Source organism: Oryza sativa, chromosome 2, assembly GCF_034140825.1.
Source record: "Oryza sativa Japonica Group chromosome 2, ASM3414082v1".
Classification (NCBI taxonomy): domain Eukaryota; kingdom Viridiplantae; phylum Streptophyta; class Magnoliopsida; order Poales; family Poaceae; genus Oryza; species Oryza sativa.
Genome location: NC_089036.1, coordinates 2,071,221 through 2,205,681, shown reverse-complemented (window position 1 = coordinate 2,205,681; position 134,461 = coordinate 2,071,221). Strand labels below are relative to the sequence as shown.

General features: G+C 40.8%; 16 protein-coding genes, 3 long non-coding RNA genes and 1 pseudogene across 46 annotated transcripts; 12 read left to right on the top strand and 8 right to left on the bottom strand.

Moving 5' to 3' along the window:
- Nucleotides 1-4,205: 4,205 nt before the first annotated feature.
- Nucleotides 4,206-5,908, bottom strand: LOC4328263 (uncharacterized). Of its 3 annotated transcripts, none has more exons than XM_015768792.3 (4): nt 5,754-5,908; nt 5,379-5,612; nt 5,143-5,296; nt 4,206-5,054 (listed from the first exon to the last, which is right to left on the bottom strand). In XM_015768792.3, the coding sequence occupies exons 1-4, from the start codon at nt 5,805-5,807 to the stop codon at nt 4,462-4,464; spliced, it is 1,035 nt and encodes a 344-aa protein (XP_015624278.1). In that variant the 5' UTR covers nt 5,808-5,908; the 3' UTR covers nt 4,206-4,461. The 3 variants fall into 3 exon arrangements, with proteins under 3 accessions (XP_015624278.1, XP_015624281.1, XP_015624280.1); XM_015768795.3 differs by having other exon boundaries at nt 5,379-5,685; nt 5,766-5,881; XM_015768794.3 differs by having other exon boundaries at nt 5,379-5,685; nt 5,754-5,864.
- An 18,054-nt stretch (nt 5,909-23,962) lies between these two features.
- On the top strand, nt 23,963-27,303 carry LOC136355169 (uncharacterized). The gene is made up of 2 exons (XM_066307437.1): nt 23,963-24,085; nt 24,391-27,303. The coding sequence occupies exon 2, from the start codon at nt 24,396-24,398 to the stop codon at nt 26,046-26,048; it is 1,653 nt and encodes a 550-aa protein (XP_066163534.1). The 5' UTR covers nt 23,963-24,085; nt 24,391-24,395; the 3' UTR covers nt 26,049-27,303.
- A 218-nt stretch (nt 27,304-27,521) lies between these two features.
- LOC112936123 (serine/threonine-protein phosphatase 7 long form homolog) lies at nt 27,522-30,401 on the top strand. Of its 2 annotated transcripts, XM_066307436.1 has the most exons (9): nt 27,522-27,558; nt 27,631-28,000; nt 28,085-28,495; nt 28,585-28,883; nt 28,960-29,218; nt 29,311-29,560; nt 29,651-29,716; nt 29,807-29,938; nt 30,002-30,401. In XM_066307436.1, exons 2-9 carry the CDS (start codon nt 27,791-27,793, stop codon nt 30,289-30,291), a joined length of 1,917 nt encoding a protein of 638 aa, XP_066163533.1. In that variant the 5' UTR covers nt 27,522-27,558; nt 27,631-27,790; the 3' UTR covers nt 30,292-30,401. The 2 variants fall into 2 exon arrangements, with proteins under 2 accessions (XP_066163533.1, XP_066163532.1); XM_066307435.1 differs by lacking the exon at nt 27,522-27,558 and having other exon boundaries at nt 27,643-28,000; nt 29,999-30,401.
- Nucleotides 30,402-31,435: 1,034 nt separating this feature from the next.
- On the top strand, nt 31,436-36,295 carry LOC4328261 (achilleol B synthase-like; annotated as a pseudogene).
- Nucleotides 36,296-36,940: 645 nt separating this feature from the next.
- On the bottom strand, nt 36,941-37,971 carry LOC4328260 (molybdopterin synthase catalytic subunit-like). Its single transcript, NM_001409315.1, has one exon. The coding sequence runs from the start codon at nt 37,751-37,753 to the stop codon at nt 37,172-37,174; it is 582 nt and encodes a 193-aa protein (NP_001396244.1). The 5' UTR covers nt 37,754-37,971; the 3' UTR covers nt 36,941-37,171.
- Nucleotides 37,972-41,873: 3,902 nt separating this feature from the next.
- LOC4328259 (achilleol B synthase-like) lies at nt 41,874-49,579 on the top strand. The gene is made up of 16 exons (XM_066307434.1): nt 41,874-42,086; nt 42,436-42,633; nt 44,076-44,160; nt 44,486-44,652; nt 44,904-45,092; nt 45,357-45,470; nt 45,859-45,981; nt 46,075-46,197; nt 46,400-46,498; nt 46,655-46,711; nt 46,970-47,016; nt 47,110-47,253; nt 47,584-47,761; nt 48,341-48,421; nt 48,507-48,590; nt 49,172-49,579. Exons 1-16 carry the CDS (start codon nt 41,889-41,891, stop codon nt 49,274-49,276), a joined length of 1,992 nt encoding a protein of 663 aa, XP_066163531.1. The 5' UTR covers nt 41,874-41,888; the 3' UTR covers nt 49,277-49,579.
- Nucleotides 49,580-53,815: 4,236 nt separating this feature from the next.
- Nucleotides 53,816-56,427, top strand: LOC9269261 (dolichol-phosphate mannose synthase subunit 2). Of its 2 annotated transcripts, none has more exons than XM_015767354.3 (4): nt 53,816-54,355; nt 55,609-55,643; nt 55,831-55,973; nt 56,064-56,427. In XM_015767354.3, the coding sequence occupies exons 3-4, from the start codon at nt 55,884-55,886 to the stop codon at nt 56,220-56,222; spliced, it is 249 nt and encodes an 82-aa protein (XP_015622840.1). In that variant the 5' UTR covers nt 53,816-54,355; nt 55,609-55,643; nt 55,831-55,883; the 3' UTR covers nt 56,223-56,427. The 2 variants fall into 2 exon arrangements, with proteins under 2 accessions (XP_015622840.1, XP_025879194.1); XM_026023409.2 differs by having other exon boundaries at nt 55,609-55,699.
- A 4,536-nt stretch (nt 56,428-60,963) lies between these two features.
- Nucleotides 60,964-69,659, top strand: LOC4328256 (cycloartenol synthase-like). Of its 3 annotated transcripts, none has more exons than NM_001406431.1 (18): nt 60,964-61,307; nt 62,461-62,646; nt 62,813-62,902; nt 62,979-63,173; nt 63,273-63,357; nt 63,490-63,656; nt 64,264-64,452; nt 65,092-65,205; nt 65,428-65,550; nt 65,641-65,763; nt 65,977-66,075; nt 66,859-66,915; nt 67,238-67,284; nt 67,391-67,534; nt 67,657-67,834; nt 68,521-68,601; nt 68,700-68,783; nt 69,288-69,659. In NM_001406431.1, exons 1-18 carry the CDS (start codon nt 61,107-61,109, stop codon nt 69,402-69,404), a joined length of 2,280 nt encoding a protein of 759 aa, NP_001393360.1. In that variant the 5' UTR covers nt 60,964-61,106; the 3' UTR covers nt 69,405-69,659. The 3 variants fall into 3 exon arrangements, with proteins under 3 accessions (NP_001393360.1, XP_066163079.1, NP_001393361.1); XM_066306982.1 differs by having other exon boundaries at nt 60,998-61,496; nt 69,288-69,605; NM_001406432.1 differs by lacking the exon at nt 60,964-61,307 and adding an exon at nt 62,206-62,260 and having other exon boundaries at nt 69,288-69,641.
- On the bottom strand, nt 69,551-73,167 carry LOC4328255 (aspartate--tRNA ligase 2, cytoplasmic). Of its 2 annotated transcripts, none has more exons than NR_176073.1 (10): nt 72,955-73,167; nt 72,377-72,855; nt 72,183-72,296; nt 71,965-72,078; nt 71,503-71,793; nt 71,296-71,406; nt 70,694-70,922; nt 70,430-70,509; nt 70,037-70,152; nt 69,551-69,923 (listed from the first exon to the last, which is right to left on the bottom strand). NR_176073.1 is itself a non-coding variant. In NM_001406430.1 (10 exons), the coding sequence occupies exons 2-10, from the start codon at nt 72,779-72,781 to the stop codon at nt 69,682-69,684; spliced, it is 1,527 nt and encodes a 508-aa protein (NP_001393359.1). In that variant the 5' UTR covers nt 72,782-72,855; nt 72,955-73,167; the 3' UTR covers nt 69,557-69,681. The 2 variants fall into 2 exon arrangements, 1 of the variants encoding a protein (NP_001393359.1); NM_001406430.1 differs by having other exon boundaries at nt 69,557-69,923; nt 70,694-70,747.
- Nucleotides 73,168-77,558: 4,391 nt separating this feature from the next.
- Nucleotides 77,559-87,165, top strand: LOC4328254 (cycloartenol synthase-like). 5 transcript variants are annotated; one of them, XM_066306980.1, is made up of 18 exons: nt 77,561-77,866; nt 79,640-79,825; nt 80,296-80,385; nt 80,822-81,016; nt 81,134-81,218; nt 82,207-82,373; nt 82,561-82,749; nt 82,855-82,968; nt 84,047-84,169; nt 84,246-84,368; nt 84,627-84,725; nt 85,163-85,219; nt 85,330-85,376; nt 85,474-85,617; nt 85,754-85,926; nt 86,181-86,261; nt 86,485-86,568; nt 86,823-87,095. In XM_066306980.1, the coding sequence occupies exons 1-16, from the start codon at nt 77,591-77,593 to the stop codon at nt 86,195-86,197; spliced, it is 2,085 nt and encodes a 694-aa protein (XP_066163077.1). In that variant the 5' UTR covers nt 77,561-77,590; the 3' UTR covers nt 86,198-86,261; nt 86,485-86,568; nt 86,823-87,095. The 5 variants fall into 5 exon arrangements, 3 of the variants coding, with proteins under 3 accessions (XP_066163078.1, XP_066163077.1, NP_001393372.1); NM_001406443.1 differs by having other exon boundaries at nt 77,574-77,866; nt 85,754-85,931; nt 86,823-87,165; NR_176083.1 differs by lacking the exon at nt 77,561-77,866 and adding an exon at nt 79,114-79,255 and having other exon boundaries at nt 86,823-87,143.
- A 359-nt stretch (nt 87,166-87,524) lies between these two features.
- On the bottom strand, nt 87,525-92,443 carry LOC9270639 (squamosa promoter-binding-like protein 3). Of its 13 annotated transcripts, XM_066307429.1 has the most exons (8): nt 92,348-92,392; nt 92,219-92,273; nt 92,064-92,107; nt 91,445-91,975; nt 90,406-91,122; nt 90,133-90,272; nt 89,428-89,697; nt 87,525-88,126 (listed from the first exon to the last, which is right to left on the bottom strand). In XM_066307429.1, exons 5-8 carry the CDS (start codon nt 91,086-91,088, stop codon nt 87,810-87,812), a joined length of 1,410 nt encoding a protein of 469 aa, XP_066163526.1. In that variant the 5' UTR covers nt 91,089-91,122; nt 91,445-91,975; nt 92,064-92,107; nt 92,219-92,273; nt 92,348-92,392; the 3' UTR covers nt 87,525-87,809. The 13 variants fall into 13 exon arrangements, with proteins under 13 accessions (XP_066163526.1, XP_066163528.1, XP_025878951.1 ...); XM_066307431.1 differs by having other exon boundaries at nt 90,166-90,272; nt 91,445-92,107; nt 92,348-92,443; XM_026023166.2 differs by having other exon boundaries at nt 89,428-89,700; nt 91,445-92,107; nt 92,219-92,263; nt 92,348-92,413.
- A 3,845-nt stretch (nt 92,444-96,288) lies between these two features.
- LOC136355331 (uncharacterized) lies at nt 96,289-97,702 on the top strand. Its single transcript, XR_010739499.1, has 2 exons — nt 96,289-96,973; nt 97,041-97,702. It is a non-coding gene; the product is annotated as an uncharacterized lncRNA (long non-coding RNA).
- On the bottom strand, nt 97,246-101,055 carry LOC4328252 (glucan endo-1,3-beta-glucosidase 6). The gene is made up of 2 exons (XM_015771779.3): nt 100,407-101,055; nt 97,246-98,675 (listed from the first exon to the last, which is right to left on the bottom strand). The coding sequence occupies exons 1-2, from the start codon at nt 100,760-100,762 to the stop codon at nt 97,562-97,564; spliced, it is 1,470 nt and encodes a 489-aa protein (XP_015627265.1). The 5' UTR covers nt 100,763-101,055; the 3' UTR covers nt 97,246-97,561.
- Nucleotides 101,056-101,431: 376 nt separating this feature from the next.
- Nucleotides 101,432-103,907, top strand: LOC136355332 (uncharacterized). Its single transcript, XR_010739500.1, has 2 exons — nt 101,432-102,110; nt 103,144-103,907. It is a non-coding gene; the product is annotated as an uncharacterized lncRNA (long non-coding RNA).
- A 1,109-nt stretch (nt 103,908-105,016) lies between these two features.
- On the top strand, nt 105,017-111,001 carry LOC4328251 (protein arginine N-methyltransferase 5-like). The gene is made up of 22 exons (NM_001409314.1): nt 105,017-105,328; nt 105,422-105,628; nt 106,139-106,228; nt 106,333-106,410; nt 106,518-106,606; nt 106,729-106,804; nt 106,911-106,997; nt 107,153-107,228; nt 107,499-107,593; nt 107,690-107,725; nt 107,814-107,882; nt 108,680-108,748; nt 108,891-108,944; nt 109,090-109,164; nt 109,367-109,459; nt 109,543-109,646; nt 109,755-109,803; nt 109,875-109,961; nt 110,085-110,190; nt 110,300-110,387; nt 110,479-110,572; nt 110,656-111,001. Exons 1-22 carry the CDS (start codon nt 105,185-105,187, stop codon nt 110,737-110,739), a joined length of 1,950 nt encoding a protein of 649 aa, NP_001396243.1. The 5' UTR covers nt 105,017-105,184; the 3' UTR covers nt 110,740-111,001.
- Nucleotides 111,002-112,792: 1,791 nt separating this feature from the next.
- Nucleotides 112,793-115,510, top strand: LOC4328250 (uncharacterized). Its single transcript, NM_001409313.1, has 6 exons — nt 112,793-113,200; nt 114,243-114,296; nt 114,555-114,635; nt 114,772-114,841; nt 114,935-115,023; nt 115,119-115,510. The coding sequence occupies exons 1-6, from the start codon at nt 113,021-113,023 to the stop codon at nt 115,251-115,253; spliced, it is 609 nt and encodes a 202-aa protein (NP_001396242.1). The 5' UTR covers nt 112,793-113,020; the 3' UTR covers nt 115,254-115,510.
- Nucleotides 115,511-118,734: 3,224 nt separating this feature from the next.
- LOC4328249 (protein PHOSPHATE STARVATION RESPONSE 3-like) lies at nt 118,735-122,440 on the top strand. 2 transcript variants are annotated; one of them, NM_001409312.1, is made up of 8 exons: nt 118,735-119,053; nt 119,858-120,582; nt 120,753-120,969; nt 121,058-121,134; nt 121,227-121,266; nt 121,373-121,436; nt 121,545-121,614; nt 121,899-122,440. In NM_001409312.1, the coding sequence occupies exons 2-8, from the start codon at nt 119,932-119,934 to the stop codon at nt 122,181-122,183; spliced, it is 1,404 nt and encodes a 467-aa protein (NP_001396241.1). In that variant the 5' UTR covers nt 118,735-119,053; nt 119,858-119,931; the 3' UTR covers nt 122,184-122,440. The 2 variants fall into 2 exon arrangements, with proteins under 2 accessions (NP_001396241.1, XP_066163076.1); XM_066306979.1 differs by having other exon boundaries at nt 118,850-119,053; nt 119,853-120,582.
- LOC9271552 (putative vacuolar cation/proton exchanger 4) lies at nt 122,358-125,995 on the bottom strand. Of its 4 annotated transcripts, none has more exons than XM_015771906.3 (13): nt 125,784-125,995; nt 125,234-125,275; nt 124,865-125,086; nt 124,632-124,699; nt 124,523-124,551; nt 124,223-124,419; nt 123,940-124,149; nt 123,676-123,810; nt 123,389-123,505; nt 123,238-123,291; nt 123,028-123,144; nt 122,834-122,930; nt 122,358-122,720 (listed from the first exon to the last, which is right to left on the bottom strand). In XM_015771906.3, exons 2-13 carry the CDS (start codon nt 125,273-125,275, stop codon nt 122,695-122,697), a joined length of 1,314 nt encoding a protein of 437 aa, XP_015627392.1. In that variant the 5' UTR covers nt 125,784-125,995; the 3' UTR covers nt 122,358-122,694. The 4 variants fall into 4 exon arrangements, with proteins under 4 accessions (XP_015627392.1, XP_066163931.1, XP_066163929.1 ...); XM_066307834.1 differs by having other exon boundaries at nt 124,865-125,091; nt 125,784-125,993; XM_066307832.1 differs by having other exon boundaries at nt 123,676-123,798; nt 125,234-125,995.
- A 5,014-nt stretch (nt 125,996-131,009) lies between these two features.
- LOC136355168 (uncharacterized) lies at nt 131,010-132,046 on the bottom strand. The gene is made up of 2 exons (XR_010739328.1): nt 131,720-132,046; nt 131,010-131,265 (listed from the first exon to the last, which is right to left on the bottom strand). It is a non-coding gene; the product is annotated as an uncharacterized lncRNA (long non-coding RNA).
- A 233-nt stretch (nt 132,047-132,279) lies between these two features.
- Nucleotides 132,280-133,801, bottom strand: LOC4328246 (uncharacterized). Its single transcript, XM_015767248.3, has one exon. The coding sequence runs from the start codon at nt 133,576-133,578 to the stop codon at nt 132,451-132,453; it is 1,128 nt and encodes a 375-aa protein (XP_015622734.1). The 5' UTR covers nt 133,579-133,801; the 3' UTR covers nt 132,280-132,450.
- Nucleotides 133,802-134,461: the final 660 nt, after the last annotated feature.

Below are 134,461 nucleotides of genomic sequence, written 5' to 3'. Positions count from 1 at the left end.
CTTGTCGTTTACATGTCACTCAAATGCTTATGAAAAAGTTTGAAAAAAATTGAGAAGATGTATTAGCATGTGATATATCACTCCACAAACATGTAAATTCAAATTCAAATTCTACATGTCGCAACGAAAAAACAAATTTGACTGTGAATATACGTTAACTAGGTGTAGTTTAATTTGTTTTTTTCGTTGTGATATGTAGAAATTGAATTTGAACTTGCATGTTTGTGGAGTTATATATCACATGTTAATATATCTTTTTTTTTAATTTTTTTCACAACTATTTGAGTGACTGTTCATAGCAAAATTTGACATATTCCATTGAGTAAGGGGAAAGCACAGAGTGGTATTGACGGCATGATTTTGGGATCTAAAGTTAGAAGATTGCATCGACTAAAGCTATATCGGCTAGAATATATCAGCGGCAGAGCTATAGAAGATGCCGATAGAAGTTGGACAGTAGCCAGAAGTCAACTCTTTGTCGGACTCGATATCTCAAGATTTGGCGATATTATAAGGGAAGTCGAGTTCGAGGAAGATATCGTGGGAAGTGTTTTATATTGTAAAAAAAAAAGAGTTTTATTTTGAGCTTCGAACCTCAACCGCTCATGCAAAATCATACAATATTGTATTTCTTTCACACAAAAAACCATCTCGTTCTCCTCATTTATGCCATCTGATTGGCTTTGCATGTTGCCCATCAGATGAGTGACACATGACGAAATGTAACCCGTGCATAGGAAGTGTTATAAAAAAAACGAGCTGAGATTTCAGAAAGAATCGCTGATATTTGTTTTTCTGTTTTTAAGTCCTTTTTAGAAAGACTTGTAATAATTTTTTTATTTATTAAGTGTTGGGTATATATAAGATGTGGGATGATAAGGTATGGGCGGTGTGTTCATCATCACCTAACATTGGTTCATACAAAGAAAAATAATGTATATTGGTTAGGATTTGTAAAATATTTGATATCTCAAAATGTACCTCTAATCTAAGCTTTGAGGCTTATGATCGAAGAGTTTTAACGAAATTAGGATTGTTGTTAGAGTTTCAAGAGTAATATTATAGGAAGTTTAAAATATATGATTCTAATACAAGATTATTTAGGGCTTAATTTAAAAAACTATATATTTTTAGCATACATCGAATATCTTTTAAGTATTTGATTCTAATAAAAGATTATTTGGGGTTTAATTTTAAAAACCATATATTTTTTAAGCATACATCGAATATCTTTTAATTACCTCAAATTATTTGAATTTTCATACATCTAATCCTTAATATAAAATACTTTTAACTCTAACATAATATGTCCTCAAAACAACTGATATTATCATTGTATTTTCTTTCATTCTTTAACATATTGTGAGTGAAAATTTAAAACATATTAATTACGTGGATTATAATTATGAAAATTAGACTAGATTTTAAAAAAACTACAAAAAAAATCTAAATTATGAAGGAAAAACCTAATTAACATGCAAATTTTGTTAAAATAAACATGTATTCTATTTCATCCCTTACACTGTGCGTGTGCTTAAAAAATTTATATACATTTTTTTAGATATTACTACGTATTATCAAATATAACTAAAATAATATGTGATTACTTTATTTGAGATTTATTAATACAGACACATATTATTAAATATGTTCCGTCTCACGCACGTAAATTGGTGTGCCACTAGCTTTTTATATTTATTTTGTCAATAAGATGTTTTTATTATGAAAGCATAAGTGAATGATAGATATTAAGTTGATAGAAATCGTCTTCTCTCTTTGGCTGCTCGGACAACTATCACTTGAATTGTCCTGCACTTTCAAAACAAATATATGCTAGTGACATGAGTGACATATACATTATCCTAACTGTACAAGAATTCAGCAAACACGAAGCATTGGATTGGTTTGATTCGTTATTTTCTTTCTTTTTTTTCGTTTTTGTTATGTAGGAAGCCACGTGAAGTGCACGGTATATTTCACAGCATTTACCCGCTAACATGGAGTACCCGACCAGTATCCGACTTCCCAATTTTTTGATGGCTCATAACTATTTTCTCTAATTTTATTTTCAATGGCTCGTGACTATTTATCTGTGATGATATATAGACACGTACTTCGTCCCGAAAGAAGCCAACCTACTTCTAGTATAGCGGATCTGAATATATTCATAAACATATAAACAAATAGGGCCGTTTTGATTTGCTACCAAAACTGAGACATACCAATATTTTGGTTATTGGAATAGTAAACTGGCTAGTTTGGATTGTGATCTAATCAATGGTAGTGCCTAAATTTAAATTGGTAGCAACGGCTAAATTCAAATTGATATTGTCATCGGCCGGAAGTGCCTAGAAGTAACCCCACACAACTACCATTGTAATTATTTACGCTATATAATTACCATGATGAGCAAAATGAACCTAATTATGCATATTTCTTATCATCTTATTTGTGCTTATTCTGCAACAAATAGTAACAAAGCTATTACTACCAAAAAAATTGGTAGCGCTTCATTGGTACCAATCCAAATGGAAATTGACCCACAAAAATTTGACACCTTATTGGCATTAATCCAAACTTTCATATGTACTATGTTACCCTACCAAAACCTTGGTAGTGCCAAAACTTGCCTATGGCACTACCAAAATTTTGGTAGGATACTAAAAGCCTATTTGGATTGTTATCCTATCAATTTTTCTGGTAGTGCTAAAATATATGTAAGTTTTGGCACTACCTAATCTTTGGTAAAGTAAGATTGTATTTGATCATATTTGGTTTGCTACCAACAAAATATAGTCAAAATGTGAAATTACAGTGAAGAATGTTCTAGATGATGCCAAATCTAAATTATGTATTAGTAATGAACAAATCAAACACAATTACCATTCAAATTACCAATATATTGATAGAGCATATTTTTTAGCAATCTAATAGACCCTAAACCAAATGAGCCTATAGCCAACCTACTTCTAGTACAACGAATCAAAATATATTCATGAACATATATTCAGGATGTGTCATATCCAGTACTATGTTGATATTTTTAATGGATGGAGGGAGTATATGGTTAGAGGTTACGGGCTTATTTAGTTTGGAATCAATTTTTGTACTATCAAAGTTAGTTTTGGCACTATCAAATTAGGTAGTATTGAATTTGAACTATTATGGGTAAATTTGGTAACAAATCAAACATGCACTTGCTACTATTAAAGTTAGTAAAAATTTTAGTAGGGTAATAAATTGGTATCAAACCAAACAAGCCCTACATCATCATACAGAACATAGAGAAACAATGAGTCATGAAACTTGAAGAGGGTTGATTTGGTTTGTGACATAAATTGGCCTTACCAATTTTTATCAATGCTAAATTCTGACAAGTTTATAGCTAATTTTAGTAAGACAATTGTATTTGAATTGAAGCCAAAATAGTCTAAGTTAACTTTTAAAATGGCATATTTCTTAAGCATGCCAAAATTTGGCTTCAAACCAAAGACACTAAACACTATTGAAACTACCAAATTTTGACAAATTTTGACATGGCTAATTTTAGTAAGACAAAGTTGTATTTGAATTGAAACTAAAATAGTCTACGTTAACTATTGAAATGGCCTATTTTTTAGGCATGCCAAAATTGACTTCAAACCAAAACCAAATAGGCACTAAACACTATTTAAATTACTACTCCCTTCATATTAATGTGTTAAAAATATTTGACCATTCGTTTTATTCAAATTTTTCTTGTAAATATGAAAATATTTATGTCATGCTTAAAGAACATTTGATGGTGAATCAAGTCACAATAAAATAAATAATAATTACATAAATAATAATTACATAATTTTTTTAAAGAACATATGATGAATCAAGTCACAATAAAATAAATAATAATTATATAATTCTTTTAATAAAACGAATGATCAAATGTTGAAAAAAAAGTCAATAACGTCATATATTATAAATAATAATTACATAATTCTTTTAATAATACGAATGATCAAACGTTGAAAAAAAAGTCAATAACGCCATATATTATGAAGGACGTCATATATCATGAAGGTAGTAATATACAAATAGACACTCTAAACACTACATATATTATGAAGATAATATACAAATAGACACTAAACACTAAGACCAATTTACGCCTCAAAGCAAACAACAAAGCAAACCAGCCCGAAACCAGACAGATACAGATACTCAGAAGATACTCAGAAGCTGCTACTGATCTTGTTCTTGACATAAATATAGTTACAGCCTTTTTTTTGGATTTTCGGATTGTTCTCCAAAATCACCATCCAAACTCACCGGCCAAAAGATTAGTACAGCACTAAAACTAGAACTCTAAACATCTCCTAAACTCGTCTACTAATTGCACCAAAAGCCCACTGAACACTGAAACTAGTTCTACATTCTATGCACACTGACACTATCTGTCGAGCTGATCACTTGTGCATATTGTCTCTAGTCCCAACTCCCGGACAGCAGCGGCTTCACGTCGGCGACCTCGCCGAACATCTTCACCAGGTCCGAGCACTTGGCGGCGGCGGCGCCATCACCTTCGAGGTCGGCCTCGGCGTCGGTCTCGGTCTCCAGCTCGAGCCCCAGCTCCTCCTCGACGTCGTCGGACGCGGCGATCAGCAGGAACTCGCACCCTTCGTAGTTGAGCAGGTCCGGCGGGTCGGCCGGCGCGTAACGGTGGTTGCTCCCGAACCGCCCCTGCAGGTGCGCCGGGAACGCCGCCCTGCGCTTGCTCTGCAGCCCGCGGAACCCGCCGTCGCCCCCGCCGCCGGAGGGTGGCGGCTGCTCGGGGTTCTTGATCTGGATGAGGTAGGACGCCTCCGGCTCCACGTTCATGGCCTCCTGCGGCTCGCCGGCCTCGTCGGCTTCGGCGTCGTGCTCGCGGCGACGCGCCGGCAAGGGGAGCTCGAGCTTGTAGACGAGGTGGGTGTGAACGCGGCGCCCGGAGTCGTGCTTCAGGATGCGGTACACGCCCTCCCCCAGCGCCCTCGCCGCCGCCCTCCGCCGCGTCCCGCGCGTCGCCGTGCTGTACTCCTCTGCAAAATCGATCGCAACAAATTCATACATAAGAAGTTCACATTTCGATTTGGAACAACGAAATTAAAATTTGAATGCGTTTTGTACCTTCCTTGAGCGCGTCTTTGATGTGTTCGACGTCGGTGGTGACGAGCTCGACGTAACCCCAGTACGGGCGGCCGCGCTTCGCCGCCGGGTCCGGCAGGCTCTTCTTCCCCATCACGATCAGCCGGAGCAGCGCCTGCTCCTCGACGTTCACCTCCTGCAATGCAACAACACCGGCATCCATCAAATTTAACCTGAAAATCTCTGAAAAATCTGCAACTCTCTGTCACCGAGACGACCTCCTTGCCGTGTCCGCCTTCGCCGCCGCCATCGCCGTCGCTGTTCTGCGGCTGCTGATTCTTGTGGCCCTCCTTGCCGGAGTCCGGCGCCTGCTTGTCCTCGACGGCGCGGTCGCCGCCGTCGCCGGTGGCCTCGGGGCGGAGGACGATGTACATCCGCTGCACGTCGTCGGGGCCGCGCGCCTCGTCCTTGCCGACCTTGGGACGATAGAAGAAGAAGATCTCGCCCTTCTCCTGCATCCCATCCCACCACATCGATCGCCATTAATCCACTCCGCAAGCTAAGCTAACACTGATCTGAACTAAACTGTAAAAAAGAAATACAAAATGCGATCAAATGGGGAGAAATTAATTAAATTAAGCAGCAAACCTAACCTGGATCTCCACCTTGGGATCCGGCCTCGTCTTCACCTCCTTGCCGTGCCCCATGATCGCTCGCTTCTGTCGGATCGATCTCGATTTGCTCTGAAAAAAATACCCAAGATGCAAGTATAGTTTACTCCATAGCTGAGAGCTTGAGAATTGAGATAAGTAGACGGTGCAAGCACAGGAGCTTGCTGACGCGTGTGCAGAGACGTGTAGTATCCTGGAAGCGTCTCGGCGGCCGCCGCGTGGCCGACGGACGGCGAGACACGTCGGCCGTCGGGCATGGGCCGTGGCCCAGAGTGAACGGCCGATATTGGGCTTTGGTTCTCATGGGCCTACCCGCTGCACGCCCAAGCGAGAATTCGGGCCGTATTATATCTGTGGATAAGTCTATTTTGTGTCTCTCAACTTGTATCCCTTGATTTAATCGCCTCTCCCTTAACCGCAATACCGGTGTAACATCTCCTCCGTCTTAAAAAACCGGAGCAAATTAAGTCCCTCGTCTGTTTTAATAGCGGTTTGGTCCGTGGTGCTCATGGACCCAAAAATTTAAAAGGAATAACAGGCCTACATGTTAGGCTGAATAGGACAATGAACAACCAAACATTAAACTAGAAATGAAAACCACTACATCGATCTCTCTCTAAATCAGGACTTTATGATTGCTAGTTGCCATAGACATCGATCGATCCCAACATCAAGGCCACTAACTAGTACTAGCACTTGGTTTCTACACATAGCCAGCTTGATCAGCTAAACACATCATTATTGCAGAAATGCAGAGCCAATTCGTATTACTGGGCCAGTTTCGATTGCTACAAACCAAACACCTCTATTAAAATACTACTTATGCTATAAATTTAGCTTTGCCCATAAACTTGCTAAATGTTATTTTATCAGAATATTATTATGTGTGGTCTAGTTTAAAGATTTAATTGCAACTAATTCAATGGTACAATCAAATTTTAATCAGATAAGCAATTTAAGAGAAAATATAGTTTATAGTTTATTAAAGAGGTGGCTATATGTGTACCTAGAAGAGAGGAGAGAGAAGCTATTGGCTTAACACTAGAGGCTAAGGGGACAACGGAAGGGTGTGAGGGTGCCCGATATATTTTTACCCGAATCGGGCGTCCGGCCCAGAGCAATCGCGACAGACATGTGTCATATAAAATCAGATCTCCTACCGTAGATGCCAACCACGGGTGTGTTTAATTCACGCCAAAATTAAAAGTTTGGTTGAAATTGGAACGATGTGACGGAAAAATTGGATGTTTGTGTGTGTATGAAAGTTTGGATGTGATGGAAAAGTTGGAAGTTTGAAAAAAAAATTTGCAACTAAACACGGCCCACGTGACTTTCTTTAGACAGTTCAGAGTTCCGGATCGTCAGGTTCAACAAGATTTGCAGCATTGAAATTGAAATTCAGGGGATTTAACATTTTAACACTTTTTAATAGATCAGTTTAATCCCTCTCACAATCGCATCTCTCACAAAACGGCAAATCTATTGACACTACCCATCCAGAGTGGCAAAACATTAATTATTCCAAAATTCAGTGGTAGAAGCAACAAGTTCAGGTTCTAATATCTTGATTCTCTTTAGATAGATAAAGAAAATGGTCATATTGATGTATGAAGAAATATTCTTTGGTTCGGGTTCAGTTGCTAGTAAAAAAATACAAAAGGTTAAGCAGAAAATAAAATGAAGAAAATCAACGGGTTAAAAAAAATTTAGGAGAAGGTTAAAAAAAATGAAGAAACATTAAGGGTGTGTTTGGATAATGGGATAAGAGTAGTGGGATTGAGATAGGGAAATGGATGAAGGCTAGGATGAAATGAGGGAGGGATAATGGATGGCTAGGATTTGAAGAAACTCTTTGGTGGGTGGAAAATTATTTTCCTAATCATTAGCTAAACATGACCTAAGGAGTAATAGCGACTAGCGACCACCATGGGTTTACGTCAGTGTAGAGTGATTCGATCAACTTCAAATCCATAGTAACATCCTGCTCTTTAAGGTCGGTTTTAGTGTAGCTTGAGGGGACATTTGCGTCCAAACAAAAAGACGGATCGATGAAAATATGTCAATGCCGCCGGGAGTTCTCTTTTTCAGTAGCTAACCGTTTCCGTATTTGTTTTTTTTTCTTTTTTTCCTCTTGGCCCCTGGCAACGGCCTTCTGAATGTTTGTTGTGTAACTAAACTCTGCTATCTTCTTCTAATATATTAACGTGCGATTTTTTTGAGCGTTCGCGAAAAAAAAAATATGTCAATGCCGCCAGACGACGACGACCACAAATGGCACGAATCAGATTTGACAAGAATACCTGTAACATGATTACGAATAGATGATTATTAAATGCATTTATCTAAAATGGTAATTTTTTAAGGGTTAATTGGATCCATGCCACTGTAAATATGCCAATTCGAAAAAATACTACTACTATTCGCGATATCGGCTACGTGCCACTGAAATTTAGGGAAATTGGAATCATGTCACTTCCGTCCAGTTTTATGTCAACCGCCGTTATCTGTCTCCTTCTTCTTTTCTTCGCTTCTCCGCCATAGACACCGGTGAGCACTCCACCTCAGACTCGCTGGTCCTTGCCACTGCCTACTGCAGCTAGTCAGGGGTCCCCTCTCTATCTCTCGCTACTTCTCCGCCAACAGCCGCCGCGACCTGTCCATTCCTCATCGTCCCCGCCGGCGGACGTGGCACCCTCGCTGCCGTCGTCAAGGGAATCAGCGGCCAGGAAGCTTCTCCGGCATGGACGACGGTGAGCCCAGGAGGACGACCGCTGAGGGGAATCGGCGACCGGGGAGCCGAGGGCGAAGCCCGGCAGGACGAGCGGCACGGGGGAAGGAGATCGGTGACGGCAGCGGCGAGGGTTGGGGACGGCGACATGGCGGTGGACGGGGTGGCAATCGGCACATGGGCAGTGGCCGGGGCCCTCGCCGGGGGAGTAGATGATGACAACGCAGGCGCAGCCCGGCCCGCCGACTCCGAGACGAGGCGCTCGACAACGACGACAAAGTGCAGCCCGGCTTCGAGATGAAGCGCTTGACGACGACGACGACGCAGGCGCAGCCCGGCCCGACCCCCATCTCTGAGACGACGACGGCGACGACACCTCCTACTGCATCTATGGTGGTGGAGAGAGAGGAAAAGGAAAGAGAAGAGAGGGGAGGGAGGTGGGGCCCACGTGCAGTTGGGGGCTAACAGGGATTTTTGACGGAAAATGTGATGGAGTGGCACGGTTCCAATTTCTCCAATTTTCAGTGGCATATGTAGCCGATATTCTGAATATTAGTGGCATTTTTTAATTGGCATATTTGCAGTGGCATGGATCCAATTAACCCTTTTTTAATGGCACCATCAAATTTAACCTTAACATTGTGGGCTACCGGGGGAGCATACCAAATTACCAACTACAATCTAATTTAATGATTTTTGAAATGACCCAGTTAATGATCACTTGATGGCATATTTCTTCTGTTATAGAAAAACCCAACTGCTTATGTCTAACTCACGGTTTCCCTTATCGCCGGTAACCACGTGGTTACTGCGGTTATCGTCCTAACCGTGGGGGGGGGGGGGTATACCATAGGGGTTACCGGTGATAGGGTTTGATGAAATTTGTCCAAATTCAAAATTCTGAAAAAAATTGAAAAAAATTCATGGAAGTAGTTCTTGGTTTGTAGTGGCAGATGGTGAAGAATTTTTTTTGAAAAAGAATAAGATAAATTCAAATTTGAGGGCAAAACCAAAAGTCAATTAGAAAATGAAAAGAAATGGAATGGGCCTTGTTTGGCACTGTTACAGATAGCGCATTAAGGCTCATAAGAGAAGAAAATATCTCCTGGGTTGTTGGGGGCTCTCCTCACGCTCTTCCTCCGCAGAAAAACTAATTCGCGCAGACGCGTCAGTTGGTTATCTCGCGCACGTTGCCCACACATGCCCACATGCGACTTTTAGGTTTTTTTTTCGATTTTTTCCATATACGCATGATTTCCTCTTTTCCGGATATTTTTTTTGTGATTTTTTTCATGAACTTCTTTTAATCTAAGCGCATGATTCAACTCAAATTTGGAGTCAAAAGTTTTCAAAATTGTAGTTAGAAGTTTTAAATTTTTAGTTTGAATATTTTTAAATGTAAGATAAATGTTTTTAATTTTGAGATGAAAGTTTTCAAATTCGAGTTGAAAGTTTCAAATTCTGAGTAGAATGTTTTCAAATCCGAATTGAAAGTTTTTAAATCTAAGTTGAAAGATTTTAAATCTCGACTTAAAATTTTTCAAATTTGATTTGAAAGTTTTCAACTCTCGATTTAAAGTTTTCAAATCTCGATTTGAAAGTTTTCAAATCTCGAGTTGAAAAGTTTTAAAATATGAGTTGAAAGTTTTCAAATCTGGACTGAAAGTTTTTAAATCTGGGTTGAAAGTTTCAAAGTTGAGTTGAATGTTTTTCAAATTTGAGATGAAAAGTTGAAAGTTTTCAAAATTTGACTTAAAAATTCAAATTTCGAGTGAAAATTTTCAAATCTAGATTTAAAATTTTGAAAATTTGACTTCAGATATAGATTTCTTTTCAATTTGTTAGTTTAAAAAAATCCTAACTACTACCGTCATTATCTCAAACTGTAATTATCTAAAACTAATTGAATAGTTAACTACCTTTTAGTCCCGGAAAACGGGGACATCTAACTCCATGCCACTTTTAAGATGTGGCAATTAATTATTCGCCACTCGCTGTCTATGACATGTGGGCCCTCATGTGTCTATGATATGTGGGTCCAGTGGCAAATAATTAATTGCACCACTCGTAAGTGGCAAATAGTTAATTATTCCCGGAAAACGTGCATCGGGGGCGCACACGCGCCAACTAGGCGCCCCCCTTTCTCTGTTGGCAGACTTGGCACAGGGTGAGGGAGGCAGCAGCGGCGCCTAATCCGCCGCATACGAGCCGGCGAGCATGAAAATCGCGCGGTTTCTGAGGTAACCGCAACTAGGGAGGAGGTTATCGCCTAGGAGAAGTGCCTCGAGGTAACCCTCATCCTCCTCGCGGTTACCGCTGGCAGTGGATCTGTGTTTTATGCAAGGAAGTGGTGATAATCGTCCCAAATTGCACGGTAACCGTGGTTCCTATAGCAGTTATCGCGTGGAAACCGTGGTTTACATAGTTGAATGTTGTGTCTTTAGTTCAATGTTGAATGTTTCTAGGGTTCGGGTATAGTAAGTGCAAATGTGGAATGTTGAATGAAATTATGTAGTGCAAATGTTGAATGTTGTGGAAGATTTAGTTTGGTAAGTTGTTGAGTACTTCTGTTTGAAAAGACTGTTGGAAATATTGGTAATTAAGCAGTAGTGAATTCAGTGCATCCGGTGTCCTTTTTTATATCATTCGTTTCGAACTACAACTTTCTATATTCTTGATGCTTGCTTATCCTATGAACAATCATATTTGTAGTCGTGGATAATATATTGTGGACTGTATTATTTCAGCTTTATGTGGACTTCATAATGCTTTGAAATATGAGGTCGTTGAATTGTTGTTGTTGAATTATTGTGCTATAAAATGTTTCAGCTGTTTGGTAGCCAGCTTCTGAAAATCTGGAAAAGCTCTGAAACCCAGCTTCTCCAGCTTCTGGCTTCTTAGTTCATTTTTCAGAATCTGTAACTACAGATTCTTAGAAGCTGTGGACTGTTTGGGACAGTTTCTAGCAGAAGCAGCTTTTGGGAAAAGCTGCAGCTGGGACAAGCTCCCCCAAACAGGACCGTTGAGTTGCTTCAATATCCACAATAAAGAAAGATCATGCCGATTTTTTGTATTTTACACCCAAAAGTTATACTTGGAAGTATCCTATATATTCTTCCAATTATCCCCAATTTCTACACACATCCGGCGATAACTGCACGAATATCACGATTATCCTTCCAAACCGTGCGGTAACTGCGAAACCACTGATTTTTTTGAATTCAAATTTTTGGAGATGAATTTTGCGCGGTGGCGCTGTGTCGCAGCGTAGGATTATCCTGGCCATCAATCTTGTGCATGCGCGTCTGCGTCGCGCCAATGAATCGGTCGCACGCACCTGCCCCGTGGTATGTGTATATTTCCATAAATCTTTCAAAAACACGTGCATAATTGCAAAAAGTTCAAAAATAACGTATATTTTCAAATCTTTTTACGCTCCAATTTGCCGCCTTGTAGTTCACCACAATGACGTTATTGTCCTGTGCATGCATCAGCAGCAGCGAGACAGCATGCTAGTGATGATAGAGGTACTCCCTCTACTTCTATATTAATTGACGTTTTGAACAAGGTTAAAGTTAAACTTTTATAACTTTGACCATCAATAACTTTAAAAATATTTAAAAATATTTAGTTTAAAGAAACTAGAAAAACATAAAATTAGAAACTAGAGCGTGTTATTGTCCAAAGCGTCAATTAAAATGAAACCGGAGGAAGTATATGGATAACCAAACAACCTCGCCTGTCGACAGATCCATAGATGTAAAACATAATTAGTTTCTGTTAGAGTATAATCTCATCGGTGTCGAATAACGGGTTCCTATTGTCATCTCTAGTTGTTGGTACAAAAAGGATTTTTCTTAGTAGCCAAATGCTTGTCATTTGATATAGATAAAATGGCCACGCTTATTAAATAGTATATGTTATTCAAATATTAAACTATTGTATAATGTTAAAAAATATTGGGACTAATTTATAAAACATGTAAAAGCAAATGTGGTGGACTTATTTGCAGAATCACAATCATCACTATTGCAAGACCAATAAATATGTGGGGGTTTACAGTTAATTAAGTGCATAAATAACAACAGCTACCAGCTGATTCCGTTACTGAAAATTCAGTACATGCTGACCGCTTTCAATTGATTTGCTTTATTCACATTCTTTTTGAACGAATATTGAGCGTTCCTATACTAATAGATTTGGGCCATTTGGCACTCATTTTGGAAGGGCCCACACTTGATGGTAATGCATTATGATTAGTTATTTTTATTGTTATTAGATGATAAAACATAAATAGTATTTTATATGTGACTATTTTTTTTAATTTTTTCATAATAAGACAGATAGTCAAACGTTGTACTACATGAAAAATCCAAAACTGCGTTATTTTTGGGATGGGGGGAGTATCATCATCATCAACTACTCTCTCCGGGCTGATAATATTTGTCGTTTTGGATAAGAGTAAGGTCAAACTTTAAAATCTTTGATTATGAATAATTTCTAAAATATTTATGTTTGAAATATGGAGACTATATGGATAGATTAGTTTTAAAAAGTACTTCAATAAAATCATATATTTCTTAACACTTCTATTCATATTATAATAAAAAATGAGTAAATTACACTAGAGGTGCTTAAACTTGTAACGAGGTTTCACTTAAGTCCACGAACTTGCAAAACGAGCATCGAGATCTCTAAACTTGGTTTAATGTATCATCCCGGTCCAAAACCTCATTTGACCGTGGTCTTGCTTACGTGGCATGCCACGTGGACGATGACATGGATTTTTTTTATTTTTTCTCCCTTCTTCTTTTTTTCTCCCTTTTGACACTGACAGGTGGGGCCCACTTCTCTCCTCACTACTCTCCTCTTCTCTCTGACCTCACTTTCCCCTCCTCTCTATCCTCTCTCTCTTCGGCCGGTTAAGCGGGACGGGCGGCCGGCGACCGAAGTAGGCGACAAGCGGGTCGGAGCGGGGCGGCCGGCCGACTGGCGGAGCAGGTCGGTGGAAAAAAACAGTGCCAGGCGAGGCTGGTGAGGGGGCGGGGAGGCCGGCGGCGGCAACGACTTCATCTCCGCCACCGAGCTCGCGCGCTCTATGGCCGACGCCTCCCTCGCACACGTGGCCACGGTCGGCGACCTCTCCTCCCGGGTGTGGTCAGCGACGCCTCCCCCACACGCGTGCTGCTCCTCTCCTCTCCGGCCGCTGCCCGTGCATGCGCGTCCTCCCGTCGGCCTCACCCGCACGCCTCTCCTTTCTCGCCGACCGCCGTCCGTGCACGCGCGCTGCTCCTCTCCTCTCCAACCGCAGCCCGTGCACGCGTGCCGCTCCTCTCCTCCCGCCGGCCGGCACCCGCGCGCCGCTCCTTTCTTGCCGGCCGCCCCGCCCGTCGCCGCTTCGGTTGCTGGCTGCCCATACGTCCTGCTCAACCGCACGGAGAGAGAGAGAGGATAGAGAGAAGAGGGAAAGTGAGGTCAGAGAAGCCCACTGACAGGTGGGCCAGTGGTAGAAGGGAGAAAAAATAAAAAAAAATCCCTGTCATCGCCCACGTGGCATGCCACGTAGGCAAGACCACAGTCAAATGGGGCTTTGGACCGGGATGATACATTAAACCAAGTTTAGGGATCTCAATACTCGTTTTGCAAGTTCATGGATCTAAATGAAACCTCGCTACAAGTTTAAGGACCGCTAGTGTAATTTACTCATAAAAAATAGTGGTCAAAGTTATCTTTTAAAGACCGTATCGTTATTTAAAACGACAAGTATTATTAAATCTAGAGGGAGTAATAAACATTGTTTTGTGTGTAAGTTTAATTGGTGAGACGAGGATGAAATGGTAGTTGCGCAGTACTCTTAAAAACACATCATCATCATTGTTTTGTGTCTAAGTTTAATTGGTGAGACGAGGACGAAATGGCAGTTGCGCAGTACTCTTAAAAACACATTATCATCATCATTGTTTTGTGTCTAAGTTTAATTGGTGAACATATCATCATCATCATCATCATCATCATCATCATCATCATTTTATGTCTAAGTTTAATAGGTGACGTTGATAAAATTAGGTAATGCAATTAATGCATCCCACATTAAGGACTATTAATTCCTCCTTCATTATATATATCTCCGTTTTATTTTATTTTATTTGTTTCATTATCTTTATGAAGCATGCAACCGACATGGACGGTTTACGGGTGCACATGTATCTATCCGTTTAATTATATGGATGCTGATGCATATTAGAAACTATTAAGTGTGGCGGATCTCTTTTTATAGTTGCTAATGGCAAAGGCAGGCGAATCTTGCCATCTGCTAGCCGTGATGCCCTATTACCCTCCTCGTCTAGAAGAACCAAAAAAAAAACACTAAATATTATCTGACAAAGGGTCACACATGTTAGATTATATGAGATATAACACACTACAGTATATAAAATTATAGGTTGTCTATACATCATTTGATAGAAAATCCTTCTATAAATCCTGCAAAGTTTAGACCACCCAATTGCATTAAGATTTGCGCCAGAGCAACAAATTAAAACCCACAAAACCTCCTCCTCATCCCCTTTCTCACGACAGAAACCCACAAAACCTCCTCCTCATCCCCTTTCTCACGATACAGTCGCTGCTTAGCTCTCACGCGTCCCCCCCCCCCTCCTCTCCTCCCTTCTGGAGCCATCGGTAGCGAGATGCCCCTACCCCGCCATCTTCCTTGTCTCTGGTGGCTCCTCGCTGTTGGATCAGCCACCACCTCCTAACCACAAGCTAGCTATTCCACTGCTACCAACCGGCACCGACGCCTCCACCTTCCACAACCATCCCTCTAAGCCCGGCAACCTCCCCCTTCTTCTCCCTTCCCCTTCCACCCCTCCCATCCCCACTCTAACCCGGGACCCTCATTTATTGGCTCTTCGCTAGAGTTTGGGTTGTCACCGGCATTGAAGAAGAAAAGGAGGATGTCAGAGTTGGAGAAAAAACATCTAGAGCATGAATCGAAAAGCACATCTAGTGAATCAAAATCTGTAAGATTTGGGAATAGATTTTCTATCGACAGAAGGGTAGCCATTCTGATAAAATTACTAATATGGTGTAGAAAAGCTCCACGAGTAAACACGGTTATAAGAGTTGTGGCTTAAAAGATTAATGTCCTCGCTGTATATGTAAGTGGGTTGTTCCATATTTATACCGAAAGTCTCAAAATTCATGGAATTCTTGACGTTTGATTTATTCTAGCTAGCCGAGGCTAGTGTAAAATAATCTTCAGGTTTCGGGTCTGCAAATCATACAGTGTAAAGGCTGCGTTGGATTCTCCCAGAAGAGTTGGATTAAATTTTGGATACTCGTGGCACGCTTTTCAAACTGCTAAACGATGTGTTTCGTGCGAAAACTTTCTATATGAAAGTTGCCCTAAAATATCAGATTAATCTATTTTTCAAACTTGTAATAATTAAAACTTAATTAACACACGTTACTACCATCTCATTTTGCGTGAAATACTTAATCTTCATTTTTATCTTCAGGAGATTCAAACACCACCCCAAGCTAGCATGTTAGGCGTGCATGCTTCGCTTAATTCTCAGATTATTCTCATATGTTTTCACTGCCGCTAGGCGCTACAGAGAGCATGTCAGTCCCATCACTTGTTCAATTCAACCTTTTTCCTTTCCATATCTGAACCCCTTCTCATAGTTGAGAAAAAAAAAGAAAAAATTAAGGGCCCATTTAAAATCATAGGAATAAAAAAACAGAGAAATAGGAAAAACACAGGATTCTGACAGGAATACAATTGTAAAACAGAGAACTGTAAAACACAGGAAAAATACCAGAATGGCCATTATTTTGGACTACAGGAAAAACGCAGGAATCAGATGAGAAAGATAGACTCAGAGGAAATGTTCCAAGAGGTTATACCTCTTGCTAACTTTCCTCCAATATATGCATAGGATTACCCATTTCATAGGAATTTTAAAGGATTGGATAGAATTCAATCCTTTGTTTCAAAGCTTTCATAGGATTTTTTTTCTATAGGATTGAAATCCTCCAAAATTTCTACATTTTCCTACAAATCAAAGGGGCCCTAAGTGGAGGAATTGATTGCATTGTATAATTCCAAAGTAAAAAGACAAATTATGTTTTAGGTTAATTTCATTCTTTTACTTAGAAATTTATAAGTTTTTATGATCGATTTTCCTTACAATCACATAAAACACACACGCCCGCAGATATACATACGCCAGTACGTATACATAGCCCTTATCGCCAGTATATTTTATGTGCCAGTACTAATAATTGTAAGACCACAATTAAAGAAAAAAGTATGAAATATCCCCTGAACTATCATGGTCGACCGAATTATTCCCTAAATTTAAATACCGGACATTTTACACCCTAAACTATATATACCGGACAAACAATCCCTGAACCCTGTTCGGGGCGGTTTTGATTTCAGCTATCACATGTGGCATCAACGTGGCAGCCTAATCAGAAAAAAAAAATCCCTTGGGCCCACCTGTCATCCAGCTTCTCCCAGCCCATTGCGCTCTCTCTCTCGTGCGCGTACTCGGACGGCCAGCGGCGGAGCTCGCTCGCGCGGCTGGGGACGGAGGCGAGCTGGTTCCCCTAAATCCAGCCGCCGCCGCCCTCTTCTTCCCTTTGGCCGCCCGCGGAGGAGGCAGCCGGAGCTCATGGTGGGCGGCGGCGCGGGGATGGGAGGATGGCAACGTCGCGGGGACGGGAGGTGTGCGGGGTCGGCGACTGCGAGCTTCTTCGCGGCGCCTTGGGAGGAACGAGGCGAAGGCCCAGCCGCTGCAGGTGAGGAACGAGGCCGGAGTCGAAGGCGGCAGAGAGGAAGATCGGCAGCGTGTGGTGGCGAGCGCGGAAGGACCTGTCCGCGAGCGTGGCACGCACCAGCGCAGCGGGGGAAGGGAGGCGGAGGAGGTCATCGCCGAGCACCTCGACGCCGCCCATCGCCTGCCCTCGCGCGCCGACCGCAAGCGCCGCACGGCCGCCACCTCGACGCCGCCCGTCGCCGGCCCTCGCGCGCCGACCCCCGCGCCGCTCGACCTGGGACCGCGCGGCCGCCACCTCGCGCCGCCCGTCGCCGGCCCTCGCGCGCCGACCCCCGCGCCGCTCGACCTGCGCCCGCGCGGCCGCCACCTCGACGCCGCCCGTCGCCGGCCCTCGCGCGCCGACCGTCCGCGCCGTCCCACGCCGCCGCCCGCCGTGCGCGCCGCCGCTGCCGCTCGACCCGCGTGCTTGGGGGAGGATGAGTGAGAGAGACGGAGAGTGAGATGAGAAGATATGACAGGTGGACCCCACTACTTTTTTATAAATAGAAAGCTGACTGTACTGTTACACGTACACCACGTAGACCAAAATCACCGTGGATTAGGTCGAGGGGGGTAATTCGTCCGGTTTACATAGTTATGAGTGAAGAATGTCCGGTTTTGTGGTTCAGGGGGGTAATTCAGTCGATCGTGATAGTTCGGGAGGTAATTCGTACTTTTTCCCAAATTAAATAGCTAGGGTAAGGGCATGAAGAATTTTACATGAATAATTCCGCTGCAATGATTCTCTTTGCGTCTATATATATCTAGATATATATTGCACACTGTAATTTGTTTTATAAGTTTCATGGCTACTTTGTTCCATACACCCTTTTATTTGTTCTTGCCGTGTATTTGACTCCTTTGTTTTGCACCTCTTTTCATTTTCTACATGTGTATGTTCTGATACTGTAATTTAAAAATCTAGTAAAAGCTTATCGCTCTGGATTTTCATTTTCTTTTTGAGGAAAACTGATTTTTATCTTTATACTTGAATAGTTAGATTTCACAACACAATCAGAGCGTGATGCATGTGAGAGTGAGACGATTGAGATTTTATTTAGGAGTGAAGTATATGGGCGGTCCCTAAACTTATGCGGGTGTGTCATCTAAGTCCCTAAACTCCTAAAATGCATTTTTAGATATTTGAACTTATCATGGGTGTTATATAGGTCCAAACGAGTTCTAACCCACTCCATGTCCTGACGTGGTATTGTCACGGTGGTGCCTACGTGTAAGTGGAATCCATATAATTAAAAACCATAATTTTCTCATATAAGGTAGATAGAAAAAAATCTAAAGTAGAGAGGAGAAAATATGTTTTTTTAATTTTATTTTTCTATGTGATTGGCACGTGGGTCCAACTAATACGTAGGCACTATCGTGGCATGCCACATCAACGCATAGAGTGGGTTGTAGCTCGTTTGGACCTATATGACATCCAAGACAAGTTTAGAGATCCGAAAATGCATTTTGAGAGTTTGGGGATCTAAATGACACACATGCACAAGTTTAAAATAGCTATAATATGTTGCGTGGACAAAACAATAGAAGATAAACTTCCCTATCAGATTTGACAGAAAATTTACTTATAATTTCAGTCGACAGGCAGATTGGACCGCAGATAATTCGCATGATTAATTTGATAGAAAAAAATCTACTCGTTCTGTCCTGCCTCTTTTTCTTAAAATAAATATGAACAGTAAGCAAACTTTTGTCAAATCGGGTTTTACAATTTTATGACATGGACTCCTACGCCATCCTAAAATAAGTTAATCTAATATAAGATGTGACATTTTCTAGCACTACGACGTCTGTACAGATTCGTACGTAGTGCTAGAAAATATCAAATCTCGTACAAATTAACTTATTTCATCACAGCATTACAGTGGGACACACTGCGAATGGTAGTTATCCCACGTGGCATCATTTGGCGCCAAGGTCCTCCCCTTTAAAAGCCAGCCATATGTGAGTAGCTAGGTATTGCTATGCCTTGCCTAGGAGCAAATTAATCCAAAACCTGTGCTCTAGCTAGCTGGAGCTAGTTAGGTGGCCATTCTTCTCCATCTCCGGCGAGTTGATTGGCTGACTGACTGGCGGCGGCCATGTGGAGGTTGAAGGTTGCGGAGAGCGGTGGCACGCCGTTGCTGCGGTCGACGAATGGCTTCCTTGGGCGAGCGGTGTGGGAGTTCGACCCCGACCACGGCACGCCGGAGGACCGCGCCGACGTCGAGAGGGTGCGCCGTGAGTTCACCGACCACCGCCTTCACCACCGGGAGTCAGCTGACCTCCTCATGCGCATGCAAGTATATATTAATTACATACGCTCATTCATCCCTTAGTTTTTTAAATATATAATGTCGCTATTCGTTTATTAATAAAAGTATTCAGTTGTTATATACTTCTATTTTGGTTATGGTTATATCATCACTGCAGTACATTAAGAACGACTTATATATAGAGAGAGAAAGCATTATGAACGGTCAAATATATGTTTAAAAATCAATAATCTCATATATTAAAGAACAAAGGAAGTAATAAACACGAATGGCTCTGTATCTTTCGAAAATCAATAACCACCTCATATATTAAAGAAAAAAGGGAGTAATAAACACGAATGGTTCTATATCTCTTATTTGTATATATTATATAATAATTACTTATTAGTTAAACTGCAATTTACTCCAATACTTTTTGAGAAACGCAATTTACCCCAATATGAAACTGTACGGTGTGTTCGCTTTCATTTGATTTTGTTGCAGGGTTTCGTTCATTTCATACGGTGTTATTTTCATTTCCTTTTGTGTTGCAATTTGCATAGCAAAACAAGCATCAACGTCGTCGTTATCGTATTCCACCCGTCAATAATAAGCTTGGAGAGAAGGAGGAGGTGACTGAAGAAATCGCCATGGCTTCGTTGAGACGAGCTCTCGACGAGTTCTCTTCTCTGCAAGCAGACGACGGACACTGGCCTGGAGACTTCAGTGGTGTTATGTTCATCATGCCTGGCTTGGTAGTATATTTAAATTGTATCTGTCTCTGGCTAAATAATTTATGCTTAGCTATTTCGTGGTTTAATTTCTGGTGATCTAGCTAATTTCTGTACAAATAAATGCAGATATTTGCCTTATATGTCACTGGATCACTGGACACTATCATATCACCAGAGCATCGGCGGGAGATATGTCGCTATATCTATAACCATCAGGCATATTTTTTTCCGTATATATGGACGACTGACCATAAAATAATTATAATATGCTCATGTATTCATGGTTTAATAATTTTAATTATAGAAGAACGTGTGTTACTCCAGTACTTGCAGTACGAATGTTTATAAAAACAAAAATGGGTGGTTTGCATAAATTAAAGCACGAGTTCAGACTTATTTGCTCAGACAAAATATAAGCATATTTTTCTAAGTAACAATTAAATGTCATTAGTATAAAAAACACTGAGTAAATTTCCCAAAACTACATATAACTTAACCAAACTGTGTCAAAACTATAGATTTAAGATAACGTATCACAAAACACAAATTTACCATCAAAATTATCATTAAAATATTGCAAAAGTACATATCTAATAATGTTTTTGTCACAAGACTATAGGTTTTATTTAAATTACTCGAACTATATATTATTATATTAGAGTAATAAGTTATGATGAATTTGGTGCTAAACCTATAATTTTGTGATAACTTTATTATTAAATCTATAATATTATGATACTCGCTCTTAAATCTGCAATTCCGCGATAAATTTAATATTAATTCTATAGTTTTATGATACACCATTTTAAATATATAATTTTATAATAGCTTGGTTAGAGAATATGTAATTTTGTGAAATTCACTTTAAAAACATTTGATTTTCCATATTTTGTGACTGCAAATTCTGCACATGCATGTGTTATATAGAACGAGGATGGTGGATGGGGCAGTTTGATGTTGAGCTCGAGCACCATGTTTGGCACATGTTCAAACTATATCACCCTTAGGCTTCTCGGTGAAGAGACAAGCAATGAGCAATTAGCCAAAGGGCGCATATGGATCATATTGCATGGCGGCACTACCTTTGTTCCACAATGGGGAAAGATATGGCTCTCGGTCTGTCTACTATATTATCGCATGAATCCACACAATAATGAATTTTGCTAAACAATTGCTTTCGTTGATTTTTGTAGGGTTCAGTTTACTTTCGAAACATCTTGATTTATATAAACATGACTAATATAATGGTTAACTAAATGATAGGTATATTTAGCACTTTCTAATCGTACCAACCGATTCATATTTTAATTAAAGTACTTTCACACGATTGGTTTTATAGTACAAGGTTTTCACTTTCGCGCCAAAAATTTCGGCCATTTTGGTAGAAACGAAATTTCTGGATTTTTGGGATTTTCGGCGTTTTTTAGACCATTTTTTGAAATTTTAACACAATTTAACTGAATTTGACTAAATTCACAAAAAAGTTAGAAAAATCGAAAATTTCAACCGAGATAATCATTTGCCTGGGTAAGAATTGGAGGCAGGGTTCAATCTATCGGGAAGGGGAAAAATTTCAGGGGTCACCGAAATTTCGAAAATCTTTCAGAAATTTCGAACGGAATTTTCAAACAAAATTTGAATTTAAACAATAAAAATAAAGAAATTTTACCAAGATCAGAGTATAGATGAGCATCGAGTCTATTCAATCCAAAGCAGAGGAACAGGAGATTGAAACACAGTAACACGTAAGGATGCGAGGCTTGTGCGGCTTGTGTCGTCGTCCGGTCATCGTCGTGCTGCCGAAGAGCGATGGAGCCGCCAGCGGCAACTCTAGCCAAACGGAGGATGCGAGGCCCGCGGCTTGTATCGTCGTCGTGGTGCCGAAGAGCCACGGAGACGCCGCCGGCCACTCCAACCAACCCGCCGCCTCCGGTTCCGGCCACCGCCGCGGCCGCTGTTCGCTAGCTTGGGAGGATGGCGACCTGCTGCCTGCTGGGCGAGCTGTCGGAGGATAGCGAAGCAGCAGCAGCCTTTGGTATATAAGTGAGGAGGGGATAGGAAATTGAGGATTTTTACCATGAACATTGTTTTGCCGAAATTTTTGACCGGAGCTCATGTTTATCAGGACCCACCAATAGACCCGAAATTTCGTAAATTTCGTTCCGAAATTTTGAACCCTGATTAGAGGGAAGGTAGAAAAAAAAAGCCCAAAAGGCAAAAAGAAAGGAGAAAAAACGAAATAAGAAAAGAAAAACGGCGGAAAAAAACCTAAGCCCGAAAAAAAAAGGGACGGAGGAAAAGAAAAAAGATGGAAAAAAGAAAATAACAGCGAAAAAAGAAAAAAGGACAAAAAGAGAACCGGAAACCTTAATTATTATATATATAGGTATAAAAAAGAAAAAACAGCGAAAAAAGAAAAAAACGGACGGAAAGAGAACAGGAAACCTTACTTATTTTTCTTATTAGGTATAGATAAGCCATATGACTTTTTTCTAGTCAAACTTCTTTAAGTTTGACCAATTTTATATAAAAATTTAGTAGTATTTTCAACACAAAACAAACATATTATCAGAATATATTCAATGTTATATTTAATGAAACTAATTTGATATTTTAGATGTTGTTAAATTTTTCTATAAATTTGGGCCAACTTGACAAAGTTTAATTATGAAAAAAATCAAACGACTTATAATATAACGCGTTGATTGATTTCGGACAAATTAATTTGATTCACTACAGATACTTGGAGTGTACGAGTGGGCAGGAAACAACCCCATCTTCCCTGAGCTATGGCTGACCCCACAATTTCTTCCTTTTCATCCAGGTATATATATACTAGTAATAATCATACTGTATACTCCTACATCAAATAGTAGCTAGTTGCACACAAATCAAAAACAGTTTAATGGCAATGCCTGGAGTTTATATCAGACTTAAGGTTCATGAAAATTCTTTAATTTTGAACTGAATTTACTTTTGTGCAGGCAAATTCTGGTGCTTAACTCGCATGGTATACCTGCCGATGGCCTACCTATACGGCAAGAAGTTCGTGGGCCCCACCGCGCCGACCATCCTGGCGCTGCGAGAGGAGATTTACTCGGCCCACTACCTCACAATCGATTGGGCCCAGGCCCGCAGCGCCTGCGCCAAGGTAATTTTTGGGCCGGGCCGAATTTGTTGGGCTTCTTGTTGGGGGAGGAGTGCCCCGCGAGGAGAATTTTTTTTATTTATAATTTTTTTTATTAAAAGTTTTACAAAAATAATTTTCCATTTTGAAAATTGACGAATGTAGTCGCCTACCGCCCTCTGGGAGGGCGATTTTTAAAAATCGCCCTCTCAGAGGGCGGCGAAAATGACGTGGCAGACGGCCGTTCGCTCTCGGGCGACGGCCGTCAACGAAATTTGCAGGCGGCCCCCTTGCCGCCCTCCGCTAGGGCGATTTTATACTGTGCGGGGGGCCGCCTGCAAATGGGCGGCGAGGGGGGGCATGGAATTTTGCAGGCGGCCCCCTTGCCGCCCTCCGCTAGGGCGATTTTGTACTGTGGAGGGGGCCGCCTGCAAATGGGCGGCGAGGGGGCATGGAATTTTGCAGGCGGCCCCCTTGCCGCCCTAGGGGAGGGCGATTTTTGCCTCCCCCCTATAAAGCCCAGTCCCTCCTCTGTGAAATTTCATTATATTCACTAAAAATCCAAAAAAAACGAAAGAGAGAGAGGGGAGGGCAGCAGAAGGGGAGCGGCGAAGCCCTGCTGGTTCGCTCAATTCATCACAGGTATGCTCCCATACATCTTTTGCATTTGTACTAATATGTTATGTTTGAGTATATATGTTGCGTTTTAGTTTTAGTTCCATATATTTTAGCACATCTGTAGCACACAGCACATATGTGTAGATCCAGAGCATAGAATATAATAGTATGAATTGAGACATAGACAGTAGTGTTAATTGTAAGATGTAGTTTAGTTTGATCTGAAGAATGTAACGTAATTTTAGAAATTTAGAGAACAATATTGTAGAGAATGTAACTTAGGGCGTAGTACAGAAATGCGAGGTTAACACAGTTATTGTTTTCATCAGGCACAATGTCAAGTAAGGTCACATTTCAGATAGTTCACGGTGAAGGAAATATTAGATTTGGTCCAGATGGTGTTGATCTGTCAGATTTTGTAATGACATCTAAGGGCATCGATAGGCCTGCGGAGAGAACATTTCAGTCAATTTATAGTTGGTTGTTGAGAGGATTTAGAATAGACCAAGAAGTCTACACAATGTCAGTGTCAGTTGTAGTGAGTCGTGCAACAGAAGGTTATTTTTGGGAACTAATGCCGATGGACAGCACTGATGCTTGGAGACGGTATGTGGAAATGGCTTTTGAACGGTCATGGCCCCTCGTTATATTTGTGTCGGTACAAGAGAAAGATATAAATGTTTCAATGCAAACCGAAGATGTAGAGGGTCCTATCAATGCAAGGGATGTTGTTGGACCATCGATGCAAAATGAGGAAAATCAACGAAGGGAGGAACAGGCTATGGGCATGGCGGATGAGGGGGAGAGAGTCGGTATAATTGTTGATGAAATGGAGAGGGAAGATTCGGATAATGAGGAAGTGGACGACGACGCATCATCCGATGAGGAAGGTGATGTAATGGCCACTGATTGGGCAAATGAGGACTTCTCTGGACTTGTTATATCAGAGGGTGATCATGTACCCTGGGAGTATAAGGAGAACGAGGTAATTGAGGGTGCAAGGTATGCTCATAAGGATGAGATGAAGGAGACGGTGAAGCATTGGGCAGTTTCCTTGCAGAGAGAGTTTAGGGTGGTCAAGTCAACAAATTATGTGTATGAAGTGAGGTGCATGAAGGAAGATTGTCCGTGGCGTGTCCATGCATATAAGGGTAAATGGAATGATTATTGGAAAGTTAGCATTGTGACCGAGCACAAGTGCTACTTACAAGGGGTGGAGAAGTATCACCGAAATATCACTTCAGCTTTTGTGGCAAGTGAGATGTACAGCAGTGTTGTTGGTAACATTGTCTTTGAACCAAAATCAATTATTAGGCACATCGAGAACAAATTCAAGTACACCATAAGCTATGCAAAGGCCTGGAGAGCCAAACAAAAGATCATTGAGATGAGGTATGGCACATTTGAAGCTTCTTATGATAATTTGCCTCGTTTGTTAGCCACCATTGCCCAGAGGAATAATGATACGTACTATGACCTACATACATTTACATCGGTTGATGATCGAACAAAGAGTATGCTGCAAAGAGCCTTTTTCTCATTGGGTGCTTGCATCAATGCTTTTGTGCATTGTCGACCTGTTCTATGCATAGATGGAACTTTTATGACAGGTAAATACCGAGGTCAGATATTGACAGCAATTGGGTGTGATGGGAACAACCAGGTTCTACCTATGGCTTTTGCATTTGTAGAGAGTGAGAACACTGAAAGCTGGTACTGGTTCCTAGAGAGAGTGCACATTGCAGTGGTGCGTATGAGGCCCAATGTTTGCCTTATACATGATCGTCATGCGGGTATGTTGCGGGCTATTGACTACTTGCAGAACGGTTGGGATGAGAAGGGACTTCCAGCTAAGTGGCCTGATGTTCGGAGTCGGTGGTGCATGCGTCACATGGGTGCAAATTTCTACAAGCAATTCAAGAACAAGCATCTTATGGAGCTCTTTAAGAGGCTCTGTGCACAGAACCAAGAGAAGAAATTTAATTAGTTGTGGGACAAGTTGGATGAGTTGACAACGAAGCAAACAGATGAGCAATCTCGCAGACCACTAGTTGAATGTGACGAGCCTCCCATACCTCTTGGTGCATTACATGATGACCCACCAACAATGAGAAGGAGGTCAGGGTCGTCCATCAGAAATTTCACTCAGTGGATTGAGAATGAGCCTAAGGAGAAGTGGTCTCTATTGTTCGACACCGATGGATCTCGGTATGGCATAATGACAACCAATTTGGTAGAGGTGTACAACTGGGTAATGCGAGGAGTTCGGGTACTTCCATTGGTTGCTATTGTTGAATTCATCCTTCACGGCACGCAAGCGTACTTTAGGGATCGATACAAGAAAATTGGTCCGTCCATGGCCGATAACAACATAGTGTTTGGCAACATAGTGACAAAGTACATGGAAGATAAAATCAAAAAGGCACGGAGACATCGAGTTGTTGCTCAAGGCACACAAGTGCATCGGTATGAAATAATGTGTGTTGATAGGAGCAGGCGTGGTATCTATCGCAAGCAAGCCGTGCAGGAATGTGTCTTGAAGGCGGATGGTGGATGTACCTGCAGTTGTATGAAGCCGAAGCTTCATCACCTTCCTTGCTCACACGTTCTTGCTGCTGCCGGTGATTGTGGCATATCTCCCAATGTGTACGTCTCAAATTATTTCAGGAAAGAAGCAATCTTTCATACATGGAGTGAGGAGATATATGGGTTCGGGATCTCAGGATCTTACACAACGCTGAGTGCCCAAGTTTTTTATATTCCAGATCCATCTAAGTTAAGGGTGAAAAAGGGTCGACGCCAAACTAGACGCATCAGAAATGATATGGATGAGTCAGAAGCAGGTGGGAGGACTTTACGCTGCAGCAAGTGTGATCTGCGCGGCCATACTTACAAGAAATGCCCGAAGAATGCAGAAGTTCCAAGCGGCGCAGATGCTAGTCCATCTGGACAGGCAAGTGATGGTAGGCGACCACCTGGTGAAGGAACAACAAGCAGGCGCGCAAGGCCAAGGTGTCGTCGCGCAGCAGGCGATTCCATGGTGTAACAAAGCTTTCGATTTAGGAAATAAAATGCTGTTGTGATGTAATGAGTGTTCGGACTAAATACTTCTATCGTGTAATTTCAATTCAATGTTGTTGTAATGAGTACCTCCGACTATTGTTATACTAGTAGTATTGCGAACTATTCGGTGTTGTATCATAATGTTATCGTGATGAGTGTTCGGACTAAACACTTTTGTTTGTTTGTACTCTTGTTTAATATGTGTTAGTAATTCGCTTATGAACATTTATTACTTATGTTGAACTAATTATTTATATGTTTCTGATCAACCTATTTGATGAAGGTATGGCGTACGACACACCGGCGCTGTTGAACCGTGGGATTGACAGGAACCACCGCTCGTTCCTGTCAGCAGTCGAGGGTGCACAGCTCGGCACCTTCCGTCCACGCACGTCGCGCGAGTGGTTGCGTGTCGACCCCCGTCACGTTCCTTGGTACGCGTATGTTCACATTTCAACTCAACTTTGCTTTGTGTTGTACTTATGTTTGAAGTTTGCTCTATACAGGTTGCGTGCGGCAGGCCTTCTACCACTTTGTAGGCTTGTTGAGGCGGCGGCGGACGACCGTGACCCAGCGAAGCGGTGGGATGCAGACCGGTCACTCCTTGCCGCTCTTGTAGACCGCTAGAGACCTGAGACGCACACGTTCCACCTTCCCTGTGGGGAGATGGCTCCGACACTGCAGGACGTGTCGTACCTGCTCGGGCTACCGCTGGCGGGAGCACCAGTTGGTCCCGTGGACGGTGTTTTTGGGTGGAAGGAGGATATCACTGCGCGCTTCGAGCAGGTGATGCGCCTTCCACACCTAGGACCGACCAACACCCTTCCTCCGTACTCTACAGTCGGGCCTAGCAAGGCTTGGTTGCTCCAGTTCACTGTAAGTAAATAAGTTGTTATTATCATACGTGCTTATTTGCGACCGGATGAGTGTTTTGTACTAACATTTCATTCTTAATTGTAGGCGGACCTTCTGCACCCTGACGCTGATGATTACTCGGTCCGACGCTCCCTTGAGGCGTACCTGTTGTGGTTGTTCGGGTGGGTGATGTTCACTAGCACCCACGGGCACGCTGTGGACTTCCGGCTGGTCCACTACGCACGGTCCATCGCGGATGCTCAGCCACAGGACGTGCCGCAGTGGAGCTGGGGTTCTGCCGTGCTAGCAGCCACGTACCGTGCCCTCTGTGAGGCGTGCACGAAGACTGACGCGGGAGCGATCATCGCTGGCTGCCCTATGTTGCTTCAGCTTTGGGCAGCCGAGAGGTTTGCCATAGGTCGACCAGTGGTGGACAGCGCACCCTACGGGGTTGGTCGCAGCGCGCAGTGGCCAGAGGACGGTCCCACGATGGGGACTTACTGGTGTCGACGTGGGGTTAGTGCAACTTCGCTGCGTTATAAGTTTATCAGTCGTCTTTTTTTTTCTTCACATAACATGTCTAATTCCGATCATGTTTATTGCAGCGTCGTTACGCTCACGTCCAGGTGAGACGTGGTTACCCGGACTTCGTGTTCGAGTTTGACCGTCTCCAGCCGAGCGACGTCATCTGGGAGCCGTACACAGAAGAGGCCGTCGCTGCGAGAGCACCGCTAGGACTTTCGTCCTTGTGCACACGCGACCAGGCTTACTGGCTCACCATCCTGCCGATGGTGTTCGACATTTTCGTTGAGCCTCACTGCCCGCAGCGTGTGATGAGACAGTTCGGACTTAGGCAGGTGTTTCCGGGCAACGTGCAGCCGACCGTCCTCCCTGCCGACCACTCGTGAGTTCGGATTGTTCATTTCTAAATTTTTATGATAATTACTTCATCGAGCCATATAATTTACCTCTCTTCACAGGTTGACTCGACGGGGACAGCTAGCAGGCGCACTTTGGGCTCCACGTGTACAGCAGTACGTTGACGACTGGGTGTTAGCTACAGAGGAGGTGATCAACGAGCTCTTCCCACACACGGAGGAGAACTACCGTGACTACCTTCGTTGGTACCTTCCTCGCACTCGTGCGCGTGTGACCTTCACTCCAGACGCCCCAGAGCCGCACGTTGCCGCTGTCACGGACGCGTATCCCACGCACCGTGACCGAGACTACTTCGTGGCGGTACGTCCAATTTGTATTACTTCTTACAATTATTTCATTTATCTTGCATAATATAGGACAACTACTGAATTTTTTATTTCCATCTTGCATAGGCTGATGACGCACGGGATATCAGTGCCGATATCACCGCAGTCCAAGTGAGGTTGAACAGAGGTTTGCACTTGACTGACGTTGAGCAGAGGGTGACCTTCGACCGGATGCAGGAGAAGATGCGTGTGGTCATGCGCATCTTCTCCTGTCGCAGCGCCGTGGACGTCGTACCTCCAGCTGGTCCGGTACAACCACGGCCTCGCGCGCCTACCGTCGGAGCAGGACCTCGACCTACGGCACCTGTTTCGCACGGTACTGCTCAGCCCAGAGGTTTCTTAAGTTTTGTTTCTGTTTTTCTACGAAAACATCACCCCGTCGTAACTTGATGTTCCATCCTCGCAGGACCTCGTTTGCCTTCAAGCGCCCCTAGCTTCGGAGCAGTGCGACCTACAGCACCGGTTTCGCACGGTACAGTTCAGCCCAGATATTAGTTCATTTTTGTTTCAGCTTTTGCACGAATATGTCACCATGTTTTAACTGCACGTTTCCTCATCGCAGGACCTCGTCTGCCTTCGAGCGCGTTCGCAGGCACGACCGGCGCTTCCGCGAGCTCCGCAGGGGCGTTCGCCACCTCTTCGGGCGCGTTCGCCAGCTCTTCCTCTCACGGAGCGTCGATCCCTCGCCCACACGGTACTTTACTTTTTATTACTACTGTTAAATACTTGTACGAAACTGATGGTCCTTGTCCAGCAGGATTTGCAGCCGGGATCTTCGGTACTAGGGCCTCTTCGTCTCACGCCGGTAGGACTGGTCCTACTAGCCAGTTCTACGACGACGACTTGCACGGTGCACACCACCACGACGTACTAGGCTCCTCTCAGCTTGGAGGAGCTCCAGAGGCGCACACTCAGGAGCAGCCAGAGGTCACACCTGTACAGGCAGGACGGGTTGGCCGTGCCGTACCCCCGGACCGACTCACGTACTCCCAGGGGCACATTAGGGCGCAGGGTAGGAGGGACAGGGGTAAGAGGCCTCGTCAGTAGTGTTCTACCTCTTCAGTCCTTATGTGACCGTTTCTTTTGTCTTACAAACTTGTAAAGCAGTACTACTTTTGCTATTACTACTGCAGTACTACTTGTGTTTGTCTCGTCTATATAGTTCTTTTCATTCATATGGTGCTAGAACAACTTATGCTCACGACAACACACTTTCGGCGCTTCACGGTAGTGTCAGATCCAGTAGCGCGCACAGTCCACAACAGCACACATGAAAAGCGGCAGCTCGAGTTATCACTATCAACTTTCGGCGCTGCCTGTTGACATAAAGTGAATCACGCCCACGCGTGATCGTCTTGTCACATCTAATGAATAATGTATCTCTTTGAGTTCACATATATTGCAGTGAAAACGACGCTATATAATTGACAATCTGAAGGCAACCTCTTCATATCTTCTTTCCCACTAGCACACCACACACAAAAATGGAAGCCTATTCATTGGTAATACGTAATCTAGATTTGAGATTATGTAGAACATTCTTCACTACAATTTTACATTTTGGCAGCAAACCAAATATGATCAAATGCAATTTTACCTTACCAAATATTTGGTAGTGCCAAAACTTGCTTATATTTTGGCACTAACAAAATATTTGTACGGTAACAATCCAAATATGCCCTAAAAAATAATAAAATTGTATTTTACCAGTCTTGGAGATTTTAATCTTGTATAGTTTTCACTATAAAAAGATTTGATAACTATTGATATTTATACAAAAATATAGAGCACAGTATAAAATCGCCCTCCCCCAGGGCGGCAAAGGGGCCGCCTGCAAAATTCCATGCCCCCTCGCCGCCCATTTGCAGGCGGCCCCCCCCACAGTACAAAATCGCCCTAGCGGAGGGCGGCAAGGGGGCCGCCTGCAAAATTCCATGCCCCCCCTCGCCGCCCATTTGCAGGCGGCCCCCCGCACAGTATAAAATCGCCCTAGCGGAGGACGGCAAGGGGGCCGCCTGCAAATTTCGTTGACGGCCGTCGCCCGAGAGCGAACGGCCGTCTGCCACGTCATTTTCGCCCTAAAATCGCCCTCCCAGAGGGCGGTAGGCAACTACTTCCGTCAATTTTCAAAATGGAAAATTATTTTTGTAAAACTTTTAATAAAAAAAATTATAAATAAAAAAAATTCCCCGCGAGGAGGTGGTAGAGTGGGGAGGCCGCGACGGCGGCGGCGGCGACGGTGGCGACGGCGCGGTGCGGGTGGCTCTACGCGCCTCCTTCCGGCGGCGCCGTTCCTCCACCATCGTCCCTGTATCTCTCCTCTAATTGTTCGTAATGATCTCTGGGTGTTGGTGATGGCAGGAGGATCTGGTCTGCCCGCGGACGCGGCTGCAGAATGCGGTGTGGAGTTGGCTGTATAAGTGGGTGGAGCCGGTGATGAGCAGCTGGGCGATGAGCAAGCTGAGGGGGAGAGCTTTGGATAGGCTCATGGCACATCCACTACGAAGACGAGAACACGCAGTACCTCTGCATTTGCTCTGTCAACAAGGTAGCTTCAATTTATTCTTCTCCTCCTCTTTATGGTCATATCGTTTATTAGATATGTATGGTGCATTGGTGCTGACTGTTAGTTTGATTCTGGAGGGACTAGGGTATGTCAGATTTGAGCTAGACATATCAGGATTCAGATTGTTTGGATATATCAACTGATATCTGTCTTCTTATTGATTCTTTTTAACAACATTCAGGCTCTAAACATGGTCTGCTGCTGGGCGGAAGATCCCAATTCAGACGCATTCAAGCAGCATCTTGCGAGAGTACCTGATTTCTTGTGGCTTTCAGAAGATGGCATGAAGGCACAGGTTATTAACTTTTGTGTCTTTCATGCATAAATTGAATATGTAACATGGTTAATGCGTCTACTGTCGGTACTACCATAACTTTGACAAATGTTTTACATCTAGGAAAATTTTCCTATTACTATCTAGTGTTTTCATTAAATTTGGAGGAACCAGGACAGACCTATGAATTATTGTACTTCCAGTGATGTTCAATTGCATAATTAGGGGGTACATCAGTAGAAATATCAATTGGTATGGTAGGAATAAAGCTAAATCTTTAAACATGACACGCCTTTCGTTCTACAAAATTATCTATTTATTCAAGGAAAAAAATTGTGATAGATTGTTATCTCAATGATAGGTATATGATGGTTGCCAGAGCTGGGAGACAGCATTTATAATTCAAGCGTTTTGTGCTACTGATCTTGTAAATGAGTATGCTTCTACTGTTCAGAGAGCCCATGAGTTCTTGAAAAATTCACAGGTACAGAATCTCTAGTTTAATAATCTAAATCATAAATTAACTACTTTATAAGATAATCCAGCATATATTGCATATTCTTTCTTGAAGGTTGTTAGGAATCATCCTGGTGACCAAAGTTACTGGCATCGCCATAGATCAAAGGGTTCTTGGACTCTTTCATCTGCAGACAATGGATGGGCTGTGTCTGACACTACAGCAGAAGCACTGAAGGTCATTATGTTTCTTTGTTCTTTCCTTTTTGTTACTAATGTAGACAAATGAAGTATAAAACTAGTGTCATATTAATCTAGTCCTAATAGGTGATAGCACATCGAATAAGCTCATGCATAATTTCTACGCTGTCTTCCGTAGAAATCTGACATAATTTCATTTCCAGGCTGTATTGTTGCTGACAAAGATATCTATTAACGTGGTTGGGGATCCCATTGAAAGAGAAAGGCTGCATGATGCTGTCGATTGCCTCCTATCTTTTGTGGTATGCATTTTTTTTAAATACAGCTATCAAACCTGATCTTGTAATTTCCTTTCAGAGTAGCCCACATACGTGATATTGTGGAAACTATATCTCGTATACTGTTATCAGTTGTGCTAACCAGGAGAGGTTAAAGGAGTCTGTCGCACCAGACTTACAGGGACAATGGGCTTAAATATGTTACATAACCTTTGTCTGGAACTCAGTATGGGTGCAGCTGTGAAATCCAAATCCAAGCTCAGAACTTGCACAACTTGTTGCCAACTTTATGTGGCCAAAATGTTAAAAATCGAACTAAAAATGGTGATTGTGCTCTCATAGTCTCATTAGTCCTTCGGTTTAAAAAAAAAGTCTCATTAGTCCGGGGAGATTCCTTCAGAAAGTTTTAGTTGTCATGGTTTAAAGATGTGAAAACCATCTGCTCAACGTATTAATTTTTCCTTGCAGAACAAAGATGGTACCGTTTCTACATATGAATGTAAAAGAACTTCTACTTGGATAGAGGTGAGTTTCTGCACACTATCGCCCCGATATGCTTTATAAACATACATCAGAAAAGAACTCAATGATTGTGCCTACGTCATAACTCATAGCACAATCAAACTTTTTTATGATGTTAAAATAACATCAGCAACATGCATGCACTTCAAATTATAAAACATTACTATTTGATTTAGCACGTCATGTATTTTCAGTACATTTACATTGAAGAAATCACCTGTTTTATTTCAAGTTCTTATTGCCATTGCGGACCCTGACATGTCCTCTCCTTTTATAACCTAGATTCTCAATCCTTGTGAGAGTTTTTCAAACATGGTGGTCGATTATCCGTAAGTGATGCAAGTAACATTGTGCTTAGAAAATCCGTGAAGCACCCATTTCACTTTGTAGATATAGTAACTCCTTGCAACTCACGTTGTACTTAATTTGGCAGATATCCAGAATGCACGTCCTCAGTGCTTCAAGCTTTGGTGCTATTCAAAGAACTGTGCCCTGGTTACCGTACTGAAGAGATAGAGAAGTGTGTTAGAAACGCAACAATGTTTATTGAGAATACACAAGGCGAAGATGGTTCATGGTTTGTAGAAAGAGCATTTACTGACCAGTGGATAATTTTTCTCTCTTCTAGTCTAACAATAACTTGGTTGTTTGGCAGGTTAGGCACTTGGGGTGTATGCTTCACCTATGGGGCCTTCTTTTCAGTAAAAGGGTTAATTGCTGCTGGAAGAACATATGAGAATAGTTCTTCCATCAGGAAAGCATGTGATTTTATAATGTCAAAGCAGCTCAATACTGGTGGATGGGGAGAAAGTCATGTCTCTAATGAAACTAAGGTAAGTTTTTTCTCTCTCTTTCTCAACATCATTCATTTTTTTTATGGTTGAATAAGCCTGTGTAGTTCATTTGGTTGGAAGTTTTATGATAATTGGCATGTAGGATACACAATGGTGATTAATTAGCATAGTTTTTTAAAGCACGACTTTAAATTCAACTAGAACTGGCATTTACTGCGTTAAGGATATTAGGGGTGTTTTGTTAATTTCTCATCACCTTGTACACAATATTTTGCCTTGGGACTAGATCAATTGAGCATTGTTTATCCCCAAATCTTCTCTAGAAGTGACATACTGAAGGTATAGTAGAACCAACCTCACAGCCCTAGTAATGGTGTGTACCCTGCTCAGTTTAGGCCTTGAGCATGGGCGGGCTTGTTCATACCCCTCAAAGGAAGCCATTCAAGCAAATATTTGTTCTTGAATTAGCATAGGGTTTGAATCACAGCCCATTCATTTGATTTGTTGTGTATGTTGAAGTTATTACTTTTCATTTGCAACAAGCTCTACTTCCATTCAGAAGAAATCTTTTGAGGGAAGTTGGACTAGTGCAAATTTCTACAAATTTTAACGTATTTTGAGGTTTTGTTTAATACACCATTAAATTAAAAGGTAATTCTTGGAAATGTCAACCTTTTGCAGATTTCCCCACTGCTTTTTTTTTATAATATCAAACAGGTTTATGTAAACATCAAAGGTGATCATGCTCATGCAGTGAATACTGCTTGGGCAATGCTGACTTTAATTTATGCTGGACAGGTATTTTTTTTATTGTCAATTTAATTCTCATAGGAATAACTTGTTTATCAAATGATCTCTGTAACTATTTAATTTGGATGTAAGATGGAGCGAGATCCAGCCCCGCTGCATTGTGCTGCAAAAGAATTAATCAATATGCAGTTAGAAACAGGAGAGTTTCCCCAACAAGTAAGTCCCATTTAAGTTCCATTGGGGATATGTCTTATATCGATTCATGGAAAACTTGAGTTCGTTATTCAACTGTAATTTTATGGAATGAGACGAACAACACAAGAAAAAAAAAGTTCATGTTATACAGTGCATCGTATGTCAGGAGTGGGGTTTAATTCCCCCAGCTTCTCTGATGTGATCTATGGTCATCAATTAATACATAATATGACTAGACTAAACTTTACATTATACTGCTCAATACAGTTCTGTTTACATGCTCAGAAAAGAACCAAACCATGATCTAGCAATTCAATTAGCATACTGAAAATGATATAGGCTATAACCTTCCTCGCACAAATCAAGTGGTTTTTAGGAAAGAACCATGGTCTTTACATTAGATAAAAATCAGGACATCGACGATATATTTTTTACTGTAGTAACAAACTGATATACCATACAGTACCTTCTGTACAAGGATTTTAACACATACAATTCCATCTTTAACTGTCATTGTGGAAACTTGAAAAGAAACTAATTAGATGGCCTAGTTTAACTCCTGGGGATGTTCTAAGGTGATTCAGCATTACTTGTGTGAACATTTTAAGATCTATCTCATGTGTTGCTTGTGCTCCTGTACTGATGTTAGGAACACGTTGGATGCTTCAATTGCTCCCTCTTCTTCAATTACCCCAACTACCGCAACTTATTTCCCATCTGGGCTCTTGGAGAGTATTGTAATCGTCTTCGCTCAGAGAGGCGTGCATGAGAACATGGCAGGAAACTCTTATACATGCTGCAGATATATTGATCGCCCTGTACAAATATTACTCGGCTATACCTAAAAAAACAAGCAAAATCTTCTAGCTCCGTTGCATATCTCGGATGTAATTGCTTGCGATCCAATTTGATGTTGTATATATATATTGTCAAGACTGGTTATCGTAAATTCATAACCCATTGGCTTTTGAGGCTTAAAAAAAATTCAATATATATGATGGGTTCTTATTTACTATTCCCTCCGTTTTATATCGAGTCTTTGCTCTGATATCGGGGTTGTCGAAAATGAGCTTTTGTGCTCGCTTCATGTGGTTAGGTGGTTGGTATCTTTGACAAATTCAATGAGAAAGATGAGTTAGATGTGATTCTATTGCTTCGAAAATGTGTTTATTGACATGTTTATCAACAAATACGCTAATTCCTACTGTACAACACTGAAACTGGAAAAAAAGCACGTTAATAATGCTAATTGGAGAGAAATGTCAGAATTAGGAGGAAGTATTTGCAACAATAGTCGTATATGAGGAATCTCAAACTCAAGGTGATATCTGGTGTGTTTTTTGCAATTTTCTCGTGTTAAAAAGAGGGTTATTCATGCAGCAATGATGGCTTGCACAAAGTATCAACTGAATCTTGGGCAATCACGTGGCCTTGTCTCAGCAAAGAATGTGAAATACCACAAAGTTATGTCACTACTATTAAACTGTCATTAGTAGCAAAATTTACATGAGTCATATGTGAATATCGCAAAATTTGTCAAATCTATCAAACGAAGCAATTAATAGCCACTACTATTTGTGATCATCTTTGTGACTCCCGTGCGAATGCGACAGCTACTCTGCTTCTTCGTTAGGAAAAACAAAAATAAAGGCAGATAAACTACGCAACCATTGATTTGTTGTGCTCAGTTGGCAAAGTTGATGGTACAATTATGACGTTTGGTGGAATTTGCTTCTGAAATTTAAATTTAGACATTGCGTGTTTCATTATTTTCTCACGGAATTTAATTTCCGGTTACACAATCACATGATACAAGTAGTTCCTTCTCTTCTCTTTAAAATAAAAAAATAAAAAAAACCACGTCCGTCCGATTGCGATCCGGCGGTTGGCATCAGCTCTCGTTGACTCTCACCTTGCGGCCGCAGCAACCGCCGCCCTTCGCCGGCCGCGTCGCCGGCGCCGGCGACGACGCGGTGGTGCCGTCGGTGGTGGTGCGGTCGAGGAACTCGCGGTTCTCCTTCCAGACCTCGCCGTCGTCGTACACCTCCTTCTTCCAGATGGGCACGGACGCTTTGACCTCGTCGATGACGTAGCGGCACGCCTCCATCGCGTCGGCGCGGTGCACCGCGGACGCCGCCACGAACACGCTCGCCTCGCCGGCGGGGACCGTCCCGAGGCGGTGCGCCACGGCGAGCCGCCGCAGCGAGTGGGCGGCGCGGGCCTCCCGGAGGATGGCCGCGAGCCGGCGCCGCGCCATGGCCCCGTACGCCTCGTACCGGAGCTCCACCACCCGCCTCCCCTCGAAGCTGTCGCGGGTGGTGCCCTCGAACGTGGCGATGGCGCCCGCCGCCAGGTCGCGGACGTGGTCCACGTACCGTGCGATGTCGAGCCGGCCTGACCCCTCGTCGAGGATCTCCACGAGGTCCTCCTCCTCGGTTGCCGCTGCCGCCACGGGGAGCTCGTCGCTAGCCATGGGGTGGGGTTGAGATCGAAGTCGTCGCGTTCGTGGGAGAGAGAGAGAGAGAGAGAGATAAGGTTTCGTGGGGACGGGAGCGCGCCCGCGCGACTGCGCGAGGGGAGGCGGCGGCCGGCGGCGCGCGCTCGTCGACGGTTGGGGACGGGACCGAGCCCGCGCGACGGCGCAAGGGGAGGCGGCGGCCGGCGGCGCGCGCGTTGGACTCTGGAGCGGCGGCGGCGGCGCGGTGGAGGTGGAGATTGGAGAAATGTGGGGAAGGGGAGGGTTGACGTTGACTAGGGTTAGAAGCTATACATATCTGGTTATTGGGCTTCAATTTTATAGCCAAAACGACTAATAAAGTCTATAATTGGTCCCTAGCTACAATGCATGCGGGTCACCGCGAGGGATAGGGACTTAGGGTGGGAGTGGAGCGGCCTCCCTGCCGGCCATCCCCGATAGTGATGTGTTTTGGACCATTAGATTTTTCTTAGATGGTAGATATTAACCATCTTCATCCCCTAATACGTGAATTCACCATGGGGATTGATGATCGGTCCCATCGCCATCTATAAAATTTTGAGCTATGAAGTAATCGAGCGAGCATGCGCTAGATAAATCCAATCTGCTTCGGAATCTTCAGGTTTCACAATATTTGCAGCATTTAAATTGAAATTGAAATTCAGATGTAGCAGCAATAGGTTCAGCTTATGATCTCTTCATAGTATATTTAATAAGAAATTGAATTGAGTTCTGTAGGCTAGCTGAAGATAGGAAGATTTAAGACACGTTGCAACTATTTCTCATTTTGATACTATCGATCCCATCATTCCGCTTATCCTGATGTTTATTTCTACTGTTTGTTAGCAAACAAAAATTAATTTATAGTTCAAACTCCTAAGCGATATAAAAGAAAATGTTGCAAAATAAATCATGAAAAAAAACCTTAAAATCAAGTTCAAAACTAAAATTTAAAAAAATTAAATTTTAGTTTGTAAACATAAGTATATAAGTATAAGTATAAGTGAAACGATGAGGAACTACGACTTCAAGTCTTCAACGTACAGATCTGACCAAAGCTATAAATCGTTCAAACACTTTATGTTAAGCAACATTATTCATGAGCCCTAGCCCCTATTTTTCACTTGCACTTTGTAAATACGCATAGAAGCAATAAAGATTAATCTACTTTCAAGAGTCTTCGATTTGTGTTTTGCTCGGGTGCGGCGGTTAGAGTGGCGTCTACTGCTCATTCAGACCGACTGCAGCAGCAACAGGTGACGGCTGCGCAACGGGCGATCAGCCCGGAGGTATCTGTCCAGTCAGACCTACGCATCAACTCCGGTCAGACCGATCTCCATCGATTCGATGGTAACTTTTAATTCTGATAAAAGATTTAGATTTTGGTAATCCAACCATTTACCCTCTCTGATTAGTTTAGTTCTTTTTTGAATTCAGATTAGCTTAGTTGTTGTTGTTCGAGCATAAATGCTGAACACTAAGGCTGTATTTGAGGGAGAGGAGATTGAGAAGATTGGGAAGATACGTAAAACGAGGTGAGCCATTAGCGCATGATTAATTAAGTATTAACTATTTTAAACTTCAAAAATGGATTAATATGATTTTTTAAAGCAACTTTTCTATAGAATTTTTTTTCAAAAAACGCACCGTTTAGTAGTTTGAAAAGCGTGCGCGCGGAAAACGAGTCAGAATCTCCCCTTTCTCCTGTGAACGAACACAGCCTAATTCAACTATGAATAGCAAATTGAATCAACTAAAAAATTCAGTCATGCTGACTGCGCTGCTTTCAATTGATTTGCATTTTTATATACTGTTGTACTGATTGATTTGGGCCATTTGGCACTCAATTTCGAAGGGCACACTCTTGAGAGGTACTGTTATATTATATTAATTCATTATATTCATGGTATGTGAAACGAAAGCGGCTGAAGATACTAGAGAGTAAGCTAGTTGTGGCACAGTAACCATCTCGTACTTAAAAATGAATGTGTGTTGGGCCAGCAATATGGTGCTAGCTGATGACGGTCGTTTCCTGTGTTATTTACAGGACCATTGAAAGCACATCTCGGTGCAAGTATTGCCCTTATCCCTACGTTTAATTGGTGGCATCAAGTAAAGCGACCGCCGTGATTAGGACTAAGTTTTGTGTCCAAGTTTAATTGGTGGGATGAGGATAAAATGAGGTAAGTCATTTAGAGGACTATTCATCCTTAATTATATATTTATTTCAAATTAGGGTTTTGGTTTCGCAATCCCTTATGAAGCGTGCAACCAAACATGGTATAATTACTGGGGTGTGCACACTACTGTAGATAAGGTAAAATATATTTTTTTACGGGCGGGTGGAGCAACCACCTAGCCTAGCATATATGTAAAAAAAAAGATTTTCATAATCGGACATCGTAATCGTACGTGAAAATTGATTTTTCATACATGGACAAGTTTAATATGCCCGTTAATAAAAATTGGTTTTCGTAGACGAGCGAATTAAGACGCATGATTACAATAGACTTTTGGCAAAAAAAAATAAAAAATTTCCCTAAATCCAAGATTACCAAAATTCAAAAACCCTAGCTCCCGGTGAAGTCGGCGGCTGATCAGGTAGCCCCTCCCGAGGCCACCGTCACCAAATATGCGAGGGAGGGAAAGAGGCAAGAGAGGAAAGGCTGTACCGTTGGATCCACGATGCATAGTTCATAGCGATCTTCGAATTTTTTTTTCTCTTAAACTGCTTATCGGATATAAGATCCGATCACACCGTTATATTCATTATAATTAAATCTTTAGAGCAACATGTCACATTATTTTGATAAAATAAAGATATATTCCCTCCGTCCCACAAAAAACTAACCTAATACTGGATATGACACATCCTAGTCCAATGAATCTGGACATATCCCTGTCCAGTTCATTGTACTATAATGTGTCACATCCAGTCCTATATTTACTTTTATTGGGATGGAGGGAGTATGTTTTAACCATTAAAATTTAATGTCTTAAATGCGATAGCAACATGTTCATCATGTGTTTCATAAATTTTTAAATGTTTCAACGGCTAACTTTTTTTTTCATCATATACAACTTAGTTTATTATTAGTGGTCGACTGCAACATGTGACAACCTGATCTTTTTTAAAAAAATGGACACCTGATTTATACTAGCTTAAAAAAATTTATCTTTTGTCAAATCAACATATTGCTTGTTGTTTTTTATGAAAAATGAGATGATCTATCATTTACTTCTGGATTGGTATTTTACCAAATTTCTCTAGAGAGCAGCATAAATTTCTTTTTTTATATCCTCCATGTAGTGTATCTTATATCTTTGGGAATTGGTTTGTGGGTATTAATAAATTATAAAACCAAATATCTTATCCTTGTTAAAGCATATTCTATATGTTAGGCTCTACGGCTTAGCAGAAATGATATGGTTTTGGATAAATCACTATTCAAATCTTATGTACAGGTACTTTTCAAAACAAGGTATTGACTCCGATTTTGGGCACAACTATAAAGGTGTGATGAGAACAATAAACTTATGAACGCTGCATGTCGAACCTTAAGTCAACGGTTATATAATTTTTCGCCAACTTTGGATAGAGATTTACAAATAAGCTTCAATAAATGTAGAGTTTTATCTAGTGTTATTTGGATGTGCTTTTATGGATTTGTTGGTGTGTGCTCAGAATTGAGTGGATCTATGCAATAATGGGCCATAGCTCGTTGAGTAAATGACATAATTTTCTTCCGTTATTAAAAAAAAAATCAACGTATGGCTTAAGAAAATACAACTCTTTCTTGGTAGAAATCCGGCTACAGATGATGGGGTTATGTATTAGTACTCCATAGAAAGAATATCCATGAAAAGGACAACCGCGTACATCATCAGCTTATCCCAAGCGGCACCATTTGGCTCCAAGCCCTTTAAAAAGCCAGCAGCCATGCCAATACTATCGGTAGGCCTGGTCCAGGAGGCAAAGAGCAAACCAAACACACGCGCGTGTGCATGCTCTATAGTCTATAGCTAAGTTAGCTACACCTTCTTCTCCATCTCCGGCGAGTACCCGTTGATTGGCTGGCAGCTGCTGGTGGTGGTCGCGGCCATATACATATAGCTAAAGCTGCTAGCTACCATGTGGAGGCTGAAGGTGGCCGAGGGCGGCGGCGCGTTGCTGCGGTCGACGAATGGCTTCCTCGGGCGGGCGGTGTGGGAGCTCGACCCCGACCACGGCACGCCGGAGGACCGCGCCGACGTCGAGAGGGTGCGCCGTGAGTTCACCGATGACCGCCTCCGCCGCCGCGAGTCGGCGGATCTCCTCATGCGCATGCAGGTTCATATATGTTACTTAACCGCTCAATCATCGGCTAACTGACGATCGACCGGTTATACTCTTTTCCTTTTTTTAATATATGATGCAGTTAGGTTTTATACGTATGTTTAACTATCCATAGAGAATAACTATATATTTTTTCTAAACTGTTTTATCAATAAATAATAATTTATCTTTTATATCTATATATAAAATATTTTCGAATAAGATGAATGTTTATTTAATAAGTTACTAATTAATTAATTGCAATTAACACCAATACGAAGTCGTGACAGTGTTGGCTTTCATCTGATATGATTTTCTTGGTTTCATTTCATACGATGTTACATTCATTTCGATTTTGTTGCAGTTTGCAAAACAGAAAAAGCTTCAACGTCGTCGTGATAGTATTCCACCGGCCGTCAAGCTTGGAGAGAAGGAACAGGTGACTGAAGAAATCGCCATGGCTTCGTTGAGGCGAGCTCTCGACGAGTTCTCCTCTTTGCAAGCAGACGATGGACACTGGCCTGGCGACTTCAGTGGTGTTATGTTCATCATGCCTGGCTTGGTAATTAATATTCAATTGTATTTGTCTGATTGTCTCTAGCTAAATTAATTCATATTTTCGAGGGTTTTAGTGATCTAATTGCTGTCCAAAATAAATGCAGATATTTGCTTTATATGTCACTGGATCACTGGACACTACGATATCACCAGAGCATCGGCAGGAGATATGTCGATATATCTACAACCATCAGGCAAAGAAACAAACAAAAAAAAACTATATACGGGCTGACCCTAAAATAATAAGCCAATATGGTTTAAGATTTTATTAAGTATAGAAGAACATCTATTACTCTACTGTCCACAAGTACTGCTACCACTATAAAAACAAAAATGTGGTGGTTTGCATAAATTAAAGCACAGTTCAGATATATAAGCATATTTTTGTAAGTAACAATTAAATGTTACTAGTATGAAGAAACAAACATTAAGAAAATTTTACAAACTACATAAATTTTAATCAAATTATTGTAAAACTATAGAGTTAAGATGACGTATCATAGAACTACATATTGACCATCAAATTTATCATGAAGCTATAGATTTAAAGTGAAATATCATAAAACTTTAGATTTCAATAACGTTGTCATCACAAGAGTATTGATTTTAATCCCTTAAACCTACAGTTTTGTGATAATTTTATTATTAAATCTATGTTTTTATGATACTTAATCTTAAACCAATAGTCACATGATAAATTTAATGCTAAAAATATTTGTAGTTTGTAATACACCGTTTTAAATCTATAGTTTTGTGAAAGTTTGATCAAAGTATCTGCTTTTACTAGAAAACATTGGATATTCTATATTTTGTGACATCAATATCTACATGTGTGTGTAGAACGAGGATGGTGGATAGGGCACGTTCTTGAGCTCGAGCACCATGTTTGGCACATGTTCAAACTATATCACCCTAAGGCTTCTCGGCGAAGTTCTAACCAATGAGCAATTGGCTAGAGGACGTATCTGGATCATATCGCATGGTGGCGCTACCCTTGTTCCACAGTGGGGAAAGATATGGCTCTCGGTCTGTCTACTATATAATCCCATGAAAATGCACTATATAATAAATCTTGCTAAAGAATTACTTTTATTGGGGCAGTTTAATGTCAAAATGCTAAGCTATATAGTAGTATAAATTTGAGCAATATAATGGTTAACTAAATGATATATAGGTATATTTAGCATTTACAAATTAATCGTATAAAGATTTATATTTTTAAGTACTTTCACGCAATTGGTTTTATAGTCATTCATAATACAGCCGATGATAACTAACAATGTTATTCATCAAGATCGACCTTTCCAAATTAAAACATGCAGCTCTTATAAAAATCAAACAGAGTTTAACATATATTCTGAAGTATATATAATTAGTGCATGCTGCTAACTAAATACACGTAGCTTGTTGATTCGTTTCCGTCAACTTAATTTGAATTCGCTACAGATGCTTGGAGTGTACGAGTGGGCAGGAAACAACCCCATCTTCCCTGAGCTATGGCTAGCCCCACAGTTCCTTCCCTTTCATCCAGGTAAATATTAATAGGACACTGTGTTGTGTATGTATATATCCTCCTACATCAAATAGTAGCAATATAAAACAATTTAGTGGCAGTGCTCAGAGTTTATATTTTATCAAAACTTCATTAATTTATTACGCATGTGTAGGTAGACTTTTAACAGGATTTTAGTGAGACCATGAATGTGCCACTAGTTTCCGTCTCTTAAAACATATGTTAGAGAGCGTATTTCACGTTTTTGTGAGCGTGGTGTTACGTATGTAGTGATATGTATGTGTATGTTTAAAAGAAAATTCATTAAATTTATTTTTAAGAATAAATTTTAATTTGGGTGCAGGCAAATTTTGGTGCCTGACCCGCATGGTATACCTGCCCATGGCCTACCTGTACGGCAAGAAGTTCGTGGGCCCCACCACACCGACCATCCTGGCACTGCGAGAGGAGATATACCCGGTCCACTACCTCACCATCGATTGGGCCCAGGCCCGCAGCGCCTGCGCCAAGGTAGAGAGAGAGAGAGATACTATTTTAGGCTGGGCCGAATTTGTTGGGCCTCTAATTGGGCCTAACGTAATTGTGCTTCTTTTTGGGGGAGGCGTGGCCCGTCGTGAGGCGGCGATTCTCGCCGCCGGTGGCGGCGGCGGCGGCGGCAGTGGCGACTCGCCCTCCTTCCGGCGGCGCCGTTCCTCCTCCATCCCCCCTGTCTCTCTCTCTCCTCTAACTGTTCGTCATGCTCTGGATTTTGGTGGTGGCAGGAGGATCTGGTCTGCCCGAGGACGCGGCTGCAGAACGCGGTGTGGAGTTGGCTGTACAAGTGGGTGGAGCCGGTGATGAGCAGCTGGGCGATGAACAAGCTGAGGGGGAGAGCTTTGGATGCACTCATGGAGCACATCCATTACGAGGACGAGAACACGCAGTACCTCTGCATTTGCTCTGTCAACAAGGTAGCTTCAATTTTTTTTCCCCTTTGTGATAGTCATCGTCAATTACAGATGTTTGATGTTAAGTGTTAAATTTGATTCTTACTTTGCTCTTCATTTCTAGTAAGAGAAATGGGGGCCATGGGCCCTAGTTCAAAAAAAAAAAGTGTTAAATTTGATTCCGGGGAGGCTAGGATATGTCAGATTTGAGCTAGGCATCAGAATTCAAACGGTTTGTGTGAAGCGGTATTTGTCTTCTTATTACTTGTTACTTTAAACAATATTCAGGCTCTAAACATGGTCTGCTGCTGGGCGGAAGATCCAAATTCAGACGCATTCAAGAGGCATCTTGCGAGGGTACCTGATTTCTTGTGGCTTTCAGAAGATGGCATGAAGGCGCAGGTAACTAAACTTTTGTGTCTTTCATGCATAAATTGACAAATTTCATGTGGAAGTGGGGCTAACATGGTTAATGTGTCCACTTCCGGTACTACCCTAAGACAAATACTTTACATCTAGGAAAGATTTCCTGTTACTATCTAGTTCTGTCATTAATTTAACAGAGAAACGAGGTTATACACCTATGGATGGTTGTACTTTCAGTGATGTTCATCGCATATTTAGGGAATACATCAGTAGATATGTTAAACATATACCAAGAAGGTTTCCAACCTACAACAGCTATAAAGCTAAATTTCTAAAGTTGCTGTGCCTTTTGTTCTAGAAAGTTAGCTATTTTATCTCAGGCAAAGATATGAAAAACTGTGATAAATTGTTATCTCGATGATAGGTATATGATGGTTGCCAAAGCTGGGAAACAGCATTAATAATTCAAGCGTTTTGTGCCACTGATCTTGTAAATGAGTATGCTTCAACTGTTCAGAGAGCCCACGAATTCATGAAAAATTCCCAGGTTCAGAATCTATACTTTCATTATCTAAATTTAGAAACCAACTGCTGTATAAGACTATAAGATTCAACATAAATTGCATAATCTTTCTTGAAGGTTGTAAGGAATCATCCTGGTGACCAAAGTTACTGGCATCGCCATAGATCAAAGGGTTCTTGGACTCTTTCCTCTGCAGACAATGGGTGGGCTGTGTCTGACACTACAGCAGAAGCACTGAAGGTCATTATGTTCTTTGTTCTTTTCCTGGTTACTAATGTAGGCAAATGAGGTATAAAACTAGTGTCATATTAATCCAGTCCTAATCGGTGACAGCACATCGAAGAAGCTCATGCATATAAAAAATATTGGCCTTGATATATTCCCAATTCTGCATAATTTCTATTATGTCTACCCTAGAAATCTTACATAATTTCATTTCCAGGCTGTATTGTTGCTGACAAAGATATCTAGTAGCATGGTTGGGGATCCCATTGAAAGAGAAAGGCTGTATGATGCTGTTGATTGCCTCCTATCTTTTGTGGTATGCAAATTGTAATCTCCTTCAAGACTAACCCCCATATGTAATCTTGTGAAAACTATGGTCTCATTAGTCTGGGTGATTCCTTCAGAACGTTCTTGTTGGCATGATTTTAAGATGTGAAATCGATTTTGTCAACGTATTAGCTTTTCCTTGCAGAACAAAGATGGTACCATTTCTACATATGAATGTAAAAGAACTTCTACTTGGATAGAGGTGAGTTTCTGCACACTAACACCCTAACATCACAAAAAAACTCCATGATTGTGCCTACATCATAACACAATCAATCTAATTTATGATGTTGAAATAACATCAGCAACATGCATGTACTTCAAATTATAAAACACGACTATTTGATTCAGCACGTCATGTATGTTCCAGTACATTTACATTGAAGAAATCACCAGTTTTATTGCAAATTCTTATGGCCATTCCAGTAAGCCTGACAAGTCTTCTCTTTTTCCAACCTAGATTCTCAAGCCTTGCGAGAGTTTTCCAAATATGGTGGTTGATTATCCGTAAGTGATGCAATTACATAAATCCTGGTAGCCCCTTTTCACTTTGTAGATAAAATAACTCCTTGCAACTCATACTGTTCTATAAATTGGCAGATATCCAGAATGTACCTCCTCAGTGCTTCAAGCTTTGGTGCTGTTCAAAGAACTATGCCCTGGTTACCGTACTGAAGAGATAGAAGAATGTGTTAGAAACGCATCAATGTTTATTGAGAACACGCAACGCAAAGATGGCTCATGGTTTGTAGCAAGAGCATTTTACTGACTAGTGGATATTTTTTCTCTCTTCTAGTCTACTCCCTCCGTCCCATAATATAAGGGATTTTGAATTTTTGCTTGCAACGTTTGATCACTCGTCTTATTCAAAATTTTTTGAAATTATTATTTATTTTATCTGTGACTTACTTTATTATCCACAGTACTTTAAGCACAACTTTTCGTTTTTTATATTTGCAAAAAAAATTTGAATAAGATGAGTGGTCAAACGTTGCAAGTAAAAACTCAAAATCCCTTATATTGTGGGACGGAGGGAGTAACAATTTGTAACACAATAACTTGGTTATTCGGCAGGCTAGGCACTTGGGGTGTATGCTTCACCTATGGGGCCTTCTTTTCAGTACAAGGATTAATTGCTGCTGGAAGAACATATGAGAATAGTTCTTCCATCAGGAAAGCATGCGACTTTATATTGTCAAAACAGCTCAATACTGGCGGATGGGGAGAAAGCCACGTTTCTAATGAAACTAAGGTGAGTTTTTTTATCTCTCTAGCTCTTTTGATTGTTCATTTTAATTTTTATGGTTGAATACACATATATGGTTCGTTTTGTTGGAAGTTTTGTGATAATTGGCATGTAGGAAAAACAATGGTGGGTTAATTAGCATAGTTTTTTTAAAGCAGGACTTTAAATTCAACTAGAACTGGCATTTACTGAACGTATAGTAGAATTGTAGAACAAATGCTCATAACACTAGTAATGGTGTGCACCCTGTTGATTTTGTGTCTTGAATATGGCTGTACGGGCATGCTTGTTCACACCCCTCAAAATAAGCCATCCAAGCAAACATTCATTCTTGAATCAGCATAGGATTTGAAGCACAGCACATTCATTTGATCTGTTGTGTATGTTGGAGTTATTCATTTTCATTTGCAACAAGCTCTGCTTCCATTCAAAAGAAATCTTTTTATGAGGGAAGTCTGCAAACTTCTACAAATTTTGGCATATTTGGGGCTTGGTTTAATACTCACTGTTAAAACACACTTTTTGGAAATGTTAACCTTTTGCAGATTTCCCCATTGATTTTCATTTTTTTGTAATATCAAACAGGTCTATGTAAACATCAAAGGTGATCGTGCTCATGTAGTGAATACTGCTTGGGCAATGCTGACTTTAATTTATGCTGGACAGGTATGTTTTTTGTATTCTCAATTTAATTCTGATAGGAATAACTTGTTTATCAATGATCTCTGTAACTATTTAATTTGGATGTAAGATGGAGCGAGATCCAACCCCACTGCATTGTGCTGCAAAAGAATTAATCAATATGCAGTTAGAAACAGGGGAGTTTCCCCAACAAGTAAGTCCCCATTTCAGTTTTGTTGGGGGTATGTCTTATATCGATTCATGGAAAACTTGAGTTTGTTTATTCAGCAGTAATTTTATGGAATGAAGTGAACATCACAATAAAAAAAGGTTCCTCCTATACAATGCATCGTATGTCAGGAGTGGGGTTTAATTCTCCCAGCTTCTCTGATGTGAACTATGGTCATCAAGTAATACATAATATGACTAGACTAAATTTTACATTATACTGCTCAATATAGTTCTGTTTACATTCAGAAAAGAACTGAACCATGGGCTATTGCTTCCTCGCACAAATCAAGTGGTTTTTAGGAAAGAACCATGGTGTTTACATTAGATAAAAATCAGGACTTCGCAACATGTAAGGAACTGAGATCTACCATACAATACCTTCTGTACAAGGATTTTAAGACATACAATTCCATCTTTAACTGTCATTATGGAAACTTGAAAAGAAACTAATTAGATGGCCAATTAGTTTAACTCCTGGGGATGTTCTAAGGTGATTCAGCATTACTTGTGTGAACATATTAAGGTCTATCTCATGTTTTGCTTGTGCTCCTGTACTGATGTTAGGAACACGTTGGATGCTTCAATTGCTCCCTCTTCTTCAATTACCCCAACTACCGCAACATATTCCCCATCTGGGCTCTTGGAGAGTACTGCTGGCATCTCCGCTAAAAGAGGCATGCATGAGCATGGCATTGTGATAAAGGAAGGGGTCGATGGCATGCCATGAATCTCTTATATATGCTACAGATGTTACTGAGCACCTCATCACCCTATACAAATATGTACTTACTTATATACTACCTGATGTTGTATATATTGTCAAGACCTGGTAAACATAATTCGCTGGGAAACAGTATAGGAAGAGAGTGAAACTTAAACATGATTTGTTGTTGTTGTATTTGTATCCATGAAGATAAACTGTCTTAATAAATTTCTCTGGGAAAGAAAAAAAAAAGAGATCTTCCTTAAGAAGGTGGGCACAGATGGTTTGCAGCTTTTGTTGTTTTCAGTTTTGGGCTCTTTCAGAATTACAGTTATAAGGTCCAATGAGAACTCTTACAAGAGACTTGCATAGTTGCATAGTGTTGTATTAAGAAGAAAGGTCTACTGAAAATCAATACTCCCTCCGGTTCCATAGTGTTGTATTAAGAAGAAAGGTCTACTGAAAATCAATACTCCCTCCGGTTCCATATTAATTGACGTTTTGGACAAGGTTGAGGTCAAACTTTTATAACTTAGACTATCAATAACTTTAAAAATATTTAGTTTAAAGGAACTAGAACAACATATATAGATTTGTCTTTTAAAGTACTATAATAAAAGTAAACATGCATTTATTTATTATATATATTATAATAGAAAAATAAGGTCAAAGATGTATCTTGTATACCATGTCATTGTCCAAAACGTCAATTAAAATGAAACCGGAGGGAGTATTTGTTTTGATGGCAGATGGGTTTTGATGGCGTATCGGTTTCTGGCAATTACTGCACTATAGTGTGCGTGTGTCCTTGATGCGACTCTCTTCGTGACAGAACAATGAACATATTACATCTGTTCCAAAATATAAACATTTCTAGAGAATTTGTTGGCTATCGATTTCTGGCAATTGTTGCACTACAGTGTGCTTGTGTCCGTGACACGACTCTCGTCGTGACATAACAATGAACATATTACATCTGTTTCAAAAGATAAACATTTCTAGAGAATTTGTTGGCTATCGATTTCTGGCAATTGCTGCACTACAGTGTGCTTGTGTCCTTGACGCGACTCTTTCGTTACAGAACAGTGAATCTATTCCATATGTTACAAAATATAAACATTTCTAGAGAATTTTATGGAAAATAAAAATTAAGTATAAGTAGAATTGAATAGTAAAAGACAATTATTATTTAAGAAAAGAAAGTAGGTGAAAAAAATAAATAGGATATAATTGTGAATGGTTGAGATGAAGGAGTGGGTGAAGAAATATCTATATTTTAGAGTAATTTTGAATTTAGAAATAGCTATATTTTATAACAGAAGAAATCTACGGGGCTTTCAACCCTTCAATGTATGGCTTGGCAACCAATAACGTTGACCGTTTCTCTCTGGCCTGAGCTTTCATTCTTTACATAGAGCATTAATGTAATAAGGACTGGAGTATGTCATGTTCATGTAATAAGGACTTTTAGTTGGAGTGCTTTAAGGAGCTGTTTAGTTCCCAAAAACTTTTCCTAAAAACATCATATCAAATTTTTGGACATATGTATGGAGCATTAAATATTGATAAAAAGAAAAATTAATTGCACAGTTTGCATGTAAAATCGCGAGACGAATTTTTTAAGCCTAATTAGTCCATGATTAGCCATAAGTGCTACAGTAACCCATATATGCTAATGACAGACTAATTAGGCTCAAAAGATTCGTCTCGCGGTTTCTAGGCGAGTTATGAAATTAGTTTTTTCATTCGTGTCCGAAAACCCCTTCCAACATTCGATCAAACACGTCCAATGTAACATCCAAAAGTTTTTATTTCACCAACTAAACATGCCCTAAAAGCATGTAGGCCTGTCAATTGCCTAAGTACTCCGTTACATTCGCAGCCCATGTGGCAAAAATTGTTTTGGGGGTTATTATGACATTGATTGATGGAAACCAGAATAGTTCTCTGACAAATAATTCAGCGTTTTGTCTCGAGATAAATATATATTTAAAGGTAGTTTATGAAATACTGGGAGTAAATTGTATCCATTTTGTGCAACTATTTCTAGTTAATGGACCGTTTTCTTTATCATGGCAACTTAATTAGTACGATGCATCTCTACATCGCTTTCTAAATGACGAGTTAGGTGTCCGTGCTTTGTAACATGAATGGAACATAAATTATGATGAGTCGATTTTTTCCGGTACCGGTTTCTTATGATGGGTTAGGTTTTTTTTTTCTTGGAGAACTTTTTTTTTTTTGGGGGAGACGGTATTTTCTTAGGGAGATGACTCTGGGTCGGGCGCCCAATCGGGAGATGGTAAAATCAGGTGCTGACGTCAGCGCTCGATTTACGTATAAAATTACTTTAAACTGATTTATCTCTTAAAGTACTTATCCAAATTATGATCTGATTACACCATTAAATTCGTTGCAATTAAATCTTCAAAACAAGACCACACATGGATATATTCCGACGAAAAAAAATTTTAGCTTATTATTGAATTATTTTTAAATATTGCACGATGTTCCACCAGATATATCGGAATTGTTTCACTAAGTAGATCGAAAATGTTTCACTCGTTTAAATCGGGTGTTGTTTCACCTTATATAAAAACAATGTTTCAGCAAATAGCGAATGAATGTTTCAGTTCGAACTATCGCTTGGTATTCCACGGCTTTCAAGGGAGAAGGAACGCGTGGTCATTGCTGGCATGAGAGAGTTTCGTTTTACAGTTGCATGATTATCTACTAGAAAAAAAATGCCCGTGCGTTGTAACGGGTGAAGTATATTTTAATCTCATTATTGTTATATGGTTTAGTTAAGATAAAATTCACTGTGGGATTTCGCTTGGATATATATTTTTTTAGAAAATCATGATGCAGTTAGGAGTAGATCATCTCAAGTTAGCATGCGAGTTTTTTAAACAAATTTCTTACATAATTCCTTATGGATTACCAAAAGTGAACGATCTTGAAAACCGACTTAAATACGAATATGTATTTCCAAAAGCAAACAAACTTAAAAACTGACTCATACACAGATGATGTACCAAAATACCGGCAAAAACATCTTCAATTTTTATAATAGTAGAGATAAGTCAAACATTAAATTATATACACTTATAATATAATTTTCAAATTATATAATTCACTATTCACATTTTATAGGAGAAATATAAAATAATGATTTATTGTCTATTTATTTATGAGAAAAATATTAGTCAAAATTAACATATACCTAAAATTTAAAAATTAATATGAAAGAATGAGGGAAAATAATACATATAAGAGATAGTCATGATATATCGTGCAGTGAGAAAAGGGACCACAATCGAATACTTTATTATTGAGCAAAATCGAGGGTATTATTTTTTTTATCTTTTTTTAAGTAGAACTCTGTATTGTTATGTTTTAACATATCATGAGATTATTAGTAATAGTTAAGTAGACCGCCCAACCATACCATATAGTAACGATAAATCTGTAGTGACTTAGGATAGCATGAGACTACGGCTAATGGACAAAAATAGTAAATTCATTTTGTACAACGTATTTTTAAAAATTTTCATATTATATCATTCTTTAATCATTATTTTCATTTATAAAATAGCTAACTTTATATTTTTGTTTCAATTTAGACAACCCCATTCTATCCATCTTCAAGTCCGGTGGAATCACCGTTGCTTCACCTCCAAATCCAGTGACTCTACAACCACTCCATACACACACTCTCTCTCCTTTTTCTTTTTCCCTCTAATAGCTAGGAACCGCCAGATCCAACAAGGAGGAGCCTAGATCTAGCGTATTCGCTCTCGGTCAGGTCAGCTCCTATCGTCCTGAGTCCTTGCAAGGCCGATACCCTGGCCTCAACGACGACCATGACAATAGCGTGCATGAAAATACGGGAGGCGGAAAGACAAATCAGTGACTAGAGAGTGCAATTGCACATGTGAAAGTGAAGAGGAGGAACGATGGTGCCTCATGAAGAAAGAGCAGTGGTGGTAGATGGAGCAGGAGGAACGATGGTGCCTCATGGAGAAAGAGCGGTGGTGGTAGATGGAGCGGCACTGATATAAATCCTCAACCAAATTTGTTGCGTTTTTTCTCTGTGAACCACCATCAGTCATGATAAATAAAATGGATAACATCACTAAATTTGAGATAAAGGTGAGGCACTCAAGTATCTTCCCTCTTCCCTTTGCGTAAAAGAAAAATCCCCTGACTCGTCTCCTCCGCTCCTTGCACGGTTGCGCCATCTCGTGGCTGAACAGGAGAGGGGCGCCGGTCTCCATCTGGCGAGCACAGGAGGGGATCCTGGTGAGCATCCACATCCTCTTCTTCTTCTATCTATATACCTTATAATTCAACAAATGATTTTACTCATCACTCATTCTTTTATTCCTCGTAGAACGGTCAGGATCATCTCTGCTTAAAATCCAACGCTGAGGATCGTCTCCACCGCGCCCTCTTCTCCGCCCCCTCTCTCTCGCTCTCACGCGCCGCCGCCCCTCCCCAACCCCGACCTACGCCCAAACCCCCGTCTACCTTAATCTCTCCCTCTCACGCTGCGCCACCGCCGTCGACGCCGCCCTCGACTGCCGCCGCTCCGCCGTCGTCGCAACCGTCGTCTCGCCGCCACCTATCCCCGCCGCCGGCTCGCCCTCAACCGATCCCCATCGCCGTCGTCGCATCCGTCGCCCTCAACCGATCCGCCGTCGCATGCCGCATCATCGCCGTCGCGCGCCGTCGACCCCCTGTCCGCCCCTCCTGACCTGATAGAGAAATCCGCCTCCCCAATCCCCCCGCGCCCCGCTCCACAGTCCCGCATCGCCCCCCGCCCCCTTCCTCGCTCTCGCTCTCCAAACCCTAACCCTAACCCCAACCCTGGTCGTCTCGGAGCATCTAGCACCGGATCCCGCGGTCCCCTCACCATCTTCGCTTGCGATCTCACTGGTCGCGCCTCTATTCACGGCCACTGCGGACCGCTCCCCTCCAACCGGAACAGCAGCATCGCCATCGGCGACGGGAGCAGGATCCCCATCTGGATCAGCGGTAAACAAGTAGGTGATTGGATTGGCTTTCTTTTATTTGGTTGTTTTCTGCACTTTGAACGAAAGCAAGCAAATTATCCCTTCTTTTATTTGGTTCGATTCAGAATTGACAATACATAATAAATCTGAGTAAATTGTTAAGCAATCTTAGTATCTTACATTACTCCTTTCCTTTAATTGTGAGATGATGCTAGAGATATTGAGTGGGATTTTATAACATGATATATATTCAGCTACTACCTGCAGAATGCATTCTCTTGTGCCGTCTAAAATGGGAAAAGAAATGGCTCTAATTTCACTGAGGGTTTTTTAAAATGTAACAATGACATAGCATTGCTATTGACAAATTTTATCATTTTAATTTATTTCTCTATCAGGTCACTGCTAACCTTGATTATCTACCCTATAATTCACCAACTTCACTCCTACATACCTCATTCATCAAATCCAATGACCCAAAATTCTTGAATCTAACAACTCACATACACGGTGATTGAGGCAAGAAATTATGTAGCATGTACAGCAGGTTTTCTTGGGGAATAGTTGTGTTTATTGCTTCCAGGATAATCTTTTTCTAAAATTATCTGCACTGCTGTGCTGCACATTACTATAGTCAAGGTCTGGAGAAAGCGTGATAAGGAGAGTATTCTTACCTTAGTGCAAAGCAATAGGAAGCTAGGCTTCAGAAGAATTATGAGTACAAGCAGTGATGGGGCTTCTACAACTGCCACTGGAATCCTAATGCTCTTATTTATTTTACCATGGAACTGCCACTAAAATTATGTGGGTCATGAATTTTATAACAGTACCCTAATAGAAATGGATTTTATTTACAACTGCCACTGGAATCCTAATGCTCTTATTTATTTTACCATGGAACGGCTACTAAAATTATGTGGGTCATGAATTTTATAACATTACCCTAATAGAAATGGATTTTATTTTATCATATTTAATTACATTCTTTATTGTGCTTACTGCATTCGATTTTTGAGATATGCACATGGGTAAGTTCATTGCACTCTATAAATGTGGTAATTCACTAGCAAAGTTTTGGGAGTATAAACTTGTCTAGGAAAATGCCTGGGAACTGGTCAGAATACCATGTGGCTCTGAACACTCTGATTTATAGGGTTTATGATAACACACTGACTTACTTACCTGAATATTGTTTCTGAATTTTATCTTATTATCTTCCTCAGATAATTTATTTTATGAGGAATGGTTAAAACTAACATGCAAACTGTTGTATTCCTATTAAGGCCACTGTGTGAGGGACGACGCTGCAGCTGCTGAGGTCCTGTCACTGTCTCTCCGTCTCCATCTCGTTGCCACCTCTGCCACCTTTGTGCTGTATAAATACTTTGGGTTTATTATATCTTGTTTTATTTCCCCAAATAGGACTAACTTTCATGAGATTTTACTTCTATGCAATTCGATATTTGGTGTGCTTTCTAATGCAGACTGTTTTTGTGTGCATGTAGGAAGTAGATTTTATCATCTGAATCAAGTTTAGATTTGTACAATATCTGCACAAATGGAATTGGGGGACAAGGCAGTAGGCTTTATTTTAACCTTGACAAGTCTATCCATCTTTACATACTATACTTTCTGGGTCATCATCCTGGTTAGTAACATCTAGGCGTTTTTCATTTCAAATATAACATCTATGATTTTATTTCTGGATGATAAGCTGTTCCTCTTTTTTTCAATATAGCCATTTGTTGACAGTGATCACTTCGTCCACAAGTACTTTCTGCCTCAAGAGTATGCTATTTTGATCCCAGTGCTTGCTGGCGTGATTCTCCTATCTTTCTTAAGCGTGTTCATGGGTCTTGTTATGCTCAAGTCAAAGAAAAAGAAGAAGACCACTTGATTGAATTTAACCATATTTGTTTATTGATTACGATTGCAAGCTCTATACAAGAAAGCAGGTTTTGCATATGATTCCGTTCTATGTAGTGGTTTTTGCATGTAAGTCGTAGTTTCAGCTTTATTATTATTATTTCATTTTTGCTGTTGGGTTGTGAACTAAACTTAAAGTGCATGTTTATATCTTCATGGCTAATTTCAGCTGGACAGTCCGAGGACTTGTATTGTTATGCAAATCAAATCCACTAGAAGTATAAGCGCGGCGCCACGCCGCGCACGCTAACATATGCATAGGGCGCGCACGTCCGGATCCGCCGCTGCCGAAGGCCGGTCGTGTGGCGACGGATCCGCCGGAGGACCCCCGTTGCCGTCACTTGGGGAAGGGGGGGGGTCGCACGGGCCACCGAATGCCGCCCGCACGGCGGCAGCTCCGCCTTGCTCCTCCTCGCCGCCGCCAACAAAGTCTGTACCGTCCCCGCGCCGACTCGAGGGCAGAGAGCTCCTCCGCGCCGCTGACCTACTTAATGCCTCCCCGCGGAGTTCCACCCCCAAGATCTGCCCAGCACCGCCTCATTGTCGGAGAGGTCCCACGCCTCGTACTACCCCTCGGCCCCATCCTCATCGGCAGCCCTGCCACCATCGCCATCACCGGAAAATCCTCCTTCTCTTTCTCCTTCTCGGCCTTCATACGAACCTGCAGTGGTGACGGCGCACAGGAAGGGGGCGGCGGCGCAGCACAATGGAGAGGAGGTGGGAGGCGGCGCGCGGAAGGACGGCGACAACACGCGAGGGAGGGGGTAGCGGCGTAGCACAGCGGGGAGGAGGTGGGAGGCGGCCGGGCGGCGGCGCGCGGGGAGAGGGCCGCGGCGCAGCACGGGAGGAGTTGGGAGGCGGCCGGGCGGCGATGCGCGAGGAGGGGTGGTGGAGCTCCACGTCTTTCGATCTGCGTGAGGTGGGGAGGGGTGGCGAACTCGCGGTCGAAACCGGCATCGCCGCCAAGCTCCTGTTGTGGTCGCCGCTGTCGAGTTCCGCAAGCTCCTCCACGCTGACGATTTCTTGCTCCCCGGCTCCCTGCTTGCCCTGTTCGCCCGCCGCGGCTTCCTGATGGGGACGGCTGGCGCTCGCGGCTGGGTCAGCCGCCGCCGCATGCCCCATTGCCGGCCGGCGGCGGGATAGGGGAGAGAGCAAGGGGGAGGGGCGGCGGCGAAGCGTCGTGGGGAGGGGATGTGAGGATAGAGTTTGGGGGTGGGAGCTGGGAGGGGAGGGGATAGGTATGATATGTTTTTTTTTGGAAAAAACCTCTTGTTTTTTATGTTTACATCGCTACCCCCTAAGAGTAGAACTCTATCTTCTTCGTGTTGTATTTCTATAAAATACGAGGGTTGTTTCGTATAAAATGGAACGTGATGTTAGTCGGTGGGAGGCAGTGCACGCTATTCCGTTCAAACACGAGGATTTTTTTGCATAAATATCAGCACGCGTCATTTGCTCCAAGGAGGCAAAACGTGACGCACATGCAGCGCGTGACCGGCAGAACCGATGGGGAACCCGAAGAGAGAGAAAAGGAAAGGCTCCACAGCTCACCCAATCGAGGAGCTCCTAACGAGGAGCAAAAAAAAATAATATTTCAAAAAAAAGAGAGAATCGGTAGCTTTAGGGCTTTTATTAATTGATAATTTCTTTCGGAGTTAATTACCGAGAAAAGAATCATATGTACATGACAAACAATTGGCTCTCTCCTCTCCAGTCCTACCATACCTCTTGCTCTCAATTTGTCTTCCCTTCCTGAATCAAAGGTCATGTAAAGATTATTATCAAAGGTCATGTAAAGATCATTGATTTGATGCTTCAGCAGCATTTTTGTTCTCTGCAGCTGTGCACGCAAATTGTGTTTAAGCAAAAATATCAGTAAATACCAATCTGGAAGTTTTGTTTTGTAATTCGAGTGACGCCAAACTTCAAATTAACAAGCTTCATGTAAGAAATTACTCATGGTAACTTGCACATTACCGGACTGATCAATAACAAAATTACATGATAAAAGATTCAGTAAGTATTGTTTCAAACTTCATGTACACATACTACTTCTATATGCGCATTTTATATGCGAGTAATTTTTTTTTTCAAATGCCATCCCCATGGCATAACCTAATCCCTGTGCTTTCTTATATCCATCTACTCCATGTACAAGTAAACCAGTATAAATTGTACATAAAAAATGAAAAGCAGCAACCATTCTTTGATGGCAAACAAGTCACAGATGTTACAATCAACAAAAGATGAGAAAAATGCAAGAATTACAGATTTACAGTTGCACAGCTCATGGCAGTGCCCAGTGAAAATGGACATGTCAAGAAAACGGACATTTGGCCATCTTCAAAACTGTGTTTCGCTATTATGCCATTTTCAAAACATGATTCGATAAAATGCCAATCTCAAGCCCCTACTCGTTGGATTGCCATTTTCTCATTTTCTCATAGCAGTGCAGGCTTGAGATTGGCATTTTATTGAATCACGTTTTGAAGATGGCATAATAGCGAAACCTACTTTTGAAGATGGCCAAATGTCCATTTTCTCGATGTAGTCAGCATCTAGACAGATCAAACAAGCAACTCAAAGAAAAAAGAAAGATCAAACAAGCTACGTATTCAATTCTGGATGCTCCGCAATTCGCAAAAAATATGTTTGCGTGCAGGGAAACTGCTTCTCGTTTCCTCCATTTCCCTCCATTTCCCAACATTTCTCCTCGTTTTCCGCGCGGACGTTTTTCAAACTATTAAATAGTGCGTTTTTTTAAAAAAAGATTTCTATACAAAAGTTACTTAAAAAATCATAATAATCTATTTTTGAAAAAAAATTAACAAATACTTAATTAATCACCCGCTAATCGCTGCTCCGTTTTCCCGAACGCAGCCTTAGGGGTAGTTGTGAACTTGTGATCGACACATTTTCGGTTATACTTTCACGACCCGTGCCTTCCCGAAATTTTGAACACCACACAACTACGACCTGTGCCACATCAATATAGACTTACGAAACCTCCCATTATATCTCGAGAAAATATCGGTCTCATATTTTTATTAATCTATTGTCCTAAAACATATAGCTACTCTTTAACATTTAAATCTCCTTTTCTAAATTATAGATATCTATCCACTTGCCTTTTCATTTCAACCAATCAGAAACATTTTTAAAAAGTTTAAAGGTGACAACATTTCGAGATAATAGGAGGGTACCGACAAATTTTGTTATACGCCACTTTAATTTGTAAACATTTTGAAATTTGCCACCTAATTTGTGTGGCTTTTAGAATTTACCACCGAGAACGCGAATTCGGTCATTTTGTGCCACTTCGTTCATTGGCCTACTGTCGTCGCGCACCACAACCATTGTTGATTAGCGCATCGCAATGTGCCCTGGTCACTAGCTCGCTCAACCTCCATCGGTGCCCCGTTGCCACTGTCCTCGGGCAGCTAGCTCAACCTCAACCTTCATCGTTGAGTTCAGTCTTTTGCTTGCGTAATCCTAGGTTTGACCTCGATCCCCATTGGCACTTGGCACCATCCCCACACTTGACCTCTGGCCACACCGTCCCAAGCTCGACATCAACCTCCAATATTGATGTCACCAGTCGGCTCGACCTTGAACTCGGCTCGACCTTGAACTCTGCCTACGTCGTCCTCGGGCTTGAGTTTGGGCACCACCTATGCTATCATTGGGCTAGGCCTTCGCGGAGGGTGCCTAGCGTCATGGTATCATGCAGTGGTAGTGGACAGACGTCAAATGGATAAAGCGGCACGGAATGAAAGAATTCACATCCTCAATGGCAAAATTTAAAAAGGCGTGCACATTGAATTTCAAATTTGAAAAGGTTTGCAAATTGAGTGGTGTATAATGAAATCTATCGAGCATGAAATATCTTTCCCTGTTCATACAAATTTCATTTGAAATATGTGAAAAACATTTGAGCTTTTCAAACCCAGGGTTTAAGATACTATAAATTCGTTGTATTATGATGTGTCTAATATAGGTTACTATATTTAGAATAGAGATAGTACGCACCAACCACTTGAGATAATACAACCTCTATTTTTAATATACGACGCTATTAACTTTTTGGATACGTTTAACCATTAATATTTATTAAAAAAATTACGTATTATGCGACTTGATTTATTAAAGGTTTTAAGCATGAACTTATATTTGATCTTGCTTAAAATTTTTGAGTAAAATTAACATTGTCGTATATTTAAAAACGAAGAGACTATATATAGTACTATTCACGTCCCATATTACTTGTCGCTTTGACTTTTTGCTTAAAATGTTTGACCATTCGTTTTATTTGAAAAATTAGTGTAAATATAAAAAAGATAAGTTATACTTGAAGTACATTTGATAACCAAACAAGTCACAAACAAAATAAATAATAATTCTAAATTTTTTAATAAGACGAATGATCAGATATTATAAATAAAAAATCAAAGCGATAAATAAGTAATATGGGATGGAAGTAATAGTATTATTTTTTGAAAAGAAAAACAGACATTCCGGATCCGGACACAGCCCACGAGACCTCCTTTTCATACAGCCGGCGTGGCATTTGTGGGCCCAATCTGTCAGTGCCACATCACCACCACACAACCGCAAAGAAAGAGTGGGCCCCAAGGCCCAAGCCGAGCCAAAAAAAAAACCCAGCAGGCCAGAATCCAGATCACCACTAGTTCCAGCCTGTGCCGCTCCTCCGTATTATAACGCGGCGGTATCTCGTGCTCGTGCGCCGCCCCGCGCTCCCGATCGATTCGCTCTCTCGCCGCCGCCGCCGCAGCTGACGCCGTCGATTTGGTTGGTTGGTTGATCGGCGGCGAGGAGGGGGAGGGGGGGGGGGAGGATGTGGCGGCTGAGGGTGGCGGAGGGCGGGGGGGACCCGTGGCTGCGCACGAAGAACGGCCACGTGGGGCGCCAGGTCTGGGAGTTCGACCCCGCCGCGGGCGACCCCGACGAGCTCGCCGCCGTCGAGGCCGCCCGCCGCGGTTTCGCCGCCCGCCGCCACGAGCTCAAGCACAGCTCCGACCTCCTCATGCGCATGCAGGTAAAATGCCTCTCCCCGCGCCGCCACCCTCTCGCTCCTACTACTGTACTATATACTACCCCCTTTGCTTAGCTCGTCTGAATTGCTCGTGGCCGGAGGCGGCGAGGCGCACATCTGCGCGCGGTGTTCTCTCGCGGGAGGCGGCGTCACCGATCGAGCGCGACGCTGTCGCTGGAAGCGTTCAATGCGGTGATGATGTGATTGCTGTTTCAGATACAGTGTATTTCGGTTTAATGCGCATCGGGTGGATGGGTGGGTGAGCGGAGATGGGCTCTCGCAACTTGCACGCGCCTTCTTTTTTCCTTATTCGTGCTAGAATTCGTGGTGGATGCGATGCAAGCCGGCGATCGATCTCTTCCCTTTTCGCTATGCCTCATCCGTTTGCATGTTCCAGTGGTGGATTTTGATGTGGATGCTGCATTCAATTCCAGCCATACGCCCCATACGATTCGAGGTTGCGGCGCAGAGTTGCCCATTGACAATATAGAGATGTTTCGCTATCCATGTTAATTAGCAGTAGTAGGATGCCCTGCACTAGTGAATTCTTGTTTTTTTATTATCATTGTCTTGTCTGTGTTTCAGTGTTCCCTGAGAGCTCTGCATCCAAATTGTTTGGTGATTCCGGGTTGCTTGTGCACCGAGTAGCTTGGAATTAAATTTGGGGATCTGGTGAAGTACCATGTGGGGGGCCTCCATCCAGTTCATTACCTAAAAATTTGGGTTCTTGTGGGGACGGCAATGGGAAGAGCTGGCTGGATAGGGATATGCCTTAACTCAAAGTAGCTTTTAATGTGCAGTGGCCGGTGGGCAAATCAAACTGGGTTAGCATGTTTTTAGCCTCTTATGAGGACTGTAGGATGCAGAGAACTCAGGTACTTTTTACTTCAAAATGTCTAATACCAATTACATGTGCAAACAGTAAAAAAGTGAGACAAATGTGATTATACTTGGAGGTAACTTTCTGACGTCACGATTTTATAGACTGTCCGGTAATATCTTAAACGTGCAATTTTGTGCTGAATATTTTTCATTTATTTACTTCTGTTTGGCTTGCCCTGAATTCTATGTATTAGCCATGAAATTAGTGTCTTTTTCACTAGTCAATGCACATGTCATCCCTGATATTTAAGCATTTATTTTGTATATTCTGCAGTTTGCTAAAGCAAATCCTCTTAAGCTGGACATTCCAGCTATCAAGCTAGAGGAGCATGAAGCTGTTACAGGCGAAGCTGTATTATCCTCTCTAAAAAGGGCAATTGCTCGTTATTCTACTTTTCAAGCACATGATGGACACTGGCCTGGGGATTATGGTGGTCCCATGTTCCTTATGCCAGGCTTGGTACTCTTCTAACTCACCACAAGTCGTTTCCAATTTGGTTACTCACTAAAATTTGAACTATGGAATTTCTTTTTAATTACTCATAATCTTGACCTGTATGAAAAGAAATGTTCCATACTGCCTGTTATATGTGAAAGTTACTCATTATATTTTCTATTTTACTCAGATTATAACATTATATGTGAGCGGAGCGCTGAACACTGCTTTGTCATCTGAACATCAGAAGGAGATACGGCGGTATCTCTACAATCATCAGGTAAGAAATCTAATTACACTTCTACAATCTTGAAATAAGTAAAGGCAATGTTTTCCTTTTCTGTGTGTAAGTGTAGAATGAAGATGGAGGATGGGGTTTGCACATTGAGGGCCACAGCACCATGTTTGGCTCAGCGTTGACATATGTTTCTTTGAGATTGCTTGGGGAGGGGCCAGATAGCGGCGATGGAGCTATGGAGAAAGGACGAAAATGGATTTTAGACCATGGGGGAGCAACTTATATTACATCATGGGGCAAGTTTTGGCTTTCGGTAGGGAGTTAACACTTCCTCTCTCTGTATCTTGACCGCTGTAATAATCTAACCTGGTTTTTAAATGTAACAACTCTTTATATTCCCTAATCATGTCAGGTGCTTGGTGTATTTGACTGGTCTGGCAACAACCCAGTGCCACCAGAAATATGGTTGTTGCCATATTTCCTGCCGATTCATCCAGGTTGTGCTCCCCCTGTAGGCATTTATATCTTCTCCTATTGAATGTATATGATAATATATTCATTACTTTGCTTGCTGTAGATTACATTAGTGCTAGTAATTTCTTACTGATAAACTTTATAATTATGTGAAGGGCGAATGTGGTGTCATTGCCGGATGGTTTATTTGCCTATGTGTTACATTTATGGAAAGAGGTTTGTGGGCCCAGTTACACCAATTATATTGGAATTAAGAAAGGAACTCTACGAAGTACCCTACAATGAAGTTGATTGGGACAAGGCTCGCAATCTATGTGCTAAGGTTTGTTAATTACTTAATGTTTGTTGTATTCTCGTGCATAAGATAATTTGACAACAGTATGGTAAAATATTATCTTATGAGGTGAGTTAAAAAATCATCAGTAATATATTGTCATCTTACTTTGAACACATTTTGGACGCAAAAACTGTGCCTTTTTTGAATAATGTATTCCATATGTTTCTAAATAATTGGCATTGTTGACTTCAGAGCACAAATTTTGACCACCATATTATTTATCATTTTTAAATACTTAAAAGTATATTATATTATTGAAGTGATAAATATAACCTTAGAACTTTCAATTACCATGACTGTACAATTTAAAATTTAGAAGTAGCCAAAGTTTAAATTTTCTTCTTGTTCCCTGGTCGATTACAAGCCAATAGTTGAAATCATGACTTTGACTCGTAATCTGATGATTTAAGCTCCTTACAAGCTGAAGGACTTTGTTATGCTTAGTTGTTATCGTGCATGGCTTGAAAAGTTATTGTAGTAAGCCCAAAATTTTACATAATTTATCCTATGTATCTTGCTTTTATCACTTTGTGTTTAATAAGATCTGGATTTTTCTTTCTGAAAGTTTTTTTTTTTGGGTATTGTATTGCAGGAAGATCTGTACTATCCACATCCATTCGTGCAGGATGTATTATGGGCCACTCTCCACAAATTTGTTGAACCAGCTATGTTGCGTTGGCCTGGGAACAAATTGAGGGAGAAAGCTTTGGACACTGTCATGCAGCATATTCATTATGAAGATGAGAACACCCGATATATTTGCATTGGTCCAGTAAACAAGGTAATTTGAAGACTATGATTGCTTATTGGTTCATTACAAAAGAAAGTGGGTCGTTCTTTCTTTTCTTGCTGCAGGCATAAAAGGGAAACCATTCCATTATATGGGTACACACTTACAATTTTCAACTTTGAATGGAATACATGTGCAGCTGCAATTAGAGGGAAACTGTCATAATTACTGTGTTTTACAGTATTCCCCTTTAAATTTTCACCCATTTTTTTTTTATCTTGGTTTACTATTTTATTGTAGCGACGATGGCTCCTCGCACCACCCTTTTTTTGGGTGGCCACCAAGCGGCCTATATAGATTAAAAATGTTTTAGTTGCACTACCTTCTCTCAAGCGGCAAGTTCACTGTCATTCTTCTTCCCCTTCTATGTTTCTTTTGTTTTAAAACATGAACATTTCTGCCAAAATAAGCCTATTATAGTCCTGTGAAGACATATATAGGTAGCAAAGAAGCAATTTATTTTTGAATGGTTCATTAAACTTCAGATTATGGAGTTTCTTTTTGTTTCTTCCTCCCGTAGCTATAAGATGTAACTACTCTTGATGCTTTAATACCTGATGAATTAAACTGCTCAGTCATGTCAGGCAATACATTGTGTTCTTGTCATTCAAATCTATTCTCTCTATTCAGGTATTAAATATGCTTGCTTGCTGGATTGAAGATCCAAACTCAGAGGCATTCAAACTCCACATTCCAAGAGTCCACGATTACCTATGGATTGCAGAAGATGGCATGAAAATGCAGGTCACCTTTTTTCTTTACTCTAACTTCCAACAAGAAAGTTGGTAACTTTGGCACAAGACACCTATTGAACAAGTGTGATTTACTGTCTATTGATGCCATTGGAAAATTGTTTTGGCATAATTTCTGCCAATGAAGTTTTTAACATAGCATAATTTTAGAGAAGCATTGCATCAAGTGTGTTCTGTTTACTTTAACTATAGATTCTTTTTGTGACCGCTGTAGGGTTATAATGGAAGCCAGCTGTGGGACACAGCTTTCACAGTTCAAGCTATAGTGGCTACTGGCCTCATTGAAGAATTTGGTCCTACTCTTAAACTAGCACATGGCTACATAAAGAAAACGCAGGTGCATGCCTCATGCATGTTCCCTTATACGATTATACTAATCAACATTTCAAGCCATCTCATTACTTACCTGTGGCTTTTATCCTGAAAGGTTATCGATGACTGCCCTGGAGATCTTAGTCAGTGGTACCGCCACATATCTAAAGGTGCATGGCCCTTTTCTACTGCTGATCATGGTTGGCCTATATCAGATTGCACTGCAGAAGGACTTAAGGTAAATTTTATCTTTCAAGCTTGAGAAAATATTGTTCTTCTACTCTTCTAGCATATATAAACTCTCTGGTATGCATGAGAAATAGTTATTAAGAACCATTGTAGATTCTCTTATGATCTTATCTGTAAAGTTTAGTCTGTTCCATAGCAATTGTCTGCTGGTATTCTTGACATTGTAATAGTTTGAACTGTTCTCGTTTTGTTTTATTATTAGGCGGCATTATTGCTATCGAAGATTTCTCCAGATATTGTTGGCGAAGCAGTGGAAGTTAATAGACTGTATGATTCTGTCAATTGTTTGATGTCATACATGGTAAGTTTTAATCAGTCTTCATATTTAAGGGTGATTGTAAACCTCTCATGTCATTTTAACATTTCATATGTAACATGAATAATATATAAAAAAAATGAAGCTTTGGAGCAGCAGTTCAGTAAGCATCATATAGTGTATGCCTATATTCAAGTGCTCCTTTTGCATTCAGAACAAGGACAGAGAAGATGTTTGTCTTGTCCCTTTTTTAAGCACCTCGTATTTCTGTAGGATACCGAAACGATTTTTTTTGCTTCTCAACCCTGATTAATATGCATTAGAAACTTAGAATATTGGAGATCTGCTTTTCAGTTGATAATTAAAATTTGGGATGTGGTAAATGGACTCCTGTTTAACAATTGAATCTGCAAGTACCCTTATGTATGAAAAGGCATCCGTCACATTATAATTTTGTGCTTATCAATTATCATAAGACGTCTAATTTGTCATGGCTATAAAGTGTCTCTAATATAGCAGTTTAATGGCTGAAGGAAGAGTTACTAATGCATGCAGCCTTACTTTGTTGTACCGGGCATTCAGGTTTGATGGGTTCTCCACTCAACTATTCTCTAAAGATACATAGAACTATGGCAAACTAGATTTGTTGAAGTACGACATATAATCATTTCTTCAAAAAAAAAATGTTTTGAAGTTCCAGTGCTCCACAAAGTTTTGTTGCCAATAGCTCCCCCATTCTCTTGTGTATTTTAATTGGTGTTTTAAATATATCACATGCATGTTCCTTTGGGAGGAACCTTACCTTACAGATCCTTGTACTCTTGACAGAATGATAATGGTGGATTTGCAACATATGAACTCACAAGGTCTTATGCCTGGCTGGAGGTGAGTATAATTATCTTATTTGAGGACTATCCTTCTCTTATTTGTTGTCTAGGCAAGCAGTGCTGCAAGTCAATTTCTGCGCTGACATCAAAACTGGGAAGTTGCTGACTCAAAAGATGGCACCTAAAAATTTGTTAATTGTTCTTGTAATCTTGTTCAATATAATAAAGATTTGTTGAGCTCTTTGATTAGATGCTTTCTTTGTTTGAAAAGGACAATTAACCATTGGCTGTAATATTTTTATATTGACTATGGAACATCCTTCCATGCGACTGTTGACTATGTTTCATGAATATTGACACGCGTTATTGAACTTTTCCAGCTTATCAATCCTGCTGAGACCTTTGGGGACATTGTGATTGATTATCCGTAAGACATTACAACCCATCCATTGTCCTCTTTTCTTGCTTTGCCATGTAGAAGGTGAACTGATCTTTCTTTCCTTCTCTCCTTTGTATGTGTATAAAATTTATAGTTATGTGGAATGCACTTCAGCAGCAATTCAGGCCCTGACAGCATTTAAAAAGCTCTACCCTGGACACCGCAAGAGTGAAATAGACAACTGTATAAGCAAAGCTGCTAGCTTTATTGAGGGTATTCAAAAAAGCGATGGTTCATGGTTAGTACAAGGACTTCACATGAAACAATAAGAACATTGCGTGCATATAATTGTCTACATTGTCTACTGCCCTTGGTCAAAAAAAAAATTGTCTACATTGTTCACTCTGTATTTTCCAACAGGTATGGTTCTTGGGCTGTTTGTTTTACCTATGGCACATGGTTTGGTGTAAAGGGATTAGTTGCTGCTGGTAGGACATTCAAAAACAGTCCTGCAATCAGAAAGGCATGTGACTTTTTGTTGTCAAAAGAGCTTCCTTCTGGAGGCTGGGGAGAAAGCTATTTGTCATCCCAAGATCAGGTAAATTCATTTCTATGAAATTTGCACAATGTTACTATTCTTTACTTTTTTTTTTTCTGTATCATGGATATGCTTTCAATCTTGTTTACTGGATCGCATCCATCTATTATAATGTTGATAACCAGGTGCTCTGATCAATATCACCTGTTGTTTGGGATAAATGCTTCAAAACATGTAAAGTTTTAACAAGTGGACATGAACTCATGAGAGAACTTCCCTACAATCGGGATACAACTAGAACCTTGTGGTGCTACATTTTGTTGTACTGGATAGAGTAGGATGCTAAATTTCATGCCATTGCTCTTTTCTGCATGGCGCACAGGTAGGTTATAATGTGTTGCAGGGTTCTTTGCTGTTTTTTTGTGCCACCTGCTTAGTCACTTGAATTTCTTCCAGTCTTAAAAGATTAAATTAGTAGTGACTACTACCAACATGCTTTCATATGTAACAACAAATGATATATTTTTGGGAATCAACTATTAAGGTGTATTTCTTTTCTTTGTAATCCATGTGGCATGTAAGAATTTTTATACATATTAGAACATTACCTTTACAAATAATATGTTGGACATTGTCTTGCACATAGACAGCACTTGAAATACTGTATTGATCAGGTATTGTATTGATTCTTAATTTACACAGGTTTCATCTTTGCTTTAACCATCTCGTGGCTTGTTTTCAAATAGGTTTATACCAATCTCGAAGGGAAGCGACCTCATGCGGTGAACACTGGTTGGGCCATGCTAGCCCTAATCGATGCAGGGCAGGTTTGTCTTTTGTTAAATATATTTTTGTGTATGGTTGACTTTTCAGTTATCGTAAAATGATACATATGCTTATTCGTGATAGTACTTTCCTCTTGCAGGCTGAGAGAGATCCAATTCCTTTGCATCGAGCAGCGAAGGTTTTGATCAACTTACAATCGGAAGATGGTGAATTTCCCCAGCAAGTAAGTTCTAATCCATCCCATGGGTTCATGACATGAAACGTTGCTCTAGAAAAGAAAGTGATGCATTTACTTCAGCCTGTAATAATCTTGTGGTGATTCAAACTTCTGTTTTTAAAAATAGAGCATTTCATAGAAGTTCCAATGGGCATAAGTAGAAGCACAGAAATATAGGGTTTAGGTATTGACAAGCAATATAATCTAAACTAATTGACTGAGGGTTGTCCCTTAGTTGCGTGTTTCTAATCATTAGACTATTCTAGGCATGTTATCTAACCGGTCGACCATAGATCCAAAGTTGCTTGGAAATTATCCTGAAGTATCATTGCGCAATGTTGTTAAAAGATCTTTGATGCTAGGGGAACACGCATTGCTTCACTCGATATTGAACGAGGAAAACTAAATTGCTGACATGAGTTATCCTTTTCCTTTCACTATGTATTATTTACCATCATCCGAGATGCTAAATAAAATTTTTTACCCCCCCCCCCCCCAACCATATAACAGGAGATCATTGGAGTCTTCAACAAAAACTGCATGATCAGCTACTCCGAGTATAGAAACATCTTCCCTATTTGGGCCCTTGGGGAGTACCGTCGCCGCGTCTTGGCCGCAGACAAGTAGTTCAGCACGAGCAGAGCAGCAGCACCAACAATGTGCATGTATTTATACGTGAAATAATGTAGCTATGTTTCAGTTGTAATAATGTGGCTATATGTATTCTCCCGTTAGTGATGCCACGCGAGCGTAGTCAAATAGAAACGCATTTTGACACAAGTTCGAGATGAATGGATTCCTGAATCGAATGTTTGTGTTCAGATAGAATTCTTGCCACGCAAAATACAAACATGAAAGAAACCAGTTGGTTTTGGGGTGGATAGTTGGTTGTGTTTTTTTGTTTTCAGGGGTTCAGCCTCCTGGGGTCGCGTGGGAAGAGAGAAGCCTTCCTGATGTTGCCGAGGCCGCAGAAGAGCATCACCACCCTCTCCAGCCCGACGCCGAACCCGCCGTGCGGCGGCGCGCCGTACCTGAACGCGTCGACGTAGGCGGCGATGCTGCCGACGTCGATCCCCCGCTCCTCCGCCTGTCGTGCCAGGACCTCCGGGACGTGCACCCTCTGCGCTCCCGAGATGATCTCCTCCCCTGTATTCCATGGCCAGAAAATCTTATTTCATTTTTTTCCCTCCAAATTGCGAGAGAATGATCTAGTCTCAGGAGAAGATCGGTGGTATCTTGAGATGAGTTTTGTCAATTACCTCGGACGAACACGTCGAAGGAGTTGCTGTAGCGTGGGTCGTCGGAGCAGGGCATGGTGTAGAATGGCCTCACCGCCGACGGGTACCGGCAGAGCATGTAGAAATCAGTGTCATACCTGCAGTTGAAGAATACCAAGTACTAGTAAGGGTGCGTTTAGTTCACGCCAAAATTGAAAATTTGATCGAAATTAGAATGATGTGATGGAAAAGTTGGAAGTTTGTGTGTAGAAAAGTTTTGATGTGATAAAAAAGTTGGAAGTTTGAAAAAAAAGTTGGGAACCAAACCAGGTCTAAGTAAGATTTTCTAATATAACAATTCCAGTGGTCAACACTCAACAGCAAGCTAGTAGTTCTCCATCATGTGGGAGTGAGATGAGATGATGGAAAGGTTACTTGGTATGAACCAGCTCGCCCAGCTTCTTCTCAGACTCTGTGTTGAGGTCTCCCATGGCCTCCACGTGGACCCCAGCTTCCTGTCAGAGAGGTCAATTGGATTTGTTACTGACATTTCTTATCAATATGACATCATAATTCACAAGCATTAGTTGAATCAGTTTCAGTTCCTTGTTGACGGCAAGGAGAGGATAGAAAGAAGAAAAGAATCTCAGTTTGCAAGAAGAATTGGTTTATGTGCAGTTGAGATGACAGAACACAAACCTTGAGCATCCGGATGCCTTCGTCATACTCAATGCGCAGTGTCTTGGGTAAGTACTGCAATAATTAATCCCCATTTGTGGTTAATTCTTCTGTATAATAAGCTCTTGCAAAGTGCTATCACATCTATGATGATTCATAATTATGCACAAATGAATAAGCCCCCGGTCTGAGCAACTTTGACGCTGAAACCATCCGCCAGTGATTAACTTGTGGTAGATCGATCGGTTTCCTTTTTTAGATAAAGGAAGTTTTTATTGATATCAGACGATTACATCAAGTAAATATTACTCTCCCTTGTTTCAGGTTATAAAATATTTTGACTTTGGTCAAAGTCAAACTGTTTTTGAATTTGACTAAATTTATAGATAAATATAATAATATTTATAATACTAAATTAGTTTTATCAAATCAATAGTTGAATATATTTTCATAGTAAATTTGTTTTGGGTTAAAAATGTTACTACTTTTTTCTATAAACTTTGTAAACTTAAAGCAGTTTTACTTTGACCAAAACATCTTTATAACTTGAAACGGACGGAGGGAGTACAAAATACAACAAAAAGCTCCAACAATCTTTCATCTGAATCCATAAACTTGCTTACCTTCAAAGGTTTGAACGGATACTGCCTGTTAATGGCCTCAAGTTCCTTGGCGCAGTTCTTGTTCAGATGATCAAACATAGCAACAAACAGCCTATCCACAACATCACAAACCTGTTTCTCACAAGAGAAGCAAAAGAAAATTGTGTCACTGTTCATGCAGCTACATCACTTACACAGCTGAATTCACAAACAACGGAGCTAAATTACCTCAGAGTAGTGGCCTTTGATTGCCATTTCCATGTCAAGTCCAACGAACTCACACAAATGCCGGTGCGTGTTGGAGTCTTCTGCCCTGAACACGGGGCCAACCTCGAACACACGCTCGAATCCACCACAAATTGCCATTTGCTTGTGGAGCTGAGGCGACTGCGCCAGGCAGGCCGGCTGGCCGTTGTAGTCCAGCTTGAACACCGCCGCGCCGCCTTCACTGGACCCGCCGATCAGCTTCGGCGTGTGGATGCCAACGAAACCTTCTGACAGCAGCACTTGTCTGAAGATCTGCACCGTCCAAGAGTGTGACAACAACGCTCATCAGATCACAAATTCTTGTGACACCAACGGTTTCTGAAGATTTTTCTTTCGCAAATTCGGTTCCTGAATAATTCTTTTGCCAAATTTGTTTCTGGGTAATTCCGTGAGATCATCCCGTGTTCAATGTGCAAATCTTACGTTTTCGATTTCGCATTGGACACGAAAAATCGCCTGGTTTGCAGGTGTGCGCAGGTCGATCACTCTGAAGTCCAAGCGCTTGTCCTGCCCGACATGAACGAGCTGCTCGCCGGCCTGTGCATGCAACGAAACAATTAAGTTCACAATGATAGCTCCAACGAAACATGATTGTTTGCTGTGATCAATGGCAGTGTATGGATTGACAAAAAAAAGCTTACAGCCTTGGCCTTCACGACGTCTTCCTCGCTTCGCGCCGCGTCGTCGACGCTGATGGGGAGATTCGGAGTCGCTTTGCTGATGCAGTACAGCTTCTTCACCTGGATCTCCACTTCCTGCAGAAGAGTAGCCATGAGCAGACTGCAGAGGTGATCGGGATGGTGGTGATGGGTGGGAGCGGCAAAACGTCGAACACCTGCTGCGTGGTGCCGCGGACGGGCTCCCGCGGCAACGAGACGACGCCGGCGACGTCCACCACCGACTCCCGGCTCAGCCCGGCGGCGAACCGCGCCACCCCGGCGTCTCCTCCTCCGCCGCCGCCGCCGCCGCCACCCACGACGCACTGCACGGTGGACGACCCCTGCCGCAGCACGAGGAACGCGACGCGCCGCCCCACGGCGCGCACCGCGTGGGCCGCGCCCCGCACGCGCACGGCGCGGCCGGCCACGTCCGGCCCCAGCGCCGCCACGTCCGCCCACTCGTAACCGGGGACACTAAACAACCCCCCGCCGACGGCGACATCGCCATAGCCGCCGCCGTCCTCCTCCTCCGGCTGCTGCTGCAGCGGATCGCCGTGGTTGTCGTCGTCGCCGGTGGACATGGCGGATCCCGAGGCGAATTAACTAGGACTTGGTTGGATTGATTGATTGATTGAAATGCTCCCAACTAATCCCGCTTTGTCCATGAAAAGTCGCAATAAAAAATTCCGATGATGCGGCGATGAACAGTAAAAAATTCCGGCTGCTAATGCAAAATGTTTGTGCGTTTGCATACGTCATCCACATGGTTGTAGACACCGGAAGAAGCGGAGGAAGCTTCGGGGTTGGTGAGCTGAGCTGATCGTCGCCGGCGCCGCCGCTGCCGCCGTAGAGGCAGCTCTCGGTCGTTGGGGCGGGAGGCGACTGGGGAGTTGGTGGCCGAGGAGAGCGGCGCTGGACGCGGGCCACTGTGGCGCGTACACGTGTTCCTGTTGGTAGAGAAACCCTCGGCGACGTCGCCGGCAACCGGTGGGGAAAGAGGGTGTTGAGATGGGTTCCAGGCCCAAGGGTTCCATATGCAAAACTGCCGCCACCGCCACCTACTCCAATTTCTATCGACATTTCTTTGAAAAAAATGTAGTATATAATTTGTCGTATACTACTGTTAACGACCAAATTTGGTAATATCCGCATCGGAAAAGGAGATTAGATCAAGGTAGAGTCGAAGGCGGAGATTGATCCGAGAACAGAGTAAGAATCGACTGAAGTCCAGATCGGCTACGATTAGGGTCGGCTGGGTCTGAGTCGGACTAGGTGAGCCGATGCAGCCGATTCTGACAGTATAATTTGGTGTATGACATTGGGTTGAATTGAGGTGCTTCAAGATGATTGCCGCACATGGATAGAGTCCTGAGAAGGCAATTGTATTTATTAATTAGGATGTTTTATGTAACTTCCTTAGAGATATGTTTGGCCAAAAATCTGCCGCAAAGACTTATGGTATCTTAGAGTTTGTTAGAGATAGTGGTCGTGTCCGGTATGGACATATCTTGTAATTCTCGGGTATAAATAGACCCCGAGCCCTATGTAATTTTTAACACACACGTTCAATACAATTTCGGCGCATCGCCACCTTTTTACTTTAGTTTTGTTTCGACGAGTTCTTGCTTTCGGGTTGAGCTGCATCGGTTTCGATCTTCAACAAGAGGTAAAACTTGTTATGACGACTTGTGTTCTCGAGATTAGTGCTTCCATCTTTATGACACTCTAATCTTGTCTATATAATTCATCAAGTTATCATATATCTTACATAATCCTTGGCAATATCGTCATCTAACTTACAATCGGCTAACATCTGTTAATAGAAGGCAGCCGATTAGGTTAAATAGCGACGTTGTCCTAGATCATATAAGATATCTACCACTTTATGAAACACCCAGCGGCTTGATTGTCTAGATATTGTTCTTCTTTTCATACTTAATGCTGCATCAGTTGAGTTTGATCTATTAAGTCGTGCTTAGAATATCAATCTCTAGCCTGTCCTCTGGTTGTCGATTAGGGTAGTATCGGAGTTTCAGCCGATCTTATCTGATTTAACCATATTCGATCTATATGCTTCAATGACATGTTAAATCCGCCCTTTATATCAGGATCTTATTGCATTTAAGTATATTAAGCTTTTGTTTGGTATATTATATTTGTTTTGATATCTTTATATAAAGTAGTATCTGAGTATTAGCCGATACATGCTAGATCTATCTGATCGGCTATACTATAAACATATATAATCCTGTTATTAATATATATTTCGATCTAAGTGATTTATACTGTCTCAGCATGGTGACCGATCTATCCCAATCACTTGATTTAAGTATATATTAATATAAGAACTATATATCGTTAATATCTACAGCCGATCAAATAGATTTAGTTCCTTACTATCTATTTATAACCGCCGATTGATTCATATATGACATTGGCTCAAAGATAAATGATATGTCATCGGCACCTAGCCGATTGGCTATCATTTATAGATTTAACCACGAATTCTTTGTCTCTATTTCTTGTTGATTACATGATCAAATCAACTGGCACGCTTATACATTTGAAGGCGAGTTTTTGACCTGTACTGGAGTTAAGCAGATCTCCCATGCCTCGTGTTTTCTGTCAACAACTACATCCATTTCATATTATATAACTCGTTTTAGGTCTAGAAAAACTTAGTAAATCTACATTTCATATTATATAACTCGTTTTAGGTCTAGAAAAACTTAGTAAATATACAGTAGTAAATTAGTTTTATTAGATGTAACATTAGATATATTTTGATAATATGTATGTTTTGTGTTAAAATATTATTATATTTTTCTATAAATTTGGTTAAACTTATAAAGGTTTGACTATGTAAAAAGTTAAAATGATTTATAGTATGAAACGGAGGGCGTATATATATTTTTACATTGGGGACTATTTTTGTTAACAAGCTGACAAGCCGAGTTGGGTGAAAATTTTTGTGGAAGATGGGTGAGGAGACAGAATTCAAAGCTTTTATGTATGGGGGACATACAGGTGAGGCTCCTCTGTGTATGTCAGCTCCACCTGTCAAGGACCCATGTTACTCTGACTTTACGTTAGGGAAGTTGCGTCCAAGACATATTGTAGTGAACCATACCCTTAACTAGCTTATAAACGTCACAATCACATCAGTCTAAAAGAGTGAGGAGTAATTACAGTACGTATGGGCAAGGTTAATTTTTTTTTAGATAAGGATGGGCAAGGTCAATGCAAAAGTCAATTCCCTCCATATAGATATAAGGGTAATAGTAATGTTTATTGTCAAAATTGGTAATAAGGTGGATTTACGAATCAGTGGGTAGTAGCTAATACATACTCTAATTTTTAGGGAAATAATACATACTCTATGTCATAATGTGTGAATGTAAAAGGTGAACATAAGATAGAGTCCACAAGAGGGGAAAAAAAGACCAAAATCCCTAGCCTCACATACTCTGCACGCACATTGCTCACTGTATAAATACTATAGTTAAGTTGCTTATTGTTGGTAGCAGACATAGTTGCTATTGCTAGCTTTAACAATGTTTGTTGGTGTGGTTGTAAGGTTATTTTATTGCTTACTACCTGCTTTTATACTCTAAGAACATCCACAATGTGTTCTAAAACCAGGTAGTAAGCATAAATGCAACCGTTATAGTAAGTAGTAAATAATTGTGGAAATAGTACCAACAACTACCATGCAATAACACTATAACCTGGTAGTAAGAAATAAAAAAACATTATTTTCTCATCTATGTGTTAACTCTCTTCTTTCTATCTTTCTCATTAGACTATTAGATTTTTTATGTTCATGAGACCCATCTTATTGCCTCATACACATTGTGAAAATTTTGATAACAAAGAGACCTACTTTTGTTAAGCCTTACCTTACTTATTACTCCCTCCATTCCATAATATAAGGCACAACCACTTTTTCTAGATGTTCCATAATATAAGGCATGCATGCATGTAGGCAATTAACTATAATCCCTTCTCCATTAAATTATTACTTTTTTAAATCCTCCACTCTCATGTTCTCTAATTCTATTGGATGCATGCATTATATTTATTAGGATGATCTAAACTACAAAACTACAAGATGATTATAATTATTTTCTTGGTCTTTAGATTAGGGGTGGTTATATCTTATATTTTAGAATTGAGGGAGTATCAATTAGTAAGAAAATATTGCTGATATCCTAAGGAGGACATAGGAGAATGGTTGAGGGTAGAATTGAATTGAAATTATAATGCTACTACATGATGTTAGTACGTGCATGCATGATTAGAAAAAAATTGTGACTTTGTGGGCATGTGGATACTATTACTATTACTGCATCAACACTTCCCCACATAATAATAATTAATGGGAAATACCTAACTCTGATACAGTATCATGAACGATACTCGTCAGTTTGTCAGTTGTCACTATACAGGAAGGAACACCTAAACTGATAAGATAAAATAGTGTCTAGAGATGACTTTGTTAATTGTCTTTATATACATGCAATATTTAATGTAGAATACCAAAAAATAATGTGTTGAACTGTTGAGGGAGCGTCAGATCTCCATCGATCTGCCTCGAATTGATAAGGGGTTTAGTATATAAATTTGATCTAGAATTAAAATCGGTTGGCCTTTCCTTGGGACTTTGGCCGACCCAGTTTGCTAAAAAATCATTTGTCCAGTATTTCCTCTGTTGTATAATATAAGACACAACTACTTTTTTTTTATGTTTCATGATATAAGGCATACATACAATTAATTAGGACATCTTCTCCATTAAATTATTACTTTTTTAAATCATCCACCTTAAGATCTCTAATTTCATTGGATGCATGCATTATATTTATTAGGGTGATCCAAACTAGGAGATGATAATAATTATTTCTTGTTTTTTTAGGTTAAGGGTGGTTGTGCCTTATATTTTAGAACGGAGTATTACTCAAGCTTATCAGAAAGAAGAAGCTCCCCGAAAAACAAAAAGGAAAGAAGAAGCTCCCCTACGTAATTGCAGCAGGAGAAGATCACACCCCTGTTCTTTGTCCAGCTGGTAACTAACCAGTATGAGAGTAGTAAGCATGTTTCTCAAGCTGGTAACTAACCTTGTAATTTTTAGAAAACTTTATACACATAAATCTATTAAAATATTATCTTAAATCTATTTTTCAATCTCGTAACAGTTAATTAATTCATTTGCTTGTAATATCGAATTATTCATCTATTTAGAAGTCCATTTTATTCCATTATTCAGCTCAGAACAACACATCCGGAGTTAGCGAGCAAGCGAGCTACCTATACTTTATTATTATCATCTTTGCTAATTAATTAATTGCAGCTAGATCGCTCGTTTCCGTCGTTTGGTTGAGTGTATATATATGGATGAATATATAGTGTGTATGTACATATATAGATACTGTCATATATACATAATGTGGCGGCTAAGAGTCGCGGAGGAGGCCGGCGCCGGCGGCGAGGGGTGGCTGAGCTCCACCAACGCGCACGTCGGCCGGCAGGTCTGGGAGTTCGACGCCGCCGCTGCTGATGACGATGACGCCGCCGCCGCGGCGGAGGAGGTCGAGGCGGCGCGCCGCGAGTTCACCCGCCGGCGACACCAGATCAAGCACAGCGCCGACCTTCTCCTGCTCCTGCAGGTTGTATACATATACACCTTGCATTTCAAAATAACTCAATTTAGAATGTGACAGAATCTGGACGTAGACATATCCAGATTCGTTGGCTAAAGATATGGGTCATATTTCATCGTAAGTTTAGTTATTTTGATACGGAAAGAGTGTACATGTAATGGATTGCAAGTATAATATATGCATGAGAATATTATACCATATAAATTTTTTTTGCAAATAAAAAGACACATGTTTAAAAAAGTTTTTTGTAATGTACTATCTGGGACTTACACTAGTTATATGTTATATGCTTAGAACACTTTTTATATATGCTAGTTACATTATAATGTAAATAATTATATTATAATTACATTCGTGTGATTTAAATGAATAAAATTGTTCATAAACGTATAGCAAAACCGAAGAAATCAACTTTGGTTTGGATTGGGTAAGAAAAACACACATCCAACTTCCAGTCCCATCGATATATTTTTTTATGTTTAATTAGGTTTTTTGGAAATACGGTTAGAAAAAAAGTTTATTTATAATTATATTATATTAATATTGTTTGAAAATGAGTCACCATACTCGTTCTAGATGTCTAAATATTACCATATTAATTGAAGAAAAAACAAATCATTATATTGAGATGAATCTAGATTGATAAGTACAATTGTATCTATAGAAACATAAGATAAGAGTTATATATCAACACTCGTTTTGTATATCTAATATACATTATGTACAAAATATAATTATATACGTGGAAATAGATGTAAAGAGTCGTGTATATAAATCTAAGATTGAATTGCACTTTGACTATCTTTCATTATCAAAGTTTTAAGTTGGACCACTCTTTATCTAATCATTTTAGTTTAGACTAGTTAATGTTACCTCTGTACTGGTTTAGACTATCTCAGCTCACTTATCTCTTCATACCAACTAATCCTATATTAAAGGTATGGCCTACATATAGCTTCAGGAGGGGAATTCCTAATGTAAAAAAGCCGGTATAATGAAAACCATGGATATACTACTCGAGAAGACGGAGGCAATCCAAATTACAACAAATATAATTTTACTTAATCCAAAGTAAAAAATGTATTATTTAAATAGTGGTATAAAGTGAAATTTTAGTAATAAAATTGAACTTTAATTTACTCTACATCCAATTCATAACCAAACTAATCCGAATATAATTATGTGAGAAAATTCTCTATTAGAAAAATAAAAAGAGTAAAATAAAACTTGGAAATCTCCCTTCCCATCACCGCGGAGGCGCAGATACATTCGCCGCCGTCGCGCCACCACCGGCGGCGGCGGTATGGCGGCCGCACCGCCGCCACGGAGGCTTGGCGCGCTCGCCAGCGCCGGCCTCCTCCACGGGATCGACGCCCAGCTCCGACGCGTAGCTGAGTACGTCTCTCTCCGCACTTCAAATTTTCACGCATCGACGGGTGGATCGAGCCACTGAGGTGTGGCGACGAACGCCACGCATGTCTGGGCTGTGGGATTGGGGTGACGGGGATTCGGTAGCTGTGCGGAGACGCACGGCACTGAGATCTGGGCTTGTTAATCATCTAGGTTTTGATCGATGATGACAGTCACTCTGTCACTAGTACAATAAAATCGCAAAAGTTACTACTACTACTTAGATAAACTATTGGAGTACTTTGTTTCAATTATTCATGGAATTGAACTGCCGTCACAATCGTGGTCGTCATTTTGTGGAAGAATTTCTCTGGGTTACTATGCAATATATATAGTGGTAACTTGTTAATACCATTTTGCAAATTGCAGTTCACTAGATCGAATCCCTCTAAGCTGGAGATTCCTGGTATCAAGCTGGGCGAGGATGAAGATGTCACAGAAGAAGCGGTGCTGACCTCTTTGAAAAGGGCGATTCGGCGTTATTCTACTCTTCAGGCACATGATGGACACTGGCCTGGGGATTATGCTGGTCCCATGTTCCTTCTTCCAGGCTTGGTACTTCCTTTTCACTGCTGTGGGAAAATGGATCTGTTGAAATTCATCCACATCGTTATTAGCTAAATTCACAATTTCTTTCATGAGGTAAAACATTCCAAAGCACTGCTCGGAGCTAGTATGTTGCTGTTAGCATCCTTGCTTTGATGTTGGTTGGTACTTGCTAGAGTACTGCCCAAAGATTCATGCTTGGCTAACCATTTTTTAATTTTGTAGTCCCTTGGTTGTTTCACTTGCAATGGCTGGCCTTTTGTTTGTGTTTTTCCCTTAGAAGAGAACCTGCATTTCTGTTTAAAAGCAGTTCACATCAGACAAGCATCAATTTTATCGCCAAGTGCCAGCATGCAATCGTTGCATGTAATTTGTACATTTTGTAAAGAAAATATGGATCACATACATTTGTCTTCCTTTTGTCTATATAAGATTATCTGTACATTTTACTTCTCCATTCCTAACTCAGTTTTACCCAGGTTATAGTACTGCATGTGACTGGTGCACTAAATACTGTGCTATCAACAGAACATCAAAAGGAGATTCGCCGGTATCTCTATAATCATCAGGCAAGGACATAAAACTTGCCCAAATAACTCTGAAAAACTTACTTAGATAAATCTGTCATTTCAATACACATGTGTGCTTCGGTCGTGATAAAATCGTAAAATCTGTTTCAAAAATCATGAGAGATTTGCATTTGCTGAAGCTGATAATCGGCTGCTGAACTAATTTGCTCGTGCATTTACTTCCCTTTGCTGTCAGACTTTGGAGAGGTTCAGATGTGAGAACATGTTCTCAGTTTCTGTTATCAAGCCCCTAACGAGAAATTCATTCCTTTTTGGCCCTTAAAAAAAATCCATGTAGAACATCTTTAAAAGAATGGAAAGAGAGGGCAACCTTTGAATTCAAAAGGGCATACAGTGCGTGTGTTTCATGTCCTTCTCCATATTGTATAGCTCATTATGTTGTGTAAAGAAAGTAACAAAAACTTTTTAAGTGCAGAATGAAGATGGAGGCTGGGGGCTGCACATTGAGGGCACAAGCACCATGTTCTGTACTGTCTTGACTTATGTTACCTTGAGATTACTTGGAGACGAATCAGATGGTGGAGATGGAGCCATGGTGATAGCTCGAAATTGGATTTTAGATCATGGAGGAGCAACTTTCACAACATCATGGGGAAAATTTTGGCTTTCAGTAGGGAACCTACGCATTTTAATTTCCTTTTGTGTTTTTGCTCTGGTCCCTATACAATTCTACCTTGTTTTACAATCCTAGAGAGGTCCTGCTAATGTCTTAATTAACTTTCTTAAGGTACTTGGTGTCTTTGACTGGTCTGGTAACAACCCATTGCTTCCAGAATTGTGGATGCTACCTTATTTCCTCCCATTTCATCCAGGTTTGCCTTCTCCTTACGTTTTATTTCTTTTTACTCTTTAATCTTAATTTGGTAGAGTGTAAGTTCATCATACAATAATAGAGAAAATTATCGTAGGTACTGGCTGGAGTGCATGCTAGTGCAGGTATTCACTATATACAAACATGGTTCTTTGGCAGCTTACTTTGAATAAGTGTGTACCGGGTTGCTGCCACGTACGTATATTGCACTAGAATCCATGTTGTGGGTTGATAAAGTGTTAGTACAATAGGCTATGTCTCCCTTTATAAAAGAAACAGGGGAAATTAGCCCCATTTGGAAAGAATGGATTTATATAATTGCAGAAACATAAATACAGAATATTTTTACTCTAATGATATGATAGAAAATTTATGAATATGCTGACATGGAATTTTCATAAAACAAAAGGAAGAAGGTTCAGGAATATGTATAGATTGGTTAAATTCTTCAAGGTACGTGCCTATTCTGAACATCATAAGCATATATTTGGTTTAGGAATGAGTTGGGATGGGTTGGACTCATCCTTGTGTTTTTGGATGGGATGGCCCTATCTATCTGTTTGGCATGAGGGATGAAATGGTCCCAGTTTTAAGGGGATGGCTCACATGTCAGCGAGACAAAGAAGTGGGTTGGATTGGTCTGCCAATTTTCAAGGGACCATGCCAACCCGGATCTTAGAAGAATATTCCCTTTCAGGTTCATCCCATCCCATCTATCTCCAAACCAAATACCTTGAAAAGTGAGTTCAATCCAATCCGACCCATTCCATCCCTTGAACCAAACGCATGCAGCATGCTTAATCTCTAATAATTTTTTAAGTGTATCAATCCCTATATTACTAGATTCATGCATTGCTCCTCCAGCCAATTTGTTTGAGATAGATCAGCGACCATGTTCTTAGGGTGCCTTTACAACATTCTTTTTAGTGTTCTGTAATCTGTAGAAAATTTTATCTTACAATCAGTATATTTTGTTTGCCTATGTCCAGGACGGATATGGTCCCACTGCCGAATGGTATACTTGCCTATGTCTTATATTTACGGAAAGAAGTTTGTCGGCCCAATTACACCAATAGTACTGACCCTACGAAAGGAGCTCTACAATATACCCTATGATGATATTAATTGGGACAAGGCTCGTAACCAATGCGCTAAGGTTTATGAGCTTTATACTTTCTTTGTCTTTCTGATTGTGCACGGGTCAAACAGCAAGGACATAAAAAACAACTTTATCTTGCAATACCATAGTGTCTGTTGCTACTCAGTTCTTGTTACTTCAGGTAGACATGTCTGTGTAGGATAAGTTTCTTATTTAATAAAGAAAAAAGAATTATGTATTGCAGGAGGATCTGTACTACCGTCATCCATTAGGGCAAGATATCCTATGGGCCACTCTTTACAAATTTGTTGAACCAGTTCTATCGCATTGGCCTGGCAGCAAATTGAGAGAGAAAGCTCTGAAGAATGCCATGCAGCATATTCATTACGAAGATGAGAATACTCGATACATTTGCAGCGGTGCTGTACAGAAGGTAAATTGAAGACAATGACAACTCTCTAAAAAAAAGAGCTCTTCTTGTTCTTCTGTTTACTTTGATGCCTTTATTACTGATTGTTGTGATTTTTTTTAAATGCAGGTATTAAATATGCTTTCTTGCTGGATAGAAAATCCTAACTCAGAGGCATTCAGATTTCATATTCCAAGGGTTCATGATTACTTGTGGGTCGCTGAAGATGGCATGAAGATGCAAGTGCTTATTTCATATTTGGGACTAATGGCTATCTTTTGAATCCATTTTATTTGCTTTCAGTTGAGGTGGTTGTGTCAACAGTAAGCTTATCCACATATTTGCTTATCTTAATCACATTGCAAAATTATTTTAGCATTTTCAGTTGATACTTACGTATTTGCATCATTCTTTTTAACTGACTCTATGCACAAAATCTGTGTGGTGTATGGCTCGATGTTTAAGTGGAAGTTGTCACAATGGATGCCTACTAGTATTGGAAGATACTCCCTCGACTATAGATGGCCAAATAGGCCGCCCGGACCGGGCCTGGGCCCGAGATCAGTCAGGCCAGCATGGCCCAACCTACATGTTGGGCTAGGCTGAGCACGCCCACTTGCTGCACCAACGGTCCAAGCATGGCCCAATAAGACTTGGGCCGTGCCGGACCAGCCCGAAGGCACGAAAGCCCATTGTGCCCCTCCTTGGAAAAAGTCTATTTTCCTCCCTGGAAAAAGTCTATTTTTCCTCCCTCATCTCTTTGGGACGTGCCTTATATGCCTGGAATAAGGCTATTTTGGCTCCCTCATCTATTTTGCCTTCTTGATTGTTGGACCAGGCCGTGCTGGGCCGGCTTATCGTGCTGAGGCAGAGGCCTAGGCACGAGCCCAACACCAGTCAAGCCGTGTCGTGCTTGGACCAGGCCAAAACCCTGTGCCATGGGCCAGGTTGTCGGGTCTCGGGCGTTTTGGTCAACTATACCTCTGTCCCACTCACCAAGGCACGATCAAACTTTGCACGGTCTTCAAAATTAATCTTTGACTTTAAATTTTTCATATACTATAATGTTTGTAGCAACAAAATCATAATCATATGAAGGTAAATTTAAATGATAATCCAATGATATTGTTTTCATCAAATAAAATTTAATTTATAATAAACTATTTAATGATCAAATATTTAAAGAGTTTAATCTTAAAATACGTGCACGCCTTAGTTAGTGGGACGGAGGGAGTATTATGCATGAATATTGTACTGTGTTTGTGCATGCATGCAGCTTACTAGCGTCAATGTCAATAAATTGTGGTTTGGCTTACTGTAGGGTTACAATGGCAGCCAGCTCTGGGACACAGCTTTCACAGTTCAAGCTATACTGGCTACCAACCTTATAGAAGATTTTGGTCCTACTATTAAATTAGCCCATGGCTACATAAAAAACTCACAGGTAAATGCTTGATGTCAGCTTGTGCAAATAGGTTAATTCATCATTTAATTACTTACATGTTACTCCTTGCTGAAAGCTTCTTCATGACTGCCCCGGAGATTTGAGTTACCGGTATCGCCATATATATAAAGGTGCATGGACCTTTTCTACTGCTGATCAAGGTTGGGCTGTATCAGATAGCACTGCAGAAGGATTAAAGGTAGTTAATATGTGAATGAGGTTGTCAGTATTAACAACAACGATATTTTCTTTAAGAAACCAACTTTGTTCTTGCAGGGTTTATGAAGTAGAAATTATCCTATAGTATTAGGCATCATAGTATTACCATTATAGCCTTCACATGTCACGTCTAAGTCTAACCATTATGTTCTTTTGTGGCATTGATGGCATCATTTGAATTATATTTTACTAAATGTTTGAATTTCTATCTGATGTGATTCCTGTTAATTACCTTCAGGCCTCATTGTTGTTATCAAAAATTTCTCTGGAAATTGTTGGTGAACCATTAAAAGTCAATAGACTTTATGATGCTGTCAATTGTCTGCTGTCTTGGATGGTACAGATATCCTAACTTTTGTTTTCTTTAATTTCTTATTTAATAATATCCCCAGGGTATTTCTGTTCCCCTTGTGACATGTCAAAAGTCTCCGTATAAGCTGGAATAGCAACTTTTTTTTATTAGAGAAAGTAAATTGGAGAAGTACGTAGAGTTTATGAATTGCGATAACTTATAGAGTACCAATTAGGTATTTATCAAATTTTGCTTCAAATCTTGTACCTCTTGTCTCTAGGTGCCTTAATCAGTATAATAACTTCTGAATTGTCAAGTTATTTTAATCAAACTGGCTAATAAATTTTCTCATGCTACATATTTAATGCTTCTATGCTCAATGTTGTATATCCATTCTGTGGAATGATCAAAGCCTCCAGCTGTTGATTTATGTTATGATGGGTCTATCAGTATGCTTATTGTCTGTAATTCTTTTGGTACAGAATAACAATGGTGGTTTTGCAACATATGAACTCACAAGGTCTTATGCCTGGCTGGAGGTGAGTGGTTGAATTATATTGTCTTTGGTTAACTGTAAAAACACTGTTTGATAGGTTCGCTCCTGTCAAACACTGTTTGACAACCTGACATGTTCTTTTGTACAATTCAGATTCTCAATCCTTCTGAGACCTTTGGGGACATAATGATTGATTACCCGTAAGACACTAAGATGCGATAGCTGTTTTCCTTGTTAATATAATGCTTTATCAATCTTTGAGAGAAACAGAAAATGTGAATTGAATTCTACTGGCAGTTACGTGGAATGTACTTCGGGGGTGATCCAGGGTTTGACAGCATTTAGGAAGCACTATCCTGGACACCGCAGGGAAGAAATAGACAATTGTATCCAAAAGGCTGATAGTTTCATTCAGAGTATTCAGAGAAGTGATGGTTCATGGTTTGTACCCCGAACTCCTTTCAGAAGAGAACATGTGACACATTGCTTTTTTTTAAAAAAAAAATGTCTGCTCAAAAGCAGAAATAGTTACTACTGTCATTCTACATTGTGAAAAACTATCCATTCACAACAACAGGTACGGCTCCTGGGCTGTTTGTTTCACTTCTCGGACATGGTTCGGAGCGAAGGGATTAATTGCTGCTGGAAGAACGTACGAGAACTGTCCTGCAATCAGAAAGGCATGCAACTTCTTGTTGTCAAAAGAGCTTCCTTGTGGTGGTTGGGGAGAAAGCCATTTGTCTTGCAAAGGTAAGGTACACGATCATTTCTTTCTACTAGGTAATGCACTAATGCCTACTAATGGGTCTCCAAATCCAGCAGTGCAATCTGGAGATCGATCCTATGTTGATAATTAAGGCGATTATGGAATATAATTGGATCAAATTACCAGTGATGTTACAGCACAAGTGTGTCTGTAACTCTTTAAATTGTGGCTATATATATATATATATGCGAATACGTTTTAATGTAGTAAACATTTTTGTAATTCTCCACGAAAACAGGTTTACACCAATCTTGAAGGAGAACGTCCCCACGGAGTAAACACCAGTTGGGCCATGCTTGCGCTAATTGATGCCGGACAGGTCTTTTCGTGTTTGACATTTTCTATTTGTGGATTTTAGTATGCAGTAACAGATTGTCCCTTGGCAATGGCTCTCTAACCGTTTGCGTTGTATAACCAAAACTCTGCTTTGTTTTAATATACTGACGTACTTTTTTTTTGCGTGTTCACGAAAAAATATGCAGTAACAGATTGTGTGTGTCGTTTCCCATTTGACAATAACATCTTGATTCTCATCGGAGCAGGGTGAGAGAGATCCAGCGCCGTTGCACCGAGCAGCTAGGATTCTTATCAACCTACAATTAGAGGATGGGGAGTTCCCTCAGCAAGTAAGTCATAACTGCTCTTCTCTTATAGCAAAGTAGTGAGTTTTTTGCTTTTGGACCATTTCTCGATTTGTGCGTGAAAAATGTACACAGAAATTCAGGTGCAGAGTGTTGGCCAATGGCTGGGAGGGTTTTTTTTTTGTTTTTACCCTTTCGAATGATAGCTTTTCTTATGCTTAATAATGTTAAGTGCTGTCCCTGTCTCCGGTAGCTTCTGAATCTGAATGAATTTTTGTGTGACTTGAAAAAAACAACAGGAGATCATCGGAGCATTCAGCAAAAACTGCGCCATCAGCTACTCTCAGTACAGGAACATATTCCCTATTTGGGCTCTCGGAGAGTACCGCTGCCGAGTCTTGTTAGGCAGGCAGGATGCATCGGTGACCGGCAACACTGCTAGCTGATGATACTGATGAAGTTATTTTCTTTTTAAAAACAAAAAAAAAAGAAGTCAAGAGTGCAGGTGTTGCGTGGCTTTCTGTACCTGAAACTTACTATTACCATAATAGCAGCATTATGGTTTATTTACAGCTGAAAGTGCACTGTGATATCGAAAACAATATGTGCTGATCATCGTGAAATAATGTCGTATTTAAGGGATGTATGTGTAAAAGTTCACCTCGCGTTGCGAATTGTGATCGTTCCAGGGGTATCTTAGAAAACTGACGTTCTAATGGGGTCCTTTGTGAAAAATGCCACCTCTTGAATCTTGACTCTGAGCAGCATAGATCCGATCGGACGGTTCACGTGGACCCCAGTCATAGGATCGGCAATGCTTTTAACGGATGATGATTAAATTTTGGGTAATTTTAGGGTCTCTTTTGAACAAATGCTTGTGCAAACTCACCACCCAAAATAGGTTCGCTACCATTTGGTGCCAGCAATCACTGCCACAGTGCAGGGCTTGGTTGCGTAGAGATATTGATCAGTGTTCCATGATCATAGATGCCCACAAGAAATCAAGAATCTGAAACCATGATCACTTGCTGAAGCAATTCTGATACAAAGTATCACCAGAATGAAATTATTCAAGCACACGATTAGTGACAGCGACTAAAGGAAAGCAAAAGTTAAGTTTATGTTTCATGGCAGCGCTACAACCAGAGTACAACACAACCAGATCAATTCAAGTTCAAGTTTCTCGCACACCTTTATTCTTCAGAACACCAAGAATGCAGTTCCAGATTTCAGAAATTTCAGATAAGAGCAGAAGCCATGTCGATTGCGCGACATCTGAAACATCGTCAGTTCATCTGATCATAGTGGGAGTTGTCATAGGAAGGCTTTGGGAGCTGGAGATGATCTTCGTCGTCGTCGTTGCCAAGGCGGTCGAAAGCCTGAAACTGCGCCTGCTGATCAAGGGACAAGCCTCCTTGCCAGATTGCTGGAGATGGCATCATGACAGGGTTGGAGGTGCCGGCAATGGCGGTGACACCAGGGTGAATCTGAGAACCTGGCTGAAGGTTTGCAGCACCCACTGAATCGATTGACAGAAGAGAGAGAGCATGCTCAAAGTCTGGGCCTCTAGCGGAGCCGGAAGCGACAGCAGAAGCTTCCATGCCTGAAAAATTAGTGAGTAGAACTGTAAGTTTTATGCGGATAAATAACCGAAAAAAGATCGTATGAGCAGATGCAGCTGGAATTGAAGTCATATATATCATGGTAACTATGAACAGATTGCAACAAAAATCTCAGTGAAGATAATTCCTCTCTTCTAGTAGTATATATGAGCCCAGGTTTTCCATGTAGAGGATCTTGGTCCTACTAGAAGTAATGATGATTAGATTATCCAACAGATTGCGACTCCCTCCATTTTGGTCAAAAGCTTAAAGCTTTCCTGCATGCACATTATTACACTCAACTAAGCTGTTGAAGCAGAATCATGCTTGATCAGGACATTCTGGTGCTAGTCATTGTACAAGAGTTGGGCCAAATGAAGAAACACCAAAGGTGGGTGGTTACCGGCCACAAATGAAGCTCCAATAACATGCGAAAACGCAAAGGTTTTCAGTGATTGCAGTCTACTTCACAGAACATAACAGAGCTTCAAACCAATCTATGATATCGATATATACCACTCACCTTACACACGTCACTACAAGCTGTCCTAGATTGCAAGGAGTGGGGTCCGGAAATTTGTTTCACATGTTGTAGCTTTGTGCCTACATTATTGTGAGCTGACTCAATGTTAAGGTGTCAGCAACTGGAGGATGGTGACAGCTCTGCTAAAAAGGATGAGTTTCATGGGAAAGATTGTGGTATGTGGACACTTGCTGCGGCACAATGCAATAGTACTTTTAAAATCAAGCAAGAAGCTAATGTAGTTTTCTTTCAGTCTTAGTCTGTAATGTCTGTAAGACTTTTCTCCGGCTTTTATATAAAGCTGGATCAATCTTTGGTAAGAAAAAGAAGCTGATGTAGACAAAGGATGAGTTTAATCAGAAGTCAGTAGCAAAGAAAAGAACATGGAGAAGAACGTAGCCCAACAATCAGGTTCTCGTGTTGTAAAAATAAATAACCAGACATGTAGTCATGGGAAAAACTTATCTAATGAAATGATACGACCATACGTCCTAAGTGCATAGAGTTCCATACCATCTAATAACTTCACAGAAACACCAATGATCAGCTAGAATCAAGAAGAAGCATCCCAAGAGGCACCATCATATAAAATAGCTTCTAGGACTACATAGGCGCATCCGTCTATGCTCTTTTTCCTCATAAGGAGTTGTGAGAACAATTTTTATGCGGGTGAAAGACCCAACATTATTATTATTTTCTCATCTTTTGCTTTCAGAATGTTAACCTCTCACCTTTTTCTTTTGGAAAGTTCATCTATAAATAGCTAGAGAAACAAAATACCTTGGTTAAGGACCTTCGCGTTGGTTTCTTTGAACGCCATGAGACCATCAAAACTATGATGTGCTCCATGTGGCAGTACATTGCCCGATGCCTGCTGATTAGATACATGCGTCCCATCAACACCGGCAGCTATTGTTGGCCTTGACCAAGGAGCTTTTGTTGCTGTAAATTTGAAGCCTCCTGGTACTGGGTTATCCCAAGAACTTGCACAGCTTCCCATCTGACCATAAGGAGCTTGACCAAATAGAAAACTTGCCTGTTGCCTTGCATCTGCTTAGGACGGTCACAAGTCACAACAATTTCAGCGCTAAGCTAAACAGATGTAACGACTAACGAGAAGAAATAGGTTGCTTATTACTATTGTACTATTGCCTATTATGGAAGTTAAAGCCACTTTTGTACAACTTACGGGTACACTAAATTCAATGTGCACTTCTTGAAATTTTAGTTAATGCTTACTCAGATACTCAACAACTTCTGTGCTCCAATTCGTTAATTTTTCAGAGTGATTTTTCTTTCTGAAGTATTATGTGCAGAAATAACAATACAAAGAGATGGCACAGTTGAAACTTCCCATGTTTTAGTACCGATCAGTTCGGTGACAATATTTATGGTATTGGGGGGGGGGGGGTGAGATTTAAACTGGGTAGATGACAAAATAAGCTTCAATTTCACAGAACTATAATGCAAATAGAATCTTAATACCACCATAGAGTAATGTAGAGAGCCTCGACGAACTTAAGGAAATTGCTTCTGGTTGTGGCTTCCGTCTGCGGGCATTGTGATCATGGAGGCGCCTGCGACAGCTTCGTTTTTTCTGGTCGAACTCAGCTAAACCGTGAAACCTACAAAAACAGCAGAAGTTCAAAGAAAAGAATGAAACAAGAACAATTTTACTTTACCTTAATCAAGGGTGCTAAGATCGGATTCAAGATAACAAGCAGACAACATATTTAGTAACCAAGAAGAAAATCTCACCGACTACACTGTTGGCAAAAGCGTCGCTCAAGACCCGCAACGATGACTTTAAGAGTCTTGCTGTGAGGTTCACAGACTCGGTGCTTTCGATGGTAAGGTTTAGCAGAAGAGAGATCAACATTGCAGCCTTCAACTTGACAGTGTGGGTTCTGAGTGTTCTGCTGAGCCACCTTCACCTTCTTGGCCAGACCAGGAGATGGGGTAGCCACACTCACACCAGATGGAGAACTCTTGACATTCTGCCCTCCACAGACATCTTCAAAATAGGTTCTCTTGCCAAGCTTCAGGCCAATCAAGGGCTCTACACGATTGGCTGCTACCACCGGTGATCGAGAAGTTCCGGTGTCATCAACTTTACTCTTACCCTTGTCCATGTTCTTATCATGCTCTTCCGCAGATGCAAAATTGAGCTCTATGGTGTTCCCCACTTTGGACGGAGAATCGATCGACGCGGATATGGAACTCTTGGATGAACCATACCCAATCTCTGAGCTAGAAGAGAAAGTACCACCAGAAGAATGGCCTGATTCATGGCCTATGTCAACCCCAACACCTGCAAGTTTTGATTCAGCCAGCATCACATTCTTGGGATTCTCGTTCGCGCTATTTCCTATCGGCGGCATATTCTCCCAATCCCACAACACCGAGCTCTTCTGATTCCAGTCCATCCCAAAAGAACCCATGCCAGTTACAGATCCCAGCTGCTGCTGCTCCAACCTTTAAATCAACAAAATGAAATATGAGAAGGACAGATACTCAAAAAGAAAATATAACTCAATTAGAAGTTGCAGAAATCAGGACAGATTTATGGCATAGCTGACACTTGACTCAACTGTGCATCATTGAAGTTTGAGAGAGAAGTACAACCACCACAAGATGTGCTACCAAGAGTATCAATGAATGCCCATATATGCAGACTCTAGCTTAGCTTTATCAGGGGAATCATCAATCATGGCAAGAACAGCAACATCATCATTTCAGATGCAAGAAAGGCAAAGCACAACTACCTCAACAGTGGGGGGAGGGGGTAGTGAAGTACCTGCTCTTTGCTTCTCTCCCAGAGAAAAGGAGCACAGCAGATTCCTGATGAATTCCTCCTGAAAAAAAAAAACTGTTTCTCTCTCTCTCTCTCTCTCTCTCTCTCTCTCTCTCTCAATCAGCAGCAGCCTGGAGAAGCATGGAGCTCCACTGATCCGGCGAGCCGATCTGGCGATGGCGGCGCGTCCATCAGCTTGGCAGCCAGAGAAGCAGCCTCACTGGAGCATTCAAGCTTGGCCACACCACTGCCTTCTCCTCACTCTCATCTCTGGCTTTCTCAGATCTTATATCCTACTACACCTCTCCTCTTCAGGCTTTCTCTATCCCTAACCTTTGAAGCCAACAACATCAACCAGTCCAGTGCTGGACCCTACTATACATCATGACAAGAGAACCACCCCCAAAATTTCACAATCTCAAATCTTATCACAGTTTCACACTTTCACTTCTCACCACCATGAAAGATTTTACAAGCTCAGATCTTTCACAGTTCCACACCACCAAGAACTACTACTACCTGACCTCAAGGCTGCTGCATTATTTCTTCCATGTTAGCAGCACTGCAATGGTGGCAGCAGCATATGCAAATCAAATCAGAGGGGCAGGAAAAGAACCTATACCAAGTCAAGTCAAGTAGCTTCTTTCTTTCTTTTCTGTGGGGCACCTATACAAAGAAACCTATAGCAATTAGCAAAGGAAGCTTTTTTTCACCTACCTAGGGCTAGGGGACAAAGAACCACTCTACTCCTCTTGTATCTGAAATCAAGAATCTCACCTCTTTTCCCTCAAGAATCTGTGTCTTCCTCCAGAATTACTTTCCCTGGCAAGCGCTGGTGGAAAATGAGGACCTTAAACCAAAAGACAATGAAGAAAAGCAACTATAGATAAGAAAGACAAGACTCACAATAATCCAACACACACAAGATGGCCTCTCTCTCTCTCTCTCTCTCTCTCTCTCTCTTTCTCACTGTGCCCCACCTGAGCCTCAAATGAACAGGAGGAATCAAAGAGGGATGCCAAGTGGGTGGCCTGCCTCCTTGCACTGTCACACACACAGCAACTAGCCACATGTGCTTCACTGGCACAAACCAACAGTGCTCAATGTATCAAGCTATACTCACCAGTTTACTGTTACTGCTGCACCAACAGCTCTGCTTACTGTTGGTATGCTGCCTCTTCCAGCCCAATATGGCCACTACACTTCAAGTACTCACACAAAAGAAGCAAATCCCCTGTAAGAAAGGCACAACCTTTTGTATGATGAATTCAGAATTCAGATCACCTTCTCAGGGAAAGAGTAGGACATTCCTGTAGCCTGCAGTCTGCACACCTCAACAAGTTAGTGCCAAGTATAAGTGATGATACACATTTGCCCATGCCTACCTTGGAATTGCATTTCATAATTGGTGCATGCAAATGAATGCTTATCTCTTTCTCGTCTTGCTCTGGTGTGAGTGTGACACTCAGCTTCTGTTCTTCTAGGCCATCTTTACATAGGACCAAAAGTTGCAGTAGCTGCCTTTTGTCGGTTGTGCTTAGGTGGTGCTCCTCTTTGCTTAGCACTTTTGATGTGACACTGATGGCTGCAACTGCAAAATATAATTACTCCATAGGAACAATAGGCAGTTGTGTAATGAGATGCAAGCCTTTTGCGTATTCCCGAAAATAAGAAACGGGCGGTTGTTAAATCAGCTAAGGCATGTGTTAAAATCAGCTACTATATCAAGTGGATCTTGATCATGTTGGCTACTTGCAATTGAAGAAGGCGACGTAGATTTGGTTCCCCAATGGTTCCTGCTTAAAAACAAAGATCAATCAGCACAGATACCACTTGAAAGTAGCAAAAAATGATTAGTTTAATTAACAACCATTGGGACTGTAAAAATTGGTTTGCGTGATCCCCTCCCCCATCAGCGGTAGGGAAGTAGGGAGTCGTGGATGCAATCTACACCACGTCTTTCTACAAAATAAAATGGGCCTGGTGATGTAAGGAATCAAACAAACAAAAAATCTCTAAATTGCAGACAGAAATATTTATGAACACTTGTGAACAACTGAACATACGATTTCAGAGATACATATATGAAGGCATAAGCCTTGAATTGGATAGGAGGATGATTAATAGTTAATAGCCAAGTGAATTTTTTATCACAAAACTGTAATTAAGATGGTAAAAGAAGATGAACACAAAAGAGTGGTCAGATTCAGATGAACTTCACTGCAAATTTCACATAGATCAAACGATTTTGCTATATCTCACTCGAAAGATTTTTTCTTATCTCTCACTCGATTTTCTCACTCAAATTTACAATGCATTTTCTTGTAAGTTACAGTGTAATTTATGAAACTTACACTATAACTTTTGTAAGTTACACTATAATTTTTGAATCTTCGCATGTAAATTTTAAATTTTGTATTGGATTTGGTCTTTTTCTTGAGGATATGGTAATTTAGTGTCCATTATGGTGTTTCTTAATTGCTTTTTGCTTTTTATTATATCTATCGGATTTTAATCCAAAGATTAAAAATCTGTGTGATACGATCATAAAAATCTTTCGAAAGATGTATAGGTACTCCCTAGATCAAAACCGTAATTAATTAAGATGGAACAATAATCTTCATGAGGAGCCAGCAATTTCCTACTCCAAGTTATCTAGATCGTTGGGTTTGGATATACTCCGCCATGAGATCTAGTCCAGGTGCGTGGATCTAGAGGTAGACAAGGCGTAGCGCGCCACTGTCGAGCCCCGATTCCGGCGATGGCGAGCGAGAGGATCCCGCTCCCCGCCGTCAAAGGCAGGAGGCAGAGGCACTCGCCGAGAATACCATGGAGATCGCTGCCTCGAGCGACGGCGAGCGCCCGCCGCAACGAGGCGGGATCTCGCCGCCGGCGGGAGCGGCGGCGATCTCGGAGGGAGGAGAGGGAAGAGCACCGCGATCAGCCGATCAGGGGCTAATCTGCATAATGCATTCCAAAACAGGGGCTCATTTGCAAAGTTTACGACTCTTGGAGTGGTATTGATCATAACCATAAGGTCCTTTTCGAAAAAAATGATGATAGATACTCCTATCTAAACGGTATATTTGAAAAAAAAAATGTGAACAAAACTTTTATATATGTGTTCTTAGCTATCGAAAAGAAAGCGCTGAAGAATAAATTTTGATGAAAATCCCCAAAATCAACTCCAAATTTAAGGTTGCAAATTCAAATTTTAGCTGACGAAAAATAACTTATGAATAGAACTTTTATATATGCGTTCTTAGAGCATGTTCAGTAAAGCTCCTAAACACAGACCTTAAACAACTTTGAGAGGTTGAGACTAAAAAATAAAGTCCAACAGGCCCCTACTTAAGGCCCCAAAGTAGGAAGCCTCCCAAATTCCCTCCTACAGCCCCTAGGCCTGGGGGCTCTATCCCCAGCCCCTATCCAATTTTCTTTGGCGCGGGGGAATGCTTCCACGACGCGTGCTCCTTCCCGCGCGATTGCTTGCACGCCGCCGGCCGTCTTGTTGCGGGTGATTCTGCTCTAATCCGGCCATCGCCCTGCTATAGTATTGGTCACCTGCATGGATGCACGTATGCATGGATTTTTCTGCATATCGATGAGACGTGGTTTGGTTCCTGTTAAGTGTGAACAGCCATCTGCCGCCAGTGGCCAACTGAGATTTGATGCTGATCTAGAAGGAGCTACTACTATATCTCCTTGCATATATTCATGCAGTTTCGTGTATGCACTGGATATAATATATCTTAATATTGACCAGCTCATATATGATTATATGCATCCATATATGCATGTATATCATTGGATATTGAGTGTAGGATGGATGAACTGCTACTGCTACTAGCCGCAACAGATGGACTGATTGAGCATTCTAGTGAGTCATCCATGCACTCACACTAGTGTACGTATATGCACATATCAGTGTGATATTATAAAAAAAAATCAAATTTCAATTTAATTGTGTTGTTTGAAATTATTAATTTAAATTTGATTAAATTCTATGCGTTGGAAATATTAATATTTACATTATTGTGATATTAAACTAAACATAAAAGATGGATTATAAGATAAAATAGAGGAGAAAAAGAAATAGGGGCTAAGAAATAGATGTTGTTGCTGGAGTTAGAACCATTCTTAGAGTCCTGAGGAAATTGGGGCAGCCCCCATTTAACCTTTAGGGACTCTAAAATAGTAGCTATTGTTGGAGATGCTCTTAGCTATCGAAAAGAAAACACCGAAGAATAAACTTCGATGAAAATCCCCAAAATCAACTCTAAATTTAAAGAGAAAATCCCTTATATACCCCTGAAATTTTTCCTAATCCCTTCTATACCCCTGAATTTTGCTTACTTCCTTATATACCCCCAAAATTTGATTTTGATCCCTTGCATACCCCTCCCGTCAGTTGACCATTAGTTGACCGTGTATTTTCTATAAAAATGACCATTTTACCCTTGGATGAACAAAGAAATTCATGAATTACATTATTAAAAATATAAAAGCTTCTCGCATGAGACTATTATAGTTATGAGTTTGTTGTGCGATGCATTATTTATCCCAAAAAAATATTTTTAGATAATGAAATAAAAAAAATACGTATTTATTTTTTAAAAAAAAGGTCATAAAAATGAGGAGCATTCATATAAAGATAGGTATACCAATGTTCATAATATTTTTTTTATGAATGCTCCTGATAAAAAAAATCCATTGTCCTATTAAAATTTCAAATAAAAATTTTATTTTTTTTACATTTATTTTATTTTCAAAATTTATGTCAAAATTTTCTGCACTAATTATTTAGTCTCATTAGTTTTATAAAATGCACACGATGTGCACTCAAACAAAATTTTCAATTATTTTTGAAGCTTATATTTAAACCTAAAGCATCAAGGGCAAAAAAAGACATTTGCAACCAAACGTAACAGTAAAATGATGGAAAATGTAACGGTAGGGGCATGGAAGGGATCAAATTGAAATTTCAGGGGTACAGAAGGGATCGGGTAAATTTTAGGGGTATGAAAGGGATTGAGTGAGTTTTCAGGGGTACACAGGGAATTCACTCAAATTTAAAGCTGCAAATTTAAAATTTAGCTGATATGAGTATAAGTGTAAGCGGAAAGATGAGGTTGTTCAGTTGGCAGTGATCCAAAGAAGGGGGCTTATTTGAAAAAAATAATATCATTGGACTTGTGTTAAGTGTTAACCGTTGGATGGGAATCTAAGATCGAGTTACATTTACATAAAAATCCCTCTCATTTTCATGTTTGTAATTAGGCTCCTTCTCGGTTTCTCGCTCTCCGATCCCCCGACGAGGCGGCGGAGCTCCGGCGAACCTGGGAGGGGATCGGAGCAGGGTTCGTCAGGCCGCGACGGAGGGTGAGATTTCGCGCGGATCGCATGCCGGAGACGGAGGCTCCAACCGCTTGGCCGTTGTCGGGGATTGGAGATGCAGTTCTGAGAGGCCGCAGGCTGCGGCGAGCTTTCTCTGAACTTTTCTCATCCTGATATCAGCTAAAATCAATCGAGGTAATCAAGAACCTCTCGAATTGTTTGCTTCAGATCAGTAGTGTGGTTTCTGACTTCTGATATGCAGTGTGCAGGGATCGATGCAGCTTAGTATACTCACATTTTGTTGATTCTGCCCTGGTAAATTTGGAGAGATTTTTTTTTTTTTTGACGCCATTGCCATCTGATCTGAGTGGTCATAGCTATATAACCTCTCTTCTGAAGTATTGGAGCAGAAAATGCAGAATCAAACTGAAAAGGAATATCAAGGCATAATGCGACATGGAAGAATCTGAAGTCTGAACTCGCCTGATTGCATGCAGGTTCGGCAACATCGCCCAACATCTCTGATTGTCAATCAATGGTTCAAGGCATGATCCTCATCACAATGGCACTGGTAGATCAAAGGCTACACTAACAAGAATCCAAGCATGATCGCGATAGCGGGTTCGCGGCATCCACCAGGGAAAAATAAAGAGGGAAAAAAGAGCAAAAAAAGAAAAGGTTCCTACATGAATGAACATACTGACAGCAGACATCAAATATCCTTATCCTCCTGCCAGATGGCTGATGCTCTTACTACAGCCATATCTCTTGTGAAACAAGCATCTATGAGAATGACAGGCAAAGCTGGAGAAGCACTAGCAGAAGCATCAAGAGGTTGCTGCTTCTAACATGCTGCAGCTTCCACGAGAAGGCCGAGTCAACCTCGATCATGATACCGAATCTGCATGTTCCGGTGCTGGGGTCTTGGCCAGTGATCGTTGCGAGGTTCGAGAACCCACAGGCGACATCGTCTTGATCGTTCTTCTGGTAGTAGCTGTTGAACGCGTACGAGATGTTGCTTCTGGTGTCCAGTCCCCCACAAGATGTCTTGTAACCAAGGCTGGTGCAATCTGCCAGGGAGCAGGCATAGCTGATGCTATCTGAAAGCCTTGGATCAGTAAGGCCTATAGAAGGCTTCAGCACGCACCACTTCCTCTCAAGGTACTTCACGTTCTTCGCTTTGAGAAGGCCATGTGATTGCCCAAGATTCAGTTGATACTTTGGCAAGCCATCATAGGTGAATATCCCCCAGTGACGCTCAAAATTACCTGGCTGTATGCTCTTCTCATCCTCATCGATTAGACTGAACAAGTAAGCATCAACTGGTCCAGGCCTCATCGGCGTTCCTCGCCCTGTGGCAATATGTGTTAGGAAGCCTTGGTTGAAGTGCTGCGCCATCTGAATATTTGCATTCATGTCCCCGTCAGTTGGCCATCCAATCTCCCCAACAATGACTGGGAGATTTCCAAAGCCATTCTTCTTCAAAGCCCATATAAGTGTGTCATAGTTTGCATCAAACATGTTTGTGTATGTCGCAGAGCCATCAACAATGGGTGATGCGGCACCATCAAAGAAGGCGTAGTCGACAGGGAAGTTTGAATCAGAATAGAGGCTTATGAAAGGGTAGATGTTGACAGTGAAAGCTCCACCAGTATCGCTCAGGAATTTTACGATGGTGAGCATCAGATCATGAATATCTGTGCGGAAGTCCCCATCAGAAGGCTTGCTAGTCGATGATTGATAAACATCAGCATTGAGAGGGCATGTCACTCTAACTTGACTACCCAAGCCAGCCTTCACAAGCGCACTTTGTATGTTTCTGATGGCAGGAAAAGTAGTTTGCAGAAAGCTTCCATTGTATGTCTCCAGGAAAGGCTCGTTACCAACAGCAACATACCTGATATTACAATAGGAAAACCAAGATGTGAGATCAGATGGTTCAGTGAGTAAACATCACAGAGGAACGAACTTGCAGGATAAAGTTGGTGGGATATAGAACATGAGTTATATGATGTGTTGTCAATCATCTTTTCTTAAGAGTGCGGAACAATTGGATGATTCAATTATATTGAGGCTCCAAACCATAGGTCACTGATTCAAATCCAGGAAAGTCAGAGTGGAACTAATGCACACACCCAACATCTCATTAGTGGTAACCAAACTTGGCCACCAGCTTGGAGGTGGCACACTAGTAAGAAATGATATGGTTGCGTTTCATACAAACACACAGAGGTCAGCATGAGTATTCAGTGAACTTCAGTTGTTATGCTCTATAATGTTAGTCCAGGTCATGTTACTTAGCAGTTTAGTATATATTTATAAAGTTGCTGTTTTGATATATGTATAATAAGGGATACTCCATGTGTGAATAACATGTAGGAAAATTTCTTACCAACACAAACACAACACAGCATTGTTTAGTTAGAAAATCTAGTCTTGTTCAGTTCGCAATGATGAAAAGCAACAGATCCACTCATACTTCAAATAAGTGTGTGATACTTTTTGGTAGTAAACACAGTTCCCTTGTGTACAATTAGACATGACAAGCAAAAGGAATGGGAGGTTTTATAAGCCATCTACATAAGGGGATCCAGTGATCCACAAAATCCTATAAGTGAAAGAAGAGGCATTAGCATAGTGACAGAACAAAGAGCTTATGTAAGGTCTAGATGCGGGCATGCAGCAATTCAGAGTGGGGACAATTATTATTCTCTTTCAACGAATAAAGAGGACATGTCAAAAAAAAGGGTTATCCTCCGCACAGCAATGTCCATACCTTCCACCTTATATAGCATACTACTGAATGCTACTGGTCATATCGATAGCTCAGTTTCAGTTGAAAAAACAGTACTACCCAGAAGCAGTTGTTTGTGAACATATTCAAAACAAAAAACTGGTAAACTTCACCCAAATGATATGACTACCATAGTGTCACTTGAGTGCAAAAACCTCATATTCTTGCTACAATTCCATAGAGGAGCAAAATTCTTTACTAACAGTATAATGATAGCAAGAAAGTCTCCCAACATGGTGTATGCATTAATCAGGAGTACAAGCACAGATGGATAAAACACAACTGTACTTTGTGGTAATTTTGCCTCCAGAGACAAACATGCTCAACTGACTCATCCCAGCAAGGGTGCAAATCGCGTGAGCCACGAAAAATGCAATGCTATAGACTACAGGGGGTTTCTAACTCAACCACTCTACCAAATATGAGCTGCAGTTGGTAGGAACCAATCAACACAGATTGAATGCAACGCTAACCACTCTACATAAAAACTCTAGACTTAACCAGTATGCTCAAAAGGCCATATCACACTAGAACAACCAGGTTGAACGTAATGCCAACCCTCTACCAAAAGCTCTAGACTTAACCAGTACTGCTTAAAAAGCAAAATCACACAAGAGCTACTAGAGTGAACTGAAGAATCTTCAGTGAGTGAACTGAAGAATCTTCAGTGAGTGAGTGAGTGAGTATACTATACCTGATGCTTTCTAGACTTAACCAGTATGCTTAAAAGGCCATATGAAACTAGAACTACTAGAGTAAGCTGATTAGCTCCCCAGCAAAAACTGCTTGAGAGTGAACTGAAGAATCTTCAGGGAGTGAGTGAGTGAGTGAGACCTGATCTTGACGCCGTCGTTGAGGTAGTTGGAGACGTTCTGGTCGACCCACTTGTTGGCGGCCGCCATGCTGCTGGCCATGGCGGCGAGCATGTCGTTGGGGATGCCGACCATCACCTCCAGCCCGCTCTTCCTCAGGGCGCTCATGGTGTCCTCCCCGGCGTCGAACAGCTTCACCTTGTCGAACCCGTTGTCCTTGAGCATCTGCACCACCGTGTCCGGCGCCAGCGGGTGGCTCGCCTGCGTCCCCCAGTTCGCCCCTATCGCCTCCACCCCCACCGCCGCCGCCGCCGCCAGCCACACCCAACACGCCACCGCCGCCGCCGCCCTTCCATGCCACCACCAAGAAGAACCCATTCTGCTCAGATCTTGGGATGATTGATCAGGCAAGCTAAAGAAACCAGCAAAAAAGGGGGATTTTGGGATCGATGAACACGAAGAGCAAAGCTCCAAGAAACACTAGAAGCTCAAAGATCGAATCCTTTCCTGAGCTGCAAGAAGTGAAGGACGCTGGAATCTCTGAACTATTAAAGCAGCATCAAGAGCTCAAATCTTTGGGAATAAATGAAGCCCAGCCGAACTCATCAAACTCCACCTAAAGCTTGACCACGAAAGGAGATTTCCTTTGATAGCTAAATGCAAGGACTCACATCACACATCAGTCCAGGGGAGAGCATTAATGGCTAGCATACCAAGCTCAGGTAGGGAGTAAATTTGCTGATGAGGACAGCACAGGGGACAGATACTAGATTAGATGAGAGTGATAATAAAGGGCTTTGCCAAAGCTGGCACCAAACGAAGAGATGGGCACAGACAGCACACAAGAGAAAAACTTTTCTAGTATTGCTCCCAGGATTTGCAGGAGGGGAAAGTAGAACAAGATATTTTTCAGGAAAAAGGAGAAGGAGAAGAAAAGATTTGACAGTGTGAACCAAGAACTGAACAGAAAAAGGAGAAGATGATCACCTAGACAACACTCTCACACTCTTGAGCTGCAAGCTGAAGAGAGGATATATGCTCCATAACAGTGATTAGCACACAGAGTGGTAGTAACTGAGGTTTTTCAGCTCAAAAAAAAAAGGTACTAGAAAGATTCCTCACCATACATGCCAATCCAAGATACATCTAGTACTGTTGAGCAGAGGGGCTGAGATTAAAAGGCCAAAAGAAAAGCAAAGCATAAAAAGGCTACTACTCTGATATTCCCCACTACTCCACTCTGAGACGCTCAAACGCCTTGGTATTGGTAATCTGCTACTAGTGCTGGTCTTTTCTTGTTGCTGCTGCTTCTGTCTGTTTTTGTTTGTTTCTTTAATTGCTTTTTGTTACAGTTATCATGGAGAACTTGAGAGAGATGCTTAAAATACTTGTACAAATGCATTGGTTGTGGTAATCTCCTTGAACAAGCAAAATTAGGGGAGAACCAGCGAATGGAGAAAGTTAAACTAATGAGGACAGCATGGTGCATCGATGTGACAATAATCTGTTAAGGTGTCAGGTACGGAATCGCAGAAGGTGCCTTTGCCTCATTGGCTACACGTCAGCAGCATCACACTGAGATGAGGCCCCAGGCTGAAGGAACAGTGCAGCTGATAGCCTGGAAGGTTGTGTGACGTTGGATCGGTGGTTGGAGCTTTGAATAGAGGTTGGACCAAAGTTCGATTTGTGGAGTATCCAAGTAACCAAAGGAAAAAAACACTCTCAGGTGATACTAGTACTAAAGAAAAGATATCATGATGTTTATTTTAAGTTGGAACCATCAGCACAGTACTACTTTTCTAAACTTTTTAAAAATAAACATTCGACCCTTGATTCTCAAGATCAGGAGGGCAACCTTGCCATGACAGAAAAAACACTGTAGTGTAACAAAGGATTGGCAGAATGCCTAAAAGGTTCTTTTGAAGGAAAAAAAAAAGTACTTTGGTGGGACTATTTTGTTTTTCTTGTTTAAAAAAATCAAAAAAATTAATATGAAGTATAATACTCTACTTTCTTCTTTATCAATCATTGTTATACATGATAATATCATATTGATAACACTTCCCACATTTTTTCTAGCAAAAGAATGTGATAACAATATGTGATGTTGGTAAATCTATGTATTTATGAGAATGTGATAATCTAATTCTTCTGGTTTCAAAGTTGATGAGAACGGTAAATGGTCTTATAGTTCTGAATTTCCTCCTAAAACACGAAAATATGAAGTCATTTCTACATTGTAACTCTAATTGGCATTTTTCAGTAGTTAGTTGCTCATAATTTAATTGAAATCAGTACCCAATCTATTGCCTGATTGCTACAACGGTTACAAATTTAAGGTTGCTTTAAGTTCTGAAACACTTGAGTATTTGTACAAAGCATGATGTTTAACATCAGTACTTAATTATGGCTAGTATTTGTACAGTAAGCTCTAGTTCTCTATTTTAAGCTCCAGTTTTGAATTTCGTCTGTAGTTCTGAAATTCAGCTCTTGTTCTGAATTTTGACTTCGTTCTCAATGTAAGCTCTTGTCCTGAATTTTGTCTGTAGTTCTCAAATTAAGCTCTAGTTCTGATATTTATCTATATTTCTGAAATCTACCTCTAGTTTTGAATTTTGACTCTAGTCCTCAATTTAACCCCTAGTTATGTATTTTATCTATAATTCTGAAATTTACCTCTAGTTTTGAATATTGACTCTAGATTTGATTTTCAATAGTCATTTAATTTGTAGGTTATTAATCTGCTTTGATTTGTGCAGGTCCAAGTGTGAAGAAATGGAGATACTACCCGGATGATTTGAAGATCGCCATCTATCTACAATTGTTGGCAAAGACAGATCCTCTTGTGCTGCAACGTGGAGTTACCAAGGCAGTTGCATTGAATTTTGATTTGCCAGTTAGAGCTGTGCAGCAAGTATGACGCAGTGGACAGGATTATGGTGGGATAGAAGGTGTGATAAACAAGTTGCTCACAAGTTGTGGTTGCAAAAGAGTACAAATAGATATGGAATCTATCAGAGACGTGCCTTTGAGAGATCGCACAACCATTCAGGATCTTGCCAATGCGCTCGGTGTGAAGTAGTCCACACTTCATAGGCATTTTAAGGAAGGCCAGTTTCGTTGCCTACACGCATTAATTCCATACATGCATGCATGCGTTACGAGGAGGCGTCAGCGAGATTACCAATGGCACTAGCTCTATGTGATGATTAATATGGCATTTTTGGTTTTTGCTAGTGGGATGATCAATTTGGGAAGGAGGGAGTATTTCTTTAGTTAGCAATTATTAATCATTAATTCAGGATTAGGCAGCAAGCTCGCTGCGCAACCCCACGAGCTCGTGCGTTGCCACGAGTTTGCTTCTTTGATATGCGGCAGTAGTATATTTTTTCCAGTATATTTTCAAATATCACTTTGTGTCTTTTGTCCACGGCAAAACGAGGTTACTAGAGCACACATAAAAATGGAAGATAGGTGAATTTTAATACTCTTATCTGGTACATTAGTGAGCACACTTGGTTTATGAGCTTAATGGTTATGAACTCACCAGATTCAAATGTCGCCTTCTTTAGCGTGTTAGGGGAAATGCATCTTGCCCCTCTCTAATAATGTATTTTGTATTATCTAGTTATAATAAAACCTCACAGGGCATATTCTTTTAAATATGTTATTTCTTTCACAATGGCTCGTACAATGTAAGTTATTGCATAATGCAAATATTCCATTTTAAAAATAGTTTTGGTTGCCTTTGGTGATTGGAGTAGCTAGTTTTATTTTCTTTCTAAAGTTTCGAAAGTACTTACAATTAGCATCTCCATGAAATGCCACAAAGCACTCAAATACTTCCTTCAATCATAAATATTTGATATTTATGACAAGATTTGGTTTTAAAACTCTTTTAATCAATCTTATATTAGAATAAGTTTACAATATCATGGGATGGTATTTTCCAAGGCAAGACTAGTATTTGTGCATACATTTTCATTTGAGAAATAATTGATTATCAAAGTTTTAAAAGTCTGAACAAATCTTACCCCAAAACATCAAATATCTAGGACAAGATTTTGTCGGACCTCTAACACTTCAACCATCAATAATATCTTGAATGTGTGGGTTAGAGAAAAAATACGGTATACCCATATTTACCTTGAAAAGCACTATTAAAATATCATAGATTTTATAAACTTAATATAATATAAAAATGTTGATCAAAGTTTTAAATTTTAACCAAATGTTGTCATAACATTTATAACCAAAGTGAGTAGTTTATTACAAATCTACCAAAACGATTGGTCGAATATATTCGAAGTACTGAAATCACTACAATAAATACTAAAAAGATTTATACAAGATAACTAAGTAATGGATAGAAGCAACTTTTTTATTTTGCTTAACTTGCAAGGGAAACACTGAAACATCCATAATTACAACAATTGCAAATTTGCCACTTGTTTAAATCGTTATTGTAAAACTACCACTAGAAATATGTAAAATTACCACTAGAACGATCATTCGATGGTATCCTTACAAAATTAAAAAAAACAGTAGCAAATTTACAAATGTCAATAAATAATTCTCCACTTGAATATTTGAATAGGAAACATAAATAATTTTGCTTGAATAATATTTGAAGGGAGAGAGAGGCTGAAGCCCTAAATTCCCCTCCTCCGCCGACCAAAAGCCCTAAACCCTAACCCCAGCCAACGCGTCTTCCTGCCCATCCCCGGCGGCGGCGGCGGCGTCAGCGGCGGAGGTCGGCGACTAGTACCAGCGAGGAGGAGGAGAAGAAGGCAACCGGAGATGCCGCTGGGGCAACGCGCGGGGGACAAGAGCGAGTCCCGCTACTGCGGGGTGGAGGTGCTCGACTTCCCCGCCGGCGAGGAGCTCCCCGCCGTCCTCTCCCACTCCCTCTCCTCCTCCTTCGACTTCCTCCTCGCCCCCCTCGTGAGTACTACTCCACTAGCGCCTCCGCCCTTACTCGATTCCGCCTCCTCTCTGAGACTACTAGCTCACTTGGTGGTGGTGGCGCTGCTGCAGGTTGATCCCGACTACCGGCCGACGCCCGGGTCCGTCCTCCCCGTGGCGGCGTCGGACCTCGTCCTCGGCCCGGCCCAGTGGAGCAGCCACATCGTCGGGAAGATCAGTGAGTGGATTGATTTGGATGCGGAGGACGAGCAACTCCGGTTGGACTCCGAGATCACTCTGAAGCAGGAGATTGCGTGGGCGTCTCATCTCTCGTTGCAGGTCCGTTGGATTCAGTGAATTTCACAAAATTATTAAATGTTTAATGGGAGTTTCTAATTGCGCATCAAGGAAATCGCTCTGGAGAGTTCATCACTTTTGCAATTTTGCAACCAGGAAGTGCTAGAGATAATTTTGATAGTGTTGATGGGCGATTGTCATGTATAAGAGTTCTCCACCATTTATGCATATTTTCAAGCTTGTCAGTGTGTAAATTAGTTATGCTTCCGAAGTCCATAACTAGAAACTAGAATAATTCCTACTTCCTCTGTTTCACAATGTAAGTCATTCTAGCATTTCCCACATTCGTATTGATGCTAATGAATCTAGATAGATATACATGTTTAGATTCATTAGCATCAATATGAATGTGGGAAATGCTAGAATGACTTACATTGTGAAACGGAGGGAGTATAAGATTTCCTTACTTGGCGTGTTTGGGAGCTAGACTGACCCATATGCATTCTTGAAAACATGGTCTGAATCCTAGAAATTGCATGCATTTTCTTTCAGGCGTGCGTTCTTCCTCCTCCCAAGAGATCTTCTTGTGCCAACTATGCTAGAGTTGTGAATCATATTTTGCAAGGCCTGACCAATTTGCAGGTATCTTCCTCCATTTTCAATTACATATGTTGTGTATTGTGCATGTCATAAATGTTTCAATTTGATGAACATTTAGCTTTTGTTTGTTCTGTCTCTTTCTTAAGTTGTGGCTTAGGATACCTCTGGAGAAGTCTGAACCTATGGATGAAGACCATGATGGAGCAAAAGATAATAGCGACATGGTAAATTTCTGATAATTCTAGACTGGCCTGGACTGTTAAGCAGCAGACTGTTATATATCTGCATGTGCGGGGTAAATCTCACTCTTGAGTGCCCTTTTAAATTGCAGAGTGATACCGTAGACTCTTGGGAATGGTGGAATTCATTTAGACTATTATGTGAGCATAGCAGTCAACTGTGTGTGGCGCTTGATGTTTTGTAAGTGATGTTCTTGCATTGTTGCACCAAGTGCTTTCTTCCAAGTGAAGATGTCACTGATAATAAATCTATCATGTTATAGTTTTGGTTTTCATTACAAAGGTTGGCTATTCACTTATCAGGAGCACACTGCCATCTATGAATTCACTAGGGCGGTGGTTTGGGGAGCCTGTAAGAGCTGCAATTCTTCAAACAAATGTAACTGTACTACTTATTCAATTAAAGATGACATGCGATCTCCTTTCTTTGGAGATAAGAATAACCCTTCATGGTTCTGATCACTAAACGATTTTTCGTCTCCCAGGCTTTTCTGACAAATGCCAGAGGTTATCCTTGCCTGTCAAAGCGCCACCAGAAGCTGCTTACTGGATTTTTTAACCATTCGGTTCAGGTGTGTTCCTTGTGCTTCCTTCTATCAAGCCTTTCCTCTCTTATCTTTTCTGCTAAGAACCCAATGCACAGGGTGCCTCCATTTCCATTCCAAATTTCAAAGGGCATCTTACTGTACCTTTTCTCTCGGATTTTTCACCCTCTGTTTTTCTTTAGGTTATAATATCTGGGAGATCAAATCATAACGTATCCCAAGGAGGAGTGCTCTCAGGTGATGAAAACCACACTGAAGGTAATTCTTGCAAAATTTGAGATTTATAATTTATTGGTTTTGTTATGTATTTCAACCACACATGAACTGGATTTATACATGAACTGAAAATTTCTTTTCAATATGTTTTAAGTAATAGTGGTGCTCTACAAACTTAACTTTGAAACAAATTCAGAGAGCAAAAGTCAGGACTTGAAATGAAATTAGCTGCTTGAATTTCTGAGGCGCACTGCAAAATGTATATTTTTTCTTTAGCACATGACTTATCTGTTGCCTAAACTGTTGTTTTAGATACTGCTGTTCGGCATGCATTGAGCCCATACCTTGACTACATTGCTTACATATATCAGAGGATGGACCCACTTCCTGAACAGGAACGCTTTGAGGTATTTAGTTTATCAGACTATCTCTCTGATTTGGCCCATGAGCTGATTCATTTAAGCGAGAGCTTTCTTGACCTTGAATTTATTTGCTTTATTCAGATCAATTATAGGGATTTTCTGCAATCTCCTCTCCAGGTAATTCCTATTCTGTAGCCCCCCCTTCTTTCTCCTCCCCTCATCATTTTGTTTTAATCTTTCCTCACAACATTACATTTTCTTGCAGCCTCTAATGGACAATTTGGAAGCTCAGACATACGAGACTTTTGAGAAAGATACCGTGAAATATACCCAGGTTTCTGCTAGATGTTTTGAATATCTTTAAATGTTACTGTGAAAATCACTAATTTAAAGCGACAGCAAATTTATCTTTCGAATCGGGCATTCTGATTATCGCTTCTCATTTTTTTTTAGAGAAAATCGAGCAATTCCCATTCCAAACATTGCCACTAAGAAAAAAATGACACTTTAAAGGCTGTAATTGTTCCGGTGCATCTCCAAAGACCGTTTTTTTTTTTTTTTGCCAATATGGCCATAGAAATAATTTACAGCTAGGTCCACCACATCACTTGACATTTTCCCCTGTCTGCATGGTATAAGCCATCTTGGGTTTCCCCAGGTTATCTTGAGCAAAGAAACCACAATGCAGGCATGTTCCATTCATACTAGCTTGCAGGTCTTGAGACTTGACTCTGTCCTTAAGATCAGCAAAGTGCTGGTTTGTCATGACACAGAAATAGTAGTCGCAGTATGCTTGTAGCCCCGTTATCTGTGTAGGCCAGCACCAGTCATGGGGCTGTATGCATCTGCACTGGATCACACTGATAGTAACTAGACTCCGTGCTTATCGTGGTTTCCCGGCAATGATTTAACTATGAATTAGAGGCAATGCTACCTAGAGACATGAGTGTGGGTAAAACTCGTTCTTTTTTTTTTTTGTGCGTGCGTGTGTGTGTGTGTGTGTGTGTGCATGTGTGTGTGTTTGGGGGGGGGGGGTACTTGGGTTCCCCTTAATTTTTTTCCTGTTCAACATAAACTCTAATACCAGTGTTGGCTGTATTAATGTTTTTCTGTTTTTCATCATATGAACAGTATCAAAGAGCAATTGCTAAGGCATTGGTTGATAGAGTTTCCGATGATGATGTCTCAACAACAAAAACAGTAAGATTGGACCTGCCATATTTTATCTTCCTCGCCAAATCATGTCTTGTTTCTGTATTGCCTATTGTTACTTGTTACTCTATTTTCTTATTATCTTACCTTTAGAATTCTATGATTTAACTTCATTTACTGTTCCATAAAGGTGCTGATGGTTGTTGGAGCAGGCCGGGGGCCACTAGTGAGAGCGTCGTTACAGGTGGCTACCTTTTCTAATGAAGCTTCTGAACTCACTAAAAATCTTGACGAATGTTCTTGTGCTTAAATAATGCAATTGCAATGCATGCCATTTTTTTTCCGTATACATGCTTCACTATCTGAATATGCTTTCATATTCAATGCAGGCTGCTGAGGAAACTGGCCGCAAGCTAAAAGTATACGCCGTCGAGAAAAATCCTAATGCTGTTATCACCCTTCACGTGAGTTATTCAACGAATACAGCATTTGTCATTTTCGTTCTCAGATAGTTGATTGGATGTGGAAAGCTTGTCAGTGTAATCATTGTTGCAATCCTTTGTCCTTATGTTTTGTTGATAGTCGGGTTTTTCTCCTGTTTATCCTGTACGTGTGCAAATATGATTACATGATGACTATCTGATGTGCTTTGGGGCGGTGAAACAGAGTTTGATCAAATTGGAAGGATGGGAAAGCTTGGTTACTATAATTTCAAGTGACATGCGGTGCTGGGAAGCCCCTGAGAAAGCAGATATTTTGGTATGTTGATCCCTGCTATAAATGGACATTTCATATCTTTTCAAAGTGGTTAAATCAATGGCTTATATGCAAATATGGTACAGGTCAGTGAGTTGCTTGGTTCCTTTGGTGATAATGAACTTTCTCCCGAGTGTCTAGATGGTGCTCAGAGATTCTTGAAGCCAGATGGGATTTCTATTCCTTCATCGTACTGACCTTTTCTGTCCTTAGTCTATATTTTCATCTTTCTTGGATCAATTAAATCCCAGATATCCTTTTGTTCTTATATCATTTGATAACTTATGTTCCTTTGCAGATACACTAGCTTTATTGAACCTATAACAGCATCAAAACTACACAACGATGTAAGTGCCTCTACTATATCAATGATAACCGTAAGATATTTATGGAGTTTGAAGTGAATTGGTTTATACAGATCAAAGCACATAAAGATATTGCACATTTTGAAACTGCATATGTTGTCAAACTACACCGAATAGCAAGACTTGCACCAACACAATCGGTGAGCGACCACAGTTTCTGCTGTATTTATCCCTCATCAATAGTGTATCCTATCACATTTTGTGATATGTTATCTTTTCCAAAGAACTATTTCATTTGATTATCACCATTTTAAAACATGTAGGTTTTTACTTTTGATCATCCAAATCCCTCACCAAATGCTAGTAACCAAAGGTATACCAAGTTGAAATTTGAGATACCACAAGAGACGGGATCATGCCTCGTGCACGGTATGTAGCTATTGAGTTATACTTGTGATTATACTTTGCTATGTTACAAGGTAGAAACATCTATATATTTGGCAGAATTTGACTCTACTCATTCCCATCATTTTGGCAGGATTTGCTGGATATTTTGATGCCGTATTGTATAAAGATGTTCATCTTGGAATTGAACCAAACACGGCTACACCAAACATGTTTAGCTGGTACACTAAATGGCAAAACCTGATTTTTATGTGCTGGCAATAACTGTTCTTGAATAGTGCCTTCAATATTATCTTTTATGTATCTCATCAGGTTCCCGATCTTCTTCCCATTGAGAAAGCCCATCTACGTACCGTCGAAGACGCCTATAGAAGTGCACTTTTGGCGATGCTGCGGTGCAACAAAGGTATTGTGGTTTATCGCACTGCTTTTGATTATGAGATGTTTGAATACCCCTTACCTGAAATCTCATCTCCCGCATTGCTACAGGTGTGGTACGAGTGGGCTGTGACGGCACCTTCTCCATCACCAATCCATAACAGCAATGGTCGATCATATTGGGTCGGCCTATAAGTAAAGCCATGAAGCCAGTTTTGTTTTGTTCCGATTTTCTTTTTAGGGATTCTTTTTGTTGTCTTTTGAAAGAGAGGAGAGAACAGATTCCATTGTATGGTTTCTTGTGTGGAGTGACTCTTTATCAGATATGCTGCGTGGGAGATTGATTCTTCAGCCTTAAAGCAAGTGATAACTGACAGTGGAAGAAACGCATCTTGGATGCACAGGACCAGAGCAACCCAGTAAAAAACAAATGATATATCTTGATGGGTTGATGTGTAACATCAGAGCAGGTACAATAATTGGCGGTAGTAGTTCCATGTAGGATTTTGTGATGATCTGTAGGAGAAAGGGGAAGAGAGAGAGAGTAAGCTGGTGACTAATTTGTTGTCGGGCTGCACGCGCCGCTCGAGGAGACTGTGGGGCCTGCCTTGCGCGGCCTCTTCTCCTCGCCAACTCCCGCATCAGCCATGCCTTTCGCTGCGATGTTGCCTGCCTCCGTCGCTAACTGCCGCCGCTGCCCTTGTTGCCTGCCGTATGGCCGCCGCTGTCTTCCGACGTCCGCCGCACGGTCACCACCGTCTTTCGCATGAGCCGTCGCTACCCCGGTCGCTCGCCGCACAACCACCGCCGTCTTTTGCCTCCGCCGCGCGGCCTGGCTGCCACCGTCTTCCGCATCAGCCACGCGACCCGGTCGCCGCTACCCTCGTCGCCCGTCGTACAACTGCCGCCGTCTTCCGCCTCAATTGTGCGGCCTAGCCGCCGCTGCCCCCCATCGCCCGCCGCACGGTCGCCGCCATCTTCCGCCTTAGCCTTGCGACCCGGCTGCCGTTGCCCCCGTCGCCCGCCGCACAGCCGCTGTTGTTTTCTGCCTCCGCCATGCTGCCCGGCCGTCGCCATCTTCCACCTCAATTGCACGGCCTAGCCGCTGCCATCTCCTGTGTCCGCCGCCGCTGTCTTTCGTTGTCGGTGACAGGAATCGAGGGAATAGGAGAAGAAGACATGACCTGTGAGGGGATAGAAGAAGAAGACATGACCTGTGAGGGGATAGAAGGAGAAAGAGAATGTGAGGTATGAGAAGATGGTGGGTTCCACGAATCAATAAAATATTCGTGTTATAGTATTTCTATTATATATACATTAGCTACACTGCTTATTATAGATGATATGGGTATTTTTTTGGAGCCAACAGTAGGCTATATTATTGACCTTGCTCTCATCTTTCATGAGCTAGATTTGTTTGGAGTTGAATTCCACAATTTCCAGTTTTTTCTTTACAATGCTTTTGGTACTTGTGGTGCATAGTCATGAGTAAGACAGAGGGGCTGTTTAGATTGTAGATAAAATAAGTAAGTTGGTAATATTAGCAAAATTTTGGTAGGATTTCTTATGTATTTATCAAAGTTGTCAAAAAAAAAAACTAAATGTAGACACATCGTCAGCAACTTTGAAAAAAAGGTATAATTGAAAATGACATTATTATGATATAAAAAAAAGATAGCAAACAAATTCAGTGACTGGCTAAGGCATGCAAAAGGGTGAATTTGTGGCACGCAAAAAGACACATAATTAATTAAGTTTTACCTTCTCTACAAAAAATAGATTGATATGATTTTTTAAAGATACTTTTGTATATTTTTTTCAAAAACACACTATTTAATAATTTAAAAAGTGTGCGTGTGAAAAACGAGAGAGATGATTTCCAGAAATGACGGATAAAAAAGGTTCCCGTTTCTTGTGAGAATTCAATTATTTACTCCAAAATTTATACTACTAGAACCACATGAAATTTCAAAAGCCTAAAACCTTTGGACATGTCATTTTGGACCTAACCACATCCTTGACCGTCGATTTGTACCCCAAATCATTTAAACGTGATCAAAATTATAATATACACATAAATTTAATATTAAACTTCTTGAACATGAAAAACCAATGTATTTTTTTGCCTTTTTGTTTCAAACTCGAAGTCAAAGTCAAACAGAACAGCCACGTCTGTCTCTTTCTCGAAGGCCAACTCCGGAGAAAGAACCCGAAGCTTCCAGTAGCTAGCACCTAGCAGTAGTACTCCACTTGCCCCAGTAGTAACTGCCTGGAAACTTCCGGAAGCATCGATCTGGAGAGAGAGAGAGAGGGGCAGCCAAGATTGAAGCGCACGATAGTACGAACGCGCACAAATCCCGCCCCTCCTCTCCTCCTCCCCGAACCGCAGGAACGCGATTTGAATCGATCGATCGATCGATCTCATCTCCCCCCTTTCGCCTGAGATCTGCAGCAAACGGCTGATTTGTCCCCGCTGATGGAGGAGACCGCGACGGCGGCGGCCGCGGCGGAGAAGGCGTCGTCGTATAGGTACTGGGTGCGGGAGGCCACCGGGGACGCCGCGCCGCTGCCCGTCCCCCGCAAGCTCGACGCGACCGCCGCCGCCGCCGCCAACGGGAACGGCAACCCGCCGCCGCTCGGCTCCGTGTGGAATCAGGTGAGGGGGTCCCCCTCCTCCTCTCATCTTCTTGTCAGATTCGGACTTGGGGGAATGGACGTTGCTACTACTGTTACATATGTTGTGGCAAACTTGCAATCAATTGTTCATGTCGTGGAATGAGCTGATGATATGATATGATAGATATCCCATCTCTAGCACGAACGAACTCGCATTTCATCGGAGTTTGATATTATTGTTACTCTCAATCACTACTAGTTCGTTCGGCATAGTCTTGTTCGCGGAGACTATTTGAATACATTGGGGGTGCAATGCTGAATTGGAATCGTGGATGCTCATCGTTTCTCTTTGATTGATTTGATACGTTTCCAATAGGTGGTGGAGTTTATTTAGGTGGAATTTTTTGCTTAGTTTGCATGAGATATCCAACGCTCCTAGCACTATCGCATCGCCCGGTTTCCTCTTGCGGACTGCATTATCCTCCTCTATGATATCATATGTTTTGTTTAGGTTGAATGGGTTTTGATGTACTATGAGCTTCAAAAACAATTGCTGTGACCATGGTCTTAATTCACCCTGTGGGAATTGGAGGAAACATTTGGTAGGTAGAGTAATAGAAGAATAACAAAAACAGGGTTTAAAAGATTTGAAACTTTCAGCTGGCAGGACAATACTGTGCTTTTGATTCCTATTGATTTGGTGTAAATTGATCTTTTTTCCTGCAAAATAGATTTTATTACCTGTAGGTGGGACCTCTGTTCTCATGAAATTTAATTTTGTTCAATGTAACTAGAGACACATAATAAACATTGATGTGGATAGACGTTAAGAAGAAATGTAACTTCGTACCTTAGGCTTCACAAGGCATAGCTAAACGTCCATCGCATATATTTGTTTGGGTCACTAACCATGACATGTTATGAATCATGCCATTTTAGGCAATTTTCCCTTTTAGTTTATGTTGAAGCTTGCCGTTTTTGTTTGACGCTATAGTTGTTGGTATGTTGCAGCAGTAGCTATACTGCAGCACTCTTCATTTTCTATGTTATAGGGTTCTGATGTGTTGTCTGCACTTCTGCAGGCTGGAACCTGGGAGGAAAAGAACCTCAATTCATGGGCTAACAGTAGGATAAAGGTACAGTAGTTTGCTGGCAAACTGTTGGCGAAGTACTTAAATACTACTTCCTCTGTTTCACAATGTAAGACTTTCTAGCATTGCCTACATTTATATAGATGTTAATGAATCTAGGCATATATATATGTCTAGATTCATTAACTTCTATATGAATATGGGCAATGCTAGAAAGTCTTATAGTACCTATAAGAACATGTTGGTGATTCCTCATTCCAGCCTTAGAAATTCTCTGATAATGCTGTCTAATCTGCACAACAGGAAATGTTGGGTTCTTTAGATTCGCTAGAATTCCCTACAGGGAAGGCATCTCTTGATGGAGTGTCTAAATGCATTGGTGATGTAAGTGCTATTCTTTTACCTGGCTATTGATACATAAATTTGTACAATTACTTGTGATGGTTAGATGGCCATTTTCTGTTTGTTTGCTCTTTATTGTGCTAGTTTAATATGTGAATATATCCTTTGATATTGGCAGGCCTTTCTAGTCACCGTTCGTAATAAGAAGAGAGTAGGGTATACCTATGAACTAAGCTTGAAATTTAAGGGTAACTTCGATGAAGTTTCAGAATTGACATCACTCAGCTAGTTTCTCCTTCATTCTTTGTGGAGTGTTTACTAACGCTTTTAATGTTTATTAGGTGAATGGTTAATTAAAGAAGAAAAGATGAAGGTCAAAGGCCATCTGGACATTCCTGAGTTTTCTTTCGGTGAGCTGGAGGACTTGGAGGTAAAGCTACTATTCTGTACGAATTTCATACCATTATAATCAAGACAAGTCAGGTCGGTAATGGCAAATCCTTTTCTTCTGCCATCCGGTTTCAGGTAGAAGTAAGGTTTACCGATGACAAGGGCCTCGCATCCGACGACAAGAGGCAGATTTGCAAGGACCTCAAGTCCTTCCTTTCACCTATCCGGGAGAAACTGCGCGCATTCGAAGAAGAGCTCAAGGATAGGTAACAGAAAATGCCATCAAACCGGCAGCATCAGCAAGGCAAGTAATTGCCCTGCTTTCCCAATATTAGCGTCGAATCATGTAACGTTGTAACGGCAGCAGAATGATCATCTGAGTTTGATATTCATGCCTTGTTAGATCACTTAAGGTCCCATATTTTTCGCAATATCCGATCGCATGTAACTGCGACTGTATGTTGTAGACACTTTGTTGTAAACTCCGGTCGTCCAGATGAATATGAAGTTATGAACTGTCAAAAAAACAAAATATTATCCTGTCTGCTTTTTCACGAATGTTATACGATGGATCACATTGAGATAGGCCGGCTTAACTGGCGTTGATAGAATTTTGTTGTAGCATTATTTGGGAGCCAAATTCTGATGAGCTTATTTGGATTGTCAACATGGCCCAAAGTTTTAATGGGCCAACGTGGAAGAGGTCCTAATTTAGCCCTGACATAACAGGTAGAGAAAATTTGCTACTCCCTCTATTTTCATTTTAATTAACGTTTTGGACAATAACACGGTCTACAAGATATATCTTTGACCTTATTTTTCTATTATAATATATACAATAAATAAATGCATGTTTACTTTTATTATAGTGCTTTAAAAGATAAATTTATATATGTTGTTCTAGTTTCTTTAAAATAAATATTTTTAAAGTTATTGATGGTCAAAGTTATAAAAGTTTGACCTTAATCATGTTCAAAACGTCAATTAATATAGAACCGGAGGGAGTATATAATTAGGAACTACTAGGCTTGAAATTAAAGGGTGAATTTTTATATTTTTATAAGAGCAGGTTTATGGAAACTGCACACTGGATATCATGATGTAACATGAGAAAAGAAGAAAACCTTGGTTGGAATTGGCACACCTTATCGTTGCTTTTGTCCTTATCCATGCTTTGCAAGCTCAGTTCTTCCATATCTCAATTCAATCAAAGTGTCACCATCAAAACACGAGTGGCACATTTTACATCTTTGGTCCTTAATCAAATAAGTGGCATTTTTGTTTACTCTATAATCTAATATATTGCTCCATGACATCTAAACCATTCTAGACTTCTTAGACTGTTCGGAATCTCTCGTGCACGTAAAATGGAACGATTCATTAACGTATAATTAATTAAGTATTAATAATTTTTAAAAATAGATTAATAAGATTTTTTAAAGCTACTATTTTGTAGAAAAGTTTTGCAAAAAATATATTATTTAGCAGTTTAAAAAAGGTGTACGTGGAAAAAGAGAAAGATGAGTTGGTAAAGAAGGGGAAGAACACATGCCGTGTTTAGATTCATTTTTTTTTTCAAACTTACAACTTTTCCGTCACACCAAATGTTTGGACACATGCATGGAGCACTAAATGTGGATGAAAAAAAATCAATTGCACAGTTTGCGTGTAAATCACGAGACGAATCTTTTGAGCCTAATTACGTCATGATTTGATAATATGGTGCTATAGTAAACATTTGCTAATGATAGATTAATTAGGCTTACTAGATTCGTCTAGCAGTTTACAGGTGGAATCTGTAATTTATTTTATTATTAGTCTACGTTTAATACTTTTAAATATGTGTGCGTATACTTCAATAAAATTTGGACAAACGAACTAAACACAGCCACAGCCGTGTTTTACTACTCCGAGCATGATTGAATCAGGAATTCTACGATTACATCATATGCTTACACTCCTAGGACTACTTTGCAGTTTGCAGCAAGTGTGGAACTCAATTTGGATGGGCATCTCATGAGAGGCAGACACCTGTTAGTTTTCCTGGGATTAATTGGACAGATAGATATAGATTTGGACAGACATGCGTGAGATCTTCAAAAGAGTTTAAGATATCCAGTCAGTGGCAAATTTGGTTAGGCAACGGAAGCTCAGTTACTGGTCTAATCCTCCATGGCAATCTCTCGACCACTCGCTAATTATTAACTTAATTATCCCGCAATTAGCTTTTCCATAGATGACTATTTAATTATGCTAGATATGATCGAGACATGTGTTTATGAAAACAAGTAGTAATCCCTCCTCATTCCCAACTCAAATTGACAAGGCACGACGATTTAGGCTACATTCTTTTGAACACTTTCCTAACTTATGCTCTATCGTTTTCTGCCTTCTCAAACTATTAAATAATATATATTTTTTAATTTTTTCATAGAAAAGCTGCTTTAAAAAAATCATATTTATTTATTTTTCTAGTTGTTTTAGCTAATATTTAATTAATTATGTGTTAATATATCACTCCGTTTAACGTGTTGGGAGTGATGGTTATCCTAACCCAAATGAACCCGAATGAACGAACGTAGCCTTAGAATATGTGTAATATAATGGAATACTCAGTAAATAATTTAATATAATGGTAAACTGATTATTAATTTGTAGTGTTAATTTCGTTCAAACCAGTAAATAATTTCACTATCATACCCAGTTTTCAGATGTCGTTATACGCGTACATCTACGGTCTTTCTTTACGAGAAACAATTTAGAGAACAGAGCAGCATCAGTTTTGTCGTCTAGTGGATCTACGTGGACCAATCAGTGTCCTGGAAGGCTGGGACCAATGGGTGGGGTCCACCGGAACACAAAACGAACTCACATGGAAAGTTGGAAACTATTTCTGCATGCAGGCTGATTTTTTTCCCCTAATGGAATTTTATTTTCTTCCGACTCCTTTTGGAACACACCAATTTCTTCTGATTTTTCCCCTAATGAAAGTTTCATTTTGCAAATTTGAACACACCAATTTCATAGTACAAAACAGTTTGATTCCGTGGAGTTTTTCAAAACCCTTCATTTTGTATGTTTGAAGTTTTAGTGATTTGTGGTCTAGGAAGGAAAATCCACATGATTAAGCTTTTTTTTTTTAAGAACTCACATGATTAAGCTTACCCTACCCATGATTAACTCAAGCACACGCACTAGCTAGTACAGTACACCCTTTCCAAAATAAGTTCATTTATAAATTTCTGTCTCCAACGCTTGACCGCTCGTCTTTGATTTTTTTCATGAATATTTTTATTGTTATTAGATGATAAAATATGAATAATATTTTATGTGTGACTTATTTTTTATAAACTTTTTTAAATAAAACGGACGGTTAAACGTTGGAAAAAAAACCAGAAACGAATTTATTTTGGGACGGGGGTGCAGGACTATAGATGGCTTGAAATCTTAATTAATTTGACGGCATCACACAGTTTAATTATTTGGTCAACCCGTCACGCAAGCGACGGCTTCGTTTTGCTTTGGCATTTACGCTAGGCTAATCTGAATCAGGTCAGCAAGTTTTTGCTTTCCTATTCGTCACAGCTTAGCTGTGATTTACAAATTACAATAATCAATTCTGCTACCACCACATAGGATAGGAGGACTTAGCTTACAAGAAAAATATTCGTGCGGTTGATTATTAAAACAAAATGTGAACATAAATTGAGGGATTTGTAAAAGCATCAGACTTTGACAAAACTTGCTTGAGTTTCTTCAGAATTAGGCATCCATTTTGCTGCAGATTGCAGGTGTTGAGACACTGCAGCATTTTGTGCAAAAGCACAGTAGCACAAAAGCAACAGAAAGCAACAGCGTGCTTGTATCTTCTACTACTACTTCAGACTCTTTCAGAGTGAAACGAGAACAGTCAAAACAATCAACTATCCATCCAAGGTGGTTCACAGAAATGACTAATCATTTGCAGGCAGGAGTAATTTAGAGAGAGAGAGAGAGGGAGCGAGAGAGGACAGTTTGGATAGGAGAAGAGAGGAGAGAGGGTGCTTGCTGTGGAAGGAGAGGACTGACAGGTTCTTGTTTCTGAATCTCTTCAACTCATCTTCTTGATTATCAGATGGAGTTGAATCTTCCATCTTGTTTGCATTTTCTTACCTGGATTCACGCCTTCTTGGCTTCGTTCTTTCTTGGATTTGCAGTCCTAGGTTGTCTTGTTCTCATTTCTCAATTCTCATGGTGCAGTTGCGTTTTTTAGTTTATTTGTGTGCTTACTCTGGCGACAGCTGCCTATCTCCTTTTGCTCTCTTTCAGATTTCTGTTCTTCCCCTTTCTGCTTTTCTTCCCGGGCATCGGTTGGAATTGTCATGATTTTCTTTTGAAGTGCGCAACTCTTTCTGAGGAAAAGAGAATGCCATGACCTTAATTGATGTGATTTTACCTCAAACCATACAATATTTTCATAGGTGGCTTGTATATGTTTCTATTTTTCTTAAATTTGATTTGAGTTTGGCTTCTGAATAGGAAAGTTTGATGTGTGCTCTGATGTATAGACAAGACTTTTCTTGTCACTTAAAGGTTGGCTGCTGTTAGATTGTTGAAAGGTTCAAATCATTTGTCCATCTTGTTTTGTCCAGAATTTTACTATATTCAGCATATTAGTTTAAGTTAGCATGGTTTTATCTCTTCTTTTGTCTCCAAGTTATCTTTCTGATAGAAGCCAAGCCCAATCGACAAGATTGAGCTTCTGTACCCATATTTCTTAACAAAATTTCAATCTATTTATGACAAAAAAAAAACACACACATTTTGGACTACATGCTCTGATAAGGCTTCAATTTTTCAGTGCTATTGACTGGATATTTACTTTTGTAGTGCAGGCTTGGAGCAAGCATTCCATCTCAGTTCTCATATTAGGTGTGAATGACCAAGAAATCAACAATCTCAAGGAGCCATGAGCACACAGAGTGTCATTGCTGTAAAGCAATTCAGTGGCCCTGACAAAATCGCACAAGCATACACTGTTCCACAGCCATCAGCTCATGTGCTCTCCAACGCTAACTATGACTATGATCTCTGTGGTTCAACAAATAGTACCTCATTATCATGTGCTATCCAATCCTCAAACATTAAGACCGAATCAATCAGTTCATCTAGCCTGCCAAAGATCCTTCCATTTAGTACTGACTCAAATGGTGAAAGTTCACTTTCTCGCATGTCGCAAGCCGAGTTTTCGGACCCAATTTTGTCTAGTTCTTCTACATTTTGTACAAGTCTGTACACCTCATCACCGATGAACTCTGGTTCATGCCGAAAAACCGGTTATTTGCCTTTCCTGCCACAACCTCCTAAATGTGAGCAGCAGCAGAATTCAGCTGGGCAATCATCCAGCTCTCTGATGCTCCTTGATGCTGATCTCAGAAATAGTGGTCATGCTGATGATGAACACACAGATGACCTCAAGGACTTTCTTAACCTCTCTTCAGATTGTAGCTTCCATGGGAAATGCAGTGCCATGGCTTATAATGAGCAGATGGAGTTTCAGTTCTTGTCTGAACAGCTCGGAATTGCGATCTCAAACAATGAGGAGAGTCCTCGGTTAGATGTGAGTTCCTTAGCTTCATCATTGATATTTTTGTACTAAATTATATGTTTATTTATCCTCTAATTTAATGGGTATCAATTACTACTTGCAAAAGGTTTTTTCAATGTTCACTTGTGAATATTTATCATGGCTTGATTTGCATTTTAATCACTTATTTTCTTGTTCCTTAGGACATATACGACAGACCACCGCAACTTATGTCTCTTCCAGTGTCATCTTGCTCTGATCAGGAGGATCTGCAGGATGCAAGATCTCCTGCTAAAGTTCAGTTGAGTTCATCTCGGTCTTCATCTGGAACTGCATCATGTAACAAACCAAGACTGAGGTGGACACCGGAGCTCCACGAGCGTTTCGTAGATGCCGTGAACAAGCTTGAAGGGCCAGAAAGTAGGGTGATCACTCTAGTTCATTGAGAGGAATTTGATCTTGAGAAAATAAAACCATCCTTTTATGTTCTATTTGATACATCTTGTAGAGGCAACTCCCAAGGGTGTTCTGAAGCTTATGAAGGTAGAGGGCTTGACCATCTATCATATAAAGAGCCACTTACAGGTGCTTTAGTGAATTTTTTTTGATCCATAGTCAAATTATTTCATATAAAATCATTATTTATAATGGTTAAAACACTACTTGTCACAATGCAGAAGTATCGGCTTGCGAAGTATCTTCCAGAGACAAAAGAAGGTAAGGCAATTAAGCCAAAGAGGAAGTTTAAATATCTTAGGAAATATGAAATAATTAGCTTTGTCGGTAATTATTAACTATTGGTTCTGATGCATGCTCGATCTAGACAAGAAGCAAGAAGAAAAGAAAACAAAATCAGTGGCTAATGGAAATGATCATGCAAAAAAGAAGTGAGCATCTCCCTTCCTTTCAATGACTTACTGCCTAACATTGAACATATCCTGCTGTCTGCATGCATAAACTGTAAAACTTCATACTGTTTTCTGTTTCTTAATTAGGAGTGCTCAAATGGCAGAAGCTCTTCGGATGCAAATGGAGGTCCAGAAACAACTCCATGAACAACTAGAGGTAAGCATCAGACATGTCAGGGCAGTATTTTGAAGGCTAATTAAGGTGACACTGTATGTTCATATGTTTGCAGCAGCCCTGATTCCAGATTATGGTTACAAGACTTAGTATTTACACAGTATTCTTTTTGGAGCAATTTACACATTATTTTTTCGGGAATACGCAAAAGGATTGCGCACCTTTGTATTAAGGAAATTTACACATTATTGTTCATCAAAGCATGCTTACCTGAATATTATATATTTAGATAAACTTGCAGTGTTAACATCTTTCTTGGTCATCAGGTACAAAGGCAATTACAGCTGCGCATAGAGGAACACGCAAGATATTTGCAGAAGATATTGGAAGAACAACAGAAAGCAAGAGAATCCATATCCTCAATGACTAGTACAACAGAAGGAGAATCTCCTGAATTCGCACCGATGGAGAAAACCGAGGACAAAGCAGAAACCTCTTCAGCACCTTTGTCAAAGTGTAGAATTACAGATACTGATGCAGAATGCCATTCAAAAGTTGATAATAAAAAGACAAAGCCTCAGGCTGATCTTGAAATGGTGCATGACGAATAATCATGGTCGCAACCTTTTACAATATAGTGCTTGGACTTGTATGTTTGTTTTATTCTGATGTGCCTCCATGAGTTAGTGCAGAAATTGGTCTTTGCGATTTTATGGTATACTTTTTTGAAGACTTTTTTTTTGTATATATTACTAACTCAGATGAAAATGGAGCCAGTAAAGAGATGGTGCCATTGGTTCCCTGTATACTTTATTTCACTCTGTAAATCTGATTACCATAATATGAATACTTATCCCAAATTTACAAATGTTTTTTCTTTGTGCTATCTCTGCCAGTACAATAGCAAGGTAACTGCTGCCTACACAACTGAATGATCATGTTTGAGCTTCTCCTCAGTTTCTGCTTATCTACAAGACTAGATGTGCTTGAAAGACCTCTAAATGTGAGGACTGAAGCACTTGAAATTCAGTTAAAAATAACACAATTAGTTCCTGTTCTGACTGCAAATGTGTTCACACACTAGAGATCTTGTGCATAGTCCACCTGATATTCCAGGTATTGTTAGTTTTGTGGAGGCTTCTCACTTGCTGGACAAAATTCCCAGTGTTAATGGATTATAAAAAATGTCCAAATTAAACTTTCTTATTTCTCTATTGATAGCGAGTTTATGCTAAACAAATCTCAGATTCGATAAACTTACCCTTGGAATTTGGATCAGCATGTACATAAAAACTGGCAGCTACTATCAGATAACAGAGAAATAGCATCAATCCTTTCACACAATTTGAAGTCCCATCCTGAAAGTGTGTGATTTAAAAGAACGTTTTAAAATCATGTGAAATCAAACTCATTTTGTTTTAAAAGAATGCTCTCTTTGCACAATGATTTTATTACCTGCAACAAAAATGCAACAACCAGTACAGTTGTTAAGAGGCTTGCCGTCTCAAAGAGATGGAAGTTTAGGTCCATTGGCTTGCCCATCATCCATCCCATCACTACACAAAATGGTATCTACAAAATGAGGTAAGCAAAAATCAGCTTTTGATGATCAGATCTTGACAGCTAGTAAGCATAGTCCAATCTGATAGGCAAAAGACAACCCACCCCAAACATGGATATCTGTATCGATGATCCTATTGCCACTCCAAGAGAAATGTCCTGTACAAAAACATAAAAAAACAAAAATAGAAGTTTACATTTTTAGTGTAAATAAAATGTTATTCAAGATTGTTGCCAATTGCAAGCTGGTGCTTACTAATTTGTCTTTCACTGCAAACATGACAGCATTAGCATGTCCTGCTGAATTCCCCACCACTGGGAGCAAAACAACACTGATGAATGCAACTGGTATGTTCCAAGCTTTGGAAGCCCCCTGTAAAATTTGAAAAATTTAATGATCCGGCAAAAAAAAAAGAGCTTGTAAGATTAATCAACACAAATCACAAAGAGTTTCCATTACAAAGATGTATATTCTTGTTAAACTGCAGACAAAAACAACAAGCACCAAAACAAAGTAAAAGAAGGATGGAGAAGAGCTATTACATCTATTGCATCAACCAAGTAGTAAGAGAGCATTGATATCCAAGCAATGAAAATTGCAATCCAGGAAATGGCTTCCCGTTTGGAGATCTCAGGAACTTCATCATCATTGCCATCCACATCATCCTGAATTCGTCTCTTGATTAAAGGCATACACGGATACTTCAGAAAATTGCAAAGAAACGAAACAAACAATAGGGCAAGAAATCTAACACAATTGCAATATCTATAATCGTATATGGTAACCCATCAGATCATCAGACTTACCACATTAGCTTCATTGCGACGCCGATTGTTTGACAACTGAAAGTAAAGGTAGGATGCATAAGCAACGAGCATAATGCAGCTGCTGAACCTCGACAACGCTAGTTCTGACTTGCCGAATTGAGCTTCTGAATGAGTATAATGCAGCGCAGCGGGAATGAGCAACCCCATCACTGCCATCAAAAGCAATCCGGAGTTCACTACTGCATCTGCCTGCCGACAACCGAGATTAACCGGTATTTCTTCTTCATCATGAAATCTTGTAAAAATAATGAAGAATGGTCACCTTGCTAAAGGTCTGCATGGTTTTGCCGCAAGCAAGTCCACCACTGAAGAATGCTGAACCAAGAACAAGAAGCAAGTTTGACAGGATTGATCCTAGCAGACATTGTTGAACAACGTGTAGTTTTCCTCTACTTAGTGCATGTATTGATATGATCAACTCGGTTGCATTGCCAAATGCAGAATTTAGAAGACGCCCAACTTCACATGAAATTTGCCAAGTCAACGACAATGCAACTGGCACATGATCATGTGAATACAATTCAGATAAGAATATGTCAGAAGAAGAGAAACTTAGCTAAACCTTTTGGCCCAGTGAAAAGTGCCAGTTGCCTGCAATGAGAAACAAAGTATCAGATGTTTATTGAAAGATAAAAGATTCAGAGAATAAAAGGTGAGTTTGTAACAATTACTCGGTGGCAAAACCCAATCGCTCAGCCAAAGGAATAATACCCAGCATGCTTAGAGGAAATACCCAACCCTTGAAAAGAGATAAGTCAGTAATATCAATACAAGAGCACAACGTTGCAAAGGAAAGCATCCAATATATACGTGGCAAAGCTTTTGCTTCTTTTCAAGAAAAGAAAAAAAAAACAAAGGAAAGAATCAACAAAGTAATTGTTAGATGAAAATTTGGTGTGCCTACATATCTTTGGGTCATGTAATTGAGAAAAATTGCTAAAAATCCACATGGTATCAACACATTGAGCTTGGACTTGAGAAACACAATCTTCATGCTGCCGAAAACCCCCCAATTCACAGATCCTGCATATATTTGGAAACCACCAATTCTAGCAGACAATGCATCTGGTGTAACAAGAGATTCCTCCTCCTCGAACTCGTCGGGTCTACTAGCCAATGAAGGGGCCTGTTCTATAGGAAAAATCAGTAGAAACAAATCCAGTGAATAAGTATGGAGCAACCAAAAGAGAAGTTTGTCAAGAAAAGATGCAATCATATTGCCAGTGGAGAATCCATACTGAATGCACTACTCGCAATGACTATGATTACTCACTTGATCGGTAGACTCCGGGTTCGTCCCATTGATCTTGTCCATCTGCAAAACTAGCAGCAATCAGTAAACATGTGGCCTAATTTCTGCAAAACTTTTTATGCGATTTCATATGTAATGACTGCTAGCTAACTGAATGTTAAAGGCCAAAGTGTACTGCATACTGAGGCTTGGTAAGTCAAATGGTGAGATAATCACTCTTTCTTTACTACAGTTACATGCAGACCAATTGTTGGATTAAGAAGAAAGTTTTACCGATGTATTAAGAACATACCGGGGTAGGACAATTCACACAGCAGAATTGGAAGCTGTTGGCTCATTCAATAAATCATAATAATAATAATAATAATAATAATAATAATAATAATAATAATAATAATAATAATAATAATAATAATAATAATAATAAGAGCCTCCGGGAGTCTGAACTGTTCGTTGCCATCGTCCTGAACCAACCAAAGATGACCAATTCCGATCGACAGAAAATTCCCCTTTTCGCAGAGAGAAGAACAGTAAGAACAAGCAAAATTAAATTCAGAGTTAGAAATCATACCTTCCCTTCCTTTGAAATGAAATGTATGACCTATAGATCTAATCCCAATCAAGGGACTGGTTCACGAGCACGAGATGCATGATCAGGTTCGAGATTGGGTATGGCGTTTTCGTCTCGGCAAAATGTTCCTCTCCCCCGTTTCAGGTTGGAAGCAGAGAGAGAGAGAGAGAGAGAGAGAGAGAGAGAGAGTCAGTTTCAACGGTCTCCGGAAGAATCGCGCGAATTTGTCGCTGGCAGATTGCCAAACAGGCAAAGCGTGTAGAGAGAAAAAAAAGGGGGCAATTTTGTTTTTGCCCCCACTTTAATCTCTAATATTGATTTTACCCATATTTTTTAGGGTTTTTGTTTTTGCCCCCACTTTTTTTGAACCGAAAGATACTTTTGCCCCTTTTTTAGATGGAGGAGTTAACGGTGTTAAATAGGACATTTATACCCTCTCCCATAACTATTCATTAATTGTGTTTTTTCCCCATTATGCAATGTTTGGAAATTTATTTTTGTGAATATGTTTAAAATTAAATGACAGATTTGGATAGATTTTAACATTACAATTTGGACAAAATTTGAATTTGATGGAATTTTGACAAAATCTCGGCAGCATTTTGACAGAAATCGAACAAAAATTTTGACAAAATTTCAACAACATTTTACACAATCATATGAAGTCATATTGTACCTCACAAGTATCACAAAGCATGACAACATAATCAGGAAGGTTTGACTGTGCAGCGAGAGGAGATGAGAGATAGCTCTTTCACAGGGGTAAAAAGGTAGATCACTAATTCAAAAAATCTTTATTTCCTGCCATAAACCCGGTCCCACTAACTTTCATCCAAACCAGGGGTAAATGCCTCTTTCGGTTCAAAAAAAGTGGGGGGCAAAAACGAAAACCCTAAAAAGTAGGGGTAAAATCAATATTAGAGATCAAAGTGGGGGCAAAAACGAAATTGTCCCAAAAAAAAAGACACATGAAAATTGCAAATTTACCTATTAAGAACCCAAGTTAATATAAAATACGGAATTGCTAGATTTATGTCGCTACAATTTTTTGGTAATAATAGTCAGATCAGTCACCAAAAGAAAAGGTGGCAACCGGGACTGGCGCTTTTCTCCTCTTTAGTCCCGGGACTAAAGATCAAATTTTTGTCCCGATTATTTTACCCGGGACTAAAGATACTTATCTTTAGTCCCGGATTGGGACTCCCGGTTGCATAACCGGGAGTATAGGCAGTTGCGAACCGGAGTTAAAGATCACTTGTGTAGCAGTGATAGGTGTTCTTCGTGGAATGAAACTGAGCATTAATGCATGATGCCAATTGCAGTGGTTTTCTTTGAACCATGAAAGGTTTGGGCTTACTTCTTTTCCACCAAGTTTTCTTTTATAGAATTGTCCTTACTGATTTACTTGTAATTTACACATTAATCTTCCATTTTCAGAGACAAAAGTAAAGTTTGTAAAGTTGAATGGTATATTGGTATGCAATTATGCATGTAAATATTCACTGCACATTTCCAAATTAGGAATTTTCCCTTTTCTGTCCTGCAAAATTGTATGTCAAATTAGTGTGTTTTTATAAGGTGTTTGTGGAAACTCTTTCCAAATATGTTATTCCTTTCTAGGTTATCCATCGCCAAATACACTATAAGTTCTACAACTTTTATATTGATACAAATTATTCTTAAATTGAATTTAACTTTACAAAGTTTGGACTTGGGCTTGCATTGCCCGTTAATTGGATTTGAACATGCTCTACTCATTTTCTTTTTTATTTACCTCAGATTTGTCCATTGGGTCGCATCCCACATTTTTGCATGGTGTTTAGTTTCTAATAATCTTCTGATAATTGATAAATGTTCACAGACTGCTTATATCTCAGTTTTATATTTATTGTGGATCTATGACCAGTGCATGCTCACGTTTTGACATGCATTATATACTATGACATGCGACATTATATTAGTATAGATGAACATCGAGAGCATTGCACGAGCATCTCATGACAGGAAGATGGTTGAAGTAATTCTCAACTCCATTCAACATGGTTGAAGTAATTTTCAAGTCCATTCAACCAGTCTATCTATTTTGGATGGCATGTCCAACCAGTCTTACAATCAACCAATTAGATGGAGGCATACAATTTGCGATCTTTTCATATCTGAAAGTTTAGACAGAAAACTAGACTGTCGTATAAGCTGAGAGTCAAAATGGCAAAAATCTTGTAATTTTGTACAAAATTGTAGAAGTTGGTCTTGTAGATATATCTATTGTACCGATGCTGAGGTGCATCATCTGAGCTTGTGCTGCTCCATGTACTGCAAAACTAATAGGGAATTAACATGAGGTAATTAGTTGATTCCCAAATGAACCTACATGTAGAGAGAGAGAGAGAGAGAGAGCAAGCTATATAATGGGAAAGGTAGGCTCTAGCAATATGAACCATCTGAGATTGAGAAAGTCATTACTGTTAGAAATACTTCAATAGCTGTCTGCAATGCTAAACTAGATTAAATAGTCTAGGCAAACTCAGGGGCGGATCCAACGTGGGTGCAGGGGGGACTCGAGTCCCCCCATACCCACAAGATCCATTGATACCCCCCAGAGCATTCCCTTCAATTTTTTCACCATGAATAATAAACTAAAGGTCCTTAGATGGCTGGAGGTTGAAGAAACTGCGTAATTGAGCCCCCCTCCCCCCCAATTTTTTGTTTCTGGATCCGCCCCTGGGCAAACTGTAGATAAGTGGTTTTTTCATGTCTGCTTTCATTACTATGCAAAATAAGAATCTAAGTGTCATGATAGTACCTGTAGCTATATGACGCACGTCAATGCAGTTCTGCTTATGATTGGCAATGATCGGTATCGATTTCTTATATTATCATGCATGAATCAGCAATCAAGAAATACAATACTAAAATTAGGGGACTCATAAGGTCAGGGAAATGCTACAGGACGGTATCCTGTTCGGATGAGATGATACCACTGAGGTATCACCTGGTACTGGTAGGAATCACCTGATACTGGTCAGAGGTATCATCCCATCCGAACGGAATACCATCCTTTACCATCTTTTGTTCTATTTCTGTTTGATTAAATCTAAGTTTTCTTATAACTCATTTTCCAGGATAACAATGTTATGTTTTCTGTTATACAGTTGGATGTTAATTACCTAGAAGCATTTCTAAAAATATCTAGAAGAAAAATGAAAATATGTAAGCAGCTATTTGTTCGCACCACTCTATTGCATTTTTTTGTCGATACAAGACAAATAAAAAAAATTGTTTAATATTTTTTCTTTCCCCTAAATTTGTGCTACTTCTGTTGTATGATGGTTGATATGCAGAGATGAGACTATATCAGCATTATTATAAGTTGTTAACTAGCTGTAGTGATGGATGTGGGCATAAAGAAGCAAGTTCTATGTGGAAGAATGTTAAGAAGATATTACAGAGGCAGATGGCACGGCCGCACGGGAAAGTAGGCAATGGAACTCAGAGTGGGTTGGTACAATGGCACCACCTCTCCACATTATCATTGTTTCCTATTGTTTGTTTTTTATATTTGTTTTGTTTGTGTTTTGACAAGATGCATAAATTTGGTTGGTACAATATCACAAATATTATAACATATAAATATTGTGAAACGTGCATTGCACGTGCATGTTTACTAGTCTCAATATAAAGCTTTGCAATGCCACTCCATATACGAATCGAAGAGAATGCGCCTCCTTATGGTAAACCATGTCATGTGCACCATACTATACAAATCAATCAGCGAGAGCACACTACGGGCTTTTCAAAATAATTTTTGATGTTTCATTCATGAGCTCTGGTGGGAGTGTTCATATGTTATGTTATCGTGTGAGATGTATGGTTATAACTTACGAATACAATATTTCAATGCCTAATAAGTGGGCCAACCCATGAATCCACTTATAAACAAAATTAGTAGATAACCCGCGGATTGATCCATGGATTACCCACTAATTTGGTTTATAAGTGGGCTTACGGGTCGACACACTTAAATCCCTGCTAATATGACATTTCTTACATGTTTATGTGCCTTTTTATTACCTCATTAAAAATATTTGAATTGTTTCTATCATCCATCAACCATTGAGTCCAAGTGAGGATTCCCACCATCCCACAAAGGATTGTAATACACATGGTGCTGAGGGAGCGAGGGTGTGTTGTTTCTTTTTTTCCTGACCCATGTACTATGTTGTATGGGCCTCGAGGCAGCCTAGCTATCATACTCTCAATGTTCGCACTCCTCCCCCCCTCGATCATATTCAGCACAGTGAGGTCACAATAAACATGCATTAGACTGAAAAATGTTCCTTTTTTCTACAAAATCGTATTTGATGGCAGATATAGAGATAGGAAATGAATTATTTTGAACAAGTTACCTGGCTTTTTGACATGGAAAATATGTCTTACGAAGGACAAATGGATTATATTTTCTGTTTTTCCCATTGCAACGCACGAACATTTTTGCTAGTAATTAAAAAATAAAGAATATTGAAAGAGTAGTCTAGAGTCCATATAGAAATACAATTTACAAATAACTAAAATCCTGTATTAGAAAACAATTAATAACTATCACATGTATACAACACGGAAATACAACACAATATGAACATTACACGTTTATAGTTTGGTCAAGTTAGTACAAAATTTAAATTATATTGTTATTTTAAGGTGTTTTAATAACAAAATAAAAAAATATATTTGCTATTATATGAGAGAAAACATAAAGATGCTAGCCGCGTAATTTGCACAGGCCACCACACTAGTTGTTATTATTCTGTATGAACCCCATCCCCCGGCGATGGGATGAAACTAGCAGTGATGCAAGTTCTTTGTAGTTTGTACGAGCAATCAGATCTCTGTTTCATATTATCATAAATATCATTGTTACTTCTCTGATCTACTTGAAATCATTTGCAACCTCGCACCATTATCTCAGACTCTGTCTTCATTCTGCCAACTTGTGGTACTTCATTGTAACCTCGAGCAATACCTATCCAGTTTTTGTTATACCAGTGTCCAGTACCACCCTTGAACAAAAGAAATCGCAAATAACATTCTTTCACTTTGGCAACAGGGACATGGCATGACATTCTAATTCCTGCTGCATTCACATTTCACACACCATGATTGATATGATTTGTATGTTCAGAACTTCAGATTTACACAAAATTAAGAGCTGAGACTAGAGGCAACAAATGAAACAATATAGGTATGTTCATCAAATAAAATAGAGTTACTCCGTATTTCTGTACATCAAACAGACGGATTGCATCTCAGCACACCCTTGGAACACAAGCAAGTAGAGCTGGCAATCAACTTGTTCTGTAAGCACACCTTCTCTTGCTCTGCCATTCTGACCAACCATGCATGCCTAATGCCTTATCTTCTTAATACAAAGATGCACACTTTTATTTCAAAAATACAAAATATGCATAATCCTTCTGCGCATTCCCTGGAAAATAAGACCATGCTAACTAAGAAGCAACACAGCCAGGTCCCCCAATATATATGCTGACTTGCAAAACAGAGAAGTAGAAGTTAATGAATCTTGTTTATTACTCCATCCGTCCCTAAATATTTGACGTCGTTGACTTTTTAAAACATGTTTCACCGTTTGTCTTATTCAAAAAAATTTGTGAAATATATAAAACTATATGTATACATAAAAATATATTTAACAATGAATCAAATGATAGGGAAAGAATTAATAATTACTTAAATTTTTTGAATAAGACGAACGGTCAAACATGCTTAAAGAAGTCAACGGTGTCAAATATTTAGGGACGGAGGGAGTATTACCATTAGTATTATGACATTGCAGCTTATTGCTGGCTTCCTACTTCCTTGAGCAGCAGCTAGCTCCGCTAATCGGAGCCTTTGCTAGTAACAAAATCCAAGAATCTTACTTAGAGCACTCAATGGTAGAGGAGTTCTTGTCCAAGCTGTAACATTCCGATTTGTGCTTGATCATCCGAAGCCCTCTTCCAGCCTTACCGCAAGGCTTTACCTCCACGCCGGTGAAAACAGCTTGGACCGTGCGGTTCGTATCCATGTCGCAAATTGAGGAAACAGAAGAAACTTCTGAGGTTGATTTGGATGACCTGCAAATGGATGAAACTGAAGATCCTTTTGCGGAAGAATTGGATAATCTTGTGCTTAACATCATAACTCGCAAGTGCAATAGCTCAGTAGCACAATTAAATAGGGAACAATTTGCAGAGAATAAGGTATGCATAGTACAAGTACCTTTTTTGAACATTATCCTGTGATGTTCCAGTCTGTTGTGTAGTTATCTGCATTAACATTTTCTGCATTTTCAGGACTCGCGTTATAAGAAACGTCAGCAATTTGAAGAATCTTCTCCACATAAGAACTAAGAAGAGACATAAATCCTCTGATTTTTCTGAACCCAGAAAAAAGAAACACTGAAACAGTCTTTGCCTCCTATATCAGGAGACATCCAAAATAAAATAAAAAATCTTCTTGTTTGTCAGGAAAAGGTACAGATGAGTTCTCCTCTAAAACTTGATAGAGATAAAAAGTTGTGCTAGTGTTCAAGGTGTTGAAGCACCAGCATATCCAATGCTACTGAGTTCATCTATTTGCACAAATCTTTCTAAAAAAGACTAGATAAATATTACAGCACCCATTCCTTAATGTGGTCATCGAAGCGATAACATTCTGATCTGTGCTTGACCATCCGTAGCCGTAGGCCTCTTCCCGGCTTCTTCACCTCCACGCCGGTGAAGACGCCGTACGTCTGCGTATCCATGTCGCAGACGCAGCACACTGGAATCTTGACCGGCTTTTCGAAGAATCTTGCGATGCAGAACCTGCCGGATCCCAGGTGCACCAGATGGGATGACACCAGCTTCCAGTCCTTGGGTGGCTTGAGTTCTTGGCAGAAATCGCGCGTCGCCGGCGGCTCGGCTGCGCCGGCGAGATCGAATGCGCAGAGATGGTTGTTGTTGGAGCCGGAGGAGAGGGCGAACCAGAGGTTGTACTCGGGGACGTACTCGGCGAGGCCACGGAATGGGAGCGTCCAGTCTCCGTGCTTGGTCCAGGCGCGCCGCGCCGTGTCGAAAGAGAAGGTGCCGCTGCCGCTGCCGTCGTTGGTTGACACCCAGATCTCTGCTGAGTCGCCGCCACCGCCGACCACCGCATAGCCGCCGATGGCTCCGTTTGCGCCGACGAAGCTGCAGGAGTAGGGATGGTAGGGCGGCGGCGGGAGAGATTGGCAGTGCCAGTCGTTGTACCGGTCGATGGGGCCACGGGTGGTGACCCAGTCGTGGGCGGGGCCGCCGGGCTTGTAGACGAGGGCCTCGAAGCAGCGGTGGTCGGAGGAGGTCGGGTCGAGGATGTAGAGGTCGTCACCAATGGGGAGGGAGATGGCGGGGAGTCTCTTGGGGTGGGCGAGGGTGGGCGCGGCGCGGATGGTGTTGGCGGCGGGGTCGTACATGGTGGTGCGGCCCTTGTGGTCGACGGCGAGCACCTTGTCGCTGTTGCGGCCCAGCAGCATGAAGTGCATGACCCAGGGGGCGCAGAAGGTGATGCAGGGGCGAGGCAGCCGAGCGTCGACGACCATCGCCAGCGGCGGCGGCGGCGGCGGTTCGGGGTAGAAGAAGAAGCGGGACACGTTGATGCGGCGCATGTGGAAGGTGTCCGCCATGTAGCTGTCGCGACAACACCGCAGGCGGCGATCGTAGCAGCCCTTCACCACCAGATAGACGAACTGCCTCATTGCTTGCGTCCCACCCGCAGCCATCCAAATCGGCCGGCGAGACGCGGCGCAGTAGCAGTGCGGCAATTGGGGATTTGGGGATTAGGAACAAAAATTGCGTAGAGTACCTGCGATTTGCGAAAAAATCGACTCCGGATTTACCTCCGGCCGCCGGAATCGAGTGTTCATCTGAATCCGATCGATATCCACCGGGGATTGGGAGAATCGCAGTCGCAGTGCGGCGCGGCGATTGGGGATTTTGGGGTGTGGGGTTGTCCATAGTCCACGATTGACCTAAATAGGGCATCGGTCTTGTGTAGGCTTCGTGGGCACCACCGCCTCTCTGGGCCGCCGGCCCTGTGCCCCAAACAGCTCTGAATGGAATAAGTCTATTTTGAGCCCCTTAAGCCTTGCCGCAAAACCTCGACTCGTTCAAAGCGTTTTTTTTTTGGTTAAAGTGGCACTGTTATATTTGGGGGAAAAGAGAAAATATTATGGCCCTACGTGTCAGTGTGCCATTCCTTCCTTTCGCCTTACTATCTTTGACAGCGCGAGGATGCTGAGGACGGTGATGCTCAAGGCCGAGCGGTGGACATGGCGAAATCTTGTGGTGGGGGGACGACGTTGTCGTCTGGGGAATCAACGTTGGAGCCGTGGAGGCATCAACGGTCCTCGGCGAGCTTGGTGGCAACACGGCCAGCAGAGCTGCTACTTCTATGCCTCACGGGATGACGGCCGGGAGGCGCGTGTCGTCCCCGCGCCGCCGTCGTTGGCCTCGGCCGGGAGATGGGAGCTCGTCGTCCACTAGTACATACTACCTCCGTTTCAGGTTATAATACTTTCTAGCATTGTCCATATTCATATAAATGTTAATGAACATATATATCTAGATTTATTAACATATATATGAAAATGGGTAATGCTAAAA

Coding starts and splice junctions, on each gene's coding strand:
- LOC4328263 (XM_015768792.3), bottom strand. CDS start 5,807: ATGGGGCACGGCAAGGAGGTGAAGACGAGGCCGGATCCCAAGGTGGAG. Junction 5,613..5,753: donor ATCCCAAGGTGGAGATCCAG/GTTAGGTTTGCT, acceptor GATGGGATGCAG/GAGAAGGGCGAGATCTTCTT. Junction 5,055..5,142: donor CAAAGACGCGCTCAAGGAAG/GTACAAAACGCA, acceptor TCGATTTTGCAG/AGGAGTACAGCACGGCGACG.
- LOC136355169 (XM_066307437.1), top strand. CDS start 24,396: ATGTCAAGTAAGGTCACATTTCAGATAGTTCACGGTGAAGGAAATATT.
- LOC112936123 (XM_066307435.1), top strand. CDS start 27,791: ATGGCTCCGACACTGCAGGACGTGTCGTACCTGCTCGGGCTACCGCTG. Junction 28,884..28,959: donor GTCCTCCCTGCCGACCACTC/GTGAGTTCGGAT, acceptor CTCTCTTCACAG/GTTGACTCGACGGGGACAGC. Junction 29,561..29,650: donor TACGGCACCTGTTTCGCACG/GTACTGCTCAGC, acceptor CCATCCTCGCAG/GACCTCGTTTGCCTTCAAGC.
- LOC4328260 (NM_001409315.1), bottom strand. CDS start 37,753: ATGGCTAGCGACGAGCTCCCCGTGGCGGCAGCGGCAACCGAGGAGGAG.
- LOC4328259 (XM_066307434.1), top strand. CDS start 41,889: ATGTGGAGGCTGAAGGTGGCCGAGGGCGGCGGCGCGTTGCTGCGGTCG. Junction 47,254..47,583: donor CAACGCAAAGATGGCTCATG/GTTTGTAGCAAG, acceptor GTTATTCGGCAG/GCTAGGCACTTGGGGTGTAT. Junction 47,762..48,340: donor ACGTTTCTAATGAAACTAAG/GTGAGTTTTTTT, acceptor AATATCAAACAG/GTCTATGTAAACATCAAAGG.
- LOC9269261 (XM_015767354.3), top strand. CDS start 55,884: ATGGAATTGGGGGACAAGGCAGTAGGCTTTATTTTAACCTTGACAAGT. Junction 55,974..56,063: donor CTTTCTGGGTCATCATCCTG/GTTAGTAACATC, acceptor TTTTCAATATAG/CCATTTGTTGACAGTGATCA.
- LOC4328256 (NM_001406431.1), top strand. CDS start 61,107: ATGTGGCGGCTGAGGGTGGCGGAGGGCGGGGGGGACCCGTGGCTGCGC. Junction 63,358..63,489: donor TTTCCTGCCGATTCATCCAG/GTTGTGCTCCCC, acceptor AATTATGTGAAG/GGCGAATGTGGTGTCATTGC. Junction 63,657..64,263: donor CTCGCAATCTATGTGCTAAG/GTTTGTTAATTA, acceptor ATTGTATTGCAG/GAAGATCTGTACTATCCACA.
- LOC4328255 (NM_001406430.1), bottom strand. CDS start 72,781: ATGTCCACCGGCGACGACGACAACCACGGCGATCCGCTGCAGCAGCAG. Junction 72,079..72,182: donor ACGTCGTGAAGGCCAAGGCT/GTAAGCTTTTTT, acceptor TTGCATGCACAG/GCCGGCGAGCAGCTCGTTCA. Junction 71,407..71,502: donor TCAAAGGCCACTACTCTGAG/GTAATTTAGCTC, acceptor TGTGAGAAACAG/GTTTGTGATGTTGTGGATAG.
- LOC4328254 (NM_001406443.1), top strand. CDS start 77,591: ATGGATGAATATATAGTGTGTATGTACATATATAGATACTGTCATATA. Junction 80,386..80,821: donor GGTATCTCTATAATCATCAG/GCAAGGACATAA, acceptor TTTTAAGTGCAG/AATGAAGATGGAGGCTGGGG. Junction 85,377..85,473: donor GACATAATGATTGATTACCC/GTAAGACACTAA, acceptor TTCTACTGGCAG/TTACGTGGAATGTACTTCGG.
- LOC9270639 (XM_026023166.2), bottom strand. CDS start 91,088: ATGGGTTCTTTTGGGATGGACTGGAATCAGAAGAGCTCGGTGTTGTGG. Junction 90,273..90,405: donor TTTTGCCAACAGTGTAGTCG/GTGAGATTTTCT, acceptor CTGTTTTTGTAG/GTTTCACGGTTTAGCTGAGT. Junction 89,701..90,132: donor CTCTACATTACTCTATGGTG/GTATTAAGATTC, acceptor GACCGTCCTAAG/CAGATGCAAGGCAACAGGCA.
- LOC4328252 (XM_015771779.3), bottom strand. CDS start 100,762: ATGGGTTCTTCTTGGTGGTGGCATGGAAGGGCGGCGGCGGCGGTGGCG. Junction 98,676..100,406: donor AACGACGGCGTCAAGATCAG/GTCTCACTCACT, acceptor TTGTAATATCAG/GTATGTTGCTGTTGGTAACG.
- LOC4328251 (NM_001409314.1), top strand. CDS start 105,185: ATGCCGCTGGGGCAACGCGCGGGGGACAAGAGCGAGTCCCGCTACTGC. Junction 107,229..107,498: donor TGATGAAAACCACACTGAAG/GTAATTCTTGCA, acceptor CTGTTGTTTTAG/ATACTGCTGTTCGGCATGCA. Junction 107,726..107,813: donor TTCTGCAATCTCCTCTCCAG/GTAATTCCTATT, acceptor ATTTTCTTGCAG/CCTCTAATGGACAATTTGGA.
- LOC4328250 (NM_001409313.1), top strand. CDS start 113,021: ATGGAGGAGACCGCGACGGCGGCGGCCGCGGCGGAGAAGGCGTCGTCG. Junction 113,201..114,242: donor TCGGCTCCGTGTGGAATCAG/GTGAGGGGGTCC, acceptor GCACTTCTGCAG/GCTGGAACCTGGGAGGAAAA. Junction 114,842..114,934: donor ACTAAGCTTGAAATTTAAGG/GTAACTTCGATG, acceptor AATGTTTATTAG/GTGAATGGTTAATTAAAGAA.
- LOC4328249 (NM_001409312.1), top strand. CDS start 119,932: ATGAGCACACAGAGTGTCATTGCTGTAAAGCAATTCAGTGGCCCTGAC. Junction 120,970..121,057: donor CAAGCTTGAAGGGCCAGAAA/GTAGGGTGATCA, acceptor TACATCTTGTAG/AGGCAACTCCCAAGGGTGTT. Junction 121,437..121,544: donor AATGATCATGCAAAAAAGAA/GTGAGCATCTCC, acceptor TTTCTTAATTAG/GAGTGCTCAAATGGCAGAAG.
- LOC9271552 (XM_015771906.3), bottom strand. CDS start 125,275: ATGGACAAGATCAATGGGACGAACCCGGAGTCTACCGATCAA. Junction 123,145..123,237: donor TACAGATATCCATGTTTGGG/GTGGGTTGTCTT, acceptor CTCATTTTGTAG/ATACCATTTTGTGTAGTGAT. Junction 122,721..122,833: donor TGCTGATCCAAATTCCAAGG/GTAAGTTTATCG, acceptor AATTTTGTCCAG/CAAGTGAGAAGCCTCCACAA.
- LOC4328246 (XM_015767248.3), bottom strand. CDS start 133,578: ATGGCTGCGGGTGGGACGCAAGCAATGAGGCAGTTCGTCTATCTGGTG.